Genomic DNA, 118,678 nt, shown 5'->3' with positions numbered 1-118,678 from the left:
TACAAAGAAGTGATAGGTGATGAATCATGGATATATGCGTATGAGCCGGAAACTTAACAGCAATGGACCGCGGGGATGTTCCAAGACACGAATCATTCCCCATCATGACAATGCGAGCTCTCACACATCTTGACAATCAGGTGAATTTTTAAGCAGTCGAAACATCGAATTAATGACTCATCCGCCCTACAGTCATGACTTGGCACTCGATGACTTCTTTTTATTCCCCTTACATCAAAAAAAAAAACTGCGAGGTTAACGACTTACGAGCGCCGAAGAAGCCGTTGAAGAGCTCAAAACCCATGCTTTGGAGGTGTCTCAAGAGGAATGGAAAAATTTCTACGAACAATGGTGCGAACGAATGCAAAAGTGTGTTGATCATCAGGGGGAATAAAGCCGTTTTCATTTAAAAGTTATGGTTGTTATTTGCTATTCCCGAAAACTAAATAGCATCCCTCGTATACTACTTTTAAATATATTAAACTGTTGACTGGTGTCTGGCAATCGACGCTGAGTCCAAACGGGAACGGGAACGGCTTTTAATGGATTCGGATTGAACAACAGAGCTGATATCGAACAGGAATATTGGGGCAAAAAGAACAATGGAATCTATAAGTAATCGGAGGCTATGCTGGGGCTGAGGCTATAACAATTTTACACAGTTTTTACATGCATTTTTTACACTGCCAGAGCTCAAAAGTGCTGCACACTTTTTAGCTGTAAAATAAAACATTTGCATACTGAACAAATTGGCCAAAACCGAAGCGGTTTAGATCGGAAATGCTGTTAAAGACTTGGGTTTGCATTTTGCAGCGTCATTTGAAGTTACTTTTTAGTGCTCTGTACCACCGAATGCACTTTCTTACGACAAATGAAAGTTTTCATCAGATCTTAAGGAGCTGAATCTTACTCTTCACCAGCTCATAGAAGGAGGAGTCTAAGGCGAAACGACCTTCCGCAGGACTGTTTTTCCATCTGTTACCCTTCTTTAAATCTAATAAACTGATACTATCCAATCGTGAGTGAAAAATTTAAAAATGTTATATCAAAGAATGAGTACAACCTGCAAATGTTTCGGTCCTGGCCCTGCGGTTCGAGTCAGTCCAGTTCCATTCGCCTGGAAGCCAATGTATGTCCATAAATACATACTTATTTGACGCATTCGACTGCCCGTATCAGCAGTATCACGAGGAGGAGGAGGAGGAGGAGGACGAGGGTATTATTGCTTGGCTCGGTGACCCCAGCTGTCACTGGAATCTAATGAATTATGGCAAACATGTGCACAAATCTATCAGCAAAATATTACTTTTGAATAAAATTCGAAGAGTTTGTCCGGCGAAAGTCGAGCTCACGAAAGTGATTTATGAAAATGTCTCGTGGCCCGTAGTAGGGACGGTGGGGCATCGCAATGTTGCACTGGAGTGATCCACAGGGGACTTGGGCACCAGCCCTGCCATCTGTAGGCGGTGCTTACTGTACTTGGAAAACGGATTGATCATCGTTGTTTGTCATTAGGCTCTATTTAGCGTCTGGCGGCTTTTTCCTTGTGCCCCTCGAACTTTACGTATGATCCCCGGGCTATATTTGGACGATTTTTGAAATTATAATGTCATTATTCATTATTAATTATTAATGGACTGATAGGGAAAGAGAAATTGGACTTTATTAGCCTAGAACTTGGACGGATGGCCTTCAACGAAGTAAGGCATATCTAGATGCAATTGACACAATTGGCAACCGTTGGCACTGCTCCGAGTATAAATAACGCAATTTTCCAGCGTGAACAGTTTCCGTTTAGTTTTTCCTTGCCTTCCGTGCATTCCGTGCATTCCGAGCATTCCGTGATTGCATTCGAAGATCTCGCACGTCCGGACCTAATTGATGACTGCATCAGCATCACGGTCGGCGTCAAACACAATTATTATGAAACTTTTCCACTGCCTTCTAGCTTCCCCCAGCACTCTATACTATATGTGGGTACCTCCAATATTAGTTGATAAGCTTTATTGACAACCAACCACTCTCGATCGTTACATTCTGACCCCTGACGCTTCGGCGATGGTGACGAACTGTGATACTACGCCTCGTTGGAACATGAACAAGCCCCTCAAGCTCGGGCCCAGGTCCAGCCGAGACCCACATCCAAATCCAGCACAGTCCGAGACAACCAAAGTGGCTACGATCAGTCCGCCCATTCGTGGGCAGTGTGAAATCTCAAGTTTTAGTTCGCACTTGTGGCGTGTGTGAGCCCGGGGATCGGATCGGATCGGATGGGATCGGATGGGATCGACGTCATGTTTATAGACGACTGATAACTTTTCTCAGGCAATCCCCCCCTTGATGGCACATTATTTCTGCGCTTGATGACTGTGTACCCAGATTGCTTGGCGTTGTTGCTACTTTTAGACGTCCGCATGGACGCTGGATCTGGGACGTTGGCTTTTGCCAATGCTTATGCCGCTTTCCTGGCGATTGCTCAAGGTCGCAACGAGAGCTATCGGAGCTTGCTTTGGGGCTTCAGGCGTGACATTTGACCTACGTTTCTCAGTGGTAGACATGGACTGGGATCGTGTTTAGCAGGCCTGTCAAATGCATAAAAGAAAGCATTCTTTTTCACCAAGTTTCAAACGGAAGTCAACTAAATATTAAGATCATCGAATCCCAGTAAGTCCAAGTGAAAAAAGGTTTCCACTACTCCCACTACTAAATCTTTTATAAAAAAGAATAACAACCGATTGTACACTGCTCATATAAAACATTCCTACACGAGGAATGATCTCTTGCGCACCGACCTTAACAATCGCTTAATCACGTTATTCAATGCAGTGGCCATGCACTTGCTCCAGATATCTGGGAGTTCGAGCCGTCCTTGTGTATCCGGCATGTCGCGACGTAATCAGTCAAGTGCAGCACGCAGTTTATGCATCCACATGCAACAAATGCATCCACATGCCCCACACAGTGGGGCGCCAGATAAGCGGCGTGGGCGCGTAGGCGGCTCAGAAGTCTGATAAAAATTATTGAAACCAACTGAAATATGAGGAAGGCTCGTGGCTTATCATTGCAGAGCCCTGCATCCCCCCCGCAGAGGAAAGAGAGAGCGCAGCATCAGTCGGAGGTACGAGTGTTGATAGCCGAATGGGAGAGGAGAACGGAACTGAACTGTTGGCAACGGGACGGGGAGCAGACGGTTCTCGTGATTTGAAAATAACAAAAGTACTATAAATCATTTTCGAATATAGTAGAAGAGAGGAGCGAGTACTATATAGAAGCGTTTTGATTGTGAATTCTGTTTAATTGCTAGTGGACGGCAGCCTATAAAAATGGACGGCCTGTCCGGCCACCGACTCAAAAGCGTTTCGGCGGTTCAATTGCTCGGAACTGTTTAACTTCTGGTCTAATACTCTAACGTTCGAATTTCTTCAATATGAGAATCCTGGCGGAGGTAAAACCTTTTCTGTTCGAGGGAAACCGTGTTCCATATCTTATACGAAGTTGTATGTCATTCACAGAATCAGATCCACTTGCTGGATCCTTCGGAGCTGATGCGGCCAGAGCCCACGTTCTCCGACAAGAATCCCTCCAAGTTCCGGGACTACAGTGTGGACGAAACAGATCCGTTGAAGGAGCGCGTGCGTCAAACCTATCGTCAGATGCATCTGAATCAGACGGTGGACTTCGTCAAGGGTAAGTCGGATCAGTGTGTGTTTCAGCCGAATCTATAGTATGTATAATCGCTTCCTGCCTCTCGACAGGTCGCCGGAATCACTGGCTGAAATTCAATACGATTCAAATGACGGTGCGCGAAGCTCTGGAGAAACTGAACGATCTGGTGGATGAATCCGATCCCGACCTGGACCTTCCAAACATCATACATGCCTTCCAGGCGGCCGAGCGGGCACGCGCCGAGTTTCCGCAACACGACTGGCTGCACTTGACGGCACTCATTCACGATCTGGGCAAGATCATGGCCTTCTACGGAGAGCCACAGTGGGCTGTTGTCGGTGACACGTTCGCTGTGGGCTGCCGCTGGGGCGACAGCATCGTCTATCGGGACGAGAGCTTTGTCGGAAATCCGGACGGTGCCAATCCCGCCTACAATACCAAGTATGGCATCTACAAGCCCAACTGTGGCGTGGACAACTTGCTCATGTCCTGGGGCCACGACGAGTACATGTACAGTGTGCTCAAGCACAACAGAACCAAGCTTCCCGACGTGGCCTGCAACATAATTCGCTTCCATTCGTTCTATCCGTGGCACAATGGTGGTGACTACAAGCACCTGGAGGCCCCCAAGGATGAGGAGACCAAGAAATGGGTGCTGATTTTCAAGTGAGTAGCTCTGCTCTTTCCGTTTAACTCTTGACTTCAATCGTAATCCAAAATTCACCTTTGCAGTCGCTATGATCTGTACACCAAAAGCGAGGTAGTGCCAGACATCGAGGCTCTATGGCCTTATTACCAGACTCTGATCGACAAATATCTGCCAGGAGTCTTGGAGTTCTAAAAGTACCATAAGTAATGTAATCATATTAATACCTAAAGAAATTTAAATAGCTACTGTGAGTATATACTCATACTCATATCCGTTTTCATAAGTACGAGTATCCCTAACTGAATATCAAAAGTACTTACATACATATGACAATAAATACCCAAATCCCATAAAGGGCGGCGTTCTTATTAGGTTATAAATAAATAATAATAAAAATAATAAAACCAAAGCAAAGATATTCTCCTTTCTAATCGTTCAGTGATTTACAAAATATGGTAAGTCTGTCTATCCTTCGTCAGGATATACCAGAGGTATTTACAAATTTATCGATGAGACGAATATACTCTGCAAAGAAAAAGAAAGAACAAAGTGTACTCGAAACTGAGTTCAAATGAAAAGTTTGAAGTATGCAGCAGGAAAACTCGTAACTATGGGAAGGTACTTCATTCAGTATCTCGATGTGTAGATTAAATAGTACCTACTAAATAAATAAGGCCGTAAAGTCAATAAGTACTCAAATAAATACAACTGTTTAGGTAGAAACCTGCAATTTTCCAATACGAGAAACGCTCAATAGAAAAATGGTAGATGCAAAAGACTCATAAAGCACGCATTGTTTATATGTGATTTAATAATAATAGTGATGAAAGCACTTAAGCAAAGCCAAATCTAAATCTATAATTTTCCAGCTGCTCTCATTGTCTCCCGTTCCCTTGCTTTTTATACTCTTCCACAGGATACTCTTTCTTGATATTATATACATGGAAAGATACATACAAAAGATATATATATATATATTAATAGAAGAAGATGGGAATCATCAATCATTGCACCCAATTACAAAAATTGTAGATCAGAGATTTGTTTATATTTTTTGAATACACATAGTTATAGATTGCGTGTTTGACCTGTTATTATAATACCCTCCGAAAGGGTATGAAAATACAGATTTATAGGTTCAAATCAAGCGCTATAAGCTGCAGTGCATTTTAAAGGCAAATCAAAAGCATAATACGGGTATTCTATGGACAATATCCACCCACCTAGGCCAAACACGCGAAATTTCCTAATCCCATTGCGTGCAGTGGCCGATTGTGGGATGGCCCCCCCGAGATTGGTTGGCCAGGTGGCGAGGCGCCGTCGAGCAATAAAAGCCGACACAACTTCGAATTCTCAAATCAGTTTCTGTGAAATCGGAAAGAGCACCATGTTGGCTGCCAGACTGATTATCCTGCTGAGTTTTTATTGGCTTAGCACATCCGCTATTGATCCCGCCGATCCGTTATTCGTGGATCTCCCACATGGCAAGATACGCGGACGCGATAACGGTTTCTATTACAGCTACGAGTCCCTTCCCTACGCTGAGCCCCCGGTCGGAGAACTAAGATTTGAAGCTCCCCAACCGTACAAGCAGCAGTGGACGGACACTTTCGATGCCACCCAACCACCAGTGACGTGCATGCAGTGGAATCAGTTCATCTTCGGGGACAACAAGCTAGCAGGCGTTGAGGACTGTCTGACTGTTAGCATTTATAAGCCGAAGAATACCAGTCAGAGCAGCTTTCCCGTTGTGGCCCACATGCACGGGGGCGCATTCATGTTCGGCGAGGCCAGGCAAAATGGACACGAGAATATGATGCGCGAGGGAAAACTTATTCTCGTAAAGATAAGCTACCGCCTTGGCCCACTGGGATTTGCCAGCACTGGTGACGCCGGTTTGTCCGGAAACTTTGGCCTGAAGGATCAGCGCCTGGCTCTGCTCTGGATCAAGCAGAACATTGCCAGCTTCGGTGGGGAACCAGAGAACATTATAGTGGTAGGTCACTCCGCGGGCGGGGCATCCGTTCATCTGCAGATGCTACGTGAGGACTTTGCACAGGTGGCCAAGGCAGGAATTTCCTTCGGAGGAAATGCAATGGATCCATGGGTCATCCATCAAAGTGCACGAGGCCGAACCTTTGAGCTGGGCCGCATTGTGGGCTGTGGACAGGCAAGCGACTCAACGGAACTGAAGAACTGCTTAAAATCGAAGCCCGCGGGTGAAATCGTCTCGGCTGTGCATAGCTTCCTAGTTTTTGCGTACGTTCCGTTTGCGCCTTTCGGTCCTGTTGTAGAATCGCCAGATGCACCAGAAGCCTTCATTAGCCAACATCCTGTGGATATTATTAAGAGCGGGAAGTTTGCACAAGTCCCTTGGGCTGTGACATACAACACCGAGGATGGTGGCTACAACGCAGCTGTGCTGCTGGAAAAACAGGCTTCATCTGGTCGGGAGCTGATTTTTGACCTTAACGATCACTGGTTTGACTGGGCTCCGTATTTGTTGTTCTACCGGGACTCCATGACGACCATCAAAGATATGGACGATTACTCCCGTAAACTGAGGCAGGAGTACCTGGGAGATCGGCGATTCAGTGTGGAAAGCTATTGGGACCTGCAGCGGCTTTTTACAGATATTCTGTATAAAAATGCCACAGAGCTGGCATTGGATCTTTATCGAAAACACGGAAAGAGTCCTGTTTACGCATTTGTCTACGACAATCCTGCCAACACGGGAATTGGCCAGTTTTTTTCCAAGCGCACTGATGTTCATTTTGGTAGGGCTATTCTCAACAATTCATTTCTTCATAATACGTTCTAAAGCGAATATTTTACAGGAACAGTCCATGGGGATGAGTATTTCCTGATATTCGAAAACCTCGCAAGAGGTCCTGAGATGCGTTCAGACGAGGAAATAATTTCACGAAATTTCCTGAATATGATTAACGACTTTGTTGTTAGCGGTAATGGAACTATGACATTTGGAAACTGCGTTCTTCAGGATAATGTCGGCAGCAATAAATTTCAACTGCTTTCCATAACGAAAAATGGCTGCGAGAACCTGCAACTGGAGAGCTTTCCTTAATTATAATTGGTGCAATTAATACAAATAAAACATGCCTAATAGGGTGTAGCGCACCCGTTGGGTAATGATCGAAAAAAAATATTATATTTTCAAAACGAAACCAGTTAGACCGATAAGTCGAGCCTCTCTCTATGAGAGATACCCCGGATTATACTTGTGGTATAATTTGAGGAACAAAAGAAGAAAGGCTAGCTTTCGGAAGATGATTTAATAACACGCTCAAAAACATTAGTTCAGCTGTTCGATTGCGAGAGTGGGTGCCGTAACAAGAAAATAAAACAAGAGATAACGATACGCTAATGAGCCTCGACAATGGAATACCCTGTACTCCAATAAGCTTCTACATTTCCATTTATGTGCTAGCGGGGGAGAGAGAAGGATGGGGCCCTCTCTGTCAAGATACATATGATCGCTAAGTGTGATTCTTTTCGTTACAAATATTTGTATAAGCTCATAATACCCTATGCAATCGTGTAGAAAATAGTTTGGAATGTTTACATCGATCTGATTGACTGCTGCAAATTTTGATAGGCAATTAATTCTTTATCCACATATATATGTACATATGCATATACAAATGTGGGTATTCAATGCTCCCCATGAGTCTTGTCAAAGTCTAAGCCGAGCATGCGAAATCTCCTAATCTCACATAGCGTGCAGTGATCGATCGCTCGAGAGCTATCCCCCTGAGACTGGTTGGGCAGGTGGCGAGGCGCCGATAAGCCGATTGCTCGACAAGCAATATAAGTCGACACAGTTTCCACAGCTGAAAATAGTTTCTTTCAGATCACGACACAGTGAGCAACATGTACTGTGCGAAATTGATCCTCCTATTGGGTTGTTTTTGGATTAGTTCGTCCGCGTCTGATCCAGCTGATCCGCTGCTAGTGGATCTCCCCAATGGCAAGCTACGCGGACGCGATAACGGCAACTATTATAGCTACGAATCGCTTCCCTACGCTGAGCCCCCAGTCGGAGATCTAAGATTTGAAGCCCCGCAACCGTACAAGCAGCAGTGGACGGACACTTTCGATGCCACCCAACCACCAGTTCTGTGCATGCAGTGGGACCAGTTCATCCAGGGAGACGATAAGCTCGCTGGAAATGAGGACTGCCTGACGGTCAGCGTATATAGGCCGAAGAATAGCAGTCGCAACAGCTTTCCCGTTGTGGCCCAAATACATGGAGGTGCCTTCATGTTCGGCGGAGCCAGTCAAAACGGCCATGAGAACTTTATGCGCGAGGGAAACCTTATTCTCGTGAAGATAAGCTACCGCCTTGGTCCGTTGGGATTCGTGAGCACTGGTGACGCGGATTTGTCCGGAAACTTTGGACTGAAGGATCAGCGCCTGGCTCTGCTCTGGATCAAGCAGAACATTGCCAACTTCGGTGGGGAACCAGAGAACATTCTAGTTATAGGTCACTCAGCGGGCGGTGGATCCGTTCATCTGCAGGTGCTACGTGAGGACTTCAGCAAGGTGGCAAAAGCAGCAATCTCATTCAGTGGCAATGCTTTGGACCCCTGGGTGGTGCAGCAAGGAGGACGTGGACGGGCCTTTGAGCTGGGCCGCATTGTGGGCTGTGGACAGGCAACCGACTCCGTGACCCTCAAGAAATGTTTGAAGTCCAAGCCGGCGAGTGAAATAGTCTCGGCGGTCCGGAGCTTCCTCGTGTTCGCATATGTGCCGTTTACGCCTTTCGGTCCTGTTGTAGAATCGCCAGATGCACCAGAAGCCTTCATTAGCCAGCATCCAATCGATATTATTAAGAGCGGAAAGTTTGCCCAAGTCCCTTGGGCTGTGACGTATACCACGGAGGATGGTGGGTACAACGCCGCTCTTTTGTTGGAAGAACAGGCGTCTTCTGGTCGGGAGTGGATTGTGGATCTCAATGACCGGTGGTTTGACTGGGCTCCGTATTTGTTGTTCTACCGGGACTCCATGACGACCATCAAAGATATGGACGATTACTCCCGTAAACTGAGGCAGGAGTATCTGGGAGATCGGCGCTTCAGTGTGGAAAGCTATTGGGACCTGCAGCGCCTTTTTACGGACGTTCTGTTTAAAAACAGCACGGAGATTTCTTTGGATCTCCATCGCAAACACGGAAAGAGTCCGGTTTACGCATTTGTCTACGACAATCCCGCCAACACAGGAATCGGCCAAGGGTTGGCACAGCGCACTGACATTAATTTTGGTAGGACCTTTGTGGGGAGAGAAGAGAGCATTTTTAAACACGGATTCTTTTACAGGAACGGTGCATGGTGATGACTATTTCTTGATATTCGAAAATATCGTTCGAGAGCCTCAATTGCGATCAGATGAGGAAACAATTTCACGAAATTTCCTGAAGATGCTGAATGACTTTGTACTGAGCGAAAATGGTACTCTTGCATTTGGAGCTTGCGTTTTCCAGGATAATGTAGGCAGCAGCAAACTCCAACTGCTTTCCATAACCCGAAACGGATGCGAGAACCTGGAACTTGAGAGCTTTCCGTAATAAAATTTTAAAAATTGTACATATTTATTTTGAAATACATTTTGGACGACTCTCGTTTAAACTGCAAACCGTCCCTTGAACACTGATACCCGGTAATCAGCTTTTCTATGAACAAAGTCAAAATACGATTATCAGTAGGTGGGAAGAAGAGAGGTGACCCGCTCTTTTAATGTACATGAGGAACATGAACGCATGAAAGAATATGAAAAAGAGAGAGACAGAGGGAGTGAGATCAAAAGATAGAGAGAGACAGAAAGAGTTCGATGCGGATGAGTTAACCAAGAATGGGTTGACTTTTATAGACATTCTGGCTGAAATGATGATTTGATCGCCACTAGATTCGAGAATCTGGTAGATAAGATCACTTTTTATAATTGTGCAGTTACTATTTTCTCAAATCTTTAAAGTTATTGCTGCACAGGCTTGAAACAATCCTTATTTAGTGCGATAATACCAGAGACGCCACACAATCCTGCTAATCTAGCTGCATAGCTGTATATCTAGCTCTGTGGGAACTATATGTGCCTTTTAGCTGTTACTACACGTTCACGAACTTAATATACCCTTGTGATCTATGAGTACCGGGTACACTTACTCGTGGATTACTTTGGGTTGGGAATCGAACAGCCAAAGGCGTCTGCAGTTCCGCAGACGTCACAGAGCGGCCGCTTCAGTCATATGGAATTAATTGTTCCGCCATATTGATTTAGTTTTTGTTTAAGCCGATTCTGATACTACACTTGAATGCACATCGACTTGATATTGTATCAGCTGTAGAATTGATACAGCAGCTGGCACTGCTAATGGTTGTGGAAAAACATGATCCCACTGGTCAGCGGACTGGACTACTGGCAGCATCAACAAGCAAAATATATCGGTTACCGATGGAAATCTTACCATGGGAAAGGAAATGGAGCGGGAAACCGCTGTTCATGTTGTTTTTGGTACTTGATGACAACTAATTGTGCAATAAACACAGCTGTAAGTATTCGTTTACACTTTTGTTAATTGAATTCAATTATTTTCTTCATAATTTACAAATAAATGTGTTAACCGTATCCCTTTATCATACGAGTATAGCTCTCCTATAAGATACATATGTTAAGCCTCGGGCTCGGGCCTACTAAACATTCGTTTTCAACGCCATCTGTTCAAATACAGATTATAAATCCGGTTTTGCATTTAGCAGATACTCGAAAAAAATATTTTCTGGATGTCCCGCTGCAGGGTATATGAACCTCGGCGTGTTACCTTTCATGGATTTCCTTCATAACTTATATGTATTTATAAATATGCGTACAAATATACGCGAAATGCCGATTACTTTACAGGCATACATATTAAACCCGAAATATTTGAATGACTGGTGGAATGAGTCTGGTAATTAAGCGATTTGTTCAGGCACAATGCGACTATAAAGACAGGTGATGCCCAGCGGTTTGGCGCAGTTTGATTTCGGATTATTCAACATGCACCTTGTGCGATGGCTGATCTGCTTGATACAGCTATGGATACAATTAGGAGCGGCTGGAACAGTCACCCTACTAGATCCTTTGCTAATTGAGATCCCCAACGGCAAACTACGCGGACGTGACAACGGCCACTATTACAGCTATGAGGCGATTCCCTATGCTGAGCCTCCGACCGGAGAGCTTAGATTTGAAGTTCCGAAACCTTACAAGCAGCAGTGGACGAACACTTTCGATGCCACCCAACCACCAGTGCTGTGCATGCAGTGGAATCAGTTCATAAATGGAACCAATAAGCTACTTGGCGTTGAAGACTGTCTGACCGTGAGCGTGTATAGGCCGAAAAATAGCAGTCGGAATAACTTTCCTGTCGTTGCAAATCTGCATGGCGGCGCCTTTATGTTCGGCGGACCCAGCCAATACGGACACGAAAACATTATGCGCGAAGGCAGTGTCATACTCGTAACTATAGGATACCGCCTTGGGCCGTTGGGATTCGTGAGCACTGGTGACGCGGATTTGTCCGGAAACTTTGGACTGAAGGATCAGCGCCTGGCTCTGCTCTGGATCAAGCAGAACATTGCCAGCTTCGGTGGGGAACCAGAGAACATTCTAGTGGTAGGTCACTCCGCGGGCGGGGCATCCGTTCATCTGCAGATGCTACGTGAGGACTTCAGCAAGGTGGCTAAAGCAGCAATTTCATTTAGTGGCAATTCTCTGGACCCCTGGGTGATCCAGCAAGGATTACGTGGACGGGCCTTTGAGCTGGGCCGCATTGTGGGCTGTGGACAGGCAAGCGACTCCGTGACCCTCAAGAAATGTTTGAAGTCCAAGCCAGCGATTGAAATAGTCTCGGCGGTCCGGAGCTTCCTCGTGTTCTCATATGTGCCGTTTACGCCTTTCGGTCCAGCTATAGAATCGCCAGATGCACCAGAAGCCTTTATTACCCATCATCCTATCGATATTATTAAGAGCGGAAAGTTTTCCCAAGTCCCTTGGGCTGTGACGTATACCACGGAGGATGGTGGCTACAACGCCGCTCTTTTGCTGGAAAAACAGGCGTCTTCTGGTCGGGAGTTGATTGTGGATCTCAATGACCGGTGGTTTGACTGGGCTCCGTATTTGTTGTTCTACCGGGACTCCATGACGACCATCAAAGATATGGACGATTACTCTCGTAAACTGAGGCAGGAGTATCTGGGAGATCGGCGCTTCAGTGTGGAAAGCTATTGGGACGTACAACGGATGTTCACAGACCTCTTGTTTAAAAACAGCGTGACGGTTTCTGTGGATCTGCATCGAAAATACGGAAAGAGTCCAGTCTATGCTTTTGTGTACGACAATCCTTCTGAAGTTGGAGTTGGTCAGATTCTATCTGGGCGCAATGATGTATACTTTGGTACGTTCGATTTCAACTTTTTGAAAACTCTTTGCAATTTGTTCATTTGACAACAGGTACGGTTCACGGCGACGATGTCTTCCTCATATTCAACGTTTCGTTCGTGCCCGCAAATCGTCGTCCCGACGAAGAAATTATTTCCCGCAATTTTATAAAGATGCTGGAGTACTTTGCTCTTAGCATCGACGACACGATGGCATACGGAGACTGTGTGTTCCAGAATAATGTTGGTAGTAAACACATGCAACTGCTGTCAATAACACGAGACGGTTGCGAGAACAAGCAACTTAATTTTTTTATATAGAGATGTTTAATCTTCATTTAGTAGACGAGCAGGCTACCGTTTTCAAAATCTTGATTTTAAGCCTTTGGAATACCCTTCGAAATAAAAATAAATCGCTTAAGCTGGTCATTTTCATATAATCGTATAATTATTAAATTATTACGCAGCTGAACATTTGAATGATTCGATCTCCTCTAACTCCTCTTCGTCGCCTTCCGCTGCGTCGTCCTCTCCTTCCACATTGCCATACAAGTCGATTTTGCTGTCTAGAAAACGAAAATCTTTCAGGATATGCAGCCTATTGCTGAATCCAGCAATGGACATAATCTTGATCGGTGACGTTTGCCACACTATAGAATAACATGCAGTGTGCTCCACCGGAATATTTGCCTGCAGCGCTCCATTCAAGGTGTACGATTGCACATGATTGTGTTCGCCGCCGATGAACACACCGTCATCCACAAAGTCGCACACATGCACACCTCCAGGAAAGTCCAAAACGCAGGTGGACTCCAAGGACCGCAAGTGGAAGATCGATGCTCGTGGACCTCCGCCACACAGCAACCAGTCGTCATTGACCGCAACAGAACCGATCCATTTTCCCCAATCGGGGCGATGCAGCTTTGGTGTTGTATACGGCTCTATCATTGACGTTTGTTCCTTTTGCTTTGTAGTCCAGACTCGTACTGTCCCATCCTCTGCCCCCGAGAAGATTTGTCCGTTCGAGTTGCCAACCACAGAGTGCACATAGTCTGTGTGCCCCCGATAGTCGCGCTCCACTCGTCCATCTTCGAGACTTATTTGATAAATTATTCCATCTCCACAACCAGCGAACAGGGTGTCGGTGTCTGCGCTCAACCACAACGAATTCACGTCCGGCACTTCCACGGCATCTGCTTGCATCGGTATTTTAACCTCCCATAAGCGGTTTGTACTCAACTTTTCGTCATCTTCGTTCCACTGCAACCCATAGACGACACCGACGGTCCCGACTATCAGAAAGTCTCGTCGAAAGGCTAGGCAATTGATTTCCACAGCACTACGTTGCGGAAAGATTTTGAGCTTGCCTGGGGGCTCCTCTGTGCCCTTTTCCAGTTCTTTCAATCTGCAAAAGGAGTGTCAATGATATGATGGATACAATGTGCCACACAAATTTTACCTGAGTACAAATATATCACCGAAAAGATTGCCCGAAAACAGGTACTGCTGTGACGAAGATAAAGCCTGAGCCAGCACATTGTTGTACGCTCGTTTCAGATCGGTTTCCTTCATTTTTGTGGATTAAAATGCAGGATATTGTTTTTTTATATTTTTGCCGGCTTCTGTTTATTTGTTGAGTATATCGATAGGAAACGATTAGCCCTCTTAAGCCCCCTTTATTTAAACAGTTAAACGACTTGAGGTAAATGCCAAAAAATATTAACGATTGCAAATACTTCTTGTAGATATATGGCATCTTTCATTTGAATTTAAAAAAAAAATCGATATCTTTCACCTGAACTGCGCTAAAAAGAATCAATTTTCATTATTTTCGGTGGAATATTAAAATACCCCCTTGGTTTAAAATGGGCTAATCGTTCTCCGTCAAGGATTGGAAACTATACTGCTCAATATCTGTCGATACCAGTGCTTTTTCAAACTAAAATACGGGAACAAATTGAATACAGTGGGCAGCGGGAATTCTAGATTTGGTTGTTTCAGGGTTTGTTTTATATATTTTTTCCTTAAGGTGTCACTCGATTGGTTGATTATCGAGTATAAAAATAAAAGGTTGTGTAGCCCTATTTAACAATGTTTTAACTTCTTTATTCAATCTAGCTTGATTTTACTACGAAATATTGATAGACGTCCTACGCGCTGCTGTGAATGTCAAGTTTTGCCATTCCCACGAAACGCAAGCTTTTGTTCGGATTCTTTGTGCTATGACATTTTAGGCGCGATATTCAAACTCAGGAAATATTTATTTGAAATTTCAAGAAGTCACCCAACTGGTTTTGAAGTTCACTTAATTATTTCGATTTAAGGAAATATATTAAATGGTAATTGTAATCAGCCGCTCAAAATCACTCGGTGGCGCTCACAATTTGCATCTGTTATAAATAATTGTATTTTCCATGCACATGTCTGATTTAGGATGCTTTAAATTATGGAAGGAAAGATACATATTCAAATAATTGTACTTAACACAAAATGTTTATTTACGGGTTTTACACATTAATTGCATTCCCGAATACCTTACAAGTCCAGAAATCGGAATTTGTACGGAATGGTCTTATTAACTTTAACCCGAGTTCGACGGCACCGCATAAGTGATATTGTTATTTGCATTGTCACAATGAGCACGCGGTAAGTTGAGAAAGTCCAGTCCACAGACAGTCAATGCTTTATTCATCGTTTTAAAAATATTGGTATTAATTTATACAAACAAACAGTGACGTTTCAGCTATGTTTAGATCAGGTAATAATTCGGCTTAGATGGAGAACCGCAGTAAGGAACGGTGCTGTGAATCATGCGATGGAAGAAAGCCCCATGTGACGTCAAGTCGTAAGCCTAAAGCCTGGTGCGCGTGCTGATGTTCATGTTTGTCTTGACTAAGTATACGATGATTGCCTTGCCCACTTATGATTTGTTTTCCGAAAAGGTAGTTTCAAATTATATTACCTCAGCATCAGGTTTCTTTTGTTCAAACAATAGTTATGCCATATCATACCTTGTATGTCTTTAGCTCTGCTAAGAAGCTAAGATTAAAATGTGATACCCTGCCTTGTATCTGGGAATTTATGAAACAGAACTGGATATTATGTTGTTGCAAATATTGGTTTAGGCTTCAGGATCTATCCATGTATATATGTACATATGTACCTCCTGTGATCAAGGGGTATGCGGTAGTCGCGCCGTATTAAGTTGGCATCACACTGGTTTAGTTATACGTCTCTGTGGTATTGGCAAGTGTGTTGTGGAGGCTGTTGTTTTCGAATGTTCTAATTTATATGCAAATGCCAAATGGGTTATTAATGTCGAGACAGTCAATTTATAATTAATTATTTCGGCGCCAATATGCCGCTCGTCGTCCCCGACAACATAATTCACATATTCAATGCTTAAACAAAAATTCCTAAGTTCCAGAATTCCTAGAATTACCACTAAACCTAGAACTTCTTTTGGGGGTAGCATTGTTTGAGGTGGAATTTGAGTTTGAGTTTGAAATGCGGTTTTCCAGCTCCATCAATTCTTTATGTGTTGGCAAAACATATCAAGTTTTATGGGCGGCTTCAGCTGCGCTTCATTTGGCTGAATATTAATGCCATGCAAATTTAATTTGACAACTTGACGTATTATGCGAATTGGAAATGAGATTCGCAGCATCGGAAATTCATTTAAACGGTTTGTTTTGACGACTTTCTTAAAGTTTTGATAGGCTCTTAGCACGTATGTTTTTGTTTTTTGTTTTTTGTTTTTTTGGGAAACCCGATGGTGGCGGCGGAACTGCACCGGGAACTACTATACCCTCCTATATACAGATACAGATACTATGAGGTTTATTATACTTGCGATCCGACCCCGTCTGGATAACTGGCGCCAATGGGTTTCTTTGCATTTGGCTAACGGCGACCAAGCGTTCAAGCGATCAAGCGATCATCTTTCTTTCTTGGCTAATGATAAATGCTTTTGATGAATGTCAGTAAAATTTGTTTGCTACACAACGTCATGGGAATTTGTTATTGTGTGCCGGCGCCGATTTGGCCCAGTATTTTGTTTTTTTGGGAATTCCCATCGCCATAAATTTCTTCGACAACTTGTTTCTTGGCTTCCCAGCTTCTCTTTCTTCTTTCTTTTCATCTTCGGTCCGGCCAATTCTGTTTTCTGTTAGGTCTTCAGCATAAAATGAAGTCCAACCGGATCTAGTTTGCCTATGCCACTTAAGAAGCTAAGACTAGAGATCCCGCCTGTCGCCTGCCAGCCACTCTCCAAAATGGGGGCAGGGCAGGGCAGGGCAGGGCAGGGCAGGGGAAAGAAACTTTTACTGCCGGCGAAAAGTTGTGGGGCGACTACTGGTTCTACGCCGTTGCATATTAAATGCTCATTCGCTGGAACATTAATTAAATTGAATTGTAAGACCCGTGCAAAATAAATGGTGTTGGGCTGACGTCAATGAACGATTTGTTATGCCCGTTCCGATACCCAAACACTTGGTCAATGCACCCTCCGTCCGTCCAATTAGATATGTAGGTGTCCCGCCTCCACTGCCACTACAGCCTCCCATCCGCTTTCTAGCAGAGCAGTCTCCGAATACACCGAATACTCCGAATACCGTCAAGGTCAGCTACTTTCTCGTGCAAGGTAAGCAACATTCATGGCGCCAGAGCCCCAAGCCGCTGAACTTTGTCGACAAAAACAACGATTTTCGGGTGTTCCCGAGAGCTGATTTGCATTAATTAACATATCGTATTCCCGATCGATAAATTCAGATTTGATTTCGAATAAATCTTGCCGGTTCTTGCAGTAATACTCACATAAACGTAGCAATCGCTGAAAAATGAAATATGCATTCAGTTTGGCCACTAAAACTTAAATTGGTTCGAAAAGCTGAAAAGCTAATTTTTATGGAACAATTTTGATGGATGTGAACCTGTTCAATAAACTTTGATGATGTGCTGAAAACTAATTGGAAGATTAGATAGCCCAATCCGCCGGAATAATCGAGAGACACCACCCAGAACGGGAAGCTATATATGTATGTATATATATGTATACTCGTGCTCGTGTTCGTGGTGGCGCAGACACGTGCTACTGCCGGGATTTTCAGGGACGGGCCCGCAAAAAGTACACGTTCAAAGCTGTATTGTATAATGAATTTTCGCACCTTTATGTCCAATTAATTTTATTATTGTTTGGTATTTATAAATTTGCACCTGCGAATTGGCAATGTAAACATTCCGATCAATTTTCTTCTTTAATGAAACCTGCGAATCCGGGATGCTCTATCAACCAAGGTCTACACTACAGCATGTGGACCTGCCTTGAGAACTTTTGCGCACATCCCTGCTCGGAGCTCGGTCGAAAACAAAGCCGTTTCGTCAGAGATTCTTACAAGTCGACTGCTAATTGGTAAATAAAGTTAATGCGATCGACAATCGACAATGTTTTCATCAACAAAATTCCAAGTTGGCGCCACACAAATTAACTCCCATTATAAATATGTATCTGTTTTCGATCTGCGATCTACTTACGAGTAGTTTGCGGCAGACAACAGGAAAATTTGAAGGAAAACGCCATAGAATGGGATAAAAACAAAAACACTGATTGAGTCAGCATTGTTGTTATTCCGAACGGGAACGTAATCTACATAATAAAATGTTTATAATAAACAGACAACGAATCTTGATTCATCACAGTTCGACTTAAATTCGCCCGAAAGTTTCGCTGGAAATTAGCAGCATTTTTGGACTTTGAGGCGTAAATGAATAACTTATTAATACAAATTCTAATGGCGCCAGTGAATCAAAGAAAAAACACACAAAAAAAACCTATCTGGAGTCCCCGTTGTTTACAGGCCGCGCCGCCCCGAAAATGTATGTGAGAAGACGAATATGCAATAAAGATGCGCAAAAGCAACTTTCAAAAAAATTCCACCTTTTCATTTGAATGAAACATTTTCAACTGAACAGAATAAAACCGAATCGAATAGAACGAGCAGAAAAGAACAGACCAGAGGAAAAAGACAAACAAAACTAGTCTTTTAATCAGAATTCCAAAATTGTTTATACATAATTAAAATCGTATTTGTCACCCCAATTCACTTCTCCGGCAGGGGCTGGGGCTGGGGCTGGGTCTGGGTCGGGGTCTGGACCAGAGCCTAGGTCTCTAGTCTCCGCTCAGCTGGAATACCTGTTCTATTGTCTGTCGCTTTGGTTCACATTTTCTCTTTCCATTTCATAATTTTAAGCTCTCTTTTCGTGGAATCCTTCGCAGATCGCAGATCTGCAAGTGACGAAATCTTCAAAGTGCAAAGAGCAGATTTGTGCGATATTTCGGGACTGAACGAAATCGGAGCAACCCAATTTCACTTCCGTTTCCCATTATTTCGGGGGGGAGGCTGGCAGTTCGAAATTTGAACTTTGCTTTCGCGCGCTCACAGCTAGCATTGGCATAGTATCAGATACATATGCATATATATAAATAAATACATATGTATGTACATATTTATACACAAAGTGTTCGCCTTAAACGAGATTTTACGACCTGTTGGCTGTCATAATAACAAGCTACCGAAGAAGAGTCTCCCAGGCAACGCAGAAGAGAGTGGCTTCAGCGAGCGACACTCGGAGCGACAGAGGCGGAGATACGTATGAGAGTGCCGGGGAGACACGACTGGACTGGGACCAGACAGCAGAAAACCGGCAAAATTATTTCGCTGAGCGACGACGTATAAAATATCACGACTCCGTCAGAACGGATTTAGATTGAAGCGAACGTCCAAAGCGCGCAGATATACAACGGAAGCACAACCAAGCAAGTGACAAAATTCGATTATTGCGGTTCCAAAAACAATTAGACGAAAGATCAGTGACAAGTGCAACAGACAGACGAAGCGACATGGCGGCCAAAACAATGCCTCTGCTCCGTCCCCACACCGTACTGGGCCTCGGCCTGGTCCTGCTCCTCATGTGGGAGCCAGCCCCCAGCACGGGCTATGCCATCGGCCAGTCGAAGTTCGGAAAGATCGAAAAGTTCCCCTACCAAGTGATGCTGATAGGAAAGCAGCTGTGGCGCAAGCGCATCCTGTGCGGCGGCACATTGCTGGACAGGCGCTGGATACTCACTGCCGGCCACTGCACCATGGGAGTGACCCACTACGACGTGTACCTGGGCACAAAGAGCGTCGAGGACACGGAACAGTTGGGAGGACTGGTGATCCGTTCAAACAAGTTCATTGTCCACGAGCAATTCAATCCGGAGACGGCTGCAAATGACATCGCCCTGGTCAAGCTGCCAATGGATGTGGCCTTCACCTCGCGCATCCAGGCAGCCTCGTTGCCCAGCAGACAGCGGCACGACCAGTACACGGGCATGAGCGTGGTGGCCAGCGGATGGGGCGCCATGGTGGAGATGTCCAACTCGGACTCCATGCAGTACACCGAGCTCAAAGTGATCTCGAACGAGGAGTGCGCACAGGAATACGATGTGGTTACGTCTGGTGTGATGTGTGCCAAGGGCCTGAAAGACGAGACAGTGTGCACGGGCGACTCCGGCGGCCCTCTGGTGCTCAAGAACACCCAGGTCGTCGTGGGCATCACCAGCTTTGGGCCAGCCGATGGCTGCGAGACCAACATTCCCGGAGGCTTCACCAGAGTCACACACTATTTGGACTGGATTGAGAGCAAAACTGGAGGTCTATCACCCCATGCACCACAGCGGGTCCACTCGACTCAGCACTACGTCCGGCCACAGCAGCCGCACCAGCAACAGCAACAGCATCAGCAACAGCACCACCAGCATCTGTATAGTGATGACAATCTCATTTAGGATCAGTACGTCTAGCCGTGCCTCCTTCGACTGAATCTTTATAGCTTTATTTGAAAAAATTCTCTAATCGTGTGATATATGTCTAAATACTCGTTCAATTGGCTAATGTCTCCATCAAAATTTGTACATTGTTCTTAGTTTTAACTATTTAAACATCTATATTTATTTTTTTTTTAGTTTTAAGTGGCTGAAGTGACAGCTCCAAATGAAAAACAAAACCCCACAGAAATGTGGTCTCCAAACAAAAAGAAAGCATACAAATGCGATGCAAAATATAAAGAAATTGTATATGAAAATAAAAAACCAAAATCCAAACAACAAACAACAATATCAAAAAACCTGCTTGAGCTCTTCTGTCTGTTTAGTCATGCTGATTTTTTTGGAATTGGAATTCCCGAATTCGGAGATCGCGTCCAGCGATAATCGTCCGATAAAAACTTTTACGTCGCCATGTGATAATTTCTGATCAGTTAACTGTTTCGCCTCTCTATACCAACGGCTATAGGTATCTGTATCTTTCTTCTTTCCATGCTGCTGCTGCCTTTTACATAATTCACAAAACGAACAATTATGAGGCATGCTGCCAAATGCTGCCAATGCTGCCTGTCGCCAACCACTTCGTTTACATAAATTTCTATGTTGACTTTACGCTCGACTCGATCGCCAAGAACACGAACTCGAAGCCCACTCCAGTTCGGAGGGGAGCACTCCACATGATGACGCTCGACTGCTCCACATGGTATTTAGTTCCGTGATAAAGACAGATGATTCGGTTTCTACCAGTTTCGAAGAAAAACAGATACTGCCGATTCTCGATACGATTTTACTATTGGTGTTTGCTGGACTATTGACTTGCCAAAAATTATGTCAGATCTATTTTGCATTTAAGACCACAGACTACAGACTACAGATTCGTGACGCACACTTTCGTCAGTATACAAATGAAATGTTATAAACAATTGATATCATCTTGATTGAAATACAACCCACTTCTAATTAAACATGCCGCTGGCAACTGCCAGACCCGACAGATTCGAATATCGTACACGAAATATCGAGACAAAGTCGATCATTTACTCAACGATCTGCATTGCATTTGTGTTCAACGTGTGACTAAAGCAGTTTTTAACTTTAGCGCAATAAACTTTTTTGCGAATCCAGCACTGTTCAGTTCTCCTGGGTCATAAATATATAAATCTGCGAAGATTTAAAAGGGAAATACCCTATCCCATAAACTTTCAGTCGAGTCGAGTTGTTTTAAGTACTTTATAGCACCCATAGTTATTAATCACTCTCACCCTACAAGGTATCATTTGCATCGTTTCACTCCCACCATATTGTTTAGAAACTGAAACTGGTTTAGTGGATAGAATGAAGTTGTACTTTTTAATTTTTAACATTTAAGCACGTGGCTCTCACACTCGAATTCAAGGCGAATTTGTTTCGAATGTTTTCCTTTCGAACAACCTGTGCCCTTGGTGCTCTCAGTTAAGGCTTATAAATATTTAATCAGAGTCTAGCTCACGGAAAGCGACTGACATTCGTTGAAAGAAATACTGTTTGTAATGCGTCCATTAATTAACAATATATGTTCTCAAATTTCAATTATGAATTGAGTTTCTAGCAGACCTGACCTGATGAACATCGAACGACAAGGTAAATTCATTTTTAAACTATCTTTTTCAGCATGTAAATCATAGACTAACTCTTGAATTTATGGGTAAATTTATTTAGAGCATTAGATCAACCATTTCTTGCATGAGATTATGTGTTGTAGTCCCACTTAATGGGATAATATGACATTCATTTAAAAACTAATAAATTTGGTGTTTCGCTTTCATTTGTGCAAATTTGTGAGATTTCTTCGAGTTTAGCGTTAAAAAGTGCGTATAAATTTTTGGCTGTATTGCTAACTTTGGTACTGTTTCTTAATAAGAGCTCTCTACTAGCCTACTAGCAGTGTGCGGCTATTTTCGCCTTCTTCTTGAGCACACAATCGATGGCCTGAACAACCTCCTGGAAGATGTCATCGACATCACGCTCGGCATTGATCTGTGGATAGGCGAAAGTTATTCAATAAAAGTTGATGCAAGTTTACTTTAGAACTTGCCGTCAAGGTTTTGTCTGCGTATAGTTCCAGAATGGCGCTTGTATTCTGCTTGAAAGTCTGCAGACGCGCCCTAATGGTTTCCTCATTGTCATCGGATCTTTTCACAGCTGCGGCAGCGGCACGCGCCAATATACGCTTCAGCATGGTGTCTTCAGAGCAATCGAAGTACAAGGCCAGATCGGCGGGACCAATACGCTCCTCAAAGGCCACGCCCTGGGTCTTCTCACGTGGATATCCATCGATGAGGAAGCCCTTCGAGCCACCCTTGGCACGGTTCACAGCATCGTTCAGCAGCGAAAGGACCTCATCGTTGGATACCAAGCCGCCACTGCTCATGACGGCCTGCAGCTGACGACCCTTGTCCGATCCTGAAGCCACCTGAATATGTAAGTTCGCAATTAGATTTCACAAGTACGCAATACAATAGCAGTGTTTCGAGCAAAATTACCTCATTGCGCAATAAGTCTCCACTGCTCAGATGTGTGAATCCATATTTCTCCACAATCTTAGCACACTGAGTGCCTTTGCCGCAGCCGGGACCGCCCAATATCCAGATGATGGGGATGTCAGCCTGCAAAATGGGATGTAGGTTAGACGGTTAGATGCACAACATACAGACTCGAGTAACATCTACAATTAGCTTAGTTAGTGTTTACTTAGACGCAAGCTTAGTTCAGTTAGGGAGGAGGGGGGTCTTAAAAGGTTGGTCTTGAAGCGGCGGCCACACAGTATACATACATATGTACATGCCATACATCAAATAAACCAAGTAGAAGATTGCTTTGCCCGTCGGTCTGATCTGTGACTGGGGCTACTTACAGCGGCTTGTGCCTTACGGAGCTCCTCTGCTTTGAGCTTCTCCTGGGCCTCCTTCTTCATGGCCATTTGGTGACACATAAATAACTACACAATCGAGACAGTTGTTGGGGATGGTTAGATATCTCAATGTTTCAGTGTTATTGAACTATATCTGAGATGTTTTCGGTTTTGTTAATATGTAGTTATTAGTATTCTGGGCACTTTGCCAACAGCAAATTTACCTCAAATGTTTGCCGACAATAAACTTCCTAGCTATATAAACAGACATACCACCAGGCATAACATTGCATACATATGCATCCCATGAATACCCATTTCTATATACGAGCACGAGCGCGAGAACTAATAAATTTTACATTCCCACATGGCATTGATCTTGAGCAAAAGGCACTGAGTACAAGGGGCACAGAGCGCAGGGCTCCCCGTTCCCAGCCATCCGTGGCATAGCACGTCGGAGATCTCGTTCAGAGCAATTGGCACCTCTCTCTCCAGCGCCAACAAATTGTATTTATGATGGTTTGATTTCAACGAGAAAATCACAATTACTGTAAACAATTGAATCGCTTTTGTTGGCGGCTCGTGACTCCATTGCGTGTGTAGGTGGCGAAGAGATCTGCGGTTTCCCTTATACACTGCCCGTGGATGTGGATCGGATCCCCCGCTGACATTCGCCTGTTCCGCATTGTCGCACCCCAGCGAAAACTTGGCGAAAGGGGAAAATCACCAGACAAACAAAGTGAATGAATTCTGGCAGCTTTGATAATGAGCAGGTTGTTCGGTAGCACCTTTGGTGGTTGTTTTTCGGAGCATACATTTTCTTATTTTGTTTTCTTGTTTTCGTATTCTTTTTTGCTCTGATCTCTTGGCTTTTCATTTAGCACATTTTCTACGCATCTTAATTGTTGCGTGTGAAAATTTATGATTCTCAATCGGATTTACGTAATTTCGTTATATTTTTAGTAGTTCAGTGACTTTCCAATGTCATTCTCAAGGATCCGTCACTAGGGCGTTCCGTGTCCAGCGCTAATACATATTTGAACACTGACCTCTAAAACACTTGTTCATTATGTATGAACAGTTGTTAGAGCTCCCACTCCCACTCCCGCTCCCGCCTCCGTTTTGAAACTGTCAATTATAACCAAACCATTATTTAAGTTAGAACACACATGCGCTCTGGGCAAACGGAACTGCAAAACTATCCAGCTGGTGGAGAGGAATTTTTTGGGAGGCCAACTTTTGCTCTTTCGATCCCAAGATTGCTGTTGGCTTTATTGTAATTAATTTAATCATTCCATCCGTCGCGACTGAATCAAAACCGGCATGACTGTCTAGTTCGGGTAGCGTCAATAAACACATTTAACTGCTCTGGCGACGATGCTGGGGACTGGGGACTGAGGACGGGCCATTGGGCACTGGAGACATGCTAATGAATCAAGCCCCGCCAGAAATTCCTGAGTTTCGGGCAACTGGTCATAAATATATGCAAATTTATCGGAATTTGACGTCAAAATTCACTGTGTTTGGAATGTGAAATTTCGGCTTTTTACCGCGATCGATCGGGCCATTTGTGTTGCTAATTTGTTGGTTGTTTGTGTTTTTTTGTTTGTGTTTGGGGGGATTTCACAGGCACGTAATCGTCGCTATTAGCCGAGTCTCTATTTATACCAGATCATCAGCGAACAGCTGCTGCTGCTGGAGCTGGACCTGGGAGCTTCTAAGCTGCGAGTAGAAAACACATCGCATCGGATGCGGAATATCTGTAAGAGTACGTGTGCAATCCCGGTGGCAATTGCAACGACTGGACGGGCAAGGTCAAGTGCACAAGCGCAAGTGTCGTGGAAGTGGCTCAAGGTCGAGTCGTATATGCAATCCCCAAACTCTCGCTCTCGCTGCTCGACCGCGGGGGGAAGTAGTGAAATTCCGAAAGAGAAATTTAACTCAAAGCGAAACCGATATAAGTGGCATACAAATATAAATAAATCAGAGCACAGTAAAAAAAAACCCAAACAAATGTGCGGGGGATACGAGAGTACGAGTACAGTCACACGAGCACACTCTCTCACTCACCATTGTGATGTATACGAGATATATACGTCGCTTCTGAGGGACTTTCGTTGAACAAATCGCGAACTTTTCGGTAGTTTAGGAGCGGCGCCGATGTCTGACGTTCTTGGCTAGCCTTGTTCCTTGTGGTCGTAGTTGATTTCCTCAGCGCCGTTATTCGATTTCTCCGCCCGACGATTTTCCACCACCCTCACTCGGTGCAGCGTATGTTGCGAGTGACTGAATGAAAAGGCTTTCGGCTAACGGTTTCAGTACGCGTAGACGAGCGCACCGCTGAAGCAAGCTTTTGATGTGAGCTTTTCGAGCTCCGTGTGCTTTTTGCTGTAGCTATGCCGTTCAAGCAGTCGTGCTAAATTTGTATTTGTTTGGATTGGATTTGATTTGATTTGATTGTCTATGGTGTCTATGGTGCTGTACTTGATTTCTAAGGATTTTGAAGTTTGAGGCTCTAGCGTCCGATTGAGATTTGGGGTCCTCGGTTCTTGGCCAGTGTCTCGAAATTGGGAACTAGGTCCTCGAACACTTCCTTGGCATCACGCTCGGCATTGATTTGCATCGTTATGTTGGCATATTTCTGGAGTACTGCCTTGGAGTCTTTTTTATTGGTATCCCCTTGGACATCCAACGCAATCACCATTGTAGGCGGCCCAAGACGTTCTTCCAATATCTTGGCTTCGGCTTCGTTGTGCGGATATCTATAAAAATGTAATATAAATGCATCAAGTTATATTTCCTTAAATGGATTCTTATATTTTACCCATCGATTAAATAGCCCTTGACCCCGCCACGTTGTCCCATGATTTGCTTCTCCACTAGCGGCACTATGTCGGCCAAGGGTACTTCTTTGCCATCCTTGCGTATTGCCTCGAACTTTTTGCCATCTGCACTCTTAGCCTCGATCTGGTTAAAATAGAGATGTCTCAACTAGTATTGCAATTGCGATTGCAATTGGTTTATCTCACCTCTTTGTCCACTATGGCGTTGGGATCGATGTGCGTGAAGCCATACTTCTCCACAATTTTTTGAACTTGGACGTCTTTGCCGCTGTTCGCGCTTCCCATTATCCAAACTATTGGTGCGTTCTGAAATGACTCACATTACAGACAGATTAGTGGCCAGTAGCTCACCTCTCCTCTCCTCCCCTCCCCTCCTCACAATAAACTTACCATTTTCGGGAGTAAATTTTGTTGAAATTAAAAAGCCAAACAGTATATGTACATTCAAATAAATGAATTTTTTTCGAATGTTTTGACAATGTTTGACTGGGCATGTTTTGTCGGAACTTCTCCCGTCTGCACAAAAAGTGATTGCTAACTACAATAAATTACGTGCAATTGGCCTTTTTGAGGCGCATATAAATGAACAATAATTAAACGTACAATTTATTGAGGTAGCACATCCGCAGAGTCCGACATCATCAACTAATAAAGTACAAGAACGCCTGTATCTGTTTCGATTCGCTAACCGACACGACGAGCAGGGGCGCTGTATGGAGCTGTTGACGCTGGCACTGGGCAATCTCACTGTGTGTCGGAAACGGCGCATCGGGCGGGAGAATCATCACGTTGAAGGTGGGCGTTTTGGGAGTACGCTTTTTGAAGCCTCCATTATGAAGATGCAAGTCAAACGATATACTGAAGGAAGGTGGAGTTGTTTGATCATCGGTTGGGTAATCGTTGCTTTTAAGCTGCACAATGTCGAATTTTTTAAATACATTTTCGAATCTCGCATATGTTGCTTCTGTCTTTGGAAGGTCTACAAGGCTCGTTCTTGTTGATATACATGCTTTCTTGCTGCTAGGATAGTCCCTAGACGCTGCATTTGCTTTTCGCTTTCGTGTGTCAAATTTAAAATCGATCCGCTCTCCGCTATTCTCATTCTGCTCGGTATTTGGCCACATGATAAACTGTTTGACGTCTTCCATACTCTTCTCTACAGTTGCATAGAGCGGTGAAGCTTTGATATGTGCAGCTGTTGGAATATGCCCAACCTTCTCCTTCAGCAGAGCCCAGATGCAATCTGCTCTGGTCACTGTTTCTGCTGTTGGCTGATGGCGTTTATGCCTAACCACTATATAACCAGCACGAGACAATGCTGAATAAACCAAGTAATTGTGGTACTTTTCACTCTCCAGTTCTCCAAGCAATAAGACGTAGGCCTGTTCCACGGAAACAGTCACATCATGGTACTCCAGCTGCAGGCGACCCTGGAATCGCTTGCCATGTTAATACAAATCGATACGGATCGGTTGCGGATTTACCCACCAACTCCAGAAGAAACAAGGCCTCGTAGTATTCCAAATAGAGTTTACTCTGCACGCTGTATCCGAAGCTCCCGAATTTTCCATCCTTACGCAGTATTTCCGCTGCTTGTTGTTCCTCATCCCAAGAGGCCAGAGCTCTCCCTCCGAGTCGTTCTATGCGTGGCACTGACAATTGAGCCCGCAGATTAGCTGAAGTAGAATTAACATTATATTAAATTGATGTACATCAGTCATCAATCCTACAACTTACAAAGAGCCGTGGTAATTTCCTCAAGTTCAGCTGCACTTCCCTCATTCTGTGTGCGCTTCAGGCCACCGCATGTGGCTTCGATCTCCAAGTGGCGGTGCGTAACAAGTTGCTCGGCACTGAAATTCGACGAATTTAGTTAACGCCTTAAAGATTTCATTCATTAATTACCTTAAAAACGTGTTTGTTGGGTTAATTTCAACAAATTTTGCATCGAAATCCAGGGTCCCGCTCATTTTGCACATGAACGCAAAATGAACGTTTTAGGAACACAATTAGTCGGATGAACAGGAGAGAAAGATTCACTTGGTCACGTTAACTCTTTTGGAGTAGGCGTAGGTCCAGAAGAGCAGCCGAGTCCTCGATCTGCTACACATTGGAGATTTGGTCGTCCTGTAGATGCGCCTTTAGCACAGCCTCTCTGTTTCTTTTCCAATGCACGGTTTATATGCTCTATATGCATGTAACAGTGAGTGAGCGAAACAGCGGGCAAAGAAAGAACCAAAAAGAACAAATTTAAAATTTCAAGAAATTTAAAACTTTTTCGACCGAAATCAGCTGATTTTTTACCATTTATCGATATCAGTTCAGAAAATGTATCTTATCGACCCTCAGAAATATACTGTCTCATTTTCAAAGAAATACCGTAAATACTAGTCGTTCCTATTGCTCAGTTTTGATATTCCGTTGAATAATGCTGGCTTACTAAAACTTTTGGACTTGCTCACATAGTTTTAGCCCTTTTATGAATAAATTTTCAACAAGATTAATTACTTTTAAGTACTCCCATTTATTGTATTTAAACAAAAAAGTTCAACAAAAGAACAGTAGCAATGTTGTCACGTCCATGTTGCTGGTATTTTCAGACTTATTGCTAGTCAACCGGAGTATGGCAATTTGTATACCCTATTTCGTTATTTTTTGACGATACTGTTTTCCAAGCTGTTTTAGAACGTAATTAATAAGGACCCTTTCTCAGATTGAGATGTTTAAAAAATATGAATAGTATCTTGTCTATACATCTCGTTCCCGATACCTATTCTCGGTCTCTGTAAGAAGACAATAACAGAGAACAGAACAGAACAGAAACAGAGACTGACTAGTTTCTGCCTACTTCAGAGCCAGGGATGACAAACATTTCCTCAATTCAATATCCTTTTTTCCACGGTATGCAGAATGATTATTTCGTGTCGTTTGGCCATCGATACTATCGACTGGATAATCGGTAGAGCTGCGCAGCAAAGCGGAATTGTTTGAAAGTGACAAGGATTTATATGCAATAGATAATGCACGGAAGTACGATTTGAGAGAGCGAAAATTCAATAAACCTGCGTATGGAAATTTCTTTACCCTATGTTGATTAAATTGATAAAATATAACATAATATATCGTTATACCTTGAATTTACCTATAATTCTGTGTGGTAAATTAACGATAATCGTCAAGTTTAAATGGTCAAAATGGTAGATCGTAGTTGGAGCAGACCGATCAAAATCAGATGAAAAGAACAAATCTTTATAGCTCAAACAAGCCAAGGGTAATGAATAAAATGCTGGATAAAAAATTGAATACGCCAAAATGGCAGCACTAATGGGATGCTTATATCTAACGATAGTTCACATCATCAAACTCAAGCGAGTTGGCAGGGCGGGCCATTTCAAGCCTGACGTCAAGCTTAACGCATTTTCAAAATTTGAACTTCAAGCTTGGTGATTTCCAGAGAATTGTTAATTTCAAATGAACTTATTGGTATTTGGATATGAATGATTATGGATCACGCACGATTAGTTAAATTTAAATTTACCTGCCCCAAGTCCGACCCAATGAAATAACACATTTGGTGTTCTCTATTTATAAATTTTTATTCTTTGTATAATTGTAGTTTTGTTAGTTTCGCATAACATACGCTTAACATTTTTGCCCTCTCATGCATTGGAGCTGTCGAACTCTCGAACTCGATTTAATTTGTCATATAACATTTTACACCTTGAAAATACACTTAATGGTAACTTTATGAACATTTAATACACCACATTGTTGCTTTTAACTCTTATGCTGTTAACATTTGCTCCTCCCCGTTCTTCCTATATTTTCACGTAACTTAACTTCACGTACATATGTATGTATATTGCAGGATAGTATTCTTGTTGGGGTTTTTATTGTTCGCCCTCCTCCCACTATCGCAACTAGCATTAAACTCTGAACAACGATGCGGACTCGTTTGGGTCGCTGTAAAAACTTAAATATACAAATGATACTCGCACACTATAACTAACCATACATGTATGTATAACTTTATCTTTATCCGCGTACGTACTTATAATTGATTTATATGTTTGCGTCGTGTATTGGTATTGTATAAACAGTTTCTCCCCATATAGTATTGGTTTCTTCTCTTCTCTTTTTATTTCTTTACTTTTCTTGGTTTTTCTCATTAATGCCATTGAATTGTTAACATTGTTCACCACATTTTGTGTTGCTATACATACATACATACATATGTATACATAGTATATGTGTAAATGCTTAGTTATACCATATATGTACGTATAATATATGCATGTGTATAAGTGTACATATATCTGTTTCGAATGCGTAACGCGTTAAGGTAATATTTTAGCTGCCTGCTGATAGGTTTATCTTCTCTCATTCATACATTAATACATGCATACATATATATCTCGTGTTGCCCCTCGACCCATCCACCACAGCACACAAATGGAAAGTGGCAAATGTTAAAATGATAAAATAAAAACCCCGGCAGGCACGTTTAATGGAACATTAGTAATACTCGACAGACCCAAAAACTGATTATATCTATCTATTGTACACCTATGTACAGGGCACAGGGCACAGGGCATAGGGCATAGGGCAAGGATTGGCTCAGACTATGTTCACGTTGGAACCACTGGCTGTCGGCTTGTTCGACTTCACCAGGCAAGACTGCGAGTTGTTGCCCATGCTGGAGCCGTCGAGACTGTCCAGGTCCAGTGCCGTGTCGATCATCGTGGTGTCGTGAAGCATGCGCAGCCGATCTGCTGACTTGGCCTGCTCCGCCCCGTCGCCGATCGACTTGCGCTGCGAGTGAGCGGCCACAAAGGAGGCACTCACTGGATCGTCCAGATCGAGGTCGTCGCTCAAGAGCGTCGAAGACAGCACAGTGGTGGCCTGAAGCTGCTCTCGCTGATGCTGCTGTGCCCGCTCGTCTATGATGTTCGAGTAGACGTGCAGGGCGGCGTCTGGGGGCGCTGCGTTGGAGGCACTCGCCACGTGCGGCACATTGCTGTACATGTTCTCCGTCTTGGAGGCCGAGCTGGCCAGCGCATGGTCACCGCCCATGGCGACAGCCAACAATGCAGCACCAGCCGAGGGCTTGAAGACATCGGTGGAGCCCGTTGCCGTGCCACCAGCTGCCTCCGCTCCTGCCTGCCCTTCAGCCAGGGCGGAGTTGACCAGTGCCGCCTCAAAGTCCGCGTCGAAGAGATTGCTGTAGCTACCGCTGCGGTTCCGCAGACCCCGCGCCTTATTGGTGGCAATGGCAGCCACTGCAGCCACCACCTCCGGACTGCCGACGACCACAACCTCGGCGTCGTCCAGCTCGTCCTCACTGCTGGCGGTGGCCAGCTGATTCTCGTAGCTGACCGAGGCTCCGTTCGAGAGCTGCCGCTGCTTGTGGTGCCGGTGGCGGAACTGGCGCGCCTGGGTGGCCGTCTGCTGCGTGTACGCCGGAATGTCCATCTGGGCTAGGGGAATCTCGTTGTCCACCAGCTGAGCTAGACTATTGGAATTACCTGCGGACGAGACAGAGGGCAGAGGTGACAGCGGTGTGGCTGATTAGTGAACAGTGCAGTCTCAATATTTCCGAATGTTTAGATCGTATAATCAATGCATGTAAATTATTCAAATGCTCATTACAACAAATTTGCCAACTAATTTAAAATTCGAATTTCAATTTTGAGCACTTTTTGCTAGTGGTTTTTGTGTGTCTTTTATTTGTGTGGCGTTGATGGTTGGGTTTGGATTTGGGTTTTGGTTTGGTTTGGTTTTGGGTTGGTTTTGGGTTGGTTTTGGGTTGGTATTGGGTTGGTTTTGGGTTGGTTTTGTTTTGGTTTTGGTTTGCTTTTGATTGGTTTTGGTGGAGTGGTTTTTTCTTTTATTTTTGTGTTGTGTTGTATTGTGGTTTTTGGCTGTGGGAAAAACAAAACTCTCTAAAAATGCAAATAATCATAAATGCTGAAAAGGCGGCAATTAAAATCGTAATTCGTAATTCAATTAAAACGGTTTGTCTGTTCAAATTAACATATAGTACATGTGTAATTGAATGGGCGGGCATGTGTCCATGTCCAGGCCCAATCCCAGTCCCCATTCCATTCCTTTCCATTCGGAGGCGTCGCCGGAAGGCAGGAATGCGGCGGGGCAGGGATAATCAACTTGGTTGGAAATACATATGTATGTGTGTGTGTGTGTGTGTACGAGTGTGTATGCATGTCTGTATATCGATTGATAAGCCCTTAACCAATAAACAACGGAACACTGTTAAATGTCGCAAAGCATAAACGTGAAATATGCGCTAATTACTCGGATTCAATGGTTAATTCGGTGCCAATTGGAACAATTTAAAGCATGCTTGCAAAATGTCGTGAATACATTTAGTGGGTAGTGGATTTTACAGTAGAACTGATGTGTCGCTTACGAGGTGGCCAATAAAATACTGTTCTAAATACTGTGTTTAACTCCAACTTTTTGGCTTGTGTGTTGTATGTGTTTTTGTTTGTGTGTTCCACGTGTCTGAGGGTCTCAGGGTCTGTGTGTACGGATGGATGGATGGATGGATGGATGGTGGTGTTGCCTTCCGTCTGTCAAAAGTATGCGTTTGATGGTTTCAACTCAACATGAGAATATATGTATGTATGTATGTATTGGCATGTGGGATGTGTAGAAGCGAGTATGGAGTATACTTTAGCTAGTATTTGCACTGGCCACTGGATACGTATAAGATAAGCAGGGGGTCGTGGGGTAAATCAACTCAAATATAGTATGGATATGGGGGTATATGCGGTGTAGCTAATTCCAAAATGAATGTCTAAAGCGTTATTAATTGTAATTTCGGATATTTGTACATACAATACAACAATAAAATGCTTTTGTTTTTTGTTCTTTAGAAATATTGTACTTTGCTTTAGGAGAGAACTCACCCAATTAAGGCTTAAAATGCATTTTTTACTCTAGTCTTAAGCGGCCCTCGACAACTTTCGCTCAATTGCAGTATTTGGTATTTGGTATTTGTTTTTGGTTATATATCGTTATTAGATCGTTAGTTTTTTGTAAAATTGTTCAACAACAAGCAACCAATTTGTATTGGTTGTATTTCCACAGTCAAGTTGAAAGATATAGAAAGAGTTTGACATTAGTGTGCGATAAATCAGGAGAAAACATTGGTAGGTTGGTATGTTGGTAGGTTTGTGGGTTGGTAGGCTGGTAGGCTGGTAGGTTGAATTCAGTTCATGGTACGAGTATATAACGAGAGGCTAAAGGCTGTGGATGGACGAGTGCGCGCTTTGCCATTCAAATCAAAACTAAGAAACTTAACGAACGGAACGGAACGGAACGGAAGGGGAACGAAATGGTATGGATAGCGAGTCAGCGAAACAGCGAGACGACGATAGAGAGACGCGAACTAAAACTCAAGAAGAACGAACTGCTGCAAAGAAACGCTCCCTTCGTCTGTGTGTGTGTGTCTGTGTGCGTGTGGATCTGTGGATCGTGTCTGTGGATCGGTCGAGGTTCCGCGTACTCGCTGGAACGTTCAGGAACGTAAGCAGAAGAGCGTAAGGCCTCATCTACTCGGATCCGTACTTATACTTTAGTTGTGTGTGCGGTATCTGTTCACTCGATCCGCCAACATTTCATTCAGATCGATCAGTTTTATTGCCCAACATTTAACCATACATAATGTATATTATATATATGTATATATAGGTATATAAATCTACTTTTGCATCGTTTAACACTCGCTTCATGCTCCGATTCGGCATGAAATATATATATATATACTGTATATATATGTATCTGTCTGTATATGCATGTGTATATATAACTATCTATAACTTCAATTACCTCGCTAATGCGTCGTACTATGCTTGCAATTAATTATAAAAGGAACTCATAATATTGTTAATGCTCAAGATTTAAAGCTGAGGCGTTCGTTCGCGTTTGTTCGCGCCCGTTCGCTCCGTTCGTGAACCCAGTTCGCTCCGTTCGTGAACCCAGCAACAGTGACTTCCGGGACAACCGCAGAGCGTGCGGCCTGTCCCCGTTTCTGCCCCCAACAAATGTCAATTACTATTACAACTAGGTATAAATAGATACATATTTCGTTTCAATTTCATGTTCGATTTCAACACACTCCCATCTCCATCTCCATATTATCTCTATTGCTAATTATTTGCTGCAGTCACTTGGCAATGCTAATGCTAATGCTCCCTTCCCCGATACGAGTATTCAACGTTTAAGTACGAGTATTTCAATATTTGATATTCCATTCGATTCGACTCGTTAGCAACAATTTTGGTTGTATTTGGTTTCTGTATTCTGTATTTTCAGTATTCTCTGTATTCGACTAGTAGTTAAAAATGACTCCCTTAAAACCGATACATCGTCATAGTACATATATCAAATTCTTATTGAATTCCATACGTTAGTTTACGCTTAACTTTCATTGTAAAAATGAACAAAGTTCTAACAAAATGTTGCTTCGATAAATGGCAGTTATTTTGGCTCATTAAGATTTTTGCTAACTCTTGCATTTAATTTCTATTCTCCAATTGCGTTTAAGTGTTTTCAGTGTATCGTATGTTCGTATGTTGTATGTTCTTCCGCTCTGTGGTGTCTTTCTTCTAGATCTTCTCGTTCGGTTGAAACCTTCAAAATTATTCAAAACTTCAACGAAAGTCCAAGTGACTGCGATCGTTTGGTGGCGTGGCCCTTTGGCCAGGAATCCAGCATGATTCCGAGAACAAAACACAAAACTCAAATCAAAAATCCAAAAACTTAATCTTCTTTCAAGCGAACAAAGTTTAAGTTGAACATGCTTGGTAGGGATGTTGGTTGGTTGGTTGGTGGCATCACTATTGGAGGTGGCGGCGATGGGACGTAGACCAGGGTGGATATACATACATGGGGGGCGGGGAGACTCCCTCCTGGCCCCTGGCGCCGGTGGGCCCTTGCACCGCGTGCAGAGGAGCACCGGCGTGATTAGCCAGGGAAACAGGTGCTACATAAACGTAAAAGTTTCTATGAACCAACTTTTCATTTCATTCAGGATCGGGGCTGGGGGCTCTACAGCGGAATGCGGATAGCGGATAGCGGATACCGGATACAGAGGTCGGAGGTCGGAGGTCGGACATGGACAAAATCATAAAATACAATTTAGCAATTTACATACTTCTATATCTACGCATACAACGGGGAGGGGGAAACTCAAGAGCAGGATTTCGGGGCTGCAAACTGAAGACTTTACTCTCCTGCTAGCTTCTAAGCGCGTCAGAGAATGGAAGCCAAATGTGTTATGCCCCATTCAGACTCTTCGAAAGTCCCTAAAGTCTTCTCTCATCAAAGAACGCCAAAGGAGGCCAAAAAAAGAAGCCTGCACAGCCAGAACAAAACTGGGCTTTCTCTAGCAGAGGCCTGGAAGCAGCAGGAAGCGGGCCAAGAGCCTAGGCCTGGGCCTGGGCCTGCGTCTGGTTCTGTTTCTGGTTCTGGTCCTGGTCCTGGTACTGGGGCCTGCCTTATGTACAGCGCCTAACAACCAATTAATGAAGTCCTGGGCGACTTCGAGCACCGCACGGGGCAGGTGGACAACGACAACAGCGGGGGAGCGAGCTGCGTACTATGACGAGTCGCTGCCCGCGGCATCCTCGATAATCGAGTTGAGATCTATGTTGAACGAGTACTCGTAGAGGTTCGAGTAGCGGTCGCGTTCCTTCCACGGCGACCGGTGATTCATATAAAGATTTCGTTTACTAACACGGAAGATCTGGCTGTCCTTGATCGACTGATCGTCGTCGCAGGGTTCACCGCCACCGCCAAAGTCGCACTCTCGAATGGTCAGCCGGTTGGTCGGCGACTTCAGCTCGAACATCACCTCCTGGTGCTTGTAGCGCGACCGCATCGGCAGCGGCTGGTATCCGGCGATGTTCACCTTCTGCGAGTCCACCGACTGCGTCGACTGGCGGCGCATCCCGCGCGCCGATTTCCCGAACGGGAAGTTGAACTTGGAGGTGTTGTCGGTGTGGCGTTGCGGGGAGTAGTACTTGAAGTCGCTGGGCGCCGGCGGCTGTGGCGCCGACGTGTGTATGGTCGTCAGCGTGGTGCTGCTGCCTGATACCGCTGCACTGCCCTGCAGCTGCAGCTGCAGCGTCGACGGGCGTCGCGGGGCCAGTGGCGGCGGCACCGGGGCCAGGGAGGCCGAGGCAGAGCCTGAGGTGGGGGCCGTCGTCGAGGACGACGAGCCACCGCCACCGCCAGCGCCAGCGCCCCCGCCCCCGCCACCGCCTGCCGACCCAGTGGCTGCCGCTGCCGCTGCCACCGCCGCTGCCTCAGCCATGGCCGTGGCCACCGACACGCTCCCAATGGCCGTCGTCTGCTGGGCGTGCACATGGTGGTGCAGCAGCGGCAGCGGCGAGTTGCGCACATCGTCGTACGACGGCGTCAGCGGCAGGTGCAGCGAGCGCCTCAGGTTCAGCCGGTACGAGGATGAAGTGGCCGGCGAGCGCACCAGCGAGGGCGAGTGGAGGTTCGAGTGCGAGCGGGCGAGTGCCTCCTGCTGCATCTGCAGCTCGGCGGCCACCAGTTGTTGCTTCTGTAGCTGCTGCTGTTGTAGCTGTAGCTGCTGCTGCTGCTGCTGGTGGTGGTGGTGGTGCAGCTGCAGCTGATGTGGTTTTGGTTGTTGTGGGTGGTGTTTGAGTTGTTTGTGCTTGTTGGCTTTGAACTGGTGCTGGGCGCTGGCGGGCAGCAGTGTTTGCAGTGAGCACCTCTGGTGCTGCTGCTTGCGGGACTTACCGTTCTGGACCAGGTCGTAGCTGGGTGGCGGGTGTTCGAAGCCGTTCCCGTTGCCGTTCCCGTTGCCATTGCCATGGCCATGGCCATGTCCGTGTCCATGTCCATGGCCGAGGCCGTGGCCGTTGAGGGCGGCTGATGCGGCGGCCCCTGATCCGTCCATTGTTGAGGAGGAGGGATTCGACTGGATTTGGTTGGTGGTCAGTGGTGGTAGTTGTTGTTGTTGTTGTTTCAGTGTGATTTGATTGATGTTGTTGTAGTTTTGGTGGTGGTTGTGGTTGTGGTGGTGGTGGTGGTAGTTGTTGTTGTTGTTGTTACCAAAAAGAAACATTGCATGGAACACAAAAAAAAAAAGGAGTAGAAAAATACAGATCAGATCGTCAAAATGTTGTGCACAAAGATCATCGGTACGAGAGATTTAATAAGGTTTTTGAAGCAAGCAGAGTGCCCAGACATTTAGATATTGTTCGGTGAGAGGGTGCTCGGTTCGGATCGGAGTGGAGTGGATTGATTCGGTCGCTTACCTCGTCGTAGAAGCGGGGCTTCAGCTCCGCCCCCCCTATGCTGATGCCGCCGCCCGCCCCCCCAATGCCGCCGCCCGGGCCGCCCAGCATGGGCTGCGCGGTGGTGACCATATGGGAGGCGCTCAGCACATCGCTGAGGGCGTGCCGGGGACTGGACTGATGCTGCATCTGCTGGATGTACTCGTCGGTGGCAAAGCCGCGCCTGTCGAAAAACGATTAGTGGGGATTGCAAAACGACTGTCTCTCTCTCCGGGTGTGTGTGTGGCATGTGGCTTGTGGCATGTGCCATGCGGTACTCACCTGTCAATCATCGAGGGCGTCATGGGTCCGCATAGGATGTGGCAACAATTGAGGCAGATGTTGCCCCGCGAGTAGGGGTTCTGGGTGCGCGGCCCGCCCTTCGATGAGAAGGATCCCTTGAGCTGCGGGAAGAGATTGCTTAGCGGTGCTGGAGAACATCCCTGACGGCCTCAGGGCATACTCACATCCTCATTGGTCGTCTGGTCGCTCGTCGTCAGATAGGTGTGGAATCCGGCCAGTCCGATGACGGACCATATCGAAAAGAAGCAAATGAACACAACAATCACAGTGAAGGGCGCCTTCTTTATTACTTCGAAGACCTCTTGCTCGGTTTTCATCACTGTTGGGGGGTTGGGAGGAGAATGGTTACTCTTTTTCGATCTGTGGAGCACTTTGCACTCTATACTCACATAAAACTAAATGCGTCACAGAGCACGAGAATATAAATACAGCTAAAAATGCCAATGAGACTAGAAACAAATAAAAGAACCGATAGTTCCGCTTTCCCACGCAGTTTCCCACCTGCAACGAGGGGCAGAGAGGGGGTAGAGAGGGGGGGGGGAGAGAGACATTAAGACCGAAAGTACAAACAGAATGAAGACCCTTGGCATAATAAGGTTAATTGCATTTTCACGAGAGCTGCGCGCCGCAGCATTTCGTAATTTGTTGCCAGCGCCAGAGAAATGCCTTCATTTCAGGAGGCGCCCCCACAGCCCCCACAGCCCCCACAGCCCCCTCCAACGCCCGCTTTGAGCCGCCCAAAAACGCCTTCTGCCAAAGCCCCAAAAGGCAGTAGTCGACCTTCAAGCTGGCAGCATCAGCAGCCACTGCGGTATGATAGGGTCCTCCTCTGGGGGGTTTGAAGCACGCCTCAGCCGGCAAATGAGAAAGGGGTGCGGAAAAAGGACGGCACGGACCCTGTTTCGCGCTGGTCGGAGATCTGCACACCCTTCTATCCATCCTTATGTTCAGATCTGTGCAGAAAACGACAGTAAACTATCGTACAAGGACTGGGAAACGATACAAATCGCCAAGTGTTCGCTAAATTATCGTAAACATGGCTCAAAGCTCGCTCGAGGACTGAGCGACGAATCTACCCGCAATTCCGCTGAATGTAGTGGAAATCCCATGGCTGCCACTCCGTTTAGGGTATCTGCGTGCCCCACACGGGCACACATCTGCCAGCCATGCAAACAGCTCCACAAATACGAGTGTGCTGTGCGGCTACTTGGGCTGTGGTGGCTGTGCGAGATTGTGGTCTGTTTGCTTGGTCCGCGCCCAGCCACATCTTGTTGCATCATTGAGGCGCTTGCGGGTATCCGCTTTGCTCTGCCTGCGACAAAAACTACGGGGCGGAGGGGCCCTGTGGCCGGGTGCGCTTTTTATCCGAGAGATGGAAAGGGCGAGAGACGTGACGCGCGCGCTCTGCTGAAATTATTTTTGCTAAAATATTAGCAACCTCAGCGGTTGGCGCTGTGGAATTGGGTTAAAGTCAGACCCGCAGTGGCACAGTGCTCTGTGGGCGGACAGAGGAGGCAGGGTGGAGGCATTGGCTGTTTTTGTGTCCCACATTTGCGCGTCCAATGAATGCGCACAGCAGCCCCGCATTAGGCGAGGGCCCAGGCTCAATGTCAGGCAGTCGGGGCACTGGGGACACTGCCGGCCCGTGATTAAAAGCCAGGCTACGGGCTAGGGGGGCTAACGAGGTCCTTGACTTACCCAGGGACAGTGGTGATCGAAGCGGTCCACACAGTTGTCGCACAGGCTGCAGTGGGAGGCCCGCGGTGGCCGGAAGATCTTGCAGGTGAAGCAGTACTTCAGCTTGACCGTCTGGCCCTTGACGAGCACCTCCTTGGTGCGCGGCGGCGGGCGGTACGTGGGGCTGTTCAGCGAGTTTGGCACCTCTGTAGCGAGCAGAGCAGCCCGAACCGGAACCGGATGTGCGGCAGGGACGTGCAATGGCGTAGCGGAAGTGCAGCATCAGCATCGACAGCCGGAGGACCGCGCGCAGCAGCGTGTTGTTGACATGCAAGAAAGGAGGAGAGAAAGGGAGGAGGGGAGAGAGAGAGAGCAAAAGTTTTCTCATTTTAAATATTTTATATAAAGGCAACAACAACAGCGACTCATTAGTGCAGGGGGGAAACGCAGCGCCAGCGACAGCGACAGCGCCAGCGCTCGCTTTGATGATGATTTTCATGTGGACTTTATTTTTCCTCCATTCTATGTCGTGGCACGCTCATTACTTTTCATGTGCCCCCTTGCCGCACAGAACACACAAACAAACACACACACACACACACGCAGATTCGCAGGCCACTCCTCAAACATTTCACCCATGCCCCCGCCCAGCCCCCAGCACCCTCCACCCAGCACACACAAACTTAATGAAGTGAAAACAAATATATATATACTGCATATATGTGATGACTGCGACTGCGACTGTGTGCTGGTTGGGGCGCGGGGCTTTTGGGCTGAGGGGACATGGCCAGGATTCTGGCCGCGGTATTCAGGCAACGGCAACAGGCACAGCCGACGACCTTGGCCACATTTCCTTTCGGACGGACTGTGGCAGGGCCCGCCACTGCGGGAGCAGTACGTACCAATTTGCTTTTCAATATAGGCCGCCTCGTCGTTGGAGGCACGCGGTATGACGCCCGGGTCCGTGAAGGTTGTGCGCAGCAGGGAGCTCATCGTGAAGAAGTAGAGGACGGCGCCCACAATGGGAATGACTGGGTTGATGCGCTCCGCCAGGAACGGGCAGCTGCAACGAAACAAAAGAACGGTTACATACAGATCGTGCTCATGATTAGGCAATGAGGACTCGGTCGGCAAATAAACATCGGTTCCCGTCCGATATTAGCTATTAAATCTGGAATCAAGTGGTTCTCTACCGAAACATGCTCACAGATGCTGCAACACTGCGTCCAAGCCCTGACGGAACTATACACGGCGGTCCGCTGGCTCTCTTTCGGGTCTTATTCCACGCTCCGCACTTCAGAGTCCGCTTTGACGTCTTGTTTGACGAGAGAGACAGAGAAGAACGAAGTTTGCTGTGGTATTGCACAAAATAAGACCCGAAAAAAAAGCGCGCTGCGGGAGTGGACCAACTTGTATATGGTTGGTCATGGTCCAAGTCCCTCTCGCGCTCTAGCTCTCTCGATCTCTGGCCCTCATTGGGGCTTAGTTGTCACAGTCTTCGCTAACCTTCGAGGCTTCGTGCTACGGGCACGAGCATCATCCTGACTCGATCTAACCCTTGAACTGCCTCGTCACGGGTTTGGCTTAGGCCTGCCCGTACATACATCCTATTTCGCTACCGTTCGTATTTGTATCCAAAGGAAACCACTCGGAAGCAAACATTTAAAGGCTGAAAAGCCGAATGGCTTACATCCCAGCAAGGATTCGAAAGAAATTAAGAACAAATTGAATTAAGGATGTCCATTGAATTGCCTCCCCAGGCTCGGCTCCTGGGTCCCGACTGAATGAAGAGACTGCCCCAAAGGGCAGAGCAGTGCTCAGAGATGCATAGAAAAAGTCCCCGGTGTTTTGGCAATGCCCCAAATCCCGTAGCCCGTGCAAATATGTGCCGAAATAGGGGGCCGAGAGGGGCACGTGTCTCCCCGAGGAAGCTCGCCCTGCCCCACGCATCGTATTGTTCCCTAATACCCAGTGCGTGCCAACGATTTGCGAATAGCAAAAGTCGCCGCTTTCACTCGTGTCCCCGCTCCCCCCCCTCGCCCGGACAGCACAGTGACAATTATGTGTGACAAGTCCCAGAGCTACGCTCCGAATGTAATCGGCATCGGTGGGGACGGGGATGGGGATGGGAATGGGGCTGGGGCTGGGGACGGGCCAGTGGCATCATTTCGGGGACACTCACTCAATGCAGTCCGGAGACAGAGCGACAGTAGAACCATCCGAAAATAGTTAAATACATTTGTCATGACAACGCAATTCCCCCTGCCACAAAGCTCGCCTAAATGGGAATGCATTCAGAAAATGGTTTCCTCGCATTCAGCTGGCAAATCGCTGACAATGCCCTAAAGAGGGGTATGGGTGGCAGGCACGGTAGGAGGCAGGAGGCACGATTGCATTGTGCTACCTTTTAGCGATTTGCATTGCGAGCGCGTCGGGCGAAACACAATTTCAGTTTGCCCACATCCCCGGGCTGCCAGAGTCTGCAGGTCCACGAGGATGGGGACGAGGACGAGGACGAGATGCTGCCACTACTGCGGATGTGGGGGCGAATATGTTATGTGGATTCGCGGGAATATCTGCAGGAATAACTATGCGAGCACTCAAAGGCATTGCAGATATTGTAATGCCCATCCATGCTCCATCCAGTTGCCGGTTCCTGGGCTGCTTGCCTCCGCTTCCACTCGACTGTGCGCTAATGCAAAGCAAGCAATGGAAATAAAATCGCGGTGCGGCATGGTGCGGGGGCAGCTTTTCAGCAGCGAATAAATTTTGGATTGCAGGGAGGGAGGGAGGTAGGGAGGAGAGACGGTTCTAGGCCGGGGGATTCCAATCTCTTTCTTTGCGGTGCAGCCGCACACCCACGCCTCCCGCGCGCCCCTCACATGCGGCGCCTCCTTTCAGTGCTCGGAGATGATTTCGTGCAGAAAATGTTGAGCATAATTTGGTCTAATCGCGCTGTCGGCAGTGCACCGTGCACCGTGCACCGTGCAGCATGCAGCCGCTTTAACATCCTTTTCTATTGCTATTTGTACTACGTGACGTATGCGTTATTTGGCCAAAAACCCGGAAACGCACCCGGACACTGCAACATTGCAACTAAATTGAATCGCAGCTAAACGTTTGTGGGCGTAACCCCCCCGACACGTGCCCCACACGCCTCTCGCACGTAATCGCCGTATATTTATTCTGTACAAACCCGTAGATCGGGCATTATTATTATGTATGATTATGGGAGCCACGTGCGGCAGCGGCAGCAGAAGCACCTTGCCCCAACTTTAGTTTAAGCTAATCCCAGGGTGACTCCTCTGTCCTGGGGATTCGATTGGCTGCTGTCTGTGTCGCATATCCGATTATTTTTGCCTATCGTTCGACTACCGTTCAACCAATCGTGTCATCGATAAGAGATTTTCGTGGACCCCTGTGGCCATAGAGATCCCTTTTTAAAGAGAGAGCCATTGAGGCCTCAGTGCCTCACAGGAATCGCACCTCCAGCAGCAGAGGAAGACGCTGGAGACGCTGCTGGAAATATCCTCAAAGATTCACGTGAATGCTGCTATCAAAACTCAAACAAATTTCAATTCCTGCCTCGAATTTGCGGAAAAAACCAAACCCAAACGGAGATCCTGTGGCACAATTCAATCGAAGTAATTTACACATCAAATGCCAGGACAGAGCCCAAGAAATGTGGGCCGCATGACTGAAGCTCAAATGAAAGCAGAAATCCAAGCTGCTGCTCTCCGTGGAGAGGAGGACACACTTCTGTGGGCAACACATTTGAATGCCACCAAACCAGGAGGCAGATTGACAAATCAAAAGCTGAAACTATTTGTGGCCCTCGGCGGTCCTTGACGAAGCCCGTAATTCAACAGATGCTCCGTAGACGGAAACAGCGAGAGAAAGACTGAAAAAGTATCCAGCAGTGGCAGTAGGAGGAATGCTGACATCGTCCTTTGCCAGGCCAAGCATAACGCATACGCCACGTTGCACAGCAATAATTACATGCCATTGGATACGACGAGAGAGAGCAGCCACAGCCACAGCCAGAGCCACAGCTAGAGTCCAAGAGTCCAAAGTCAGAGACCATTAATGTGGGCGTAATTGGAAATCAAGCATGATCCGGGGCTCGGTGGCGGCAGGAAGGGTTACGGGGGCGGGTTGTGTGCTGGTCGCAATGCTTAATTAGCAACGTATACATTTTGCAAACAATGCAACTACTCGTGCCACGAAACGGAATGACAGAGAGACAGACAGACAGACAGAAGAGGCCGCAGGGGGCAGGACCTGGACGTGGACAAATGGCAAACCATCGAATCGTTGGTCGTGGAATACTCACTCGAACGCAAAGAAGAGCGCACTGGTGCCGGTTATCAGGATGCACGTCAAGTAGAAGACGCCCGTGTGCGGTGCGGACATTAGCAATCCATCGCAGTAGAATTTATTGCGTCCGGCAAACAGTTCCCATTTGCGTGTGACGCGCTGGTTGGGTGCCATGTTACTGCAACAGCAGCAGCAGAGCAGATTCATTGGTGCGGGCTTTGGGGTGGTCTCTGCCTCCTCCTACGCTGCTGCTCCCGTGCTGGGCTTCTCCTGAATGGGGGATATGACAAAGAATGCTGAATGCTGGATGTGACAATGCCTTTGCTGCTCCTCCTCTTCCTGGTGGTGATGTGGGGCCTCCGATGAAGGTGGTGGTGGGCTATGTTTTGCAGCTGTTGTGGATGTGGATGTGGATGCCACTGCCACTGCTGCTGACAGACGACCGCTTGGCTGCAGTTGACGAAATTATGCTGTTTGTCGTCCTCCTTGCTGGCTCTCGTCAGAGCGGCGTGTTCATGTGTGGCTGCTGCTGCTGCAACGCTTGCGGCATGCAAAAACCGAATTCCCTGCCACAAGATGCCTGCAACAGGAATGCAAAACTTTAAGCTTGCTTCCTGCTTTCCTGCTTTCCTCCTTTTGGTTTCTGCTTGTTTTTGTTGCTCAGTCGTTGGTCGGGGCTTGTATGGGGGGCTCGTTGTACGGGTTGCTCGGGGTCTCGGCAAAAAATATATAAATTTTAATCAGAATTAATGTCTAGCTCTCTCTCTATCGCTCTATCGCTGTATCGGCTGCCTGTCTGCGGTTCTGCAAGCGTTCGCGCTCTTCCAAAAGCAATTTCGTCCACTTTGTTGCGTTGTCCACGGTCCACGGCATCAGCCACATTGCGTTTCAATTGCCTCCACTCCGTGTGTTCCGTGTGCTCCGTGCTCCGTGCACCGTGCACGTCCCGCGCACTCCTCCGCGCTCGGCTTTAATTAAAGCAGGACGCCACTCATTTCCCTGCAGCCGGCCTCTGTGCAAGCTTCTCTCCCTTCGCTCTCCGCTTGCCGCTCTCCGCTTGCCAGTCTCCGCTTGCCACTCTCCGTCCGTGTACGTAATGTTGGCCCGTGCTCGATCTGGGTACAGCAATTATTTGCTCGGCTTTGTTGGCATTTCCCGCTGCCGAACTTTCGGGGCACGCACACTTTCGGGCAGCTCCTCTCCGCTTTTTTGGCGCCCCGGCTCTCCCGATTCCTTTATGATTCAATTATCCTTCGCTAGTCGCTGGTGGCGCCCCGAACAGTAGTTAAAATTGGCGTTGGCGTTGGCGTTGGCCGTCGGATTGGTTTGGCGTGCAGTGGAGTGGAGTGGGTCCTGCAACGAGAGAGAGAGAGAGAAAGTTGTAGAAAGTAGAAAGTAGAAAGGAATGAGCAATTGCAAGCAAATATAATCATTAAGTTATTTTGATTAAGAACTTTTGTGCGGGTGGCACCCAAGAAAGGGCTTCACAAACTTCCAGAACGGAACAATCAGAATCAGTAACGGAAAACGCTCCACGAGAGAAAGAAGAAAGTTATTTTCTAAGGATTTCTTAATGCCAAGCCCGTCGTTATTGTCGAATTTTCTTCTCGATTGCGGAACTGCCGGATGGAGAAAAGACCGGCCACTGGGGGTTCGCTGGAGACACCCTCCATGGGCTAGAGATCAGAGACTTTTGTAATATACCCACTTATACTTTGACTATAATCGTATGTTATGATATATTGATGGATGTAAAATAGAGTTTAAACTCATTGAATGGTAGTTTGCCCAGAAACTCGGCAACAAATGGGGGCAAAGATTTCAAAACAAGTCACAGCGTGGTAAAAGTATAATCGGGAGTACTTTTTAGGCAGTTTAGGCAAAGATTACCCTGGTTTTCCCCATTCCTAGGTGTTTTGTCTCAATATTAGGGATACTCCCTTCCGCCTTCCTTCCGTCTTTTCTACACTGCCAGAGACGGCTCTAAGCCTTTCCCGTGCCTGGCCCACTTATGATTCATGCATTTCTCATCGCACAGATCCATTAGGCAATGCATAAATTAGGCAAATGCCAGCATCCAGGGGCTTAGACGAGAGAGTCCATAATTCAGGCCGTGCTATAAACCGACTAAAAGATTATTCGCCACTGAAATGCGCTAATTCGCAGCTTTTCGGGAGACTTCCGCCAGCTAATTGGCGGTAATCAAGTTAACCATACGCACTGTATGCCCCGCAAACCGCCCCCGCCCCCACTCCTACAAATCCTGCAATCCTGTAATCCTGCCATGGAATGCATTCACTGTGGATGCGAGAGTGCTCGTAAAACGAAGCTGTTATCGTGGGCAAACAGACGCGTGGGATGGCAACAAACTAGCAAACAGCACGGCAAGGCACGGCACGGGACACAGGGACACACGGACACAGGGACACACGGACACACGGAGCCCCATCCATTTTCCCATTTGCGTTAATTAGCCACATGCCGCCCCATTAAAGGACTTCGCTTTCGGGCTGCTGTGGAGAGGCGGCCGTGGAGAGGCGTTGCCGCCAAATGTTTATGCAAATCGTGTTGCAATTATAGCGGCAAGGAGGCAATGACTGCTTCAATATACTGGGATCTACTGGGATGCGAGGGACTATTGGCCTGCATTTAGAATGGGCATGGAATGCTTTGAGCAATTAACATTAACAGCAGCAGCAAACGACTCCAAACAGCTGATGACATGCGCCGAGAAGTGGCAATTAAAGTGGCACAACAGACACACACACACACACACACTCCTGAATGGAGGAGGAGCAGGAGGAGGAGGCCCCTTCTGGCAGTCTCTGGCTGTTCAATAAACTCGTAAATTGCATGAAATGACGCAAAGTTCCCAGTAACAATATCAAAACAAAAAACAAAAAAGTGGCACTGCCACTGCCAGCAGCAGCAGCAGCAGGGTCTATGGCAAAACAATAACCATAAAGCAGCGACAACAGCAGCAGCAACGGCAACGACAAACGAGGCAACTTTGAAGTGTGCCACTCAACGCAAATATGTAAATAAATGGCCACTTACGGCAATTCAATAGAGATCGGGGGGGTAGCGGGGCCGAGGTGGGACACTATGGGCTGCCTGCTGAAGGACAGGCAACGGAACGAGTGAAAAGGGGGGAAAGCCCCCGTCATATGCCCCATAGAATATGCCAATTAAATGTTTATTAATATAATAAAAAGAAAGACAACAGCACAGGGCCACGTGGGCACATGTTGGCATTATTAAACCAGCAAAGAGTCACCTGCCAACCACGGAATACCCTGCAATCGGGCAAAGGGCACCTCTGGCAAACAACTCGCTCCGTGGATGGGCAGGTAATATTCTATAAATATTCTATGTGCTTCCCATTCATGCAGATGCATATCTGGGGTATCAACTAGATCCGCCCATAAAATCCATTTGGTTATCACTGCCATCGCACACTCCACTCCATTACAGTTATTTGCTTTCACGCACAATCAATTTGCCTGTGAGCCAAACCCGAAGTTGCCCTTCCCTGGACGGTCGTCTAGCATTTGTTGACTCTCATACACGAAGCTCGTAAGATCGCAAGCCAAAGCCAGGCGACAAACTGCACACAACCCGAGCCTGAACCCAAGCCCAAGCGCAAGCCCGAACCCGAGCGCAAGCCCGAACCCGCGCCCAAGCCCGAGCCCGAGGCCGAACCCGCGCCCAAGCCCGAGCCCGAGTCCGAACCCAAGCGCAAGCCCCAGCCCAAGCCCGATAGCGGCAGGTCGGCTCGAACATGTTTGATCTGGAATTTTTCGCTTCGAGCGTTTGCGTTCTTGCTGAGCGCCGCGTCGACTTGAATTGAATTTTGTGCTTAGCATGCGATCGAACCGACCCGATCGTACCCCAGTGCGGTTCTCCGATGGCCGTTGGTCGTTGAGGCTGGCACTAACACAATATCCCCTTTTCTCTGCATAAGCCAATGGGTATGTGAATATATTCTCATGTACACATTAGTTTCATACGCTCTCTCTGCGTCACACACTCGCACAAGAGAGAGGGGGAGCGGGTGGGGGAGGGGGAGAGAGCGAGACCGACTGCAGCCGACACTTGGCATTGTAAATTGTAGGCGCTGCTGCGGTGGTGATGGCCGGTGGGGAGGTGCGGGGGGTGAGGTGTATTTTGTAATACATCAACCTCTTGAACAGCAGTGCTCTTGATGCTGCTACACCCGCCGCGTAACCGCTGCCGCTGGCACGGCTGTTGTGGAACTGCCACTCCCCCCTCCCCAGCCACCTCCTCTCGTTACTCATACGCATGCATGGCGAGTACACTCAGCACTCAGGCGGGTCGGCGGCAAACACTCACTCGACACATGGCAAGTGCACCCGCAACCATGCGTGCCACACACGGCGCGGCGTGTGGCCAGGCTTGAGTCAAGTCGAGTCTGGGTCCTGCTCTCCCGCTCTCCTGCCCTGGCCCCGACTCGGATCATTCATTTACGCAACACGCCCCCCACATTCAGCAAACAAACAAACAAACAAACAAAACCCAGCACCAGCAGCCGACACACACACACACACACACATCCGAGTGAATGTCTATGTCCATATGAATGTGACGGCCTGCATATGAATAGTGAGTGCCACAAGTACTCGCACACACACACGCACACACACAGACGTCCGCGTATTAGTTAATGCCGATGGGAAGTGTTGGTCCAGTGTTCCACCGAAGGAGGATGGATGTCGATGTGGCCACATTTTCAGCCATTGAGAGCCTACAATTGAGCTTTGGACTCATCGGATGACAATGGGGAAAGGGGAACAGATTAAAAAGGTAAAGGGCGATTAGGTTCGGTGCGTGACAGCATGCGTAATATTTCATTAAGTCCAAGTAAAACCAATCCCCTAAACCCTTTCCCATAGGTATTCTGGCCACCCCAAGGGTCTCTCCTGATTTACCAAAAGAAACACGCGATAAATAATCCAAAATTCGAGTGCTTTTCCCCATAAAACGACCAAGATGAGCAGATATTCCTCTCAAATTCCATTAGTAATAGAGCATATAGAGTATTTGGAACAACAAAGCCCAAGGAGGCGTCCAAGAGGAGCCGCCCGTTGCAAGTGGACGGAAGGGGGTGGGGAAGGGGAGGGGAAGGCGAGGACGGCACCGACATGTGTACATTTGTAGATATTTGCAGCGTTTTGCAACTGGCGTTACAGCTACACGAACATTTCCTCAAACAAGCGACATGGCGTCCATTTCCGTTATGGCAACAAAGCGAGACGCGCACACACACAGACACACACACACACAGAGAGAGACGCTTGTTTGTGTTTGCTTTAGCCTTTGCTTTTGCTCTCCGTGGAGGCGTGGCCGTCAAAAGAGCGCCGGCAGAGTCGCCATCAGCCGTTTGGCCCACGATTCTCCGCCATTTTATTGCAGAACAACCGTATGGCCGCCGCCATTGTCGCTGAAATGTGAGTTTTATGCGCTGCTCGAGTGTGTGTGTGTGTGTGTGTGTGTGTGTGTGGCAGTAACTGTTGTTAATCTTTGGCCATTGTTTTGCTTTAATTTATAAATTCCTGTCCATTTGGCAGATGCCATCTCTTGTTTGTCTATTTGCCATCCGCTGGTGCTTTGTGTACTCTTCCTCTCTCTCTCTCTCCCTCTCTCTCTGTGTGTGTGTGTGTGCTTTCATTTTGTTGTTTAGTTTTCCATTTCCATTTCCATTTCTATTTCCATTTCTGTTTCGACTTTGGTTTGGTCCCGTTTCTGTGTGTGTTGAAAACTGTCCAGAACTATTCCTGCTGATGGACTGACTGATTCAGCATTCAGCATTTAGTTTTTATTTGTTCTCCTTGCCCCCTCCCCCTTTCCATGCAACATTGTGGCAGGACGGAATTAATTGTCGTTTGCCGAGCCATTTGCAAAGTTTGCACAGATGCAACAGCCCCCCCCTCCCGCCGTGTGTTGCACGGGGAAATATTACGAAATATCTAAGAAATCTACGAATGGAAATGAGGTGACAAAGTTTATCGAAGCAATCACCGGGATCGCTGGGGGGAAGATGGATTATTGATTCATCCAAAGTGTAAGCACTTTATTCATGGCCGAATAATAGATATAAATCTCAACAGTAACCAGTTTAAGGCAGACCCTCAGCAGCCATGGAAAAACATATTTTCCACCCGCATTCCTTTCAACAGAGAAAACGCCCCAACGCCCCCCCACAGCAACGAAGCGAAAGAAAAACTGCTTATGATGTATAAATGGGAAACATTTGCACGATAAGAAAACGGCAGGGCCCAGAGCCCAGAGCCCAGGCCCCACGAAAAGAGAAAACCGATTCATATTATGTACAAATGTTTATTCAGGCCCGAAACGACGGAGAAGCGAGGCGAATCCTCCTTTATCTCGGGCACGCCCATCTCTTTGGTGCGAATCCATGGTATTTTCCCCGGGATTATTGCTTATTGAGGGAGATTTTATTTATCTTCGATTTGGCATCGCTCGACAGAGCAGCAGAGGGCAGAGGGCAGAGCGGACGCGTCCCCCGAGGGCTACTTTGGTGGCAAATTTGAATTATGCTTCAATTGAATTCCAATCTAAAAATCAATGAATAGCGTACCACCAGAGCCGTGCATCATTATTGTTATGCTCCCATAATCGAGAGCTTTTTTTTTGTGACATGCCTAAAACACACAGGAGACCCGAGCCGGAGACCGAGGCGGAGACCGAGGGCTAGGACCTACCCTGGGCAGTGCCCCAAAAAAGTATGCTACGGAAAATTGCCAAAATCAAAATTGCAACAGACGTGACCCTCGTCTTCAGGCCCCTGCCCCGTGCCGCTCCCCCCCTGCTTTCACTCTCTGCCAGTGGCTCTGCCTCCATTCTGGTTGACACAAATTGAGTACGACACGAAAAACTGCCAAACATTTCAATAAAGTTGCGCAGCGGCAACGTCGACAGCAACCCCATAAGATTGCCAAACGCAGATTGTTTAGAAATTTAGTTTTATGAGCGCTGATGCACTCTCACACAGACAGAGAGCCCGAGAGACAGAGAGCCAGAGGGACACTAAGCCAGACAGAGACACAGATACAGATACAGACACAGACAGAATGACAGAAACATCTGTCCCCGGGTTTAGGGGGGGGCACGGGGCTACTGCTGCACCACCACCACCACCAACTGTGACCAAACATCAGGCGCTATTTGTCAAGGGTTCCCCTTCGCCCATGCAGGTCCTGGGCGATTGTTCGTTTTGCTGGCTGCCAGTTTGTCGGATTGTTGGACCTGCTGCTGCTTCATGGATACCCCACACACACACACACACACACACACACAGACAAAGCCGAAGAATGGAGCATGGAGGATGGAGCATGTGCATCGGACAGAGGAACGGAGAAACGGAGCCTTTTGTCCGGCAACTTGTTGTTGACAGCTTTTGTTTTCCGGCTTCAACATCAGAAACATCTGCATTTTGCGGGTGGCATCTGCCGCATCTGCCAGGATAGTCCCCCAAAGTAATGCTTAGAGAGAGAGGGCGGGACCAGCATTTACCCATTCAACAGACTTCAACACCAATCTCAAGTAATTATGTTTTCCCGCAACGATGATTGCCCGACTTTTGCACGTGGATCTTCGACTTTTCCTTGCCGATTTCCAAGGCCATAACTCACGGCGGGAGTGGCAGGAGTGGCGGGAAATTAGACGTTGCTTAAAATAAACGAGCTCCCGATTTGTGTTGCCATTTGCCTGATTGAGCCCGTGAGCGAGCCCGTCAGGAGTCAGGAGTCAGGTTGTTGATTTATGACCCAGCGCCAAGGCCAGCTAATTTGCCTAAACGGACAGCGGGCCAACCTCCTATGACCTCCTATGAAAGCTGGTGCTCCTCCTCTGCTGAGGGCCACGCAGCCAGGCAGCCAGGCAGCTGTCGAGTGGCAAGTGAAAGCCACTCACGTTTAACCAATTTTGACACGCGCCGCACACACAGACACACACAGAGACAGAGATCCATATCCACGGCATAAACAAACACAACGTAGCGCTGAAATTGCTCAAATGTGCGGGGCATCAAACAGTTCGCAGAATCCCCTCCCCTCCCCGGCCCAGCCCTGCCCCCAACCCGTGTGGCATGTGGCAGGGATACTGGAGGATAGCTGGAAAAAAAGGGCCAACTCTTTCTCCATTCGTTGGGGGCTGCTCGACTCGCTTTTTGCGCGAAATTCGCGCAATAAAATTGTACAACAAAGTGGCAACACTCAAAAATCTATTGTTTCCGGCTGCACGTCTGGGAGGCTCGACTAGTGGCATACCCTCGCGTAGAGGATCAGGCACACGGCATGTATTTTGTTGTGGGAAAAATAATCAATCTGTGAGCCATGAGGGAGATGGTAAATGTATCTAGATACAGACCTCTCTCCAGTATAGAAATAAATGTATCTCTTGCTTGTAAATTTGGCTTTGGGCCCCTCTTTTAGATTATGGTATTCCAACACTCTCAAGGCCCAGCCCCCAAAGGGAAAGTACCACAGTACACAGATATAAGACTTGGATGGTCGAATAGAGAGCTCTCTCTCTCTCTGGGCGAGTGAGATTTCATTCTAAGGACCATTCAATCCTGCGATTCCCCTTTCAAACATATGTATGTGTATCTCCCCTGCAGATGCAAATCGCAGCCCACTTGACAGGCACTCAATTCCTTTATTCCTTTGAATACTGCATCTTTTTTCGCTTTTATAGAGGATGAAATATAAAAAATAAAATGGAGCTGGAGATGGATTTCCACCTGCTTATCCACATTTTATTTATGCATAGATGCAGATAGATGTGTAAGTACATTTCCCCGAGATACTGGGCATACCCCCAGAGAAAGGGTAAAGGAAAGGGTGGAGTGGGGCAGTGGGGGGTGGGAAAATGAGGAAAAAGAACTGACTCTGGGTTTTTTTCGGTTTTTTTTTTGGTTTTTTCCTCTGTGCACAGATGAGTCAAAGGAAAAGAAAAACTCGTACTCTTATTTTTCCTTCTTCTTCTCGTTGTTGTTGCTGTTGTTTGCTGTTTGTTGGTATTTGTGGGTTTCCATTGCTTTGTGCGGGATCTGCTTTTGGGGGGTGAGGGGCGGAGGGCGGGTGGGGCAAGGGGAAAAACCACTTCGTTAAACTCATGAAAATCACTTAACGGCAGCATGCACGTAAAAAACGACGGGGAAAATGTGCGAGTGGGCCAGTGGGGGACAGGGGGGGACAGGGAGGATCAAGGACTAGGAATAGGAAGCCATTTTCCCTTCGACTGACGCTGATGCGAAAAGCCAAAAAGGTGCGCCACGACAGCCGGTGGCAGGCAGAGCTTAAACAGCAAATTGATTTAGCGCGTGCAAGCGGAAACATCTGTTCCCTGGCAGCCCCCCCCACCACCGCCCACCACCCCCCTCCTGGCACTGGCGCCACCAGAAAAGGTTAGCAATGAAATGAGATTAATGCAAGACCGCAGACCGCGCCGAGGGTGCAAAAAAGAGCAGGGCACACGGCAAACAGACAGAAGACTCCACCGCCAGAGTGGGCGACACTCAGACAAACAAACAGAGCAAAGAGGAGACACCCCTCCGCCTCCCCCTACCCCTACCCCTACCCCAACCCCTCGACGGAGCGACCCACTGGCATGGAAAATGCAATTTATTATGCAAAATGAAAAACAGAATGGGGGGCAGGGCCGGTCCGAGACAGAGATCATGGCACACTCTCGCGCGGAGGCCCCTCTCCGCCCCACCCTCCGTCTGGGCACACAAAGCGCGTTGTTATTGTGGGACCAACAATAACAGCGAGGACTACAGTCCCGGATATAAACATAATTCAATTTTTATTTAATTTCGCACAACAAACACAATAAATTCCGCTCGACTGCACCAGCCTCGACTGTCCGCGCCGCCCTCCCGCTTGGAGTCCTGCCAAACGCGTTGTGTTGCATACTCCAAGGCGTCGCCGGGTCTCGTCCCTCGTCCCGCTGCAAGCCAATCAGGAGTCGCGGCTCCACCCACCACCCTGCCACCACGAGGAGAACCCACGGCAAATGTCGGTGGCCACAATCTGTTGACTCATTTGTGTGCCCAGGAATGACGAGGACCCCACGCCAGTCACAGTCGCAGGCAAAGCGAATGATGTGGGCGCAGTGCAAAGAGTGGCCACCGGCCACTGGCAGACACAGACCAGATACAGATACAGATACAGATACATGGGGATTCCGTTTGTTCACACAATGCGGTTTGAGGAGCAGCCCGGAGTCCGAGTGTCACTGCCATTGGTGACCCCGACTTTGCCCCCTGCTTTTTTCTTGGCCAGTTTGCGGTGGCGTCGCGACGATTGAGGATTGATCCAGCGAGTTGGCAGGGCTTCCACACCCCAGAGACACTCACAGACGCCGATACCCGACCGGCTGTGACCCTTCACCAAAGATGCACTCCAAGAGCTGACACTGAGCCATAAAAGTGTGCTTACCCTCTGGAAATTGATGTCAAACTCGAGACAACTTTTGGCGTCTCAAATACAAAATTTTATTCAATCTGAAAATTGTTTAATAATTTTATTGATTTTCAATTAATAATGGCCATAATTTGAATACCATTTGAAGACGTGCTTGGAGTCGGGCCAGCAAAAGGAGGCAAGAACTTTTAAAAGCAAAGAAAAAATGTGCCAAAAAGGTAAAGGAACAGGCCAAGAGGCCAAGAGCCAAGGGGATACCACAATTTTGCAGTCACTTCTTTGCTTCAATTTTGGGTTCATAGATTTGATTTTTGATATGGAATAATTAGTTTTAAATATGGAAGGCGACTCCTGCTTAAGATCTATCCACAAAATGGCTTAAATCTTCACCCAAAACTGATTTCTAACCTCCATTAACAGAGGCAGTAACAGAGACAGTGGCAGTAGCAGTAACAGAGACAGTAACAGAGCCGTCGCAGAGACAGTAACAGTAAAAAAGGCCGTAGCAGAGACAGTGAAAGAGACAATAACAGTAACAGAGGCCGTAGCAGAGACAGTGACAGAGACAGAGAGAGAGGCAGTAAAACACACCGTAACAGAGACAGCAAAAGCAAGAGAGACATTAACAGACCCCGTAACAGAGGCACTAACAGAGACCGTAACAGAGACAGTAACATCAACAGTAGGGGTACTCCCTTAAGTACTTAAATTATACATTAAAGTACCCTTTAGCTTGGTGCGAAAACCCAAAAAGAACAAGCCCGTAATTGTAAACTCTTTGTAAACTAGAAGAATTTCCCCTCCCCCCCGCTCCCTCCTCGCCCCCACGCCCCCTGTAGATGTCATCAAATCATTAGATTAATACATTTTAGGGCCAAAAGTCGAAGCTTCGGTAATTGCCAAAAGCCCCATCAAGCGCTGGGCGATAAGCCATCCCAATCCCCACCCCCCTCCACCCCCCACCCCAAAGGACATGAAATATTTACACGTCAAGGAGTCCGCGAGTCGAGGCTTTGGCGAAATGTTGAAAAACACGCAAACGGCGACCCAGAGAGAAGGGCAGGGCAGGGCAGGCTGGGGGTTTGTTTATTTTTAGCACGTTTATAAGGCCATCATCAGAAAAGGTTAGGTCAGGCCCTAAATACTAGGGGGGCGCGGGGGGGAAAGACCCCTCTCTAAGCAGTCTCTTTGTTGGATTAGGTCACATTTTGCATAATTAATTCGGATTCGGGCGCCCCCCAAATCGGTGGCGGGTTCAAAGGGCACGTTGCCGGCTCGCTCTTCAGGACGGCGGCTGTTTATGCATAAACACGCGCCTTTGACATCGAAATTTCGTTGGAAAATTGTGCGCAAATTGGGCCAAAGTTAAATGTTTGGCATTGGTCGTTGGCCCAATCCTTTCTGGCCACAAACCACTGCCATAAACACACACACACGGACACACACACGGACACACACAGGCACACACGGACACACACAGGCACACACAGGCACACAGGACGTCTAAATAAATTGCTGTCATTTGAAAAATTTCCCCAAGGTGGGGCCGAATGTTTAAAGCACTCCGTCCGTCCCTCCGTCCCTCCGTCCCTCCGTCCTTCTGTCCCTCCCTCCGTCCCTCCGTTCGTGTGTGTTGACTTGAGCTTAAAATCAAACCATTTGTCAGCAGGCGGCAGGCCCTGCTCCCAGGGGAGGGGCACAAACAGAGGCAAGTTCCAGACAAGACAGCGTTGCATGTTTTACACATTGACACACACACACACACATGCACACATGCAGACATTATTGTCGCTGTGTGTGTGTGACGCATGGTTGCAATTTGGTTGCACGGCCTCTGCCGTCCGTAGGGCTCGAAGGCTCTACGGCTGCCTGCACTTTAACCGCAACATACGAGTGCAATATTTCAAGCATGATTTCTTATATGGCTTATACACACACATACGGTGGTCACTCCTCCTCCTGGCACTGCCACTGCCACTGCCACAGCCACAGCCACATTGACCCTCAAACAGCGCAGGGCGTTGCGCTGCAGCAGCCTCGCCGCTGTCCCACTCCGACTCCGGCTGCGGCTCCAGCTACAGCTACAGCTCCAGCTCCAGCAACGGCACTGGCACTGGCACTGGCTCTGGGTCAAAGCGAAAGTGGCACATTTTGGGTGGAAATTTTGTTGGAGATATCTAGGTTACTGTGACAGAGTCGTTCTAGCTGCAGCATCAGCAGCAGCATCAGCAGCTGTTGTTTTTCCTGCTGTTGTTTGGGCCGTGCAGCATGGCCTACAACGCACACAAACACCAGCACACACACCAGCACACACATACGGACAGACCCAAATAAACATTTCAGGCGGCCCTCCACTCGGACTCACGTGAGGCAGCAGCCAGCAGCCAGCAGCCATGAATCCTCTCGAAGACCCCGGTAGCATCCACTGAACTTGTGCGCCATTTTTATTGCCGCGTTGCCTGCACCATTGTTTTGTCTGTCCCTCAACTACTCCCCCGCCACCGCCCCGCCACCCATCGACGACCTCTGGCCTTCTCGCTTGCTCTTTGTTTTTCATCCTTGTTGATGTTTTTACTTTCATAGGGATCTCCGCCTCTCTGCCTCGACCTCCTCTGTGCCCAGGCAGCTTTTCCTGGTTATCTGCTTACGCTCCACCCCCCTTCCACCTCTTGTTTTTTGCCTGCCCCAACTTTCGGTGCAGGGGCTTTTTGTTTATCCGAAGCACTTAACTCTTTGCTTCGGGGGCGCCAGCCAGGGAAAAACTTAAAGATAAACTTCTGGCCAACTTCTTAAACCAATTAATTGCAATTTCATGCGTAATTAATTTGAGAGCTGCACAACGTGTTCCCAGCAGAGTTACGCCGCCCCCGCCCCCCCACGCCCCCCTCCTCGCCCCCGTCCTTGCCTTCTCTTTCGAGTGATTTGCTTTGCTTTGGCCCCCAGCGTCTCCCCCCTCAGAGAACAATCTACATCGACATCTCGCCTCCTTCTATAGGGGAGGGGCAGGAAGGAGGTGTAACCCCCCCAAGAGGAGTGCAAAACTTATACGAGGACGCGTAAGGCGTCTGAAACTCTGCTATTTGTAGGCCCAAAGGATGCCTATTTACATGCTCTTGTGGAATAACACTTTCTCCACCCCTCTGACACGTCCATCGACCCTTAATCGCTGCACAAATTGAACGAATTTCCCATAAGCGAAAGGACACATTCCCTTCCATACGCCCCCAACGAAAGAGAGCTTCAAAGCCGAAAAAGATATCGATGTTTCGTGAAAATTCAATGATTCGAAGACCGTAGCCTTTCATAGATACAAATCTAACCGCCCGACTACCATTAGCCGCCTCTTGCCTAGTGCCAGGCGCCCTCACGGGGAGGGTAGAGTGTACCGGGATCCCCCGTGTATCCTAGGGCATGCAGCACAGCCATATATTCCATACAACCCCTGACCAATTAAGCTTTGGCTTTACTTTGAGTGTAGATCCTGGACTTAAGATAGTTTCAGGGCCTCTAGGATGTAGCTCTTATGGGAGGGGATGTGCCGGGGAGGTCGCTTTGGAGAATGTCTGCTCCGATTCCTGCCTATTGTATGGAAATTTCTCCCAAATTTCAAGGCAAAAAAGGAAGTAGGCGTTGAGAATGCATTCCAAACGCCAGTCCCAACGAAACAACCCCATCGGCATCAGTATAAGTGTCAGCCTCAATCAGATACAGGGCGGAAAATCTCGTAGTAAATGTATTTTGTATTTTCGCCGTGTTAAACACACACATATATTCCCCGTGCCCTCTCTAAAGCCGAAACGTAAGTGAAATGTGTGGATAGTCGATCTCGGAATACCCGTGTTTGTCCTCCAGGAAGACCCATGTCTGGGAAAGAGTTCGCTTCCGAGGAGAACTTCGGTTCGTCCCTGCTGCTGGTCCTGTTGGCCATGGTCTTCGTACTGACGTTCACGACGCTCGGCTGTTGGTCGCGCAATGCCACAGGAAGGCCCGCCAGGAAGGCCCTGGCGGCCAGGAGCGCGGCCTGGAATGTCCTCGGATCGTGTGCCCTGGTGCTCTTCGTTGTCGTGGCCTGGACCATGGTGACCATCGTGGGCGTGGGCCTGATCGGCCGCACACGCTCCGGCAATGCGTTCAATCCCTACAAGATCCTGCAGGTGCCGTCGTCCTGCTCGCAGGCGGAGATCAGGAAGGCCTACCGCGAGCTCTCCAAGGTCCTGCATCCGGACGTCCGCGGCACGGGCGACGAGGCGCAGTTCATTCTGCTGAGCACCGCCTACCGTGCCCTCATCAAGAGCCCGGGCAAGGAGAACTACCGACTGTTTGGCCATCCGGACGGCTCTGGGGCCCTGGGCGCTGATCGGCCGGAGGCACTGGGACGCTTCTACAATTGGGTCACACAGAGCGTGCAGTCCTTTGGCCAGTGGCTAAGGACCAAATTCGGCAGGACTTGAATCTGTTAATTAAAGTTTCCCCCATTTGCATTTGTCTGCTCCCGAACGAGCTCGTTTGGCTCCTTTGACTCCTTTGACGGCGTTCGGCAGACCCTTCCATGACCCACTTTCTCGGGGGGTGGGGTGGGGGGGGGCTCAAATTGCCAATCGAATTTCCCTCTAATTTGCCACCAATTTCCCGGAAGCTCCCGGGAGCAGAGGGGCAGCAGCAATCCTCGGGGCAACTCATTAAAAAGTGAAAACCGAATGTCACTAAGCGAAATTAATCCGAGTTCGTGTACGGATACGGATACGTGTCCGTGTCCGTGTCGGTGTCCGGAGGGGAGGGCGGAGGGACTTCCGCCGCACATAAGCCATAAGCCAGTGTCCTGGCGCACGAGTCCGTGTGCCTTTGGCTCGTTGACCGGAATGCGGTTCATAAATTGGGTCATTTGCCGCAGAGAAAGCAGAGAAAGTCACTTGCACTTTCGTTTTCAATAGCAGCAGTCGCCTGCACAGCAGTCACGTAGCCCCACGTGGCAGTCCCCACGAATATTTCGGCGATAGGAGGGGGGGAGGGGAGGCTTTAACCTTATAAATTGGAAGATTGGAGGGCGGACAGGCTGGACGGGCTGGACCGACGGGCTGCCTCGATGCCATAATTTTGCAAACTTGCGTGCCACCAAAGCGACAGCCAAATGACACCAGCAGGCAGGCAGGAGCAGGCAGCCAGGCAGGCAGGACAATGTCCGTGCATCCGCCAGCAAGCCAGTCGGAACCGAGAGTCGGCTCCTCGCTCTCGCTCTCGCTCGGTGGGTGCCCCTTCTTCCTCTTGGCCAAACAACAAGTAAAACTGACAAAGTGGCAGCCAGGGCACTTCCTTTTGTTTAAGCTGCCCCCAACACGGTCGGCTGTGGGCTGTGGGCTGTGGGCTGTCGGCTGTCGGTTGTGTCGGCTGTGGATTGCGGATTGTGCTGGGGGGGGTGTTGCATGCCTCGTGTGTAGCCCTCTCTATCTCTCTCGTTATAAATTGACCGCATTATTTTGCTCAATTTAACTTGAGCTTGCAGCAGTGGGGCAGTGGCGGTGGCAGGGGCAGTGGCAGTGGCAGAATGGAACGAGTGGCAGACAGGCAGGCAAAAGTTTTCAACTTAATATCTCATAAGTGTGCGATGCCCCAACGTTTCCGCTTGCCTTTCCTTTCCGCTGCCCCTCCCCCCACCCCCCCGCCAGTGGCAGGGTCAAACCCATCGTCTCCCATTGCCACTCCAATTTCCCTTCCGCTGGCTATCAGCGTTTCAGGCTTTTCGCTTTCTCTTTCGTTTTATTAGGTCACACCAGCGCCCCACTGCCGCACCACCCCAGCGCCTCCCCACCGCCCCATATGCAGGGGTCGCTGCATGTTGCATGCGCCTCATTTCGGGGGCGGTGAATGGTGAATGGTGAATATTTTCGCAGCACTTTAATAGCCGAAAGTATTTAATTGCATTTTTTATGGCGCCCGAGAACGACCTTGCGAGGAGTTTATTAAATAAATGTCCATAAAAAGATGGATGACATTCGAGGGGCACGGCGCAGGGGCGCGTGGCAAGGGCAGGAATCGCATAATTACATCTGGAGAGCACTTGATACGAGAGCGGCAGGGCACAAAACTCATTAAGGAAAATATGCGATGGACAGGACAACGGATGGAAAAAGGAGACCAAATTTAGAGCGCACTTCAGGCCCCCCATTCAGGCCATTAATTCCGGAGCAGCGGCAGCGGCAGCGGCAGACCTGTCGGGCCTAAGCCTCGACCTAACTAAAATTAAACGAATTTAAGAGGTCACTCAAGAGGGTCCTGCCTGGAGGCGGCGGCGGAGGTGGAGTGAAAATCAATGCGAGTCCTGCCTGCCCGCCTCCCTCCGCCCTTCGACAAAATGAAGTTCGTTGCAAGCTAGGCCGAGGATTACAGCACGGGGCACGCCCTCATAAATGGGGCACGGCAGGGCGGGGCGTGGTGGGGCAGTGGCTGTGGAGCAACAAGCGGCAGGCAGCCCGCGGACAATAGTTGGAGGGCATCCAACCATTCATGGCAGTGCTTGTAAGCAGTCTTTCATATTCATCCTTTTGGCCAGGACCGCGCTGCCTCTGCCTCTTTGTGGGCCGCCGCATAATGAAAATGCAAGCGGCAAAGGAGAAGAAAAGGCTTCAGAGTCCTGCCCAAAGTTTTTAATATAATTTGGAATTAGCCAAAGTGGCAGATGGTCCTCCCTCTCGCTCGCTCTCTCGCTCTCCCTTTTGGACTGGCTGCGGGCTGTGTGGCAGCTCCTTTGTTGCGTATACGCAGTGTGGTGCAGGCCCACATTTCGGGGGGCGGCGGGCGGAGAACCGTTTGTCATCCTGCCTGCCGCCCACATGGGGGCGTGTCAGAGCTTCATTTGAGAGTATGCAGACCCAACTTCAACTTCAACCCTTGGCCCATGCATTGATTACAGCCTCAACGATATCCTGTTCCGCCTGGATCTGTCCGTCCTCCATCCAGGACGAGAAGGACGATCCAGCTTCCAGCTTCCAGCTTCCAGCGACTTATGCCGTTAAGCCGCATAACTTTGCATAAATATGAAGCCATTCAACAGAACTCCGACAAAGCTCAAAAACAGCATAAAAACATTACACAAAACTGCCCCAAGAACCGGAGAGCAGCACAGGCGGAGGCGGAGGCGGAGGCAGGGCCGGACCCGATGTCAGGGACTATAACAACGGTAAAACTATTGTACGCACTTATATATGCATAGATTGCGGGTCCGGGAATCCCATTTCATTTATTATATTAGCGACAGGGCGACACGGCCACAAGTCCAAACAAGATTCGGATGGCAGCTATCCGCATACCCTGTAGAAACTATCAGCCCGCCTGCCTGCCTGCCCCCCGCCCTTGAGGGGCAGCATAAAACTATGCAACGTTTCACTGACAGCGGCAACTTTTCCGATGACGGCAAAACTTTAACAGATTTGCATAAATTAAACGCAAGTAAACAAAACGTAGGAAAACCAAACGAGGGGCAGAGCCACCAGCCACCAGCCACAGGACTCTAGGAGGACTCTAGCAGGACTCTAGCAGGAGTCGCCTCCCTTCCAGAGTCATTCATTTAACTGTCAATGCCGTTGTTATGCTGTGGTTGTGGCCACGGCTCCGGGTCTGCCTTCGACTCCGTCTGTGGCTCTACGGATGCGATGGCCGTGGCGGCTGCTCGACGAGAAATTTATGAATTCATGGCGATCTTATGTGTAAGTACGTATAAATTTAATATATATTTTTATGATTTTTTATGGGCCCACGGATGGGCCCCGAGGATGGGCTTTAATTTATGCTCCCATTGTTTTTCCTATGCTGAGTTTTCAGAGGAGTTTTTCCTCCCTTTTTTTTTGTTTTTGTTTTTGTTTTCAGCGACGACGACGACGAGGAGGAAAACTTGTCGATAAACTTCGCCCGACACAAACAATATTGTTGTCGTTGTAAGTCCCTTTCGCCCGTTGTTTTTGTTTTACAGAAAAGTGTTTTGTTTTTCCCCCCACACCCCCCACCCCCCACACACGCTTGGCAACTGCGGAGGGAAAATACTTCATTTTATCAGACGCGGGACGAGATTCGAGTGTCATCGTCAATATGCTCCGCTTCTGCGACTGCGGTTGACACGAGAGGAGCCCAGGATCCGGGGGAGGGGGGTGGGGGGTTATTTAGTTCATTGGCCGCCAAAGCCTCCCGACACTCCAAAAGCCACTCCCCCTCCACTGCCCCTCCCCCCATGTCACATGTCGAGGGTCGTCCAACAGAATGTTTGCTGTTTGCTGTGGATGTTGACGCTTGGTTATGGATTTATGGATTTACGACACTTTTGGTCGTTGCGGTTGTCAGTTTTCGGGCTAAAGTTATACTTTGCCAGTGGCTTACAGTTGGCTGAGGTCAGGGGTCAGGCGACACAAGTCAGGTCTCCCGCAGCTCCCTTTCGACTAATCGGTCCTGCCCTGGGGGGGGGGGACAGATTAGATGTCTCGTGTGTCTCGGCTACGGTTGGGGCTCGGAGCTTGGGGCTTGTCGCCATTCGACACGTCTGACAGCCGCCATAAATACAAATGGGGATATGGTTTACCTTGTGTCCGCTCGCGGTCTGCTCGCTGAACTGAAAATAGAGACAAAAAGATAGAGAGAGAGAGAGTGAGAGAGAGAGATAAAATGAGTTTCCAAATAATTAATGATCGGAACGTGACGTCAACATGCGAGGATTCTACTACTACTACTACATATGTATGTATTGCATATCATTTATCATGGAAATGTATGTGTGTGTGTATTTTCACAAAGAATTCCGTGCGCGTTTCCGCCCAAATGTTATGCTATTAATTCCGTGGCCCAGGACATGCCCGGAAACGGTGCGCTCTTCACCGACATTAATAATGCAACAGCTGCGGAGCAATACTATTCGTAGTATCCTAAAAACCAATTATTTTCCCATGGACAAACAGAAAAAAAAACTATTAAATTACGTAATCGCTAGGGTGACGGCAATCGAAGGACGTCGCGTCGGCGAATGAGTGTCGATGGTAATTCAAGCAGAAAATGCAATTAAATCAAAAATACATTTATGCGCATCCTGTAAACGGACACATCACCACACACTGGCACTCCCACACATGCACAATACGCATACACATATCCATATATAAATATATACATACATACATATGTACGTTTATTTGGATTTCATAAATTTCACGCTTCAATTTTCGCATCATACCCCGCACTCGTACGAGTATATGGGTACATGGGCACGGCAGGGCAGCAGGTAGCAGACAGATCGACTCTGCCAGCAGCTCCGTTCACTCGTTTCTTATCGCTTCATTCTATTTCTGCACACACCCACACACGCCCGAATTTAGCTTTGCTTCTCTCTCACTCACTCCGCACACCGCAAGCGTCGCATGGACTGCGTTATCTTCGTTTGCGATCTGCGCATTTAGCATTGCACCGAAAGAAAAAAAAACTGGCAGAGATCTAGCGGAGGGTCTCACTCGCCTGGCACGAAAGGTGCCGTAGCCTTCGTGTGTCGGTGGAAGAGAAAGGTATGGCAATGAGAAGGAAGAACAATAAAGAGGGAGTGAAACTATGCAGTAGAGTTGTCTATTATTCCTTCAATTCGCATTTTCTGCTTCTAAGAGCGAGGCATGGGACCGAGGCTTGGGCGCGAAGATTGGGAGCGAGGCTTAAGAGCGGAGCTTGAGAGCGAGAACGCCTCGTCTCAGCGCAGTGTGGCGCGCTGATGTTGTTGTCATTGAGAGATAAAGAGAGGAAGATCGAAAGGGAACTGAGGAAGGTGGGCATTGGATGATGCTGAGAGCTAAGAGAGGCTGGCACAACAAGAAATACACAAACGCCCAAAAAAAATGCAAGAAGACGAGCTCCCTGTCCTTGTGCCTCTGACATGGCAATGTTCCTGAGAATTAACACCATTATCTTTGAAGATATATATTATTTATTGTCAAAATCTGACTAGACTAGATTTTTGTTCAATTTGGATACCCTTATACCCACAATTGTAAGCAATCCATCGAAAACTGACGTAACAGGATGATTTAAGAGGATCTTTACCCTAGAAAACCTGTTCAGATAATTGAACCAAATTCTTCGACCTTGATGACTCATTTTTTTTAATTTTTGTGCTATTTTTTTAAATTATCACAATTTATCTGTGACTGTTGAATAAGTTTTTCCAACAGTAACAGCAAACAACATAATTTATATCAGTGATATTATTTCATAATCAAAAATACAAAATACAATCCAATATTAGAAGAAAACAAATAAATTCATCGAAAATCTCAATCAGATATTAATATTTTCAACAGAATCGTTATATTAAAATACTCTCTGGTATTCTCCTTAAATTCCTTAAATAGTTTGCGTTCCAGTAGGGGGTATCTTATGGTCTTATGGTGATATTTCGAGCTATTGAATTCTCACTTGGATCCGTTTTCCCGCCAGGCTCTATTAATGCAAAAACAAGAAATCACAGCAAATTCAATGAACCCGAAATGGAATCGAATTTCGAGCACAGCCAAAGAGAGGGAGAGAAGGACTCGGCTCTGCAGCAGGAAAGGACAACAGCAGACCGAACTCTGGCCGCACGCTGCCCAGACATTATGCCATGTGTCCCCGTACTGTGTGCTGTATGTCCTGTGTGTCCTGTATGTCCTGAATGCTGTATTTGTTTGTCTGTATCTTTTATTTGTGCAACGTCATGGTTACTCATCCATGCCCGACGGCCTGTCGGTGACGGGCAGCAGTCATAAGCCGCCACCCCACAGCCCCACCAGCCCCACAGCCCCACCAGCCCCACCAGCCCCACCAGCTCCACAGTGTGCCAGCCATTCAGCCGTCGCCATTCATTCATTCACTCACTCATTCACTCACTCACTCACTCACTCACTCTCCGCACATGTTTACAGCGAAAATATTTACATTGCTGGCACATAAAAACTGCATAAATGTGATTATATTTTCATTGGCTTTTATGCCTCGTAAACTCTGTCCATGCCTCGTTCCGGTCAAAGGGAACGGTGGAGGGGGAAGGGGCAGGGGCAGGGGCGGAGCGCAGTAGCCATGTAATTCGATTGCGATTTCAATTAGCGTAAAATGCACAGCAAAATTACGAACAGGACTGGGCAGGACATCCCCATAAAAGCCCATGCAATACGTAACGAAAATGGGGAACATAGAGATCCGAGAAGTAGGCAACATCCAGTGCCCTGCCCTGCCCCTGCCCCTGCCCCACCCGACAATGTGTCATCTCCATGCTATGCGATGCCACACTCTGATGTGGCATAGAAAGTTAAGCATCGTCCGGCCACAGAGTGCTATTCAATTAATAGCCAACTATCGATCAACTCTCGGGGCTGGTCGGGAAATTGTTTGTCAGCTTACAGAATCGGATATCAGGATATCAGGATATCAGGATATCGAGATGTCGGGATATCGGGATGTCAGGCATCTCTCTGTGACAGGGAAAGCGCTCTCTCTGTCTCTTGGCTAATAAACCAGTAATTAAGCACTTCCGCGAGCAAATTGGAATTTAATTGAAGAGCATAGAGCGCTCTCCCGCCTTGGTTTTGGAGTTTGCCAACACAATGGCGTCCCCGTTCCATTCCGTTCCATTCCATTCCGTTCTGTCCCGCTCCTCTAATTGCCATTTAATTGACTGGCGGAAACTTTCGCGGAGACATTTGTTTATAAACCGCACACACAGGAAGCAGGAGGAGGGACTCAGACGAGACGGTAGCACAATACAAGCACTTATAAGATCATTACGAATTGATGCTCCAGCCAGGCAACAGCCAAACCACCCACCACCCCACACCCCACCATGTTGCAGGGTGGCAGCCAGCTCAGTCGCGCTTACGGCACCCAAGGAGCCAACAGGACGCCATCTAGCACTTCAGTGAAAATCCGCCATGGTAAATGTTATCTCTGCAAACATTTGACAATCAAAAATGCTCAAGCCATTGTTTAAAATAAAAATCGAGCAGCAGCCAGGGGGGGAGGAGGAGGAGGAGGAGGAGCAGCGGCAGAAGGATAGCCCCGAACAGTGGTCCTACATATGGCATCCTGGCGGCCACAATTCCCTTCGATGGCGACTCTGAGTAGAATAAAAACAGTTTTATGAACTTGTTTGCGAGGCAGAGACTCATGCGAACAATGGGGCAAGAATTTACTCGATTTGCCATCAGTTTAATGGCGCACCCACTGTGCAACGTCGTCTCGAAATGACTGTGGATGTCACCAGTAGCACCGCCACCTCCACCTCCACCTCCACCTCCTTGGAGGACAATGGCAGGCGACACAGCACGGGAATGGGAATGGTAGAGACAACAAATGGCACAGCAGCAGCAGTCGATGGCATCCTCGAGGCGGCTCCTTCAGTCGAGGCGAGGTTAAGTTGACAAGAGAATGAGATTGCATTCTGCCATTCAGTCGCTGTCTCTGCCGCTGTCGCTGTCTCTGCTGCCCGAGTTCAATTCATTTCCACTTGAGCAAATGCACGTCTTCTAGATGTCGCTACTTTTGGCCATAGCCAAAGGATACGCCTGCTATCCTAGCTGCAAGTAGCTGCAAAATGCCGCCCCGGGGGTGCGCCCGCCCGCACAACTGGGAATCGAGTCGAGTCGCGACGAGTCGAGTCGAGTCGAGGAGCTCCTGCTGCTCCTGCTGCTGCTCCTCCTGTCGAATGTTTCGCCTTGAAAGCGTTCAGCTCTCATCCCTGCTTGTTTGTTCAAGATTTGGCTGCTGCACAGTGTGTGTGTGTGTGTGTGTGTGTTGCAGCATCATCAAATTTCGGCTGGGGCAGGCTCAAGTGGGGGCAGGGCAGGGGGGGGGAGTGTAGCGGCAAGGGTCCTCAAGGATTGTCACCCTGCTGTTGACACTGTTGACATTTTACAGTAATGAAAGTGATTATTGTCAAGGGTCGTCGACAAGCAGTTCCCGACGAGAGTCCTTTTTCCCCACAACTACTACCAGAACAGTCTCTGTCCGGCCATCCGGCCATCCGGCCATCCGGCTATCCGGCTCTTCCCTCTCTCTATGGCACTATCCCATTATTTCGGCTAACCACGTTTCCAATTTGCAAAATGCTCTTATACGGCGACGACGAGGACGACGAGGACGAGGACTAATCATACAATCAGACGCCTGCGATGCGGAGACAATCCCGCGAGTAGGAGAGGCAAGGCTGTCTGTCGGGTTTCATTTGAAAAATGCTCTCATCTTGCTCCGTATGCACTTCACCTGGCAGGTGGCAGGTGGCAGGTGACAGGGGGCAGGGGCATGTGGCACGTGGCAGAGAGCGAGAGCGAGAGAGAGAGAGACTGTCATTTGGTCGTGCCAAAATCGTAAAGGCTGAAATTTAGGTTAATTGATAATTGATAAAAGCGCTGCCTGTCTCCTCCCACCCCCCCGCTCCCCTCCGCTCTGTGTGTGTGTGCCTGATTCGACTTAAACTTTGGCCCATGAATATTTAAGAGGAGGCATGCCACTCACTGCAGCTGCAACTGCAGCTGCAACTGCAACTGCAACAGCAACTGCACGGCGGGGCAATGAAAATTAGCAAAGCCCTGCCTGCAATCGAAGTTTCAAGTGGAGGCGGTATGGGGAATGAGGTCACAACAGTTGACCCATAAACGTCCCCCAGCCGCCATTTTGGCCCCTCAAATGAACACGCAAAGGCCACGCACACAAATCATTTATAATGCACACACGACAGAGACAGAGAGAGAGAGAGAGAGAGAGAGGCAGAGCCGTCTCCCCTGCAGTGACTGGCAAATTAATTGATGCAACTATTTAAGGCTCTGCTCTGACACCGAGGGAATCGGTTCTCCGCAACTCAATGCCATTATCCATCATTTTGTAAATGCCTCAAGTCAAAATAGTCGTGTACATTGCGGAAATGTCTGTGGCAAGGAGTCTCCCACACACGCACGCAGGCACGCTTAGAGACACACAGACTCCGATGCTCGACAATGTGTCCTTATTTGTGGTTTGAGGCTTTACAGACAGGGCGGAAAGGGAGGGGGGAAGGGAGGTAGGCTCTGTTGAGACCTCCTCCGGGCATTGATGGGAGATTTGAGCTCAAGAAATTGAATGGAATTAATAATAGATTTCAGTTCACTTCAACTTCCGCTTAATGACCTTTCTATTTAGTGGCATTTGTCTTTCGGCTTGTGGCAGTGGCAGTGGCAACAATTTAACAACTACTACAAAATACATACATTTCAAGTGCTTCAGTTGTGCAGCCAGAGACGTTCTTGTGGCATCAATTGAGCATATTTCTGGCACATTTCTGGCTCTCTGATGAAAATTATATCAAAAATCTACAACGAAAATCGCTCCTCGTAGTTCCTAAGTTCTTTCCACTCGTGACTGCTGTCAGGCTGCGGCAGTCGTCACCACATCTGCTCTCTTTCGAGGACCATCCGTCTGTCAGCATGCCTGCAAACGTCTCTGAGAGCCGAGAGAGAGCGCGTATGGATGGTCCTCACCACAGCGCACGACGTCGCCTTATCACTAAATTGATCTTGGTGTTTGCTTTGCCTCTTCCTGATTCGCTCTTTGAGGAGGAGGCCTGAAAGAGAGCTCTCAATCGCTGATCTGCCTTCAGGCAATCGTTAGATTCGTTAAACACTCTAGTAATCGCTTAAGCATGGATCCGATTCCGATCTGATTGTTAATATTGAGACTTTTTCTTTGTTTCTGAATTTCGAGGCGTACCATTGGGTAAAATCTCTACAGACATAGGAGTACTACTCGAATTTCTCGTTATAAATATGGTATAATATCCCTTATCTGTTTTGAAATTATTCTATAATGCCATAGAAGGATCAGGAATGGGTTAATGAGAAGTGAAGACAAATTAGCGCAGATTTATTCAAAAGATTCCCATACAAAAACTATCGTTCGGCTTGCACTGCAATTAATAAATAATTCATACTAAATTAAGCAATGGATTTAAAAAAAGAGGCAATCCTAATTACATACACACTCGTACATAAATGTATTAAATATTCCGTTTTTATATACAAATATAAATAAATTAAATGGAATTCACTTTTATTTAACCATAAATAAATGTATTAAAAAGTTTTTTTAGTACGGCCCATATTTAATCAGAAAAAGAAACACTGTAAAAAATATTATAATAAAAATATATATATATAACATTTATAGCTTATTAAAAATGTTAATTTTACTTAGTTAAAATATAAGAATTTATTTAACTATAAAATATATATTTTATTTAAATATGAAAATATATTTCAGTTAAACAAAAAAATATATTTCGTTTAATAAAAAAATATAGTTCATTTAAATATACAAATATACTTAAATTAAATATTAAAATCTTTTTAATTTAAATATTAAAAAAAATATCATTTAAATATTTTCATATCACTGTCGAAATCTACTGCCTAAAGATCTCTGTAAGGATTGCATCTGCATTGAATCATAATATCAGAAGGTTCCCCCACAAATGCAGTCTTTCGGGAGAGTATTCATTAGATCTAGTGTGCAGACCCGTTTCACGATCCATGATCCCCAATCGTTCGCCCCGAATAGCTCGCAGTGTACTCGTCTGCGGCACAAATGCACTGGAAAGTGTCTCTCGTGCTGAACTCCGACCCGAACGTGTGTTTTGCTTGGCAGAATGTGGTTGTGGCTGGGGATGGGGATGGGGATGTCCGTCCGGGAGTACGTCAGGACGTGCTACACATAAACTGCATTAGGCGTCAGCAGTTGGCCGACAGTCGGATGAGCCGCCCCCAAAGCGTTTGTCCAGCAATCAGCAGCAACGTGGCTAATGGCCGGGCTTTCGAATGTTATACGTTGTGTCCTCCGTCCGTGTGTCGGATCTCAACAGAGTTGGCTTTTAAAACAATCGAGTGACGACACGGAAAATTAGTTTACGCAACCACTGCCAAGAGGCCAGAGGGCGGCCAGAGGGACTCTGGCCAATAAGGAAGCGCATTCAGGCGAAGGAGAAGCCGAAGGAGACGAGGGGAGAAGCTGTTTCAAGTCAACTCGATGCCAGTCAATCAGGCGGAAGGCACAAGGCACAAGGCACGAGGCACGAGGCAGAAGGAGCAGTCGAAGGAAGGACCAAAGCCGTGCCACTAAAACTTTGCCAGCTCACGTGTGTGGGTGTTGGCAGGACCCTGTGCTGTGCTCTGCTCTGCTCTGCTCTGCTGTGCTCTGAGCTCTGCTGGTGTGGCAGGGGACAGTGCCAAGAAAGTGGCAACTTCTGACGGGGCAGCTGCTGCTCCAATTGTTGGCACTAACTTGCCATCGCTCGTTGTTTGCCCCCTGCCCCCGTGGCCCCGCGGCCCCTGCCCCTTGCCCCGTGCGCCATTCAAGTGGATTTGCTTTATATTTTCACTCGGTTTTTCCACTTTTTCCTTTGCAACAAAATTGTTTTTCTTAGCTGTTGCTGCCGCCCCAACACGCACTTGCAACTTGCACCGCCCCACCCCCTCCCCCCCCGCCGTGCCCCCTGCAAAAGTCACTTAATTGAGTGCAAAGCTGAGGAGATGCACTGCGCGGATTCAACTTTGCGAAACTTGAATTGATTCAAAACTTTCTTTGTTCGCCGAGAGCGCATAATGGCCAAAGGGAGGGAGAGAGGGAGGTAGGGGGACTCATGGAGGATTAAGCCAACGAGCCCTGCTATTGACAGACTTCTCTCTCTCTCTCTCTCTCGCCTTTTAGCCAAGTTGATTAATGTCCGGGCCACTGCGCAAATTATGAAAGGAGGGACGCAACGACAGAGCGCGACAGAGAGCCACATAGAACGAGGGCCAGAACCTGGTCCAGTATCAGGAACTGAATCAGAGCCAGAGCCAGAGCCAGACCAAGTTGCCATTTCATTGTGCTTACATATTTTTTAATGGCTGACTAATTAGCAAACTGCCAGCGCATTTAGCCAGTCTCCACCGGATAAATGTCTCACTCTGGCCCAACCCCCACCCCCACCCCTACGGCTCTACGGGTCTACGGCACTACGGCGTACACGTAAGCAGCGCCAGCGACGGCAGTCGACTCTCGGCAGAGAACAGAGAGTTAAGCGATATTTCAGGGCGACAGCCGCACGGGCGGACTTTGGAATTTATGGTTATTTGGCACACACACACACACACACACACACACATGCACTCTGGCATTGTGTGTGTGCACTGACAACCGGAAAATATATCGATGTACAAATTAAACTGCAACTGGAAGGAACGAGCGGCTGGAAGGGGACTGGAAGCAGGACTGGAAGCGAGGCACGGCTTGGATCTGCGGCTGAAAAGGAGCTGCCGAGTGCAGGCCACAGAATAAACTCGAAATAGAGCCAAGAACCGAGACGATGGTTTCGACTAAAAGATACCCTTTCTCTACAGGCAAGTGGTTCCCCCCAAAGGCTGCCCGAGAGTCCGACAACAACATGCATGTCGTGTGCATGACTCCCAGATCCAAACAGCCAGCCAGGCGGAAGGAAAAACTCACAGAGAAGTCGTGAGGGACGAGGCAGGAGGCAGATCGTGTGGCATTTAATTTTCCTCTATAAATTTCTTCAGCTGCAAATCGAAATGAACTTTCTCCGACTCGCATTCGTGGCAGAAGCAAAAGCAAAAGCATTTTGTGGTCAACTTCATGGCGGTTCCTGGCAGGGGCAGGGGCAGGGGCGAGGGGCAGGGGTGCTGGGCTGCTGGGGCACAGCAAATTGGTCTCCCCAGCCAGTGGCCATTGAAATTGGAATTGCCAGTCGATGGCTAATCAAATGGGGGCTTGGGGGGGCTTGGGGGGTAGCTGTGTATCGAGTGGATTATGGCCAAGTGCTGGCCGAGAGCTTGACTCATTAACAGTTTCTCTGACACGCTAAAGGAGCTCCTTGTGGACAGGTCCAGCCATAAATTAGAGGACAAAGAAATGGCCAGCAGCAGCAGCATCTGTTACACAGATACAGATACAGATACAAGATACAAGATACAAAAGGCACTTAAAGCTAATCAACTTGACTAAATTATTTCATCGTTTTCAGCCCCGAAGCGCCACTCCATCGCATTCCAGAACTTAATTAATTGTGACGTCCCGATGATGCCTCTCCTCTTTGCCCACAAGGCTCTCTGGCCCCGCCCACTTTGCTCTCAAGGTAAATACAAGTCTTGAAAAACATTGCATCCCATTAGGCAGGATGGGGCAGCCTGCAGCACAACATAAATGTCCTTGTTGCGGTCGGCGGTCAGCATCGGAAACTTTTTGCACGAACGAAATGGGGTGAGGGGCGGGGGGGCACGGCACGGTGTGGCACGGCACGGCACGGCACTACGGGGCAGGTCATTGCAGGCACTTGGCTGTAAATCACAGGCGGACACTGCAGCAGCCCCAGAAATTGGCCAGGGCCCGGCTTTGCCGCCTTTGCTGCCTTGGCCAAAGGCAATACCCCTCCCCTCCCCTCCCACCTGCCTGCGGCAGCAATTTCCTGGCCAAGGTTAAAGTTATAAATTATGGCTCTTCTTCTCCTCGGGCTCCTGGGCTGCTTGCCCCCTCCACCCTCTGGAGGAGTCCTATCTGCTTGACTTGGTTATTGGTAACAAAAGTTGCGTTAATAAAATCTGGTTAAAACACGTAAAAGTCATTGGCCTCCCCAGCCCCCTCCCCACATGGCACCCAAGGCACCAACTGTTCAAACATTTTCTTGGCTTATTCTGCACTTACGCCGTGGGCCTCCCCCCGCCCCCCATCCCCCCCATCCCCTTTTTTGGTAGGCTGGCAAAATCAAGTTTCCAAAAGTATCTTAAATCTGCATGTAAACTCAATGTGCGTTGGTTAGCCGCAGTGCCTACCGCCGCCTACAGACACCCAAGAAAAGGGCGGGGCGGGGGCAGAGGCAGGGGCAGAGGCAGAGGCAGGGGCAGGGACGAGGGCAGGTTGGCAAAGTTTTTGGGGAAATTGAGCAATAAAGTTTTCGCGTCTCCATCCCCTCCCCCCACCCCGAGCACACATGGCAGGGGGTGCCGCTGTTACACTATACTTTTTCATCGTCGGTAAATGCTGGGGTTTCAAGCGGAAACCCAACCATAAAATAAGTCTAATTGGTATTCAATTACCTTCAAGGGAAATATTACTCCATTTCCTCCTTTTCCATAATATATATAAAATATATTTTCGTATTTAAGGAGTCCCCTTTCTTGTCGATTATTCGTCAAGATTAAAATATATTCGAAATCGCTCCAATTCCTTGGTGAAAATCGGTTAAGCGATGCTTTTCTGGCCGTCGGTAAATGTTCTCGGGGATGGGAAATCTTGAATTTCTTTTTAAAATGAATTTTTCAAACAATCCACAAATATTTAAGGCTTTTTCCACAGGCTCTTCTAGCACTGCGCTAAGGACACGTTCCTTTCGATCTGAATCGCGTCGGTTGAATGCCGTTCGAGTGGCTCGAAGCCCCCCCCCCCCTCGTGGTGGAAGTGTGGGGCGGAAAAGTTCTAGTCTGAGCAGCAGCCTAAAGAGGCGTGACTGTGTGTTTCATTCATGGGCAGGGCGGCGGCAGGGGGGGTGGCACCACTCAGCGCCAGATGCGTGTGTTCTCTTAGCCAGGGGGGGGGGGGGGGGAGGGGGCCCAGGGGTAGCGGGGAAAATAATGAAAGAAATATGCAAATATTGCGGTTTAATTAAGTTTCGTCTGAAGTGATTTTAATTGTGGGACCACCTGGCGTATGAGCGATGGTTCTTGCCCCGGCCCTTGCTTGCGATGGACACGATGACGATAATGGAATGCCAAAGTCAATTATCAGAATGGCCCGATAAACTGTTGAAAATGGCGCATACGTTGCGTGCAACACTGCACCCACCCACACACACACCCACCCACACACACACCCACCCACACACACACCCACCCACACACACACCCACCCACACACACACCCATCCACCCACACGCACACACGCAATGGACAGGCCATAAATTATTCAACAACAAAATACTTAACAAGCCATTCGCTGGCATGAAGCAAACAACAGCAAGACACTCGTCGGCTGCCTCTGAGAAGCGTCTCAGCGGCTGAATGACGCCACTTGGAAAACTCACAACCTAATTTCCATCAGAGTGAAAAGTGCTGCTGCCTCGAGAGCTGCCTGCATTCAAACGGAGGCAAAAGTAATTTCGCTCATTTAATAAGACACAAAAAAAAGCGCAGGACTGACTGACTGACAAACAGAAGGAGGGATGGAGGGCGGTGGCGGTGACGGAGGCGGTGGCAAGTCGACAACAGAGGCGGCATCAAGGGCGACAGATGATGATGAAAATTGCTCTGCTCCACTGAGCTGCGGAGCTGCAGAGCTGCAGAGCTGGGGAGCTGTGCTGCGGTGCTGCTGGGTGTAAAGTGTAAGTGTAACCACAAAATGGCAAATGCCAGACGCCAGTGGTACGTGAGAGGGCGACGCGTCGCTTCGGAGGAAATTAAATTGAAATGAGACGCGTTGCCGCGTGCGGAAACGAATGCAAAGGCGAGCAAAGGAAAGCGACATGGAAGGCGAGGAGCCGCGCGCTCTACAAGTTGTTAAGACTATGGCAACAAACAACGGGGCATGCAGGCGCCACAAGAAGCACCAGAAGCAGCAGCAGCAGCAGCAAGAGTGGAGAATAACAAGCCACAGTAGGGCGCTGGCAGGCAGGCAGCAGCCAGGCAGCAGGCAGCCCAAAAGGAATTAAAAATGGAGCAGCCCGGCAGGCGGAAATTAAGTTTTTCCCCGCGACCCAGGCAGGATGCAAGGCCAGCAAGGAAATATGCTAAATAAACGCGAGTGCATGCATACAATTACAGGCGCAGAGCGGAGAGGAGCATACGAACGGACCACGGCCCACGGACCACGGACTACGGGGGAGTAAGCCGGGGCTTAAATACTTTGGGCCAAAAGAGTGGTCGCGCATAAGCAGGGAGCACCACACACGGTGCCCCTGGATGTTGCACCGTTTTCCTCGCTGAGCGGCTTTTTATTTTATTTTATGGCAAAATCAAGAGCTGCGTATACGAAACGGTGTTTAGGTTATTCCTCAAAGAAAATAAATAAACGCAAAGTCCTTGATGGAACGAATATAAAATATATGCCATATAAATGAATATAGTATGGGTAGTACCCCTATCTAGGGGTAGTCTAGGGGTAGTGTCTGCTTATCATTACTATTCCCTGGACTAATGTTGACTATACGTTTATTGAGCGTTGATTTAATAACTATAAAAGTTGGTTCATTTGATATTAGAGGGATCCTACGCATTCCAATTTGCATTATAGAAAAAAAAAAAATACAAAAGTTTACAAAAAAAAATTAAATTAAAAAAAATACAAAACAAAAATACTATAGCAAAACTGAATTTCTAATCTAAATTTGTATTTATTATCTTATTTTTATTATTATTTTTTTATTTTATTATTGAAAGTATATATTTTTAGTAATACATATTTTCGATTGCTATTACTTTTTTTGTTTGTTATTATTGTATTTATATTTTATTTCTTTTCTTTTTTTTCTTTTGGTTTTATATACTTTTTTTTTATTATTTTAATATTTTATTTTTAATCTTTTATGTTTATTATTTTATATTTTTTAATATTTCATTTGTGCTATTATTTTTTTTAATATTTAATTTTTTTTTATCTTATTTTTATTCCTTTTTGTATTCTTTTATTTTTATTATTTTATTTTTTTATTACTTTTTTATTATTTTATTTGTATTTTATTCTAATAATAATTACGAATAATATTAATAATGTTAAAACACGTTTTTTTATTATTTAATTATTTGCAAATTTAAAAACGAATTACAAAAAATTAATTTATTTATAAAAATGCATATATTTGTGATAAGAGTGGATCCTGTATCAGGATGGCCCTTTGGTCCCTGCCCTTTTTTGCGAATTTAATCACTTTTTCCCCGTTTCCATCCGAATTGAAGGTCCAATAGAGAGTCTCCTAGCTTCACTGTACCCTCGCAGAACACATAGTGGTATGATGACTCCCAAACTTCATTAGATCCGCCCTCCCTTGAGGGTTCTACAGCTTCATAAAGCCCCTACATGTCCTCCCCTGAATTCAGGAGTTAACTGCCAACTAAATGAGTAAATAAATAGGATTCCATTCCGTTGCGATCCTTTATATGCACACCCGTTCCGGCCCTTCCTATCTTCAAAATCTCTCGAGCGTATCTCTGTATCTCTCAGATTTGTGCAATCAAGATGTCTGCCGTTTCTGCTACCGTAGCAAATCCTCTTATAGATTTTCCAATCGGTCGCCTGGGCGACTCCTGCAGAGGACTTAATGTGGAACGAAGTTGTGCATTTTTATGTCCCATCCATCCGTCCGTCCGTTCGTCCGTCCGTCCGTCCGTTCGTCCGACCGTGCTTCCGTCCCCTGGGAACGTTTAACAGGCAACAGCACGTGAAGTGAAATGAAATGAAACGAAACAAGTGCATTATTTGCATTAAATTATGCATGCAACGGAGGTGACGCAACGAGTGGGGCAGAGGGAGTGGGAGTGAAAAGTGTCAGCAGCCGCGCGCATTCACACGCAAATGGAAGTGGCGCCGCACGGTGGCGGGGAGGAGGGTGGCACAAACAATGCGAAAATAAAAAGCGGATCGCGCGAACAAGTGCGGGCCCTCCAGACCGCGGAGAGGCCTCAAAGGGGGCCCTCGACTTGTGGGCCGCCCAGAGTTCTGTGCAACTTAAATTGAAGCTGCGGCTGTGGCGGTGGCAAGGCCGACGGAAGGACAGAGGCCCACCGACAGGTGCGCGGAGGCCAGCAAGTGGCGGAAATTAAATAGAAATATCTTTGGCAAAGGCGGAATTTAAGCAAGTAAAGAGCTTCCCACTCCCCCTCCCGCCACCCCAAATAAAAAGTGGAATAGCCAGACTCTTGACTCACGAATCTTCGCTCTTTTCAATCAGTTCGAATAGATCTCCCGCCTCAATTAGGGGCAATTTCCCAGTGTCCATATATTCTCGAGTGTAGCCCAGGGGATTATCGCTGGAACAATCGGGCAAGTGTCGAAGATAAGTACTCGTTTACCCGTCTACCCGCCAAGTGTGACGCAAAACGAAGTGGAACTTTATTGCTCCGATAACTAGGGTGCCCACAGATTTCAAAAGTGAATCATTTCGATGATTGTTCAACCGCCAGTTGAACTTATTTGCTCTCACAAGTACAGGCCAAACGCTAGGCAGCACTTTTTCTCATAGACTTGGGGCCCCAAAAATTCATAATAAATTAAATGTGTGGTTTTTTTTAGATTTATCATCAACATAGTTTTAAATGAATGCAGCTTTCAATTGGGCTTCAAGACTTTGGTTTCTTGAGTGGACCCTCGGGTCCAGCGCAATGGTGGGGCATGCATCCTTCTAAAGTCCCAGCGGGGGGCCCCACAGCAGGGACAACAGCCCCATTTTTCGGGACTCAGCCACGGCTGTCGCTCATCCAGCCTGATACACAGATCTCGTCCTTGAGCATCATCAGCTCAAGGTGTATATTCACTGGCGGGATGCTGTGGCGAGCAACGCAGACACTGCCGAAATTGGTAACCTAAGAGTTTTTTAATTTATATTTTAAATTTATATAATTTTATGTTTATATATTTAATATTTTTATATTTTTAATTTATACCTTTTTTATTTTTCATGTTATATTCGTATATTTATATATTTTTTATTTTATGTTTATATATTTTATATTTTTTATTTATATATTTCATATTTTTTATTTATATATTTTATATTTTTTATTTATATATTTTATATTTTTTATTTTTCATTTTATATTTGTATTTTTATATTTTAAATTTATACCTTTTTTATTTTTCATGTTATATTTTAAATTTATACCTTTTTTATTTTTCATGTTATATTTGTATATTTATATATTTTATATTTTTATACTATATATTTATATATTTTTTATTTTATATTTATTTTTTATATTGGTGTCGTTCGATTTTTCCTTCATTAAACCAGCATTTAACTGCCCGAAAAGGGTTTTACATCTCTTTCTTGGTTCAGTTTCGGGCTGGAAATTAAGAAAATGTGCCCCTACGACAGTTTGGGATCCCGAAGCACCGTCCAAGCCACATGTCAGACACAGACACAGACACAAAACACAAAACACAAGCAACAAACAACAAACAAAAATGTCTAAATGTAATGCTTTGAATAGTGTTTCGGATGCATGTACCGCTTGTCACACGCTTTTCCAGCTCCATTTCCATTTCCATCTCCATCCCCCCCCGTTGCCATCTCTCCTGCTCAATTTCCATGACCATAAAATTAGTGCTGTTTCCCGCACAGGAAAGCATTTCCTTCTGGTCGGTCCATGGAGCATGGCATATGTTTACCCAGTGAGCATTCAGCATATTGCTGAGCAGTGCTGGTGGTCTCTAAGCTGTTGCTCCTGCTGACCACTCTTCCCTGGGGAGGAAGCAGAAAAGAGCCCCAACAAAGGGGGGGAGTCTGGCACATGCACTATGCCATAAAATGCCATGTCCGGAGAAGAGCAACAAATGACCCTTTCCTTGCCATAACATCTCAGCATCGTATCCCACCAGTCCATCCAGCATCCCACCCCCACCAGCACCCCCACCCCCACCAGCATCCCCCGACCTCCTGATTCCTGTTTTGCATAGTCAACTGAATTTGATGGCATTTTCGCACAGCTTAAAACAATTTGCCATAATGCTTTTACTGCGTAACCATCGCAACGATGTCGTGATGTCATCCGCCAGTGCCAGCGCCAGCGCCTGGGGCAAAGGCCACTAAAGATGCCCCGGCCAGGGCTAAGGACATGCCATAGACGACAGATAGATGGATAGATGGAGATATAATACCCGCTATTTTGAGCAGACTTTTCCCACAAACTTGATCTGCACTGAAATGCAGTCAAAAACTCGTGGCTCTGCCCTTAAAGGGGTTCAAAGGCCAGGTGTTCAAAGAGTCCTTTTCGGCTATTATCCAATTATTTGGGATGGTTCTTTTGCGGAAGAATGAGGACGTGTGGATTGCAAGAAGAATGATAGTTCTTCGTAGCACAGGGCCATTATGTATGGGGTATGCGCACATCAGGGGTATTCTCTGTATAGATATAAGAAGTACTGTCAGATCCCATACTTTATCTTGAGCATAAACGATGCTATGCCTGGATATCTATGGCACGACTTCCAATTGCATAAACGACACAATATTCGGAGATAGTTTTCCATCTAGATGGAATCCCCAGAGCTGTTGCTGTGGATCGTAAATCGTGTGTGTATCTATCGTATACACGATATCCTGAAATCTGTTTAAAAGCTTCTCCCCTGCTCTGCCCTGCTCTGCCCTGCCCTCTCGTCTCCTCCAATCTCGTCCTGCATGAAGACCTACTGCAAATTGAAACGGAAAACGGGAATGAAACGGCGGCGGTGGTGGCGGTGGTGGCGGTGGCGGAGTAAATGCTCGTAAAATAAAGTAAAATGGCTTTCTCTTGCTTTCTTGACGGCCACTGAAAATGCATTTCCGATACCCATGTGTGTGTGTGTGTGTGGGTGGGTGTGTGGATGCATTAGGTAACGTGTGTGTGTGTGTGTGTCTTTGTGTGTGTCTGTGTGTGGGGGCGTGACTGCTGCAACATGCAACGCTAAAAGCCATGACCGTGCCGCACGCAATCATCGCATCGCGCGGCGTTCACGCCAAATCTGGCGCTGCCTCTTGCTTAAGAGTTGAAAGGTTCTGCCCCTCAGAGGCACGCATCTGGGGGCAGGGCATGGCAGGGCATCCCCCCCGCCCGGCCATCCAGCCAGAAATAATAATAATAATAACGAGTCCTATGGCCCGTTTGTTAGTTTGGCTGTTTGCCGACGACTTTCGCAACTTTTGCCAGGAACTAACTTTGCCGTGTGGCAACCCCCCCTCCCCCCAATCCCCCAATCCCCCCAATCCCATGGGGCCGCTCCTAGCTCGTTGCACGTTGCAAACTTATAAAGCTGTAAGCGGGTCAGTGGCAGCACCAGCGGCAGCGTCCAAATCAGTGGCAGCCGGAGAGAGTTTCGACGATTTCGATAGTTTTGTGTTCCGTGAAAAGTACGCGTGAGGCGGTGGCGGAGGGGAGAGCAGAGGGTATGGAGCGAGGCCACCCAACAGATAGGACGCGGTCCAAAAAACCCGGCCCGGTGCCACTTGGGCACATTCCTCAAAAGGTTCCTCAATCGCTGTACGAATTTCCCCCCAAAAAGCAGCAGGAGGCCCGCATCAAAACCATCGTTTAAGGCTCCTATCGTATGATATACAATCGTAGCTGGGCTGTTGCTGTGCCATAAAGTGGACTCTGAACTCCGGGCGAAACAATCGCATAATAAATTTGAATTTTATCAGGGAATCGTCTGCTTATCGGCAACGCTCGTGCCTCGTCATGCCCACGTCATGTATTTTGTTGTCGAAACCGCTCTAAAAGCTACCAAAGGGACTTGTTTTTTTTTCTTAAATATAAAATACAAAAAAAATCCCATCCATACTCGGAATAACTTCCAAATGATGTACGAGTGTTTTTAGTATTTAATGACGTCATCAATTTTGATCACGGCGCCAAGACGTCAACTGAAAATAAAAGTAAGACTTAACGATCGTTTAAAACTCCCAAAAAAGGAAAAGAAAAAGGCACAGGCAGCGCCAAAAGCCAGGAAAATGTCTGCGTCTTGCGAATCACTAAAAATTTTAACAAAAGTTAAACTTCCGTTTCCGCTAGCAAACGGCAACAGCAGCGGAGGCAGCGGTGGCAGCGGCAGCAACGGAAGCGGGTAAAGCTTTTCAACATTAAAAAGATGTAAAGGACCCGCGACAGCGGCAAAAAGCCAAGAAGGAAGAAGGAAAGTGGCGGAGTGGCAAAATACTTATAGCCGTGATGGCAGGACATCAGCGGCGGACGGCGGAACGGCGGAACAGCGGAACGGAACGGAATCTGAAGAGATAAGCTGCTCTCCCTCTTCCTCTCTCTGTCTCTGTCTCTGAGGACCTCGTGGAGTCCTAGCATCCTAGCACACACCTCGGCCGAAATATGCCGCGAATATTCAAAACATGCGCTCAAAAAGTATTTTCCAGGACATGCGGGAAAACATCAGGCCTCCTCCGTGATGGGGAAGGAAGCAGCATATATGCAGGCGCGGCAGAGTCACGCAAACTTTTCGTGTGCCACCAGCCTGCCGCCTGCCGCCTCGCCTGCCCCTCTTGCCTCTTGCCAGGTGGCAGCAGCATGTGGCACAGAGTTAAATGCGAGTCAGCGGCATGTTTGCATTTAATTTGTGGTCGGGTCACTGCTGGCTCCCGATTCCGGGGGATTGGAACTAAGTTAAAGCCCCCACCCCCCGCACACCCCCTCCCCCCCTCCATCCGCAAACAAAAGGCGGACGGAGAAAGGAGCATAAAGGCGGGAGCGAGACAAGTGCAGCGCAAAAGGCAAATCGTCGAGAAAGATTTAATCAAACAAACAAGCCAAAAAAAAAAAAAAAGAAGAAGCTGTCCGAGAGGTGCTGGTGGGGGGAGGGGAGCGGAGGGGAGGGGAGGGGGTCGGTCACTGAAGGAAGGTCAACTATGAGGCAGCTCCGCAAAGCCAATGGCAGGCGACAGAGACATATAGAGGATACAACTATAGAAAAGCACAGAAGAAAGGAAAAGAATAGAAAAAGGAAAAAAAGAGAAAAGAAAAAGAAAAGAAAAGTAAGTGAAAGATGGAAAGGCAGTGGACGGACGGCAGAGGCAGGCCAACAAAAGCTGCAGACGTGACAAAATTAGTGAACAATGGCCGCAAAACTACTACGGAAGGGGCAGGGGATGTGGCAGGGGCAGGGGCAGGGGCAGGGGATGCTGGCACGGGGCATTATGAACTCTCGGCAGCAGCAGCAGCAGGATGTGATCCTCAAGTCCTCAGGCCCTGCCACTACGACTAAATGTGGTCATCGCTGGCGAAAGGCGAACAAAAGAATTGGAGCCGCCACACAAGGCTTGGCCTTTCATCGACTATGATGATACCCCGTCGTGTGGCAGGGGACCCAGGGGAATGCACCTGCAACTGTTTTTTTAGTTGATAATCGAAAAGAGTAGCGAATTGCGATGGAAGTTCTCGGAAATATTTCGTTTAAACTGGATTCGGCTAAACCCCCTCCTGCATGCCGCATTCCAGGGTATTCTGCTTATCTTCTGTCTCCCACACACACACACAAGCGATCGCTAGCCCTGTCCCGCTCACTCCCCCTTTATCGTGCTTTGTTATCGAATTCCGCTTTGAGTTGCCGAAAAAAAACCAAAAACTGATCGCACAGAGATTATTTTTTTTCGTCATTTCGGCGGGGGTGGGGGCGGGGGCGGGGGGTGGGTTCATTCGTCACCCACAAAATACAAAAAAGTAGCAGTCACACTCGTAATCCCACAGGGGTCCAATCTTCTATGAACTTCTGAGGGAAACCGAAAAAAAACACTAAAGATTCTTTGCAAGATTTAATCGAAAAATAATCGAACCTGATTGAACCCAAAGGGTGGCGATAGAGTCGATAGATCGATTCAAGAAGGTGTGGCGTTCGAGTCGGTTCGAAGATCTCTGCCAAGACGATAAATGAAGTGCAAGAAGGGCAGGCGGACCGAAGCCGAAGCCGAGCGCGAAAGAGCGAGAGAACGATGCAGAAGGCGAAGGAAAGACGCGAGAGAATGGCTGATAAAATCATACAAGCTGGTCCGCCAGCTCTCTGTCGGGTCTTATTTTACGATCAGCTCTACTAAGAGCCCTTGAACGCCGCGGTTGATGAGAGAGAGAGAGAGTTTGCTGTTGTTCTGAGCCAAATAGGACCCAAAGAGAGAGCCACTATCAGCATAGTGGGGGGGGAGGGGGGAGGGATATCTGGAGCAAGGACTACTCAAATTTATTGCACAAATTGTTTTATTCAATTCATCAAAAAATAGATTTTTATAAGCCGCGTTTTACCCCATCAGAAATAAAAATAAAATCCACAAATAAATTTGAATAATTCATAAAACTACAACAACAGTAAATATTTGATGGAATGCATGGATTTTGTCCACAGATGCTCAATGCATGGCCTTCTAATATGCGGTTTGCCGTCGGTTTGAAGCATATTTGGGCTACCAAATATCCTCTATATATCCCGTATATTGTCTCTGGTTAAACCCCTGCCTAATATGCCCCCAATGTGTGTTCCACTATAGTGTAGGGAGAGGCATAAAGACGCATTAGGCAAACAATGGCAGACTAGTGGGAATGCACATATAATGGCCGAGAGAGAGAGGAGGCACGCTTGTGCGGCATGTGCGGCATGTGCGTGTGTGTCCAGGACACTCCGAGGGCCGCCCCGTCAGCTGTCAACGGGCCACGGACAATTTGCGGCGTGGCAAATTGAAATCGAAGCAAGCCAAATCGAATCGAATCGAATAGAATAGAATCGAATCGAAGCCAGAGCTAAATGTTTGACTTGATGACTCAATCGAAGGGCGCAAATATTTGTGGAGCCTTCAAGGCATCTATCTGTCTGTCTGTCTTAAAGGTGCTGCTGGTGGCAGTACCGGGCGGAATGCCAGAGGAGGGGAGGCCCACACGAGGATGCAGGCCAAGTGCATTCCAGCTGCAGAAAGCGACAGGAACGAAAATGTTTGTCAGCCAGCAGGTTGGCCCGCAAGAAAAAAAAAAACGAGAAGAAGAAGAACAACAGCAGTAAATGGTTGGCATAGCGCAAAAGTTGCTGGCTTCCTGCTGCCTGGCCTGCGACATGCCACGTGCCTCCTCCTGCCGCCTGCCTCCTGCCGCCTGCCGCACAACAGCAACAAAAATCACAATTCTCAAAGAATAGTTTGGACAACTTTTAAGTAACATCCAGCGGGGTTCAGGTGATGCCTCCTCCTCCTTCTGCTCCTCCTCGGTGGCACGGAAGTGTGTCACGACATTAAAGGAGGCCGTGTGGCCGTGTGGCCGGGTGGCCGTGTGGCTGCCGCTCGATACTGGGGCGAAAATATTTCAGGCACGCACACAGCGCCTTCGAAAAAAAATATGCATTGGAAAATGTTCAAACATAAATTTAATAAACCATCGCTGTGTGGGGCATGCTGCATGCGGCTAAGCTTGCAAAATATTGCGTATACGCAGCGGTGTCAGCATTTTGCACCCAGCACCGAACGTATGCTTTCGTACAGCACATTTGTCTTGCTTATCGGACCACCCACCCCACCCCACCCCACTCCACACCCCGGCCATGTGCTGACGTAATCGCTCATGTCGTTTTGGCCAAGAGTGATTAGATACCACCCACGGAGCGGGGAGGAGGCGGGGGAGCAACGGACCAACTGTCCCTGACAGTGGCTGGCTCCTTGTCTGCATAATTTGTGCGAGACATACGATCCATTTATGGCAGCTAATAGACATTTAATCGCATGCCCCTAGTGCCCCCAGAGTGTGGCATGTGCCTCAAGTGCCCGGAGAGATGAGATGGGATTTATCGCATGTCCCCCGACGGAGCTGCAGTGGGTAGGCGCTGTCCTTTGCACTCCTTTCCCCAGGATGTCGCCGATAAACTGATTAATCTCGGGCTGAAATATGCCACGTCTCGTAGTTGCAGGATGTCAGGTCTCTATTTAATATCTAATGGGGTGCCTGCCACAAATGGAAGGAAGACAACCTCGTATTCCTCTATTTAAAAGACCTTTCGCAGGATTATTGTGCTCGATTCCATGCAATGCCTCTAGCTGAAGATCCAAGTCGTATTTTGGGGCAACGCCTTCAGCTTTTAGTGTCCTTTATGCCCCACGAATTCCCCTTTAAAGCAGTCCAAAGAATCCCCAATTAACATTCAATCAACGGGGTACAAATGTCCATCGTTTTGTGCTTTCCTTTCAATGATTTGATCCACAATGAACTCTCATTTGGGGGTAAATATGATATGGCGGCGCTTTTCGCTGTCTACTTCTTCGAATTCCAGCAGGTCTATGCCTCATTCTGTGGCAAATGTCACCCTTGGTGGCCACTAATCGGTGCTTAATGGCCAGAAGGGAAAAGGTTCGGTGGCCGACGCTTTGTGCCGTGTCATGGCATTTTGTCAGCTTAATTCTGGGGCTCCCCCACCCCCGCACACCCGCACCCCTATCCGATTAGCCACCGATGACGCTTCTTCTTGTGGCAGATTTCTTTCTTCTTTGCATTTTCTTTAGAGAGCAACAGGAGAGGAAAATGCTTCGTACTTTGGGGGGTTTTTGTGGGTGCCCAGCGGTTAGGGGGCGGGTTAGGGGGGGGCTAGAGGTTAAAGGTAAACGAGAGAAGAAAAACAGAGCCAAAAACAGGGGGAAACCAAATCTGAAAATTACACTAAAGAAAAAGTGCACGAAGAATTATTCCAATTAAGAAACTCTCTCTCTCTCTCTCTCTCTCTGCGGAAATATCGGATAACTTTCTCTCTCTCTCTCGAGAAGCGGAGGGGAGTGAACGGGGGGGAGGGGCAACGAGTAATGAAAATCTAATCAGCAAATTGTTCAAATAACAGCGAAAAAAAACACAGACCCCGATTACCCAGAGTGGCAGGGGGGCAAGGGCAGGGGGCAAGAGGCAGGGGGCAAGAGGCAGGGGCCAGGGGCAGCAGCAGGGGGTCCGGGCTGGTTGTGGGTGTGATTATGAGCATTACTGATAAGCGGCACCTGCTGTGCGTACCCTTTTGTTTACAGAGCGAGAGAGAGGGCCCCCCCGAAGGAGGGGGGTGGGGCGTGGGGGGGTGGGGGAGTGGGGAAACGAGTTAATCAATTGCCATTTGTCGAGAACTTGAAATAAATGCGCATCTCATTGCGACAGGGAGACAGCGGATGTCACAGGAAGACTTGCATTCGTTTCGATTCGCTTCCATCCATCCATCCATCCGATTGCCTCTAAAGATACAATGCAAACAGCAGCCGAGAGTCGATGTATGCAGAAATATGCAGGAGGCAAGTGCACGTTGCATGCTCTCTATACATTGCGTATACGCGGCGTGCTCCCCGACAGAAGGACCGACGGACAGAAGGACAGGCAAAAACAGACAGATATCCCGGATGGCTAAAAATCAATCTGATATAGATAGACAGATGGATGGAGGGAGGGTTGGAGGGAGGGGGGGATGCATGAATGGAGGGATACATGGAGGGAGGGAGGGAGGGATGGAGGGATGGAGGGATGGATGGTTGGAAGTGAAGCCAGCAATCGACATGTGAATTTTTGTGCAAATTGAAACACGCTTTTGATACGTGCCTCACCCCACACCCCCCTCCCCCCTCCTCACCTCTTCTGGCCCTCTCGATTGCGGGGGCAAGAGGCTCTCTGTGTTGCAAGCAAACAAAAGAAATGCAAACAAAATCTGTTACGGCAAAACACGCAATAAAGTATGCAGCGGCCGGATACGAGAGGCAACTGGTCAAGAGACCAGCCCCCCCTCCTCCCTTTGCGCGGGGGGGGGGGGGGGGGGACACTGCAACGAAACGTGCGACAGATCTATTGGGGCATATGCACAACACTCCACTGATTGCCGCCGTATCTTGCAGAGTTTCAAGAGAATGAAATCGGCTATCAGTGGCCCCTCGCCCACTATCCGCCTTCGAAAGAGATTGAATATAATCGGGCAGCACGCTGCAGATACAAATACAAATATGTGCTGCTGTTCTGCTGTTCTGATGCTTCTGTGGTGGCTGCAGGGATAATCCCGAAACCCCGTTCGGAGCTGCAGTACCACTGTGGATCGTCCAGTGCAGTCCAGGCACAGCCTTTGCGAGGGCTCTTGTGTGCTGCACCTGTAAGCCCCCGAGGCAGGCATTCCACTCCCCCCCCCTGCTAGTCCTCTCCCCATTTTGTGATTCATTCATTCCAGTGGCCATGGGTCAGTCGGTCAGTCGGCCTGTCAGTCCGTCCATCCATCCCATCAGCCACTAGTTTGGGGCTGTCGCAGCGAACGCTCAAACCGCATTGCCACGACCATGCATCAGAGGAGCAGCCAGGCAGCCAGGCAGCCAGGCAACCAGTTTGAGCCAAGTGCTGATGATGGTGGTGGCAGTGGCAGTGGCAGTGGCAGTGGTGCACGTAAAAAACCAGAAGCATCCTACAAATTTTGTTTTCATCTCCATCATTTTTTAGAGGCAGAGGCACAGGCAGTGGGCACAGGCAGTGGGCAGAGGGCAGATCCAGGAGTGCTGCTGCCACACTGCCGTCCTGCAGGAGAGGAGGGGCAGCCAGAGGTATCGGTGTGTGTCCTGAAGGTAAGGATTCTGCCTTCTGCCTTCCACGACTGGGAGTGGGGCGCAGAATAACAACCAATTTATTTGGCCACGCTGCAAATTGTTACCCAACTCGCATTCGATCATCGTCATCATCGTCATCATCATCGTAGTCATCGCATCCCTTCGCAGGACCCTTCCTGACGAGTGCTCCACTGGTGGCCAGTCGTCCTCGTCCTCGTCGTCCTCGTCGTCCTCGTCGTCGTCATCATCAAAAATCGTTGATTGCAACAAAACAAATTGCATTTTAAGGAGATTACTTGTCCGGACCGTCTGCTCTCTAGATGAATAGTCCGTCGAGTGGGTTCAGTGGGTTCCCCCCCCCCCCCCCCCCCCCCCCCCCCCCCCGTGTGTGTGTGCACGCCATGGAGCAGTACGAGGACGAGGACGAGGACCAGGACCAGGACGAGTACGAGCCAGTGCGAGTGGCCGATTTTTTAATAAATCATGGCGCATTAGTATGGGATTGCACGAAAAAATGCACTGCATTGAAAACTCGTACCCCATATTTTTTTGGGTTTTTTTTTGTTTTTTCTGAAGCGAATTGGCAGACATCAATCGGGTCTCTGGCCAGAAGAGGGGGAGGAGGTGGGGCCACAGATCTCGGAATGATGGGGCATCCCCCCTCCCCACTCTCTCTGCCACTCCCGCCCCGAAGGTGAACCGGAATAAAACACACACAATTTGTAATCTTGAAATCTTGCAAGCGGGCAGCCGCGGGGTGTAAGAGGGGGAGAGAGAGAGGGAGAGAAACCGAAATGGGAATCTAATTGAGAATTATTTCTGCTTATCTTCATTCTACACACACACACACACACACACGCACACGCACACACACGAAGAATGTTTCGTACTCTTTTATCGAATTCTTCTTGGATTTTGTGGTCTGTGGATTGTGCGTCGAGCTGTTCGACGATGGTTTCTTGGGTCTCCCCACTAGAGCCCCATCTGCCCAGATCCCAGTTCCACGCCCAACTGCTCTGCGCCTGGGACCCCCACAGCCTCTTCCTGCATCCACAATGGAATATTTTTTCAACGAGCTTTCCAAATGGAAACATTTATATGTATTTTGCATAAAAAATTGGGAAATAATAAATAAATAAATAAATATGAAATAAATAAAAGTTATTGAAAATTATTCCAAATGAAACAGTGTATAATTTTCGCCTGATATTGGATTAAAATATTAAATCAGTTTTAATATTTAAATTGGGAATTGGGAAATAATAAATAAATAAATAAGAAAATATAAAATAAATAAAAATAATTGAAAATTTTTCCATTATTATGAAAAATGTATAATTTTCGCATGATATTGGATTAAAATATTAAAACAGTTTTATCCTTTAAATTGGAAGCTATTTTACGATATTATTTTAAGATTTTAAATTCAATAAATATAATTGAAAAATCTTGGAAATGGAAACATTTCTTATTTTTGCATTAGTCACAAATGATAAATAAAATGCATAAAATAAAATAAAATAAATTATCAAATAAGTTGATAAGATCCCATGGGGAATTCTGCGCTTGTGTATTTTTCAGATAACGATATACAAAGTGGCATAAAAATAGCTGCATATTGCGTGGGTAAACATTTAATTTCGCAACTTTTATTGTTGCCATAATTATTCGTATTTAAATGGGAAAACAAAAAAAATTGCTGGAAAATTGCAGAGAATAAAAATGAAGTTTTACAACTTGTTCAAATCGAGCGGAATTTGGGGATGGGGCCAGCCTTAGAGTCCTGAAAAAAGTCGCGGGCCCATAATATGTGTTGCCTGTCCCCTCAGTGCTGTAAAAACATTCGAATATATGATATTATGATCTGTGCTAAAGCTGTTTGCAAACGCCCGCCCGAGACCTGGCTAATAAAAACAAATCCGCGCCCCAACCAAAGGCTCAATCGTGTCCCGGGCAAAAAGGCGGCCAATAAAAAGACGAGGAATTGTAAAAAATGCATGATTCAGGCAGTAAAAGCCAGCCAAAACGACCCGGCCAGCCGTCGTCCTCGGAACCGCGGGGGACTTTTCCATGAGTCACCAATCCACGCCAGGATCCTTCCTGCTCCGCACGAAGGTAACAAACAAACAAACAGGGACTTGACGGGCACGGGCACGGGTCGTAGCCAGAAGCCGGAGTTCTACCCAGCATAAATTTGCGGAATAAATTCAAATGCTTCCGTCTGTCCGTTGGCTGGCCTAGTGGCAGACCACGCGGCGTATTAGTAATGTAATTTGATTTGATTTTTATGTTCCGGCTGAGAATGGCAATCGGCGGGGATGTGAATGGCGGCGAGGGGGGGGGGGGGGGGGGGAGACTAATGGCTAATACACGCACGACACGGACTTATCGCAGCTGCCATGCTAATTGCGGACAAGTGATTAACTTTAATTGCAGCAGATAAAAGCCCCGAATCGAGGCTACGAGATGCTCGTAATGCTCGTAATGCTCGTAAAGCCTACGTATGTGTGTTTGCGCATCGCATCTCTCATGAATGAATGCTGCCACAATATGTATCAGGAGGCCATGGGTTTTGGCCACAAGTCAAAAGGTCCTGCAATTGGCCAACATTCCGTTCAGACAAACAGACACTTTTCACTGCGGATTAGAGATACCACAGCCAGAGAGTGGTCTGTCCACAATGCCCCAAAGTTTTTGCAAATTATTATTCTCTCGATGCCGATACCCTGTAGCCCCCTGGAAAGGACAGCCACGACGGCAGGAGGGCATCACGGCAGCTCCGTTTGAAGCCCGTGGAAAAGCCCTCCACTGAGTATCGCGTGGTCGAGAGATTCGTCTTTGGGCGGCCAGCGTTCCTTCTTTGTTTGGAATTGGAATCAAAATTTGTGTGTGTGTGGGCTTTGGGTTTTCCATGGAATATTTGTAATTTATTTTGCAGACATTCAAGGAAATTGCTATTTATTTGAAACAAAATACTGCACAATGTGCATTCAGACGGAGGTTTGATTGCCAAACTGAAAATAAATTGGGGAAAACCCCACACACACACACCAGCACACACACACAGCACCGGAGAGGAGGCCCGTCGATGGAGTTTGTGCAAATTGAAACTAATTAAAGCCGAGTAATCAATTTATATCTCTATCGGCATGAACGTTGCACTGCGATTGGTCCCGGTTTTCGGCTGGATGCATGCACCACCACCCCCCGCCCCCACCCCCTTTCGACACTCGACATCCGACTCTCGTCCGACGTCCACAGAGCACAGAGCACAGAGCACAGAACAAACCGAAAATCCAATCAAATCTGCAGTTGTTAAAGCGTTTTGATTTCAGTTTGCAGTCGATTCGGTTTCTGATTAATTGCATTGCAATTATTTCAATTTGCAATTACAGTTAATATAATAATTGCCACTCAATTCAATGCAACGACTGCATTGATGATGGCTTGGCAATAAAAAAATAAAAAAAAAAAACACACACAGGGGGAACAAAAGGAAAAGTATTCCCATTCACTTTCCCACTGTCCGTGATGGGAAAATTGCATTCACTGGCGACGGAAAATGTACATCAATTCATATTTTTATCAGCCACAAATGTTGCAACTGAATTGACGAGAGGATTTGACCTTTGAACGTGAAGCAATCAAGAGACGATGAATGTGAGGAAATACCGTTAGAGAGCGATTCAGGAGCGGAATGCAGATGTCTCTCGCATGTCAGGGCTTATGTGGAATAAAAACACAAAGACCACGAATCGAAGAATCGAAGAAATTGCAATTCGATAGCTTTGATAGCTGCTCCAGCTATAAGCCATAACAAGTGTCGTGTAATTCAAGTGGAATGTGGAGGGGGGGAGGGGGTGGTGGAGTGTGTTATCAGTCGTGCAGCTACAAAGTGACAGATAGCTAAAAATATTTAAAAAATGTTCTGTGTTGAACTGTTGACTAAATGAGTCAAAATAGTGCATCCCCCGAAAGCTTCCCCGCCCCATCCACCATCCCCCACTCATATTTGATTCATTTTGTTGTTTGCATCCATTTTTTTGTATGGGGATGTTCGCCCATTTCCATGTAAACGATATGTCATAACATATTTGTCGAAAGAGGAGAAAATAAAACTACACTACCCCGATTGTTTACATGATAGATATACTCTTTATAGTTCGAGGCTCGGGCACAATGTATTTATTTATTTGGACGATAAATATTATTGCAGATACACAACGACGGAGTCGGTTATTGAATTTTGTTTCAAGAATTCCATTAACAGATTAAAATATCAGTAAGCGACAAATAAACGATTTAGTTGCGACAAGTTTTTAAAGTTGGAAGTTTGTGTTAGTTTTCCCCTAAAATACATATGTATATATTTAAGATGCCTAGACTTATTCTCCCCACTGTAGACACAGAGTTTTTACATTGCTTTTGCATAACTCTCAATAGACACACACACGCACGCACACAGAGGTGACGGCGGAGGGCGTTGCGCAAAGAGATCGAGGGCAGGCCAGGGTCATGGGAAGGCTACTGCGATCGACAAAAGCGACATCGTGTTCGGATGCTACTTACCGTTGTTTGTTTTGTTGTTGATCGAAATAACAGTTAGTTGTTGTTCGGCAGCATTCGGAACGTCGGAACACTATTTGTCGATGATGTAAAATTCAGCGGCGCACACTGTTAGTTTAATGGTTTTTTTTTTTTGTTTTATTTGCAATGTGTTCTTTTGTTTCGTTTTCTTGGTTATTTCTTAAAACTGCAAAAAAAAAAAAACAAGAACCAAAAGGCATTATGAGTACCAGACTGGACTTTTTGTCGTATAGAACGGGGCGGGTTCCCTAGCACCTAGGTACATAGGGGCTTCCATTTCTTGGAAGATCCCCGAAACAGAGGAGGCGTAATCGCTAGCTTTTAATTAGTGTGCGTTAGTCGGAGCACTTAAATGGATAAATGGGGAGTTTCAGGTGTAAAATGAGGTAATTTGTTAAATTTAAAAGCCAGACTACTGAGCAAATCTTTGGCCAAGAAACAGGTTTCCCGGCGATAAAACCGGAAAACAAAATAAGAGACACAGCACAAAAACAAACGCAATCCAGAAAGCGAAAAGCATCGTCTAACTGTAAGTTTTTTTATAAGCAAATCATCATCTACGTGCCTGAGTGTGTGTGTGTGTGCGTGTGTGAGTGTGCGAGCACATGTACATTCAATGGAATCCAGTCACGACACGCCGCCGCAAAGTCACAGAGGGCAGAGGCAAACACACAGTCCCGCAGCACTCGCACACTCATGCAAAGACAAAAAGCAAAGTCAGTCAGACAGACAGACAGGCAGCGGCGCTGCCATGTGGGACGGGACGGAGACGACGGGGACAGTTCAAATCCAATTAAAAATAGTTGAAGAAATTAATTTTAGAAAACCACAGAAACATTGCATTATTGACGGTAGTCTTTGGGATATTTTTAAGTTTTTTGGCGTCATTGTCGCTGCCGCTGTAGCCGCTGGTGCCTCTGCCGCCGCCGCCGCTGCCGCTGCCGCATTGACACAGTTCGCCCTCTCTCGCTCTGGCTCTCTTGTGTGTGTGTGCCTTTGCTTTGTTGCTTCTCTGTTACTGTTTGTTGCTTTGCTTAGCCTATTCTCTCTCCGAGTCTTTGGCGATGTATTTTGTTTGTCTTTTGGAACAAAACCAAAATCTGAGAGAGTTGCATCTTTCCATTTGAACAATTCTTGTTCCAGCAAAGCAAAAACACGCTGGCAAAGCCAGTCGTTCAAACACACACACAAAAGCAGAAGTCACAACACTCTCACACCAACACTCAGTCTCGCACACACACACACACGTAGGCAGTTCAAATTAGTTGGCCAGAGTGAGCCAGCAACAACAAACTGCTGCTGTGGCGGCGGCGGCGGCGACGACGACGACGGCGACAGCGATTGTTATTTAAACATTTTTCTCTCATTCTGACACGCGACATTTCTTTCCCCTTTTCACAAAACACAAAAGACACAAACAAAAACAAAAACATTAAAAAAAATATGCAAATGCAAGAGCCGCGTTCAAAAACAATTACAAAATCACGAGAATCAAGCACTTGACGCGGGTCAAAGGCGGCAACGCGGCGAGACGGAAACTGCAGCTGACTACGTGGAAATACTAAATTTTCTAAACGCTCGAATTAATTTTGATCACTATTGTCTCGTCCCTATAGTTAACTACCTTTCCAAAATGTTCAATATTCCGTCTGTTCGAACCTTAGCGGAAAACAGAATCACGGAACCATAGAAATTCGTCCGCACCTCCACAACACACAGTTCACGACGACGACGGCAAAACAAATGCCCCCAAACAATCCAATCGCACGCTGGCCCCCCAAACCCAAATAGGCACCCACTTTACTGTCCGAAACATGTTTCATTCACGTTCACAAGTTTCGGGGCGGGAAGGCTGTTGTTTTAAATACGACCGCCTTGTTTCCGTCACATAAGGTACCTAAGGTGAGGTGAGGTTTGTATGGCATGCCGTTTATGTTGCTGGGTGCTTACCCTCGCTGTCCATACCTTTCCGTAGCACAGCCCAGAGGTTCGAGTTCGCTCAGCCGGTACTGTTAAGCAGCAGCTGCTAATGAACTGCTAAGTTTAAACCTCTTCTGTAGTTTATGGAAATTTCTATACCCTGTATTCTTTACATTCTTTAATATATTTTTCTCATATAAGGAATATACATATTGATATTTTTAACAATATCAAAAAACTATTAGTGTTGTGGCAAAAAATGTACTCCATACCCTATGAATATTTCTGCCTTGGCGATTCCAGTCGCATGGTGAGTTGGCTAGGTTTCGCGTCAGCTGATCGAGTTCGAATGTTCCGCAACAAAAGTATACAACAGTTTATTCGAAGGGCAATGTGGCGCCCATTTGTGGGGAAATGCATTTTTTGAATATGCTTCTAGGCTGGACATAACATAGAGTGGAATGTATATGAATATTAAATGCTGGCTGCTATAAAACTATCAAAGCTTGCTCTCTTTGCCGGTTTTTACATTAGGTTCAGCAGAACTTTGCCGATCATGCCGCGGAGAACTTCTGGGACCTGTGAGTACTGCTCGGGTTGCTTAGGGCACCAGCTATGATGACACCATCCCCAGCTTGTCCGAGGACCAAGGAGACATCTTAGTGCGGAAGCTCCACGAGGTAATACGCTATGTGGAGCCATCGAATGGCGAAGAAGAGAAGCCCAGAGTACGGGAAAGTCTCGAATACGAGACCGCACGGAAGCGCTTAATCGCCGCCAATGCCGTCTGGAAGCAGCGTATGAGCCCTCGCCAAACTTGCCCACTCCCTGAGAGACGTAGCCACACGAGTATTTTCAGGCAAATACACAAATAGACAGTCGCTCTCCTCCATAATTTACGTATTGGTTGTCGCCGGCGAGGAGGACGTTAATCGCGCGGAGGACTGCCAATCCTTTTCCTGTCACCCTGTCGTCCGCTCGCGTCGTTGTGTCAGTAAGTCGCCTCCATGGCTATCGGAGAATGTAATTATTTTCCTTGTGGGCACACGAAAGCAGCAGTCCCAACAGCTCCAGCTCAAACTGCTCCATGGTCTTCGCAGATGAGAGCGGACGCGTCTACCAGAACTGGGCCTCGTATGTGGCCACCAACGAGTTGCCCACCGGAGTGATGGTGGCCCCAGAGCGAGGCATTTACCGGCTGGTCAACGGACAGGTGAGGTTGCACAAGTACAAGACGCAGGTGCTCGAATACCCCCTTCAATGCTCGCTGTCGATTGGCGGTTCGCAGCTAGAGTGAAGTAAGGGAAGCCGACAAAGCCCTGGCCCCGTCTGCCTCCGCCAGCTCTGAGGCGAGTGTGGGCTCTGACGCCCCCCCGGTGGACTGTGTGGTGGGAGCGTGCACTGCCGTCCACCTGATGGTGAGACCAACCAATGATTCCGTCGGAGGTATGGTGTTCGTCCTGAAGGATTACGGACAAGTTTTATTTGACCACATTGTGAATGCCAAGAGCTTCCAGGATTTGATCACGGGCATGGCCGAGGGCCTGGCACCCCGATGTCTTCAATTTCGTCATGCAACTGACACGAACCTTTTTGGACAACCACGTGGAGGAACTAACTTCGGTGCTGAACTTCCTTATTTCCATCGAATCGGTGCTGTATAATATCAAAGAGATTATTTTGGAAAAGTACGCCGACGCGGCCTACGAAGTGATTATCGATCACGCCATTGATATTTTGTCAGCCGCCAGAGCTCACTACGTAACTAGAGCCAACAGAGCATACTGATAGTCAGGCCTAGAAACATATTCAAAGAATGCATTTCCCCACAAATGGGCGCCAAATTGAAGTTCGAATAATCTGTTGTATACTTGTGTTGCGAAACATTCGAACTCGATCAGCTGACGCGAAACCTAGCCAACTCACCATGCGACTGGAATCGCCAAGGCAGAAATATTCATAGGGTATGGAGTACATTTTTTGCCACAACACTGATAGATTTCTGATATTGTTAAAAATATCAATATGTATATTCCTTACATGAGAAAAATAACATTGATATTTATCCGACACCGAGTACCAGTCCTCTAAGAATATCTCTGAGTTTCAGTTTGGGCAAAGAATACAGGGTATAGAAATTTCCATACAACTATAGAAGATGTTGAAACTTAGCAGTTCATTAGAAGCTGCTGCTTAACAGTACCGGCTGAGCGAACTCGAACCTCTGGGCTGTACTACGGAAAGGTATGGACAGCGAGGGTAAGCAGCCAGCAACATAAACGGCATGCCATACAAACCTCACCTCACCTTAGGTACCTTATATGACGGCAACAAGGCGGTCGTATTTAAAAGAACAGCCTTCCCGCCCCGCAACTTGTGAAACTTATGAAATATGTTTCGGATATTAAAGTGGGTGCCTAATTTTTCTGGATGCCTAATTCTGAGGCTGAGAGATCTATCTAGCTAGTAATATATATAAAATATAAATAAAATATAACTGGAATTTGTCAGGATATTTACGGTATATTTTTCAAATGCGACAGTATATTTTGGTATATTTCTGATGGTCGATAAGTCCAGCTGTTTATGTATCTTCGATCAAACACTTGCAGAAAATTTAAGAAAACGGAAAGTTCGCGAGAAAATGCCCTGTGTCTGAGAAATCCTAGCCGTGAAAGAGTGGTCGCCATGGACAAGATTCTGGAAGAGGTGAGTAACGAGTTCCTTTCACGCGATGCGGGAAAAAGAAAAGCCTTTTCACACCCTTTTTCCATTCGGGTTTTCAGGTCAAAGGCAATGTACAAAAGAAGTTTAACGAGGTTCGCGCGGCGCTGCATATGCGCGAGAAGCTGCTGCTGCGACAGCTGGAGGTCATCGCCAACACCCAGCAGCAGCAGATGCAGCTAAAGGCGTCGCCTGTGGACAGCTCGGATAGTGCGGACCAGGGCGGTGTCCGCTTCATCACTGGCGATGGGGACGAGGAGGAGAAGCTGCTGGCAGCCATTCGCAGCTTTGGCCACTTCCTGCTGGACAACAGCAACATGCAGCTGGCGCTGCAGGATTATCGGAACACCGGACTGCGCAGTGAGGACTACATCGAGCCGCTGGACGACCACGATACGATGTACAAATACCTGCAGGACCGCAAGATCTCCTACTATGACCTGGAGGACGAGGCGCAGCCCGAGGCCATTGTGGTGGACTTCTCGGGGAACAAGAGTGTCGTCGAGGAGAACGCCAAGCGTTCCATTATCAACATAACGCTGCAGGAAGCCAAGGAACTGATACGCAAGGCAAAGATAAAGCGCGATTCCCACGTGCCTGTGGCCGTGCCGCCGCTCAATCTGGAAGAGCTGGACGATGAGCTGGAGTCGTCAATAGCCGATGCTGTCTCCAGTCTGGGCCGAGAGACGGCCAAGTCGAAGAGCAGCTGCCTCGAGCTGCCATCGGCTGATCCCCCCACCAAGCCCAAGGGCCGCAAGCAGCGCTTCAAACCAAAAATCACAATCAACAACTGCAACGGCACCATCAACCTGCGCAACATCGCCAGCCTGACGATCAACTGCGCCACCGAGGAGGCCGTCAGTGCGGAGATACCGATCGTGAAGTCTGCCGACTCCAGCAGCAACACCGATCACTCCCACTCGCACTCTCAATCGCAGTCGCAGTCGCATTCCACTCCGACAACCACCGCCTCCAGCTCGAACTATTCGAGCAACGCGAGCTCCCGTTCGCAGTCGAAGAAGCAGTCGAAGAAGAATGCTAGGCCGGCGGCACAGACGGTGGAGGAGCCGCCAAAGCAGCAGGCCTCCAGCTCTGGCCAGTCAACACCGACCCCCAGGAACGGGTATCGTTTTCAGGAGGTAGACACTCACGACGTCACCTGCGACTTCTACAATCGCCTGCTCAACGAGATCAAGAAGAGCATGAAGGAGAAGCCGCGGCGCCCATACAACAATGTGCCAGAGCCAGAGCCAGAGCCAGAGGCACCCACAACGACCTCGTCTGTGCAGACAGCAGCCGCCGATTCTAGCTGCGATGCCAACTCCAACACAGTGCAGCCGTCGAGGCAAGAAGACGTGTCCATATCCAGCAGCACCACCACAACCACCAACACCCAGAGCCAAAGCCAGGCCACAGAGTCGGTGTCGGGGTCACAGATAGCGCCGGGGAGGCGCTTAGTCCTCAAGAACTTCGAGAACTTGAAGATCATCCTAGAGGCAAACAGTGGGGACGAGGACTCCTTCCATCCGGTGCAAATCGAGCAGTGGCTGGCCGAGATCATATCTGAAACGGACCTGGAGCCGATGCAAAACACGGACATTCTCGAGCACAGCCAGATCAACAATACCGAAAGCCCCTAGGCAGGCAGGCAGGCAGGCCAGGCAGCATCCCAGCGATAGCCATAATCCCACATAAATCGCAATCAATCCTTAAAACGCACTCAGTATTCTCCCCCACATATACACATATTCACGACTATTCGTACGTAGCTATAGTTTCCCCTTGAATTAGTTGTTTTATCTCGATCTGAGGACCCCCCTCATGTACTTATTGCATTTGATTTTGTGATTTTATCGTTTTGTAAGACTTGAAAGTGTACCAATTTTATGAGCCACTAGGCCTAGGCTAGCATGTAAGAGCTGTAGGCAGTGTTCACTGTTCGCCACATCATACATACAGTTATATAAATATATCTCTAATCGAAATCGAAATCGAAATCGGCCTACATTAAAGTGCTAAATGCCAACGTCTGGACCACACTTTCGCTGGCCCACTGGTTCGACCGGTTCGCCCGCTGAAACATTGTGAAATATTCGACCAATCAATTGAAATTCGAAATGCGTTGCCCCACAAGTACATCCGCACATGGCACATAGCGCACAGCACTCAACACACAACACAGAGCGCACAGCGCACATTAGACTTCCAAATCGGATCGATTGATAAGCACGCAGATACGCAGATACACAAAATTGTGTATGTACGTATATGGAAGTGTATTCTGACGACGCCACAGAAGCACCAGTAATGGTGATTACACATGAATTACAGAGTGACAATTCTAAAAACTAAAGACGAAACCCGAGGAACCTATGTTACATATATTGTATTTTGTGTGATTGCACGCTTCTTGAGACTTTCGTATGGTTCAGTCTTTCAGTTTCTTTAGGCGGTCCTGCCAATTATGTCCAGCAGGTAGGGGGTGTAGTAGGTAATGATGCAATCGGCCCCAGCGCGACGGAAGCTTCGCATGGACTCCAGCACGGCATCGCGCAGCTCGAAGGCACCTGCCTTAGAGGCGTGATAGAGCATGGCGTACTCGCCGGACACCTGGTACACGTACAGTGTGTGGTAGGGATAGGAGTCCTTGGTCTGTCGCAGAATGTCCAGGTACGGCATGCCGGGCTTCACCATCAGCATGTCCGCCCCCTCGCTGACATCGCGCTGAATTGCGCGCATGGCCAGGCTGCGGGATCCACTGGGCAGCTGGTAGCACCGCCGATCGCCGAACTTGGGGGCCGACTGAGCCGCCTCCCGGAACGGACCGTAGAAGTTGGACGCGAACTTGGCGGAATAGGCCAGCAGCGAGACACTGTTCAAGCTGGCGTCGATCAGGGCCTGCTTGATGGCCCGCACGCGGTTGTCCATCATGTCGGAGGGAGCCACGATGTGGGCCCCAGCCTGTCCGTACGCCACGGCTATCTCGGCTATCCGCTTTATGCTCGGTCCGTTCTCCAGGCCTGCCTTGCCCAGGAGGCCGCAGTGGCCGTGCGAGGAATAGGGACAGATGCACACGTCACAGGCAATGAGCAGGTCGGGAAACCATTCCCGCAGCTTGGGCAGGGCTCGCACCACAGGGTTCACCGCCGAGTCCGCATTCGAGGCCTCCTCGTCCTTCAGTTCAGACTCTACCACGCCGAAGAGTAGCACGGAGGTCAGTCCCTTCTTGACCAGCGGCTCCAGGTGATCCCGCAGTCGGTTCACTCCGAACCTGGAGATCCCTGGCATGCTGGCGATCGGCTGCACATCGTCGTCGTTGCTCACAATGAAGACGGGGTACATCAGGTTGTGAGGCGAGATTTCACAGCCCGACTCCTGCAGCAGTCGCAGGGTGGGATGGTGCATGCCACTGTGTAGTTTCCGGTCCATACTTCCGTCTATTTCACTCAACTTTCTTTGCTTTTCTCCCGAAAACGGCAGAAGTGTCCACACCAGTGAGAATCAGCTGATTCAGCTGTAGTTTATCGACCATCAGAAACATACCAAAATATACCGTTCATTTGAAAAATATACCGTAACTATAATGAAGAGTGCAAGATATATTATACATATTCTTCGTTTTTAAAATTCCGTAGAATATTACTAGCTATATAGAAACTTCAGCCCTGCCCACATAGTTTAATTCGATTAATTAATCAATTTTCTACTTGACCGGCTTATTTTAAATACTTGCTTTTTTGGATCTTGTCTAGAACAAGGTTTAAACAAAAAAGGTAAAGAAAAAAACAGTGGCAACGTAAGTGACTATGGAAGCAGCTTTACTGGGGTATGGGCATTTTAATACCCTATTTTGTATACCCTATAATTAATAATGGCCTTTTCTCAGATTCATATTTTTTAGACATGTTCAAACATATGATTTGTGTCTTGTATTTTAATCTCGATCCCGATCGATCTTGGTCTCTGTAAGCTGCAAAATATCGTTGAAATAGCTTTAAAACAGAAACTGACTAGTTTCTGCATATATAAATAGGAGCTTGAGATGACAAAAATTGTCTCAAATCTATAATATCAATTTCCCCAGGGTATAAAGAAGAGTCTTAACCGATTCGGCCATTATTTTAAGCGCCAAATAGAAATTCTTTGAAAGTGAATAAGCGGCAAGGATTTAAATGCATTAAATTGAACCTTATCCTCTGCTAGGCTAGAAAATAACGCAGAGCTTGTGACATCAACATTCATAGGGAATGCTACGAGTTCCACCTCGTGTTGATTTTAGGTAGGTATTACTATACAAAAAATTTTAATGAATGCATGAGCTGTAACAATTACATTATAAATTTGGCCGTCTCCAATGATTTTGCGCGGTACATTTGAAATTATCTTCGATTTACGTTTTCCCTCTTCGTTCCCGCCATGAAGTTGTAGAAGTTCGAAGATTGGAAAATATATCATAGGTATAGGAACCATTTCAACCTACTCCGACTTCCAATTCCAGAGGTTATTCGAATACGGAAATACAGCAAAACTCTGGTTCTGATTCTGCGTACGACTATTTATTACTTTTCAAGTATTTTCGTTAAAATTCAAGTGAAATAAGTTGTATTATTAATTGTACAGCAATAAATGATGGTGTCGAATGCTACGTTCCTCACACCCTCATGCACACATGCTCGCTCGGGCGAGCCTGCCTCCTCATATTCCGTACATTTGCCCGTAAATGGAAAACTAAACATATGCACTGCACTACGAGTGTACATAGTAGTAGGATATACATTACAAGAAATACACACGAGTATGTACCCACACATGTGGGTATGTACTACAGATACAAATACTAGTAGTCGCAAACATACATTCCACGCTTAGAAGTAATTTAATTAAACACAAATACGTAAAATTGTGGTGTCGCCTGTCCCCGTCGTTAAAACTTGTACTTTCGACTTAAATTTAGTTAGTGAAATAATCAGTAAACGAGAACGAGAACAGAATTAACTTCTAACTTAATCGTAAACGTAAACGAGTTGGATAAATATTTGGTTTGGTTTTCAATTGTAAGTAACAGCCATTGGAAGTGCGTTTGGGTTCGGTTTTGTTCTTCTTCTGTTGAGAGATGCCTTGAGCTGCGATGCGATGCGGATGACGATGGCGATGACATTAGCCTCCACTAAGAAACCAGAGAATGGTGATAGTGCACACGTAGCTGGCGACGACGCTGCCGGAGCTTGGGCAGCGCCGGCTTGACTTCTGCTGCTCCGTGCAGAGTGACTGTGTAGGAGTGCAGCTTGATGAGCGGCTCTCGTAGTTCAAGCTCCGTTCTGGGCTTGTTCTGGTCGTTGTGGTGTGGTGGTGCTGTTGATGTTTCAGATGTTGCTAATGCTGCTGGTGTGTGGGCTGATGGTGTGCTGGAAGTAGCATTCCGGAGACACGTTGTGGTATTATCCGTCTTTATAGTAGTTGCTGGTGGTGCTGTTATACGTGGCTGGCCTCCCTTGCCCCCTAGTCGTCGCGCTACTGGTCGTTCGCCTTGAGCTGGTCAAGCGAAAGACACTTGATAGAAGAGCCACTCTTCCATAAATGACGGAACGAATGCCTTCGATGTGGTGAACTTAACCTTCGGCTTGAGCAGTGACAGCTGCTCTTCGAACAGCTCCAGAGATTCAGTGCAGCTGGTACCGTTGCCGTGAGTCAAGAACTTGCCATCGGGCTTCAGCACCTTGAACGAGTGCTCGAAAATGGTCCTAATAAAATCCCAGTCGACACCGACAGGTGCCCCTGTGATGGGTATGTCGGTGAGGTCCCCGAACACATAGTCAAACTTGCGGCCCTCGCCAATGAACTTCTTCAAGTACTCTACACAGTCGCCCACAACGATTTCGTACTGGTCGCTCCTGCGCTTCTCCAGAACATCGCCGCAAATCGAATTGAGATACTTGTTGCAGGCCTCCATCACCAGCTCATCGATCTCCAGCATCACCACGTGCTTGGGGTTCTCCTTGAGCAGCTCGTACAGCAGGGCGCCGTCCCCGCCACCCAGAATGCAGATCTCCTTGCCCTCATAGTTTTCAATGCCACGACCCATCAGGGTTTCCGTATAGATCAGATCGGACTCGGCGATGTCTGTAAAAAGGGGGAAATGATTATATCATGCTGAAGCTTACGCTGGCGCTAATCGATTGCCGATGGCCTGGCCTGGTCTGGCCGCCTCTATGTGGCACTTACTCTGAAGCTCGTCTAACAGCAGCATGTTTCCCAGGGTCTTTGAGTGTAAGATTTGAATCTTCTGGAAGGGCGAGCGCACCTCGTAGACCAGCTTGTCGATATCGTACTCAATGATGCGCTCATCTGCGAAAGATTAACCATTATTAGAATGTGCTTCAACATGTGTACATATCTATGCGAATAGGCATTAGAATTCAGTTGACTTTTGGTGGCTAAGCGGCGGCATGCTGAGAACCAACGGAGAATCAGAAGCAAAACGAACCGAAAATGATAGAGAAAGAACATCAAAGTAACACAGAGGCTCGACTCCCATCAAAAGAAGGAGAGAGTCCGACATTACATTAACCAAAAATCCGAACTAACGAAAAATGGCTGAAATGAATCTATCATGCTTGGTGCCTCTAGAACTCTCAGAACATCAGCTCGGTGCTGCATACGCATACGCTCAACGTTCATTCATACGAGTACATCAAGATGTACGACGAGTATTACATAGTACATGGTACATACATATCAGTAATCAGTATATCAGTAGTTTGCTCTATTTTGTAAAATGAAAACCAAAGAGTATACGTTACCTGACGATGGAAAATACCTAGGGACATCACCGCGCCTCAGGGCGGGCAGCTTTTGTCCCCTAATGGCCTTCAGTTTCACGGCCAAGGCATTTTCCAAGCTCTTGCCATGCACCAAGCCCTAGTGGGGGTGGTGGTGGTTCGATTCGATTCGATTCGTTTCATTTCGTTTCGTTTCGTGGTTGGTGGTTGGTGGTGGTGTAGGTGTAGTTGTTGTTGATCGAGAGCGAGCGAGCGAGCGTACGTAGGAGCGAGGCGAGGCGAGGCGAACGAGGCGAGTCGAGGCGGGGCAGGTGACAGACACATGTTGTGCATAGGGCGTATAAGTATAATTTCAATAGTTTACACATTATTTTATAATTCAGATATAATTTTGGTGAAATTTCAGTTTGGTTTTTCGTTGTTTTGTTGTCGGATTGCAAGTGGCCCCGAGATGTGGTTGTTCATGGCGCGAAGATGAGAGATCGGATTGATCGTTTGAATATATATGGAAATAAAAAGTATACAAAAATTAAAAAATAAAAACAAATTATCATAAATCATTTAGAGGAGGGAATAAGTACAATACAAAGAACGTCCGGGCCGTCTTTGAGGGCCGTCTTTGGAAACTAGTAGCGTGACGGAACAAGCATGCAGAAACGTCCTAGGTAATTCGTATTTAGCTAGGATGTAACGCTATACATATGTACATATGTAGGTGGGTGGGTGGATTGGGTGGCAAACCGATTATATTCATGATGTGTTGTACATAGTAGGTGCATAGAAAATTTCTCTCAGGCCTTGGGACCGACCACCGTGTAATCGCATTTGCACGGATAACATTACTTCACGGACGCTCAAGGCCCAGCAGCGGAATTTGAAAAGACTGTTCTCGGATTTTCAGGTGGAAAAGTGGTACGAATATATAGTGGGTGGTGGGTAGTGGGTGTTTTTTAGGTATGAGGGTTTTTTTTGTTTTTGTTGTTTTGTTATATTTATTGCAAATGGAACTGGGCGTAACTAAACTAATTCGACCAACCTGAGCTAGTCATATATATGTCGATATATCCGCCGCGCTTTATCGGTGGCAAGTACTTGGACCGATCGGAATCTAATTTCTGTCGCAGAATCAGTTCCATGGTGCGCATGGTCTGCAAAGTAATGCTTTATTTAAACCTCTTACAAACACAAATGCTGGCACGAGTTGGGTAATTGATGAATAAATCAAAAATACATATGGTAGACCACAGCGTAAGGAATGACCTTCGCGGCGAACTCTACGAGCGCCCCCCGCTTAGGCAGCCCAGCCGCAAAACTATTAATAGTCGCAAATACTTGGATACTTATGAAAAAGGAAAGTGAATAAACCAAAAAGGAATCTACAGACCGAGCCATAAATATGCCTCGAGGGCCTGCTGCTGCTGCAGCTGCAGATGCAGATTGCAAAATACATACCAAGAAAAAACATACAATGTTTGTGGGGAAATCGCAGAACCGGCATCGAGATACGCGGGGGCTACGTGTGTATATGTGTATAATCGTACTATCTACATATGTTTTTCGCTGTTTTGTGTGGCATTGGATCCGAATTTCAATCAATGAACTTGATTTCGAAGCGACCAACCCCACGTGGGCCCCAGAAAGAGAGCAGTAGCGAGAGAGCGGGAGCGGGGGACTGGTGAGGTAATCTAGCGCAAAAGCCTAGTGTTAGGCCCGTCGTCAGATGATATGCATATGCACGATACATACATGTAAAGCCACCAAATCGGCTAGCGGAGGTGTTAGATAATACTTTAGGCCTTGTATGGTGGCATTGGGGAGAGGATAGCCGCACTGTCGGCCCCTTGAGGCCAAGGACAAGCCAGCCCATGAGTGACCCAGAGGCCGAGGGTTTGGGTACAGCACGAGGCATCGACGACGCGAAAGGGAAAACGGTCTGGCACGCCCCCGCCGCCGGCACGAGACACGCACACATACACCCAGACAGAGACACAAACAACCGTGCACTCGAATGTATGTGGAAAATCAATTTCCCTGCTGGCGGAAGAAACCCCTTCCTTCAGCTAATCAACACCGGAAAGCTAGGTGTTTTTCCTGTGGCAGGGGTATGGTTTGGGGGCACCTCATGTGTAAGTATGCGATGGCAGGGACGGAAGGCGAGTGTTGTCGGTGTAATCTTAGGGAATAGCTCTACATACATCAAAGGACATTATGGGCTCCTTGCCAGCGGGCAGGAAGTACTCCACATTGACGGTCAGCAGGCCGTGCTGGAAGATGCGGCAAGTGATAATCGTGGCCTTGTTCTCGTGTAGCACCGAGAAGTACCCGTTCTCGGGCGACTCCATGCTGTATGCCAGCTCCAGCTGGGGGAAGACGTGCTCCAGTTCGTTTCGCAGTATCTTGGCCACCTCCTGGCGCTGCTTCTCGTCGGCCGTTTTGGCACTATCCAGCGTGAAGTCGAACAGTATGGTCTGGGCTGCCATTGTGCTAGTCCACAGATTTTTCCAACTTTTATTTTCTCAGATTTTCCGGGCCGAAAATCCGCGATACAAATGCGCGCAACAACAAAAGTCTAGTGATGAGCGGAAGGAATCTCTGCACAATCGATGGCACCCTCGCCGATTGTTTAACGTTTGCCAACACCGTTTCTATTATTTATACGTATCGTTCAAATGTCGATATTATTTGGCTCCAATGGTATTTTGTCAACATTTTCGATCATCGATATATATGTAAACAAACAAAATCTTTACTGCACAAATTTATTGAACAAATTGATTGCATTAAAGATTTATATGATCTGCCGGATCGCTGCCACTAAATCTAGCACCCGTGTGTCGGGTGTGGGATAAAAAATTAGCCGTAATCTGAGCGCCTGAGCATACAACTATTTGCAGGTAAGATGTCGCGTGCATAGCCTGATGGCAATAGCTTCTAATGATCTTTATATTTTTGATGTTTTAGATCGGGGTCGTGGTGGCATATCCTATGATACATGGGAAATAATGTCCCAAGTGCGGCTGGATTATGGACCACTCATTGGACAATCTCTGCAGGTCTTTAACCACTTTGCTATCAGCATCAGTGTGTATCAGCCGAAGGCGACGAAACATAAGTAATATGTATGTGTGAGAGTGCTGTTCCCGGCCAAGTTTCCTGGAGCGCAAGTCCTTGAGACCCACCTCATCTACTCGCTCCAGCTGCAGCGCGACCCCATCTCCACATTCAAACCGCTGTATGAAAATAGCATGGGGAAAAAAAGGATGAGGATGTCAAGCTACTGAGCGCCTTCTACACCATCCACTTGCGCTCGCCTCTGAACCTATGCAATTCCCTACCTATCAACACTATAGTTTCGTTCGCTGGGTTTTCTGTGCGAAGGTCCAGGTGAGGAAGCACAACAGAGAGGATGCTCTGCATTACCCTACAGTTCGCCTGTCGGAAAAGGACGCCCATCGACACTCAGTGCGCGCCACATCCGTGGAGGTGCTATACCATCCACCGGATTACAGTAGACCCATAATCCTGAGCTTCCGCGATTAGCTGTTCTTCGACCACCAGTTTGCTAAATCTGGATTAGATCGGTTCATTGTTATAGACAGAATAGCCAACATAGCCCCTGTCACGCTTTGTCTTTCTCTCTCTTACACTCTTAATCATGTAGTGTGCGCCCCCTGTCGGAGGAGGCTGGTGTTGGTGTGAGAAGTGAAAGAGAGAGAGACAGATGTAGCGGAATAAAAAAGAGTAGCGGAAGGATGGAAACAGATAACAGATCTATCTTCTATAATCCTGATCGGAATGCACAGGCTGTCCTAAAGATTTAACCTTCCTGGATCCATTGGTTCTTATTATTAAAAAGATGAAGTTAATCCAGAAATAATCCAAAAACGAATTATCTTTCTCTAATTTCTCTAATAACCCTTTAGAGAAATTCTGCTTTCTAAACTGGATATAAGACATGGTGATGGGAAAGAAAGGTCCTTGAAAAAAAAGGAAAAAATAAAATTTAATAAAATGGTCGAACAGCAGTTAAAAATGTTGTTTATTGGAAGAAACTACACCAGCTTCTTGGAATGACGACCCTTCCATGCCATATACCGAATATGCATGTACATATAAGTTGCCCTTTATTAGAGTAGAGGTCTATGAATTAGATGTAAGGTGAGCAGCAATCAGGCAACTACCATATGGTTATCAATCGCAGGAATCAAAACGGAGGGAATGGTGATCTGCCCTCTCATTTTGTTTATGTGTTTAAGAAGAATATCGGGATTCAATTACCGATTCGATCATTTACTTAAAAATACAATAGCTAGACGGCGTTTGAACATAAATTCTGCAGCTGTGCGAGCACTTGCTATTCCTACGAAAACTAAGGCTTAAAGCGAATAGAATGGAACAAATGCATTTCTTGGCAATGGCAGTTATATGATATGTCAGATATTCCGGGCCCGCGCAACAACAAAATAATAGAGCAGTGCGGAAGGAATACCTATACAACCGATAGTGCCCGTGCCGATTGTTGAACGTTTGCCAGCACCGTTTCTATTATTTTCACGTGCGACTTTCATAGTATCGATATTCCGATAATATATGGATATCGGTTTTGTTCCCAACAATATATATCAAAATACTTACATCCCTAATCAGAGTCCCCAACACCCCAACATCGCTCGGACCCCCAAACAGCGCGCCGCATTGCCCACAATATTGAATTACACAAACAATACTATACTTGAATGTTGTGCCGCGAGAAGTGAGACAGTTCTTCAGCGAAATAGGTGTTTCGTGAGAGAGGTGTCCATCAGGTAGGAAGGATTTGTCAATGCGGCACCTGCACGCTCTAGTGTGTGCACCTGAACCTGAACTTGAATGCGAGTGTCGCGCGAGACACTCAGCATCGTGCGCCATCCAAGGCGAGCGTTTGGCGGCAACAATGGGCTGCTAATTATAAATCACCCGCGAGCCCAGCATAGGAGCAGCGCGGTGTGCAAATGAAGTGATGTCGCCATATCGCGACGCGAGACGTGGTCGACTGTGTGTTTGTGTGTCTCTGGTGGCTGTGTGGGCGCCATAGCCACAGCATGCCAATGTTGTTACGTCGCCGTTTCGGCAGCAGCCACAGCCACCCACCCCTGTCAACCCACCCCATGTCTCATGCTGGCGCCCAGGCATTGCCGGAGTAACTACTGCCATGACTCGTGGCTCCCCCGTGGGTGCCTTCGAGTGTCGCGACTGTTATTACACTGTATGACTGTGCTGTATTGATTTTTTGAATCCTTTCAGATCCCACTGTCCGCACAACATGTGAGGGAGGTCCCCGGCGAATCCTGGGCCACTGCAGGTGAGTGTGCGTGCGTGCGCATATGAGTAGTAGCCTCCGTCAGCTAATTAGCCCTGCGTTTATTCATTCATTCAAATCCTTGCAGTGGAACACACACACGCAACGCAAAACTCCCGATGGGCTGAGCTGAGGGACAAGCAGCCCAATTAGCCAGCACTCGTACGACTCGTACGAGATTTTCGGATCGTGTACGTCATCGACGTGCTCAAAATAATTTGCATTGGGAAAGCAAATACTGTGCAAAAGTCACAAAAGTCAGCGACGGCCACGGCAGCGCATCTGCATTATTCGATGACGACTTGGCTGCTGTCTGCCATTACTATTTATATGCCATTATACCCGTGCTACTGAGCAAAACAAACAGTCAGCGGCGGGCAGAGGCCAAGAATCTCATAAATGTCAACCGTACGTTAGACGAAAACTAGCCGCGAGTCGCGCGCTATGGGCAGCCGAGAGATCCCCGTGATAGTACCTAACAAAGCACAAATTTACTTTGCAAATTGCCTTCCTCCGGCAGAGGTTGAGCTAACCTCGTGATGTAAGGAAGAGCTCTGCTCTGGGAAATCAACGAACAAAGCGATTTGATAAGACTATTTTGTCCGACTCGTTCGCCATGCAGCACAGCACCGCTGGCAGCGAGGAGCGCATCACTAGCTCCACCAGCAGCCCCCGCTCTGGCCACAAAACGGGCAGCTCTCTCTTCGGGCTGCTGACCAAGCGCCCCAGCAAGGTGGAGCCCCATCCCGTAACTCCCGATTCGCCAAGCCTCCAACGACGACCCTTGTCCGCCTGCGGCCACTATGATGTGAGCTTCGCCAAGGCCACAGCGGAGCAAGCGGGCAACCATGTTGCCGTCAGCAGCAGCAACAACAGCAATAGCAACCACAAAAGCCAAACTCTGCCGCTGGAGAAATCGCACAGCGGTCTGATAAGCTTCCACAGGCGGACCAAGCCGCCGTCGAAGAGCAAAGGACATGCCCACCGCTACAGCAGTGACGCGGGCTCGCAGAGCGATGGAGGTGCGGACGTTGTGATGCGTCGCAAGTCGCCCAAGCACCGGTCGCCGAACCACAACCGATTCAGCCACCAGTTCAGCCTCTGCTGCAAGGCCGAGAAGAAGCCCCTGACGCCACCGGTCACGGTGCGCTACAATTCCATACCGGACAGCACCAGCAACAGCGTGCTCCGCCGCGACAACCTATCGTTGAGCTGGAGCATGGTGGATAACAATTCTGTCTCGATGAACTCTAGCGAGGGTGGCACATCGTTTCAGCGACCACGTCTGTCCAGTGAGTGCGCCAGTGCACCAGAGTCGCCCGTCGGCACCAAGACCTTCTTTGCCCAATGCAGCAACGCCGCTGCCGCCGCCTCGGCCACAGCCGGTGCATCGGCCTCCGCTGCTGTCGCGAGAAGTGAAAGCATGCCCCGTTCCCCGATCCGGCCCATCGCAGTTTCGGCCTGCCGCTCGCGTCTCCGCCTGAAGCTATATCCGCCCGGGAAGGAGCTGCCGCAACTGCACACTGCTGAAGAATCCACAGATATTAAGCGGGCCACAACGCCGCAGCACATGTCCTCGCCCAACATAGCCAGCCAGCCGGATGGGTTTGAGGCGGCTATGCAGGAACAGCCTGGCGTCCGCTTCATGTCGCACGAAAACATGACGCTGCAGAGACAAGGCTCTGGCTCCAACCTCGCACGCCAAGCCCTGGTGGCTGCTCATGCCCTGAACCTTATACCTGCCGAGAAGGCACGCGAACGGAGCTACCTGGACGGTCGACTGGGCTCCTCCTCTCTGCTGGGGCCCAGCGAACTGAGCCGCGTCCTTCCGCAGAAGGAAGTCACCATCTTTGTAGGAACATGGAACATGAACGGTCACAGTCCACCCAAGTGAGTTGAAACGCAAATATCATCGTATTGCGGACCCTAACTTAATGATGCCTTTGCTGAAATTCCAGACAATTAAATGACTTTGTGCTGCCGGCCAATGTAGAGCATGTGCCTGACATAGTTGTTATGGGAACCCAGGAGTCCACTCCAGACCGCTTTGAGTGGGAAGTCACGCTGCAGGAAACCCTCGGCCCCTCGCATGTGCTCTTCCATTCGACCACTCTGGGAACCCTCCATTTGGCTGTCTACATGCGACGCGATCTCATCTGGTACTGCTCGGCGCCGGAGGATGCCTCCATGTCGGTGCGCACCGGCTCTGCTTTCCGCACCAAGGGCGCAGTGGCCATATCCTTCTGCCTATTCGGTACTTCCATGCTTTTTGTGACCTCCCACTTGACCGCCCACCAGCAGAAGGTGAAGGAGCGGGTGTCGGATGTGAAGCGCATAATTAACGCACTGGATTTGCCACGCAATCTGCCCAACCTTCGGCACAAAAACAAGGATGTGACGCAAAACTTCGACAACGTCTTCTGGTGCGGTGACCTGAACTTCCGACTCGGTGAGCCGCGCGAGAAATTGATGGAGTGGATTCAGAACACAAAGTTCCCGCTTCCGTCGCACTTGCCACACGGTTACATGCACACGGACCAACTCTCTTCTGTGCTGGCCGACGGTGCCGCCTTCCGTGGGTTCATGGAGGCGAATATAACATTTCCACCCACTTACAAGTACGACCCGGGTAGTCAGAACTTTGACACCTCCTCAAAGCAGCGTGCTCCGGCCTACACCGACAGAATCCTCTACAAGTACAGGCAGGTCCAGGGCCTAGTCATACGTCGCCAGACCATAATACCGGGCGTATCCACGCCGACACAGCCCTATGTGCAGTGCCTGTTGTACGATTCGGTACCTTCGATAACCACATCGGACCATAAGCCGGTGTGGGCTCTATTTAAAACCCTCATCCGTGCCGGAACTGATGCGTAAGTTTTAAAGTTAAGCCCGAGATGCAATTAATAGAATAGCTTTATTTCGTCTCCATTATAGGATTCCCTTGGCTGCTGGATTGTTCAGTCGGGACATTTACTTGGAGGGAATGCGCCGTCGCTTGAATAACCAATATACGGGCGCCTCGGCCGTCTGTGCCATACAGTAGACTCTCATTAGCAGCTACTAGCTAGTCAAAGCTGGAGGTGGCTGTTCCGGCAGCTTCCTCCAGCCACCTACTTAGTCATTTACTCGAATCTGTCAGCTAGAGACTGGCTGGCATTTCTACAGTGCTAGTCAAAGCTTTCCTACGGTTGTGTGTCGCCATTGTATTACCTAGATAGGACTCTAGTCTGCAGTCAAATACCAAATACTCGTTCGTGACTTGCCATGCAACGCCGCGGTAGTACTTAGACGCCGCCTTTTGCCTTTCGCCTCGAGGCCTTAGATCGTAATACGTTCCTTATGAAATGATTATGAATGCATACTCAGAAACAATTCTGTACCTCTACTCTAAAGCACAAGCCTAGCGAGTAGTTAAATTAAATGTGTTTTAGCTAACTAACGTAGTCCAAATGTTGAAAAGAGCTCGAAGAACTATAAAATACTTTGATTGTTTAAACTGAAGTACATAGTAGTAAATATACATACATATTATTATACGAATCTGAATTAAGCAATTGTTGATTCTTGAAACCCAATTGTTAGAATATTTATTTGATTATTATTTAGTTCTTATGATTGTTATTGTTGAATCGTGTCTAGTGATCTGATTATTGAATAGTTTGCAAACCCTATGAAGATTTTATTTCGTTTTAAGCACAAATAATACGTTACTTATGATTTAATTAAACGTTCAAGCCGGAATTGTCCTTCCATTACCATCAACCGACTAAATACCCCAACAAAAATGGAAACTCATAAGCTCCGGGGATCTACACGAGCATCATCATTCCGTAATGGGGCCGGGCCGTCATCGTTGCCCTCACGAAAATGAACCAAAAACGACCATCCCCCAATATGCCATTCGGACACACACGCAAATATGTTAAACTTTTGACCAATTTCAACTTGAGTTGGCTGCCTTGGGGCCCCGGGCGAGCAGCAATTTATTGCCATGGTTGCGATTCGATAGCGCTGGCCATGTTGCAGTCGCAGGCAGAGTCCAGCCGCTGCCACTGCTGCCACCGCCACTTGTGCACCATTCAAGTGGCCTCGCGGTCTCGGCTCCTACTGCGACTGCACCCCACTTGGGGCGGGAAGCTTGGTGGCATTTGTGGTCATGGGTGTATGCGTATAAGTATTCGCATCTGCGAGGGTTGGTCCAAAAGTAGGCGATTTGCATGTAACAATGATTTTCGAAAGGAAACTTATTACAAAAATTATTGCAAGTGCATATATGGTGCATAAACGTAGGTACTAGATGAATGTACATATTTGTGTACTTGACTTTTTCGAATTTTCTGTGAATTCAGAGGAAGAATATAATACTTTTAAGCACTCATTTTTCTGCAAGTCCAATAGTATGAAGCTGATATATGATATATGAGCATATTGAAAATATCTTAAATTAAGATCACGTTCCAGGAATAGCGCATTGTGGTAAAAGGAAAACGTTCAATTCTTCTGGTTTCTCGGATAAAGCCTCGAGAGTGGGCCACAATTGTAGAATCTGGAATACCTTTATCCAGACTTTATCCTACATGTTGATATAATGTCCTGCAGGTTCAATCCCAAGTTGAGCGTATTGAAAGCCTTCAATAGTCTAATAATTCCCCGATTTGAAGCTTCACTGGTACCGCTTATAGGCGATAACGACAATTATTCCGATGAACTTAGCTGTCTCGTAATTTTTCGGTAGCCGGTAGTTTTTAAAGAACCACAAACACTTCTGTTTCAATAATATGGTATTAGATTATGTATATAAATTTAATTATGCCCGGTACTCGAGGAGTTTTAGGATATAAGTTTTGTGGTGGGTGTGCAACACCCAGAAGGTCGCGTTTTGCGACCCCATAAAGTATATATATTTTGGATCAGCATCTATAGCCGAGTCGATATAGATGTCTCTGTCCGTCCGTCTTGTTTGACTTCTAGCTCTTAGGAACTATATGAGCTAGAGCAACCAAATTTTGTGTGCAGAGCCCTGTGCTATCACACTGAATCAAGTTTGTTTGCTACATGCCCTTCCTCTCCAATTTTGAAGATACGCAGAAACTTTGAGCATGACCATATCTAGCAGATTTCCGACCGATCCGACCGGATTATTATTATAGCCAGAAGGAACAAATAAAATTGCAGTGGTTACGCTACTTCTTCCACGCGCTTACTTATTCTCTCTTTCTCCTCCTCGTGCAGTGTGCGCCACCTAGCTGAGGGAAGCGAGATAGCAATATATCTGGTGTTAATGTGACAAGAGAGAGAGAGAGAGAGACAGATTTAGGGGAATACAAAACAGAAGCAGAAAATGGAAACAATTTAAAGACTAATTCAAATATTCTAATATTCGAATCAAATAGGTTATTAGGTGCCGCCTAAAAGGATAAACAAAGTGGCAACTAGTGGTCGTGGTTCCTCTGTCTCTCTATGTTTTTCCCCTTCTCCTAGCCAACAAATTAGTTCGACAGCGAAACTAAGGACAGAGCGACAGATTCCGGCGCTTAAGTATAAAATATAATGTATAGGTTAAATCATAAGATCACGTATATTCTGACTGAATACAGGGTATTAAAGTAGAGCCGCCGCCCTTGCCGCGATTCAGAACGATGCCGCTCGGTTTTGATTTCGAGTATATGTCCATGTATCTTTGTTACGTATCTGTTCAAAACAGCTGCAGGCTGCCAACTGCTACACTAGGCTGCTGATGTTCAAACACGCATTTTAGGATCTGACATTTCTCCTATAGGTTCTGACGAAACATTTGAAGAATTATAAATTTCTTTGGGTACTCAGTGCTACTTTGATAGGTTTCCCCAAGAATAAAAACCGTGCTATATCGTAGGAGTACTAATCGAACTCACCTCGTATGTGTGGGCTCAGAGGTCAGTGTTTCATTCGCTTGACCAAAATCAGTTTTCGAATTGGTCAAACAAAAAAGTTAATGATTGGATGGCCCTCCTTCCGCTCTGGGGCCCCATGGGAATCCCATGCCAGATGGACTTGATTCCGTTTGTAGTGTACGGGTCCTTTTTGAGGGCCTCCGAGGACTGGCCGGAGAACGAAACTCTTGTGCGGGCGCCAAATTTGTTTAAAAAAACGAGAACAATTTCGAGTGCGTTTTGTTTCATTGCAATCTCTGGGCTGTGGTCGGCGGATGGTATTGTTTGGCGCTGCTGTTATTGTTTTTTTTTCCACAGCTTCTGTAATTCATAAAGTTTTTTGTGGACTGCAGGATTTTTCAGGCTGCTATGAGTCTAGGATGGAGTTGGAACGGGTCTGGGCATTGCCTGAAATTAGTTTGCGTCGGCTGGCAGGACGAAGCGATTGCCCTGTCAAAACTGAAGCTCATTTCCTCTCTTTGCTGAAATTTAACCACAATATATGAAATTATATTAGCACCAAAGGTCGGGGCAACTTGGCGAATAAAAACTATGCCCCTTCTGGCTGTCTATGGGGCCAGGCCACCATCTATGTGTGTCTGCCACGCGGTATGCATGTGTGCGTCGGTGCCAGCGAGCAGTGCACATTAATATCCTGTGCGCATTCGTACGTGTTAATATGACTTTATGACTTCATATGTGTCCATATTTTTGTCCCCGCTTCACGTTTCACACTAAAAAGTTTTATTGTTAGTTACGCTGCTGCCACCATCAAAGCAACCATTTTTATTCACAGTGTTGAAGATGCAGAAATTATTAAAAATTTCCCTATGCCAACCCCCCTTCCCCTCCCCACCCCATGCATAGCACACTCGTATCTCAGGGCTCTGCCTGCACTATCAGACACTGAACTTTTTCATATGCAACAGGGCGGGAGGTGTTGTGAAGGCTGCATTTACGGTGAGCAGATCTGATGGATGTGAGTCGTCCACAGTGGAGCAACTCAAAGGATTAAAGAGAACAATAGAAATACTTTTTGGATCTTAAGATCTGTTGTTCTGTTTTGATTACAAAATTTTAGTTATTGGGAGACGAAATTGAATTCTGGTGCTGATCTGAAATTCTTCAATCTTTATTTTATAATGGTTTTCAAACCCGGTTCTGTAAGAGTATAGGGTATAGGTATAGGTATATTATAATGTGGTGAAAGTGGATGTGTGTAACACCCAGAAGGAAGCGTTGCCGACCCCATTGGCCTTGACATATCAAATACAGTGCCGCTCAACTGAATAGGTTCAATAATTTTCAATAGTCAAGCCGCTATATCTTTTTAACCAACTTAGCGATTTATATGAAATAATTTTTTTTTGCATAGATTGATTCATTGTTAATATAGCAAGAAAGTTTGTGGTTTCCAGGACACGTTTTTAAAGGCTATTTATTAATATTTTCAAAAACATTACAAAAAATTCCTATTTATTCAAGCTCAACTGAATAGGTTCAAGTGCATTATTGCATTTTGAGGTCCTTATCGCTTAGTAAACGACGTAATTTTTTGTTTGCTAATTGCAGTCGAAGTAATTTACGTTGATTTTTTTTTTGTAAATTCTGGCCTGAATCAGCGTGAAATCCCTAAAAGAATAGGACGAAGCCAAATGTAATTGCCATTTTTATTCGTAATGAAACAACGTATGGATTCTATTATATTTATTGTATTTACATTTCAGATATGCTTGGTTTTTGTACAATTTATCCGATATGGCACCCATTTCCTTTTAGCCCACTCTCGCATATGGGCGGGGCTCCGGCACCGGCTCCGGCTCCACATTAACGGTAGTTCCCGTATGTGCATATGCTGCTCTCCCTGCGTATGCCCCGGCTCGTCATGGCATTCGGCGAAGCCACTTGAATGCTTATTGTACATTTCAAACAACTCTATTACGAATATTTTTCATATTTCTTCGCAAGTGGGGCACAGGCACGGAAAAAGTTAACATTAAAAGCGATGGCGGTGCCGAAAAGGCTGCCGGAGCGAGGCTGGGGCGGAGAAGACGCCAGTCAAAGCAACCAATTCGCATGCGGCACGTTACATTTTCGCAATAAAAAATGTAAACCGCTTTGCATGCATCTGTAGGAGAAAAGACTGCGGCTCTCACTTGCTTCTGGGGCGTGTATGCGTGTGTGTGTGTGTGTGTGTGCGTGTGTGAAGAGAAAGGAGGCAAAAGTAATAAATGTACGTGCCGCACTAGCGAAAACTCCGGGAAAAGCAGAAGTAACGGCTCCACACATGCACACACGGAGGCAGTCGTGTCAATTTGGAATAAAACCAGGAAGGAAGGAAGGATACCCTTGAGGACTAACAGATTCCTCCTTTGCCATCATAATATGGCTCTCCAACTAGAACTTCTCTGATGATCGCTGAATAGGATGATTTCTCTAATGATATGACGCGAAGGAACCCACAAACTACTGCTTGGACATTGCTGGATTGAGAACCGTATTACATCATCAGAAATACTGTCGTTTGTTCGATTCAAACGTTCCATTTCCCCTTCGAAAGGGAATGAGAAGCGCCATCTTCCATTTCCGCTCCGTTTGCCGCTTCGCACATGTCACGATCACGACGCATGCAAATGCATGGAAACGATTGTGAATGCAAGTAGGGGGGAGCTGGAGTTGGAGATGGGACTGGGGCTGGCTTGAATCGAATGGAAGAATGGGAGTCGTGGAATACGAGTAAATGTAATAAAAATAAACTACAATTTTCTTTGACTACCCCTAGAACCCAACACCCCCCAATACCCCCAACAACGCGTTCTATTGTGCGAATACTTTTTTCGTTTTTTTTTCCTTTTGTCGTCTTGGGGTATGCCACCCCGTCGCCGGCCAGAGGGGGCGGAGTCTGTGGCGATGGGGTCGCAACGGCTTGGCACGCACCACTCTCGTGTTTGAAGTAGCTTTGGATTGTATAAAAGTAACCATAGCTACCATAATTTAATGAAAACATAATCTGCATTCGGAAAAAAAAGCAGAGCCAGAGCCAAAGCCAAGCCCGCGAGTGGAAAGTGGAAAATCGACGGCGAAGGGTGGAGTGGCACCGGGAGGCACGGGGACCCTCTGGAAGCTGGAGAAAAATTCTATTAAATGGCGACAGGTCTGTTCAGGGCTTTTCTCGGGTGCCCAGAGACGGTTCCCCATGAAATATTGTGTTTTTATCAAGTAGCTGACTTATGGGTTGTACAGGATCTCTGACTGGGTCCAATGGGGCTAGAGCAAACAAGTTTTGTTTGTATTAATAAGTACACAAGTGAATACTCTTCGCATAACTAAACTTTAGAAATCGTAGGATTCCATAACAGCTCAGACAAATGCTTTCAACTACAAAGTTCTCAAAAAAGCTAAGAATATTGTTTATGTTTATTATGTTTAATTAATATTGAAAATGGCTATCAGGGAAACATAATTTGTATCTAGTTATATTCATATTATCGCTGCAGAGTTCTTAAACGTTAGATAAACTTAAGTATAGGATATTATTTCTAAACCCACCTAAGCCTTCTTGGAAAAAAGCATTTTTTCCTTGGTTTCAGGTCACACTATGTTTTCATAGTGATGATTGTGTGCTGGCAGAAGATAAAGTGTCATTGAAATACTGAGTATACCTACAATCGTATTGAAATGCAGTATTCTATAGATATCGAAGGCAATT

The 118,678-nt window shown here is 47.2% G+C and overlaps 14 protein-coding genes across 17 annotated transcripts; 7 read left to right on the top strand and 7 right to left on the bottom strand.

The window, feature by feature from the left end:
- Positions 1-3,360: 3,360 nt before the first annotated feature.
- LOC6596134 (inositol oxygenase) lies at positions 3,361-4,669 on the top strand. Its single transcript, XM_002021062.2, has 4 exons — positions 3,361-3,445; positions 3,513-3,687; positions 3,756-4,332; positions 4,399-4,669. The coding sequence occupies exons 1-4, from the start codon at positions 3,428-3,430 to the stop codon at positions 4,505-4,507; spliced, it is 879 nt and encodes a 292-aa protein (XP_002021098.1). The 5' UTR covers positions 3,361-3,427; the 3' UTR covers positions 4,508-4,669.
- Positions 4,670-5,701: 1,032 nt separating this feature from the next.
- LOC6596135 (esterase-5C) lies at positions 5,702-7,474 on the top strand. Its single transcript, XM_026989594.1, has 2 exons — positions 5,702-7,092; positions 7,153-7,474. Exons 1-2 carry the CDS (start codon positions 5,703-5,705, stop codon positions 7,398-7,400), a joined length of 1,638 nt encoding a protein of 545 aa, XP_026845395.1. The 5' UTR covers position 5,702; the 3' UTR covers positions 7,401-7,474.
- A 717-nt stretch (positions 7,475-8,191) lies between these two features.
- Positions 8,192-9,967, top strand: LOC6596069 (esterase-5B). The gene is made up of 2 exons (XM_002021064.2): positions 8,192-9,596; positions 9,652-9,967. The coding sequence occupies exons 1-2, from the start codon at positions 8,207-8,209 to the stop codon at positions 9,897-9,899; spliced, it is 1,638 nt and encodes a 545-aa protein (XP_002021100.1). The 5' UTR covers positions 8,192-8,206; the 3' UTR covers positions 9,900-9,967.
- A 1,368-nt stretch (positions 9,968-11,335) lies between these two features.
- LOC6596070 (esterase-5A) lies at positions 11,336-13,118 on the top strand. The gene is made up of 2 exons (XM_002021065.2): positions 11,336-12,767; positions 12,824-13,118. The coding sequence occupies exons 1-2, from the start codon at positions 11,369-11,371 to the stop codon at positions 13,069-13,071; spliced, it is 1,647 nt and encodes a 548-aa protein (XP_002021101.1). The 5' UTR covers positions 11,336-11,368; the 3' UTR covers positions 13,072-13,118.
- Positions 13,119-13,167: 49 nt separating this feature from the next.
- On the bottom strand, positions 13,168-14,361 carry LOC6596071 (THO complex subunit 6). The gene is made up of 2 exons (XM_002021066.2): positions 14,210-14,361; positions 13,168-14,155 (listed from the first exon to the last, which is right to left on the bottom strand). Exons 1-2 carry the CDS (start codon positions 14,320-14,322, stop codon positions 13,210-13,212), a joined length of 1,059 nt encoding a protein of 352 aa, XP_002021102.1. The 5' UTR covers positions 14,323-14,361; the 3' UTR covers positions 13,168-13,209.
- A 5,166-nt stretch (positions 14,362-19,527) lies between these two features.
- On the top strand, positions 19,528-20,880 carry LOC6596072 (brachyurin). Its single transcript, XM_002021067.2, has one exon. The coding sequence runs from the start codon at positions 19,649-19,651 to the stop codon at positions 20,576-20,578; it is 930 nt and encodes a 309-aa protein (XP_002021103.1). The 5' UTR covers positions 19,528-19,648; the 3' UTR covers positions 20,579-20,880.
- Positions 20,881-22,286: 1,406 nt separating this feature from the next.
- LOC6596073 (adenylate kinase isoenzyme 1) lies at positions 22,287-25,814 on the bottom strand. 2 transcript variants are annotated; one of them, XM_026989477.1, is made up of 5 exons: positions 25,575-25,814; positions 23,508-23,591; positions 23,137-23,259; positions 22,689-23,066; positions 22,287-22,630 (listed from the first exon to the last, which is right to left on the bottom strand). In XM_026989477.1, the coding sequence occupies exons 1-5, from the start codon at positions 25,575-25,577 to the stop codon at positions 22,532-22,534; spliced, it is 687 nt and encodes a 228-aa protein (XP_026845278.1). In that variant the 5' UTR covers positions 25,578-25,814; the 3' UTR covers positions 22,287-22,531. The 2 variants fall into 2 exon arrangements, with proteins under 2 accessions (XP_026845278.1, XP_026845279.1); XM_026989478.1 differs by lacking the exon at positions 23,508-23,591 and having other exon boundaries at positions 25,575-25,793.
- A 3-nt stretch (positions 25,815-25,817) lies between these two features.
- LOC113565974 (adenylate kinase isoenzyme 1-like) lies at positions 25,818-26,792 on the bottom strand. The gene is made up of 4 exons (XM_026989479.1): positions 26,738-26,792; positions 26,534-26,653; positions 26,329-26,471; positions 25,818-26,266 (listed from the first exon to the last, which is right to left on the bottom strand). The coding sequence occupies exons 1-4, from the start codon at positions 26,738-26,740 to the stop codon at positions 26,020-26,022; spliced, it is 513 nt and encodes a 170-aa protein (XP_026845280.1). The 5' UTR covers positions 26,741-26,792; the 3' UTR covers positions 25,818-26,019.
- LOC6596074 lies at positions 26,787-28,568 on the bottom strand. 2 transcript variants are annotated; one of them, XM_026989475.1, is made up of 5 exons: positions 28,253-28,568; positions 28,085-28,200; positions 27,836-28,023; positions 26,951-27,777; positions 26,787-26,863 (listed from the first exon to the last, which is right to left on the bottom strand). In XM_026989475.1, exons 1-4 carry the CDS (start codon positions 28,324-28,326, stop codon positions 26,989-26,991), a joined length of 1,167 nt encoding a protein of 388 aa, XP_026845276.1. In that variant the 5' UTR covers positions 28,327-28,568; the 3' UTR covers positions 26,787-26,863; positions 26,951-26,988. The 2 variants fall into 2 exon arrangements, with proteins under 2 accessions (XP_026845276.1, XP_026845277.1); XM_026989476.1 differs by having other exon boundaries at positions 26,856-26,885.
- Positions 28,569-29,927: 1,359 nt separating this feature from the next.
- On the bottom strand, positions 29,928-92,442 carry LOC6596077 (palmitoyltransferase app). The gene is made up of 11 exons (XM_002021072.2): positions 92,276-92,442; positions 63,010-63,039; positions 43,994-45,330; positions 40,563-40,723; positions 39,682-39,866; positions 38,373-38,484; positions 38,148-38,302; positions 37,963-38,084; positions 37,663-37,864; positions 37,142-37,322; positions 29,928-31,872 (listed from the first exon to the last, which is right to left on the bottom strand). Exons 3-11 carry the CDS (start codon positions 44,182-44,184, stop codon positions 30,965-30,967), a joined length of 2,217 nt encoding a protein of 738 aa, XP_002021108.2. The 5' UTR covers positions 44,185-45,330; positions 63,010-63,039; positions 92,276-92,442; the 3' UTR covers positions 29,928-30,964.
- A 4,383-nt stretch (positions 92,443-96,825) lies between these two features.
- Positions 96,826-98,934, top strand: LOC6596079. The gene is made up of 2 exons (XM_002021074.2): positions 96,826-96,922; positions 97,000-98,934. Exons 1-2 carry the CDS (start codon positions 96,902-96,904, stop codon positions 98,575-98,577), a joined length of 1,599 nt encoding a protein of 532 aa, XP_002021110.1. The 5' UTR covers positions 96,826-96,901; the 3' UTR covers positions 98,578-98,934.
- Positions 98,935-99,147: 213 nt separating this feature from the next.
- LOC6596080 (delta-aminolevulinic acid dehydratase) lies at positions 99,148-100,423 on the bottom strand. The gene has a single exon (XM_002021075.2). It carries the CDS (start codon positions 100,364-100,366, stop codon positions 99,383-99,385), a length of 984 nt encoding a protein of 327 aa, XP_002021111.1. The 5' UTR covers positions 100,367-100,423; the 3' UTR covers positions 99,148-99,382.
- A 1,048-nt stretch (positions 100,424-101,471) lies between these two features.
- On the bottom strand, positions 101,472-106,256 carry LOC6596081 (spermine synthase). Of its 2 annotated transcripts, none has more exons than XM_002021076.2 (4): positions 105,912-106,256; positions 104,753-104,864; positions 103,160-103,282; positions 101,472-103,057 (listed from the first exon to the last, which is right to left on the bottom strand). In XM_002021076.2, exons 1-4 carry the CDS (start codon positions 106,194-106,196, stop codon positions 102,474-102,476), a joined length of 1,104 nt encoding a protein of 367 aa, XP_002021112.1. In that variant the 5' UTR covers positions 106,197-106,256; the 3' UTR covers positions 101,472-102,473. The 2 variants fall into 2 exon arrangements, with proteins under 2 accessions (XP_002021112.1, XP_026845551.1); XM_026989750.1 differs by lacking the exon at positions 104,753-104,864 and adding an exon at positions 103,738-103,855.
- Positions 106,257-108,395: 2,139 nt separating this feature from the next.
- Positions 108,396-112,553, top strand: LOC113565972 (inositol polyphosphate 5-phosphatase E). The gene is made up of 5 exons (XM_026989460.1): positions 108,396-108,521; positions 109,000-109,057; positions 109,143-110,944; positions 111,013-111,927; positions 111,992-112,553. The coding sequence occupies exons 3-5, from the start codon at positions 109,671-109,673 to the stop codon at positions 112,098-112,100; spliced, it is 2,298 nt and encodes a 765-aa protein (XP_026845261.1). The 5' UTR covers positions 108,396-108,521; positions 109,000-109,057; positions 109,143-109,670; the 3' UTR covers positions 112,101-112,553.
- Positions 112,554-118,678: the final 6,125 nt, after the last annotated feature.

Source organism: Drosophila persimilis, unplaced genomic scaffold (genome assembly GCF_003286085.1).
Source record: "Drosophila persimilis strain 14011-0111.01,24,50 unplaced genomic scaffold, DperRS2 tig00000431-arrow-pilon, whole genome shotgun sequence".
Classification (NCBI taxonomy): domain Eukaryota; kingdom Metazoa; phylum Arthropoda; class Insecta; order Diptera; family Drosophilidae; genus Drosophila; species Drosophila persimilis.
Note: the sequence above shows the minus strand (reverse complement) of the source record. Positions and strands in the feature narration are given on the sequence as shown.

What these genes read in the sequence shown, in the direction of transcription:
- LOC113565972 (XM_026989460.1), top strand. Translation starts at nt 109,671, where the DNA reads ATGCAGCACAGCACCGCTGGCAGCGAGGAGCGCATCACTAGCTCCACC. An exon ending in AACGGTCACAGTCCACCCAA is followed by an intron (nt 110,945 to 111,012) that starts GTGAGTTGAAAC and finishes CTGAAATTCCAG; the next exon opens with ACAATTAAATGACTTTGTGC. An exon ending in ATCCGTGCCGGAACTGATGC is followed by an intron (nt 111,928 to 111,991) that starts GTAAGTTTTAAA and finishes TCTCCATTATAG; the next exon opens with GATTCCCTTGGCTGCTGGAT.
- LOC6596080 (XM_002021075.2), bottom strand. Translation starts at nt 100,366, where the DNA reads ATGGACCGGAAACTACACAGTGGCATGCACCATCCCACCCTGCGACTG.
- LOC6596134 (XM_002021062.2), top strand. An exon ending in GACGGTGGACTTCGTCAAGG is followed by an intron (nt 3,688 to 3,755) that starts GTAAGTCGGATC and finishes GCCTCTCGACAG; the next exon opens with GTCGCCGGAATCACTGGCTG. An exon ending in AAATGGGTGCTGATTTTCAA is followed by an intron (nt 4,333 to 4,398) that starts GTGAGTAGCTCT and finishes TCACCTTTGCAG; the next exon opens with TCGCTATGATCTGTACACCA.
- LOC6596072 (XM_002021067.2), top strand. Translation starts at nt 19,649, where the DNA reads ATGGCGGCCAAAACAATGCCTCTGCTCCGTCCCCACACCGTACTGGGC.
- LOC6596069 (XM_002021064.2), top strand. Translation starts at nt 8,207, where the DNA reads ATGTACTGTGCGAAATTGATCCTCCTATTGGGTTGTTTTTGGATTAGT. An exon ending in GCGCACTGACATTAATTTTG is followed by an intron (nt 9,597 to 9,651) that starts GTAGGACCTTTG and finishes ATTCTTTTACAG; the next exon opens with GAACGGTGCATGGTGATGAC.
- LOC6596074 (XM_026989475.1), bottom strand. Translation starts at nt 28,326, where the DNA reads ATGTGCAAAATGAGCGGGACCCTGGATTTCGATGCAAAATTTGTTGAA. An exon ending in CCAACAAACACGTTTTTAAG is followed by an intron (nt 28,201 to 28,252) that starts GTAATTAATGAA and finishes GTCGAATTTCAG; the next exon opens with TGCCGAGCAACTTGTTACGC. An exon ending in GGAAATTACCACGGCTCTTT is followed by an intron (nt 28,024 to 28,084) that starts GTAAGTTGTAGG and finishes ATTCTACTTCAG; the next exon opens with CTAATCTGCGGGCTCAATTG.
- LOC6596070 (XM_002021065.2), top strand. Translation starts at nt 11,369, where the DNA reads ATGCACCTTGTGCGATGGCTGATCTGCTTGATACAGCTATGGATACAA. An exon ending in GCGCAATGATGTATACTTTG is followed by an intron (nt 12,768 to 12,823) that starts GTACGTTCGATT and finishes ATTTGACAACAG; the next exon opens with GTACGGTTCACGGCGACGAT.
- LOC6596073 (XM_026989477.1), bottom strand. An exon ending in GAGACTTATTGCGCAATGAG is followed by an intron (nt 23,067 to 23,136) that starts GTAATTTTGCTC and finishes TTACATATTCAG; the next exon opens with GTGGCTTCAGGATCGGACAA. An exon ending in ACGCAGACAAAACCTTGACG is followed by an intron (nt 22,631 to 22,688) that starts GCAAGTTCTAAA and finishes GCCTATCCACAG; the next exon opens with ATCAATGCCGAGCGTGATGT.
- LOC113565974 (XM_026989479.1), bottom strand. An exon ending in ACGCCATAGTGGACAAAGAG is followed by an intron (nt 26,472 to 26,533) that starts GTGAGATAAACC and finishes TATTTTAACCAG; the next exon opens with ATCGAGGCTAAGAGTGCAGA. An exon ending in AAGGGCTATTTAATCGATGG is followed by an intron (nt 26,267 to 26,328) that starts GTAAAATATAAG and finishes ACATTTTTATAG; the next exon opens with ATATCCGCACAACGAAGCCG.
- LOC6596079 (XM_002021074.2), top strand. Translation starts at nt 96,902, where the DNA reads ATGGACAAGATTCTGGAAGAG. An exon ending in TGGACAAGATTCTGGAAGAG is followed by an intron (nt 96,923 to 96,999) that starts GTGAGTAACGAG and finishes TCGGGTTTTCAG; the next exon opens with GTCAAAGGCAATGTACAAAA.
- LOC6596071 (XM_002021066.2), bottom strand. Translation starts at nt 14,322, where the DNA reads ATGAAGGAAACCGATCTGAAACGAGCGTACAACAATGTGCTGGCTCAG. An exon ending in GGTGATATATTTGTACTCAG is followed by an intron (nt 14,156 to 14,209) that starts GTAAAATTTGTG and finishes CTCCTTTTGCAG; the next exon opens with ATTGAAAGAACTGGAAAAGG.
- LOC6596077 (XM_002021072.2), bottom strand. Translation starts at nt 44,184, where the DNA reads ATGAATCTGCTCTGCTGCTGCTGTTGCAGTAACATGGCACCCAACCAG. An exon ending in TGTGACGCATTTAGTTTTAT is followed by an intron (nt 38,303 to 38,372) that starts GTGAGTATAGAG and finishes ACCCCCCAACAG; the next exon opens with TGATGAAAACCGAGCAAGAG. An exon ending in CTACGACCTGGTCCAGAACG is followed by an intron (nt 31,873 to 37,141) that starts GTAAGTCCCGCA and finishes TCTCGTCCGCAG; the next exon opens with GTAATTCCAATAGTCTAGCT.
- LOC6596135 (XM_026989594.1), top strand. Translation starts at nt 5,703, where the DNA reads ATGTTGGCTGCCAGACTGATTATCCTGCTGAGTTTTTATTGGCTTAGC. An exon ending in GCGCACTGATGTTCATTTTG is followed by an intron (nt 7,093 to 7,152) that starts GTAGGGCTATTC and finishes AATATTTTACAG; the next exon opens with GAACAGTCCATGGGGATGAG.
- LOC6596081 (XM_026989750.1), bottom strand. Translation starts at nt 106,196, where the DNA reads ATGGCAGCCCAGACCATACTGTTCGACTTCACGCTGGATAGTGCCAAA. An exon ending in AGCCCATAATGTCCTTTGAT is followed by an intron (nt 103,856 to 105,911) that starts GTATGTAGAGCT and finishes CACCCCCACTAG; the next exon opens with GGCTTGGTGCATGGCAAGAG. An exon ending in GCTGTTAGACGAGCTTCAGA is followed by an intron (nt 103,058 to 103,159) that starts GTAAGTGCCACA and finishes CCCTTTTTACAG; the next exon opens with ACATCGCCGAGTCCGATCTG.